The sequence below is a fragment of the Coregonus clupeaformis genome, chromosome 4, assembly GCF_020615455.1.
Source record: "Coregonus clupeaformis isolate EN_2021a chromosome 4, ASM2061545v1, whole genome shotgun sequence".
Classification (NCBI taxonomy): domain Eukaryota; kingdom Metazoa; phylum Chordata; class Actinopteri; order Salmoniformes; family Salmonidae; genus Coregonus; species Coregonus clupeaformis.
The window spans coordinates 16,835,959-16,980,137 of NC_059195.1; the positions used below are offsets into that span (position 1 = coordinate 16,835,959).

General features: G+C 43.1%; 2 protein-coding genes and 1 pseudogene across 5 annotated transcripts in view; all 3 read right to left on the minus strand.

Annotated features, from left to right (window-relative positions):
- Positions 1–567, minus strand: part of LOC121556086 (transcription factor Sp5) — a 2,315-nt gene extending 1,748 nt beyond the window's left edge. The window contains exon 1 of the mRNA XM_041869965.2: positions 235–567. Coding sequence (XP_041725899.1) covers positions 235–285 — 51 coding nt within the window. The 5' untranslated portion in view covers positions 286–567. The remainder of the gene's footprint in view (positions 1–234) is intronic.
- Positions 568–4,874: 4,307 nt separating this feature from the next.
- LOC121548375 lies at positions 4,875–114,778 on the minus strand (annotated as a pseudogene).
- Positions 114,779–138,019: 23,241 nt separating this feature from the next.
- The window catches only part of LOC121548364 (E3 ubiquitin-protein ligase ubr3-like), a 62,083-nt gene continuing 55,923 nt past the window's right edge, over positions 138,020–144,179 (minus strand). For all 4 annotated transcript variants that reach the window (XM_045210327.1, XM_045210324.1, XM_045210320.1 and 1 more), the window contains 7 exons: positions 143,668–143,792; positions 142,586–142,693; positions 142,227–142,352; positions 141,907–142,086; positions 140,863–141,072; positions 140,516–140,655; positions 138,020–140,351 (listed from right to left, as the gene is read on the minus strand). In XM_045210327.1, the coding sequence (XP_045066262.1) occupies positions 140,234–140,351; positions 140,516–140,655; positions 140,863–141,072; positions 141,907–142,086; positions 142,227–142,352; positions 142,586–142,693; positions 143,668–143,792 (1,007 nt within the window). In that variant the 3' untranslated portion in view covers positions 138,020–140,233. The remainder of the gene's footprint in view (positions 140,352–140,515; positions 140,656–140,862; positions 141,073–141,906; positions 142,087–142,226; positions 142,353–142,585; positions 142,694–143,667; positions 143,793–144,179) is intronic.

Here is a 144,179-nt window from a genome sequence, read left to right on the forward strand (position 1 = left end):
GTAACATAATCATCCAAGCCGTTCATTTCGCCACATACAGTAAGTAATTCCTAGAGCCACATTTAAGTCATAATAGGATATTTTATAGATTAACCGGGTTATAATTGCCATTACGCGCACACACGCGTGTAACTCACATTACGCACACTCTAAACAATTATTTCAACTACCATATATGTACAATAATATTTTGGGGACAAATAAAAACATGAGAGCAAAAACTTTTGAACAAACCTGAAGAAAAGCCTGGAGTGTTTCATTCCGCAGTACAGCCACTGCTGCCATGGTAAACGTCCTCTTCCTTCTTGTTAAAAACAAATCACAATAAAACGAATTGAGATAAATGTAAAATCGTAAAAAATGTCTTGACGTGGTTAAGTCTTCACTCTCAATACTTCCTCTCCTCGAGATATCCTTGGACTATTTGGAGAGTGAGGGATCACTTCTTAGAATTTGATAAGGACTTTGGTGGGCCGCCAGCCAGTCAGAAATAAGATTTGTTACTTTGAGGTTTGCCGCTGCCCAATCATCAAAGAATAGCGGCTCTTTGAGAGGGGAAAGCAAATCCTTTGAATCCACAAAGCTCCTATGGTGTGTTTGTTGGTCTGGATAAAAGAGCTGATTATTAGGGGGGATGGGAAGGGAGGAGATAAAGGCGGGACAATTAATGAAGTAATCACTATGTGGGAAATGTATATACACAAATAATTGGATTTTCTTGATCAAAGACCCCCCTGCCGCCTGGAGACCCCGGTATTGGATGCTGTAGTCACTTGATCCTCTTTTTGTAATTAAGGATTTGTAGCAGGACCCTATGTGACAATGTGACATTGTTATCTCTGGAGATCTCCCGGTGAATAGCTATTTGATAACTTCAAGAGGAGTACCTAATGAGACCAAATCAAGTGACTCAACACAAAGTTAATGTTTCAAAATATAAATAAAATATTTTTGTATTATAACAAACAGTTATGATGTTGATAACTTGTTTCCATGGAACTGTAATACTCTTGATAGTTTATCAAGCAATACATATCAACTGGCGGACCACTGTAAACATGTATTTGAACAAGATTACCGTGTATACCCTGACATGTTTACAGGCATGTCAATGTCATCGCTTCACTTCTTTCATTCTTTGATAGTTAACCCCATAAGCCCATAGTGGAGTCATTAGCGTTCTAGTGCTTAAAGTTACTTTTACCCACTGGTGGCAAAATGTACTGTCAGATAAGTTGAAAGTGATAGAAGCGGTAGCCTAACAACTATATCCCACATAGGCTATTTCCAGTAACTAATTGCATCTTCACTTAACGACCAGAGTATTTCTGCATGATTAACCATAACCTATTTAGATAGCCCTCCATTAATCCAGGTCAAATGTGGCAGATAGAGAAGATGATGTCTCTATTGTGTGTTTCCTAAAAAGTTGTACCAGTGCGAGAGGCCTGGGAGGATGGAGGAGTTTCCATCTGCAAGAAAGTGGAAACAATTTCGAAACTCCCCACCCGCATCTCTGCCTTGAGTTTGTTGGGCTTTCATGCAATTGGCCAAGCACGTAAGACCTCAGTGCGCTTCAGAATGACCGAAAGTGTAATGAATTAGACCTAAATAAAAACAAAAAACAAAACAGTTGTAGCCTAGTCATCTTCAACTGTAAAGCAATGGAGGTTTTCTACACTACCAGTCAAAAGTTTTAGAACACCTACTCATTCAAGGGTTTTTCTTCATTTTTACTATTTTCTATATTGTATAATAATAGTGAAGACATCAGAACTATGAAATAACACATATGGAATCATCTAGTAACCAAAAAAGTGTTAAACAAATCAAAATATATTTTATATTTTAGATTCTTCAAATAGTCACCCTTTGCCTTGATGACAGCTTTGCACACTCTTGGCATTCTCTCAACCAGCTTCATGATATAGTCACCAGGAATGCATTTCAATTAACAGGTGTGCCTTCTTAAAAGTTAATTTATGGAATTTCTTTCCTTCTTAATGCGTTTGAGCCAATCAGTTGTGTTGTGACAAGGTAGGGGATATACAGAAGATAGCCCTATTTGGTAAAAGACCAAGTCCATATTATGAAAAGAACAGATCAAATAAGCAAAGAGAAACAACAGTCCATCATTACTTTAAGACATGAAGGTCAGTCAATATGGAACATTTCAAGAACTTTTAAAGTTTCTTCAAGTGCAGTCGCAAAAACCACCAAGCACTGTGATGAAACTGGTTCTCATGAGGACCACCACAGGAATGGAAGACCCAGAGTTACCTCTGCTGCAGATGATAAGTTAATTAGAGTTAACTGCACCTCAGAAATTGCAGCCCAAATAAATGCTTCACAGAGTTCAAGTAACAGACACATCTCAACATCAACTGTTCAGAGGAGACTGTGTGAATCAGGCCTTCATTATCAAATTGCTGCAAAGAAACCACTACTAAAGGACACCAATAATAAGAAGAGACTTGCTTGGGCCAAGAAACACGCGCAATGGACATTAGATCGGTGGAAATTTGTCCTTTGGTCTGGAGTCCAAATTTGAGACTTTTGGTTCCAACCGCCGTGTCTTTGTGAGACGCGGTGTGGGTGAACGTATGATCTCCGCATGTGTATTTCCCACCGTAAAGCATGGAGGAGGAGATGTTATGGTGTGGGGGTGCTTTGCTGGTGACACTGTCTGTGATTTATTTAGAATTCAAGGCACATTTAACCAGCATGGCTACCACAGCATTCTGCAGCGATACACCATCCCATCTGGTATGGGCTTAGTGGGACTATCATTTGTTTTTCAACAGGACAATGACCCAACACACCTCCAGGCTGTGTAAGGGCTATTTGACCAAGAAGGAGAGTGATGGAGTGCTGCATCAGATGACCTGGCCTCCACAATCCCCGACCTCAACCCAATTAAGATGGTTTGGGATGAGTCGGACCGCAGAGTGAAGGCAAAGCAGCCAACAAGTCCTCAGCATATGTGGGAACTCCTTCAAGCCTGTTGGAAAAGTATTCCAGGTGAAGCTGGTTGAGAGAATGCCAAGAGTGTGGAAAGCTGTCATCAAGGCAAAGGGTGGCTATTTGAAGAATCTCAAATATAACATATATTTTGATCTGTTTAACACTTTTTGGGTTACTACATGATTCCATATGTGTTATTTCATTGTTTTGTTGTCTTCACTATTATTCTACAATGTAGAAAATAGTACAAATAAAGAAAAACCCTTGAATGAGTAGGTGTTCTAAAACTTTTGCCTGGTAGTGTATATCAACGCAGTGATCTTTATCAGGCTTCCCTGCAGAAACAATCACTGTCCTCTCAAATACTTTGGAGCGGCTGATTTTGAATTAGATCTGTTCCTTTGAAGGGATTAATGTTCCCGGTCCTCTCCCACGGCTCTATACAGTCATGAGGGAAAGGGGGAGTCCTGCTGGGCCGCGCAGCAACCCTGTTTCTCTCCAAAGCAATAGGCTGCTTGCTTGCCTGTGCCTCATATGGTCAATGAAGACCAAGTATCACAACATGTCAATAAGGATCTAATTTCCAATGTATGTTACTGCTGCATAATAAAGGTAGTGTATAGCAATCGTTATGCTCCAATAATCTCACCACTAATCCAGTGAGCTCTATGAAATACAAGAGGGACCGTATATGACTCGTGTTTGTTAGTATAAAGTTAGAACATGGCTGGAGGAATAGCAAAGCATTATTGTTTTTATAAACATTCCATTTACAAGATTCATCTATATCCAATTAGGACTAGAAATATACATTTGTATAACTATGAATATATCTTGTACTGTACATGTGACCTGAGTAGATGGTGTGTGGTAGGCTGACTGGCAGTTCAAACAACATTTTACATTTTAGTCATTTAGCAGACGCTCTTATCCAGAGCGACTTACTTGAGCAATTAGGGTTAAGTGCCTTGCTTAAGGGCACATCGACAGATTTTTCACCTAGTCTGCTCGGGGATTAGAACCAGCGACCTTTCGGTTATTGGCACAACGCTCTTACCCACTAAGCTACCTGCTTTGAGTAATGTTGTGTGATTGTTTGATTTATTTTACTCACTTTATTAGAATGTTATAAAACAATGTTGATACAAAGAAAGACAGTGAAAACAGGTAAATGGTAAAAGCAGTATGCTGCAAGTGAACCAAAAAATACCAACCTGCATGTACCACTGACTACAACTCTGATCCCACATGGGGTGAATGACAATTCTACAATAAACTGCTGTTTGACATTATACTGTATAGAGTGGAATACATGGATATAAAAAATAACAGCAATTCAAGCCATTCCAACAAAGGTGCCTTATAAACCATTTATCATTACTAGTATGATAAGCCATGCTATTTACACTTTTATATATACTGAACAAAAATATAAATGCAACATGTAAAGTGCTGGTCCCATGTTTCATGAACTGAAATAAAAGATCCCAGAAATGTTCCATATGCACAAAAAGCTTATTTCTCTCAAATGTTGTGCACAAATGTGTTTACACCCCTTTTAGTGAGCATTTCTTCTTTGCCAAGATAATCCATCCACCTGACAGGTGTGGCATATCAAGAAGCTGATTAAAAACCATTATCATTACACAGGTGCACCTTGTGCTGGGGACAATAAAAGGCCACTCTAAAATGTGCAGTTTTGTGGGGAAAAACTCATTCTGATTGGCTTGGCCTGGCTCCCCAGTGTGTGGGCCTGGCTCCCAAATGGGTGGGCCTATGCCCTCCCAGGCCCACTGATGGCTGCGCCTCTGCCCAGTCATGTGAAATCCATAGATTAGGGCCTATTTTATTTATTTCAATTGACTGATTTCCTTATATGAACTGTAACTCAGTAAAATTGTTGAAATTGTTGCATGGTGCGTTTATATTTTTGTTCAGTATACATTTTATGTTTTTGGATAAGTGATATCAATGAAGACTATTGATCATAGCCTTCTCAATCACTTTGCTTGGAAAAATAATAGTGCTAATCAAAATAATGAGACGTAAACATGTTATCACTAACTAGTATAAAATAAAAGCTTTTCCATCCACTTACACGAACATTTATAATAACCTGGTCAATACAATATACAGCACAATTCAAGTCTGACCATCAAAATATACAGTTATTTTTGGTTGAGGTCGGGGTCAAAGAAGGCAATCTGTAAAACAAAGAGAGACAAAGTCCATTTATAATATGTCATACATTCCTTTTGTATTACTTTAACATACAGTGCATTCGGAAAGTATTCAGACCCCTTGACTTTTCTCACATTTTGTTACGTTACTGCCTTATTCTAAAATGGATTAAATAAATACAAATCCTCATCAATCTACACACAATACCCCATGATGAAAAAGCGAAAACAGAAATACCTTATTTATATATACAGAAGAAGTTTGGAACCACCAAGACTCTTCCTAGAGCTGGCCACCCGGCCAAACTGAGCAATCGGGGGAGAAGGGCCTTGGTCAGGGAGGTGACCAAGAACCCGATGGTCACTCTGACAGAGCTCCAGAGTTCCTCTGTGGAGATGGGAGAATCTTCCAGAAGGACAACCATCTCTGCAGAACTCCACCAATCAGGCCTTTATGGTAGAGTGGCCAGACTGAAGCCACTCATCAGTAAAAGCCACATGACAGCCCGCTTGGAGTTTGCTAAAAGGCACCTAAAGATTCTCAGACCATGAGAAACAAGATTATCTGGTCTGATGAAACCAAGATTGAACTCTTTGGCCTGAATGCCAAGCGTCACGTCTGGAGGAAACCTAGCACGATCCCAACGGTGAAGCATGGTGGTGGCAGCATCATGCTGTGGGGATGTTTTTCAGCGGCAGGGACTGAGAGACTAGTCAGGATCGAGGGAAAGATGAACGGCGCAAAGTAGAGAGATCCTTGATGAAAACCTGCTCCAGAGCGCTCAGGACCTCAGAATGGGGCGAAGGTTTACCTTCCAACAGGACAACGACCCTAAGCACACAGCCAAGACAACGCAGGAGTGGCTTTAGGACAAGTCTCTGAATGTCCTTGAGTGGCCCAGCCAGAGCCCGGACTTGAACCCGGTCGAACATCCCTGGAGAGACCTGAAAATAGCTGTGCAGCAACGCTCCCCATCCAACCTGACAGAGCTTGAGAGGATCTGCAGAGAATAATGGGAGAAACTCCCCAAATACAGGTGTGCCAAGCGTGTAGCATCATACCCAAGAAGACTTAAGGCTGTAATCGCTGCCAAAGGTGCTTTAACAAAGTACTGAGTAAAGGATCTGAATACTTATGTAAATGTGATATTTCCGTTGAGCAGGGGGGGGGGGGGTATTGTATGTAGATTAGCTAAATTGTCTAAAAACCTGTTTTTGCTTTGTCATTATGGGGTATTGTGTGTAGATTGATGAGGGAATAAAACGGTTTAATCCATTTTAGAATAAGTCAAGGGGTTTGAATACTTTCCGAATGCACTGTAGTTGACTTCAAGTCCAGAGAATGAAGAAATGGAAATTAAACACTGAAATGCGGAGGATAACATGTCTCCATTTCCAGGCACAATGGCTTCTCCATCTATATAAACATCATTTTACTATTTATGTGCATTAATATGGCATGTTTCACATTTCAGTAGCAATTATTTCCCAGAAAATTGCATATACTGTCTGTTGAGTAAGTGAAAGTGGCGTTGCATCCGGTCTTATAACATTAAATACATTGACAGTGAGAAGTGCAGCTTTGAGGTAGTTGGGGGGCAATGCCACAACATGAACCCCTTTTTAACTTTTCATATTCTCTGGACAGTTGGAGAGAAAGCAGGTTCCACATCTGTCTCACACAAGAGACATGAGAGAGGGAGAGAGAGAGGGGGGCTGAGTGAGAGAGGGAGTGGGGGAGAGGGAGAGAGAGAGGCGCTCGAGGCTACTGGGTACTTGAGCCGCTATAATGGTGTCTCTCCTATGACAAAACATCTGTGAATTTCCTCAGTGATCTACAAGAAAGTATAACTCAGAGCAGTCACTCAGTAGACCTTTGAAGTTGCTCTCTGACAGAAAGCTGCCATTGTTCACAGCCCACAACATAAAAGAGCTCCAACTTTGGTCTCACTAATTTTCAAGATTTTCCCTGAAATGCGATAAAACAATTTTTTCTCCCACAACCTATGAAGGAGGGGATCTCTGCATATTCAAGAGCAAAGGTCATTTCACCTTCTCTCAGCCCACCCTGTGTGTGGTAATCCTGCCCTCCCACAATAATTCTCAGCATCAAAACCTGCTCTGCCAGGAAAGATGAGAAACTGACATATCATATCAAGTAATTACGCTGTGGGAGATGCCAGCCAGGGACAAAAGCACCTCTCGCAGACTAACTAACTGTATGTGAAAGTTCTCACTACTCAGGTTCTCTTATTTACATATACTGTGTTATACTGTACACTACATGACCAAAAGTATGTGGACACCTGCTCGTCGAACATCTCATTCCAAGATCATGGGTATTAATATAGAGTTGGTCCCTCTTTGCTGCTCTAACAGCCTCCACTCTTCTGGGAAGGCTTTCCACTAGATGTTGGAACATTGCTGTGGGGACTTGCTTCCATTCAGCCACAAGAGCATTAGTGAGGTCGGGCACTGATGTTGGGCGATAAGGCCTGGCTCGCAGTCGGTGTTCTAATTCATCCCAAAGGTGTTCAATGGGATTGAAGTCAGGGCTCTGTGCAGGCCAGTCAAGTTCTTCCACACCGATCTCGACAAACCATTTCTGCATGGACCTCGCTTTGTGCACGGGGGCATTGTCATGCTGAAACAGTTAAGGGCCTTTCCCGAACTGTTGCCACAAAGTTTGAAGCACAGAATCGTCTAGAATGTAATTGTATGCTGTAGCGTTAAGATTTCCCTTCACTGGAACTAAGTGGCCTAGCCTGAACCATGAAAAACAGCTCCATACCATTATTCCTCCCCCACCAAACTTTACAGTTGGCACTATGCATTGGGGCAGGTAGCGTTCTCCTGGCATCCCCCAAACCCAGATTCGTCAGTCGGACTGCCAGATTGTGAAGCATGATTCATCAATCCAGAGAACGCGTTTCCACTGCTCCAGAGTCCAACGGGGGGCGAACTTTACACCACTCCAGCCGACACTTGGCATTGCGCATGGTAATCTTAGGCTTGTGTGCGGCTGCTCGGCCATGGAAACCCATTTCATGAAGCTCCCGACGAACAGTTCTTGTGCTGACGTTGTTTCCAAAGGCAGTTTGGAACTCGGTAGTGAGTGTTGCAACCGAGGACAGACGATTTTTACGCGCTACGTGCTTCAGCGGTCCCGTTCTGTGAGCTTGTGTGGCCTACCACTTCGCAGCTGAGCCGTTGTTGCTCCTAGAAGTTTGACCGGGAGAGCTCTAGCAGGGCCCGAAATTTGAAAAACTGACTTGTTGGAAAGGTGGCATCCTCTGACGGTGCCACGTTGAAAGTCACAGTGCTCTTCAGTAAGGTCATTCTACTGCCAATGTTTGTCTATGGGGATTGCATGGCTGTGTGCTCAATTTTATACACCTATCAGTAATGGGTGTGGCTGAAATAGCCGAATCCATTAATTTAAAAGGGTGTCCACAGACTTTTATATAGTGTATCTTGTTTCATAAGAAGTATACATGTATAATTGAAAGAGGCCTACATTTCAACTAGTCATGTCATGGATGCATGTTAGGGGACTGTGCCGTACAGTAAACAAGGTTGTTCTAGGTGATATGATCCTGTTCCTCTTAGCAGTGGAAGAAAGACAGAGAGACAGATTTCCCTTTTTAGCCTCCCAAACTACAGCAAGGCCACACTGATTCTCACACTGTTACCCGCCCAGCGTTTATTCTATGGCAGCTGGTCCCACCATCTGGGCGAGCAGTGCCGAGGCAAAACAGAACAGGTTACACCTTTTACCGTGCCAAGTCTGCTAGTGCCCCGTTCAGTCCACAAACTGAGAGAGGCTAATCATAATTTCACGCTCTGATTTGTCAAACCTCATTCCAACACCAGAGGCACTAAAACTTTTTAGCTAAACAAATTTCGTAGGACACAGGATGAATGTTGTTTCCTTATGCTGTTTTGTATCTACTCTTTTGCTAGCTTAATATGTTATTGCATGGGTAAGTGACCTGATTGTTGAATGCTCATTTCTCAAATAAAAATATTACAGGGAAAAACTTTCCAGCAAAGGTCTTCTCTATCCCATGCATACATTTTCTCTTCATGCCAATGTGAGCAACTCAACTGTGTATAGAATGCCCTCAAGAAATTGCAGGTGTGAGGAAGCTGAAACAAAAGCCAATGTAACCCTAATGGCATCCCTTGTCATTAAGAGGCCTTTGATGTGGTGCTACTCCTCTCTCTCTCTCTCTCTCTCTCTCTCTCTCTCTCTCTCTCTCTCTCTCTCTCTCTCTCTCTCTCTCTCTCTCTCTCTCTCTCTCTCTCTCTCTCTCTCTCTCTCTCTCTTCTCTCTCTCTCTCTCTCTCTCTCTCTCTCTCTCTCTCTCTCTCTCTCTCTCTCTCTCTCTCTCTCTCTCTCTCTCTCTCTCTCTCTCTCTCTCTCTCTCTCTCTCTCTCTCTCTCTCTCTCTCTCTCTCTCTCTCTCTCTCTCTCTCTCTCTCTCTCTCTCTCAATTTAAGGGCTTTATTGGCATGGGAAACATATGTTAACATTGCCAACCAGTTTCTTTATTAATGCACTTTTTAGGGAATGTTCCTTTGCACAGAACCCTCAACACATCTGACATCTGTTTGACATTCATGCTTGTCCATTTCTTTGGCATCAATCATTAGCTTGCTAAGAGCATCATAGGTGTTAGGCCTGTGAGGACAGTCTACTAGAGTCTCTGCTGAAATTCTTTAATGCAAAGCTGAACATCTGTATCTCAAAAGGACATAAACTGCATTAAAACAGAGTGTGTCTGCAAATACTGCTCAAAAAAACATTGATATTCAAAAACTCTCCCTTTGAACTCAAAGGATATAGAAACAGGACAATGTTGGCCTAATCGTGTTCGCTCTTTGAAGTAAGACATCACTATTAGGTGAAAAAAGGTAAATGTGCTCCCATGGAAAATAAAAGCTTTTCATAATTTGTAAAGGCTGGAGCTCGAGATATCAGAAAGAAGGCGGTAGTATGACACGTGGTTGATATTAATGTTTTTAGGCTGGCTGTAGGTTTAATGAAAACACAGTGTTTGCAGCAACTAGTTTAAATGGCAAGGATAACATCAGTGGTAATATTAACCACATTAAAGGAGTCCTCTGTTGCACCAGATGCAGATAGATTTAATGAGGGAAAAACAAGAGGGAGCTGGGGATTATGAAGAGGTATTAAACAAAACAGTCCTCAATCCTTTACTTAACACACACACACTGAGACCTGCTCTGTCTGGTTGGTGTCCACCTGTCCGTCCAACACCACCATGACTACTTTTCCCATCCATACCATGGTAGACATATTCTAAGCTAAGAACAAACAGTGTAACATTGTTTACCGGATACATAATCAAGTACCTAAGGTTGTTACATCCACGGTTCACCTCCTCTCATATGCTCAGGCAGGCAATCAGCCAGGGACTTAATTTGGCAGAGAGAAAGTAACACCCACTTACAGCACCATAGTCTAACCTTGTTATTAAAACTAAGTAAGCCTATTTGAAATTCCTTTCCATGGTAAAACAGGGCCAAAATAATCAAGGGAGCATGATCACACTTAATTGATTCAGTGTACTTTTAAGACTCACTACAGGGTGCTGTGGTGACCTATTTCAGACGGCTCTTCAGTGGAACGAAATATCCCCAGTAAGGGAGTAATGCACAAGCAGTATTCTAATTACTGTTGGATCCGCCGCTGTACAACCGGAGGTGAAGTGCTTTTGAACTAACTGCACAATCGCCAACACCACATTATACTGAGGCCTTTTTTTGTGTGCAATTTTGCAATTTCCATATGAATCCCTCTCAGTGCAGTGTTGAAATGTAAAATACTGTAATACAATGTAATGCAATGTTTCAATCTCAAAGGACTTTTCATTTATAAACTTCTCTGGTAGAAAAGGTTTACAATTTGAATAAAAAATTATGCTTTTAGCTTTGACATTAGAGGAACTAAGCAGATCTTATAGGTCCTTGAAATTTGGTCAAATAAGAGTATACTATTTTCTGTAGCTGCCCCTGAACAACGGTAGGGCTTTTCCCAATCAAGACTGGATTCTGCTTTATCAACCACCAATAATCTTGCAATTCACTATTTGTATTTATTAAGGATCCCCATTAGCTGTTTCCAAGGCAGCAACTACTCTTCCTGGGGTCCAGCAACATTAAGGCAGTTATATACAATTTAATATACAGTATTACATGACATTACATTTCATAACACTTTACCCAATACATTTAGTGTGTTCGCTCAGACCACTACTCCACTATCACATATTTACAATACAACATCCATGTGTACGTGCGTGTAGAGTGTGTGTCTTATCATATGTATGTGTGTCTGTGCCTGTGTGTCTCTTCACAGTCCCCGTTGTTCCTTAAGGTGTATTTTTATCCGTTAAAAAAAAATCTGATTCTACTGCTTGCATCAGTTACCTGATGTGGAATAGAGTTCCATGTAGCCATGGCTCTAAGTAGTACTGTGCACCTCCCATAGTCTGTTCTTGACTTGGGGATTGTGAAGAGACCTTTGGTGGCATGTCTTGTGGGGTGTGCATGGGTGTCTGAGCTGTGTGCTAGTAGTTTAAACAGACACCTTGGTGCATTCAGCGTGTCAACACTTCTTACAAAAACAAGTAATGATGAAGTCAATCTCTCCTCCACTTTGAGCCAAAGGAGTATTTACATGCATATTATTAATGTTAGCTCTCCGTGTACATTTAAGGGCCAGCCGTGCTGCCCTGTTCTGAGCCAATTGTAATTTTCTGAGGTCCCTCTTTGTGGCACCTGACCACACAACTGAACAGTAGTCCGGGTGCGACAAAACTAGAGCCTGTAGGACCTGCCTTGTTGATAGTGTTGTTAAAAAGGCAGAGCAGCGCTTTATTATGGACAGACTTCTCCCCATCTTAGCTACTGTTTTATCAACATGTTTTGAGCATGACAGTTTACAATCCAGGATTACTCCAAACAGTTTAGTCACCTCAACTTGCTCAATTTCCACATTATATATTACAAGACTTAGTTGAGGTTTAGGGTTTAGTGAATGATTTGTCACAAATACAATGCTTTTAGTTTTATGAAATATTTCATGTTCTGTTAGACAGGTACAGTTGAAGTCGGAAGTTTACATACACTTAGGTTGGAGTCATTAAAACTTGTTTGTCAACCACTCCACACATTTCTTGTTAACAAACTATAGTTTTGGCAAGTCGGTTAGGACATCTACTTTGTGCATGACACAAGGAATTTTTCCAACAATTGTTTACAGACAGATTATTTCACTTATAATTCACTGTATCACAATTCCAGTGGGTCATAAGTTTATACACTAAGTTGACTGTGCCTTTAAACAGCTTGGAAAATTCCAGAAAATGATGTCATGGCTTTAGAAGCCTCTGATAGGCTAATTGACATAATTTTAGTCAATTGGTGGTGTACCTGTGGATGTATTTCAAGGCCTACCTTCAAACTCAGTGCCTCTTTGGTAGACATCATGGGAAAATCTAAATAAATCAGCCAAGATCTCAGAAAAAAAGCAGAAGAACACCATCCCAACCGTGAAGCACGGGGGTGGCAGCATCATGCTGTGGGGGTGCTTTGCTGCAGGAGGGACTGGTGCACTTCACAAAATAGATGGCATCATGAGGAAGGAAAATCATGTGGATATAGTGAAGCAACATCTCAAGACATCAGTCAGGAAGTTAAAGCTTGGTCGCAAATTAGTCTTCCAAATGGACAATGACCCCAAGCATACTTCCAAAGTTGTGGCAAAATGGCTTAAGGACAACAAAGTCAAGGTATTGGAGTGGCCATCACAAAGCCCTGACCTCAATCCAATAGAAAATTTGTGGGCAGAACTGGAAAAGCATGTGTGAGCAAGGAGGCCTACAAACCTGACTCTGTTACACCAGCTCTGTCAGGAGGAATGGGCCAAAATTCACCCAACTTATTGTGGGAAGCTTGTGGAAGGCTACCTGAAATGTTTGACCCAAGTTAAACAATTTAAAGGCAATGCTACCAAATACTAATTGAGTGTATGTAAACTTCTGACCCACTGGGAATGTGATGAAAGAAATAAAAGCTGAAATAAATAATTCTCTATACTATTATTCTGACATTTCACATTCTTAAAATAAAGTGGTGATCCTAACTGACCTAAGACAGGCAATTCTTACTAGAATTAAATGTCAGGAATTGTGAAAAACTGAGTTTAAATGTATTTGGCTAAGGTGTATGTAAACTTCCAACTTCAACTGTAACTCTTTATCCACAATATAGCAGGGGGTGTAAAGCCATAACACATACGTTTTTCCATCAGCAGACTATGATCGATGTCAAAAGCCACACTGAAGTCTAACAAAACAGCTCCCACAATCTTTTTATCATTAATTTCTCTCAGCCAATCATCAGTCATTTGTGTAAGCGCCATGCTTGTTCAATGTCCTTCCCTATAAGTGTGCTGAAAGTCTGTTGTCAATTTGTTTACAGTAAAATAGCATTGTATCTGGTCAAGCACAATTTTTTCCAAAAGTCTATGAAGGGTTGGTAACAGGCTGATTGGTCGGCTATTTGAGCCAGTTAAGGGGGCTTTACTATTCTTGGGTAGCGGAATTCCTTTTGCTTCCCTCTAGGCCTGAGGGCACACACTTTCTAGTAGGCTTAGATTGAAGATATGGCAAATAGAATATACGCAGGTATGAATAACATTATTAGTACATATTAGTACAGTATGTCTCACAATGTGAAAGAAAGACATACAACGTGTAAGCTAACCGTTTAAAGTCCCACAAAACCTGAATGCAACTCGACTTAGTCCTGACCCTTATGGTAAGTAGTCTTGCTCTCTGATGGCCACCTAGGGCTTCTGAAAACCCAAAGGAATCAGAGTAGAACCTGGACTGACTGTGGCTGGTCCTGCTATCTAGGCAGAGCTCTAATGTTTTTCCCACTGAGTATGTATAAGGAGGAAGGGATCTTCAGTCATACCACCCTACTCTTCCTATTAAGATCAAAATCTTGGCTTGGGCCCTGGGGTGTCAACAAAAGGAGATGCAGTAAATGATATGCAAATTGAAAAACCCCCACTACAAATCAACTTGCCAGCCCCGCATTTCCGACACATCTTAAAAGGAAATTCCTATATTTAGGGTGTAATTTAGAGTTACGACTAGCTCTGTGTCAGTGAAAGACGTTTTTTGGAGAATCTAGTACACAGCATCTAACTATAGAGAACTCCTTGGTATAATGATAACACATAACATATTACAATCATTATTGAATAATTCACTGCAAGGGGTTGAATAATTAACTGCAAAGGGTTAAATAATAACATTGACTGTTCACATTACAGTATATCTCTATGCTCTCAATCCAGCTTTTCAGGGAGAAGACTTGATAACATAATTGTTACACTTAATTTAGCATACCACAGTGAACAGATAATTGATACACTGACCATGACACTATTAGTCCTTTCAAACACTAGCCCTGGTCTGCACTGACTGAGGATGATGGGCACCTGTCTAGTTCTCAGAGTCCGGTTCCATGCCAGATTTATAGCTGTACTCTCTATATAGAGCAGTTTTCCTACAGTATCTACTTTGGCTCAAGCTTGCTGTTAGGGGAGTCTTAGTCAGGGTCTATTGTTCAATATTCTGTGACAATGAAACTTTATAGAAAAAAATATTCTTTAATTAGTATTTCCACAAACGTACATTGTCATTGACTTTTAATTTATTGATGCAACATCTGTACCCTTTGTCATGATTTTGAAAGACAAATATTTCTTCTAACATCAGTCTCTTGTGTGAACCAGATTTTAAAAAACTAGCCCGAAGAGGAATGAACGACACCATAACTAATCCCTACATTACTGGAGCCTATCTGCTTAAATTGAGAGGTGTGTGGGGGAGGTGTCAATGTACAAGTAACTGCTGATGTAACACATGGTAGCATAACTGTATTCATGAGAAAACCTTGATTGTGGAGTTTATGTTAATCTAAATATACACATACCTGTACATGGGGAGCATCATTAGTCATTCTTAAAAACTAATAGACATTTGCTTTGGTCTCTTGTTGTACATCACTGGTACTTGTAATACATGGTGCATATGGAGGAAATGTTCTTTCAGTGTGTGTCTGGCTAGTGCTCTTTGACTCTTACCGGTTGACAGGGGTTGTAGCTCAGTTCTGACTGAAGAGGGGCCCTCTTGACAGGGCCCCAGTCGAGTAGTCTTCCTCAGGGATTGACTCCACCGTTGACAGTAATTTGTAGTACTCATCCTCTCTGTCTAGCACTTGATTTGGCTGTGATGTTCAAGACAGGAAGAGTATGAGAGGGAAAATGTTAGACTGCTCTTTTAAAACATTTCAAACAGAAAATGTAGTCAGTTTAATCCCTTTAATAAAAGCAATGATATCTAACATAGATAAGGCAGTGAGGAGTTAAGCCTCTTCTATAGCACATTGACTTGGTAGCCTATAAACCTGGCTTTCAATTACAAATAGTCAAACTGTCAACAATTAAAATTAACATGCTGACAAAGCCTTAATATGTCGCCCTCTCTAATGACTCAAAGGAGCTCGTAAAAATCTTTGTTATTTTCAGCGCTCCATTTACATGATAGGAAAACAAAATCAATTTCTGGATTCTCCTATTACACAAAGGGCCTGCTCTGTTTAGAGTTGCTGTAAGTAGGAAAGCAGTTATTTACCCAAGTTTTCTCGGCTTCCTCTTGCTCCCCTGGTAATCCAGATTTCTCTGTGGAAAGGGCCAAGAGCACACAGTCAAAAGATGAGCAGAGAGTCATACATTTTTAATTCAAAGTGATTTTGTGTTGAATGAGAGCAGATGCTGATAGTATCAGAAGTCACAGCATATTTTTTTTGTTGATCAAAGGGCTCAAGTGAGCCTGATGAAGCATGCATCTTGCTCAGCTTTGATAAACTACATCAATTATTCACCATGAAGGCAGACATCCTGACATGAAAGCAACAGATAAAGAGCATAAGCACATGTTCAAGACAAGAGGCAGAGATGTGTGGGGGTGGAGCTTGAGGGTCTGGCACAGGTAGATTTAATTGTATTATCATCTGGAACCAAAGTCAGACAAAGGGCTTTATCACCACTTTGAACTCACATTTAGCTGGTTGTAATAGAGACAGTCTTCAGGGCTGTTCAGCAGTTTGTGCTGCTGGCCCCGCCGGCGAGGGGTTCGCTGCTGCAGCTTGAGCACTGGACCTGCAACAGAGACAAATCACTGAGACACAGCACAGAGACATGGCACCCAATGGGATCCTCTCACAACAACAACAACAACAAAATCCCACACTGATACACAGTGCTGTAACAGCCCCAATGGATAACCACAGCCACAATGGATAACCACTACACAATGAGATGCATTCAGATTGCACTGGAACAAAATAAAATGAGGTAATAAACCTCACAACAAATCATGAAGGCACAAAAACCATAAAAGTTGAGACAGGGTGAAAATAAAATATTCCCACAGTTATGTCAATTGAGTTTATTCCCCTCTATGGGACCCAAGAGGAAAATCAAGCTCTCAGCGCTAACTGTGGCAATATGGCACCAGCAGATCAATGACTCAAACTCAGATCCACTTCTTAGAGCAGATGTAGCATTGCCAATTTCATGTTGTTTTCTTTTCATGTTCAAAGCCACATGATTGTAACTATTCATTATTCATAAATACCATAGATGGTGATATAACATGGTAGGCTTTTGCAATAGATAATGAGCAGGCTTACATGATCACCTGATTAATCAAACATAAGACAATTTAGATCATAGTAGACCTTTTCTACAACTGTACATCCAAGTTTCAAGATTGATCAGTTACAAAAATGTGTTTTAAAACTCAGACACCTTTACAACGAAGCATCTATTTTTTATGCCAGATGGCGTTTCATCTTCTACCCTTCGTTTTGGGTGAGACAGGACTTTCCTTCATCATCTCCTATTACTTCAGCTTCCCAACCTTGACTTAAGCTGCATTTACTTTTTCCAGCTTAACACTACTTTGTACTCACTTTGAACAGACCTCATCACATCTCAATCCTATACATCAAAGCTCAATAGTTTTTTCCTGTGCTCCTTCTGCTTTCTTGATGTTATTCAAACCAGCGTAGATTTACTAAATTCACACAACTTCGAAAATGCCCATGGAGATGCTGTCATTCCTATATGTCTGCACTTCTAATGTGGATCTTTTATTTATCAGGAGCAGTCAGAAAGATTTATTGTCCAAGTGTCAGGGCACACTTACTTTCCAATGCTACTGCTTCAAGGTATAGAAATAGGCTGGCTAGAACCACCATTATCATTGAAAACAAAACCCTATGCTATTTTTGTCATAAACTCTTAGTTTTATATTTCTAATTAGAATTACATTAGCAATTGTCAAAAGGAAATCCACAAAATACCCGTAGGTCACTGATCTCTTCATGGTTTGATTCTGAATGTGTAGTAGGTCTACTAGTCAACCTCCTTTGCAAATACAACATACAGTGTATCATAGGAACATGTCATCCTGTCAAATTTTTTGAAAAAGATGAGCTTCAACCACTTGATGCTTATGTCAATACATCACAGTCAATGTGAAAAGATGTGTCACAAGGTTGATGCTTATGTCAATGCATTGCATTCAATGGGAAAAGATGAGTGTCAACCAATTGATGCTTATGTCAATACATTGCATTCAATGGGAAAATATGAGTTTCACAGGGTCGACGCTTATGTCAATACATTGCATTCAATGGGAAAATATGACTGTCACAGGGTTGATGCTTATGTCAATACATTTCCAGTTAATGGGAAAATGGGAAAAGATGAAGAAAAAAAATGCCTTTTGTGAACTAACACCCGCCTTACTATCTTACATCTCCCGAGTGGCGCAGTGGTCTAAGGCACTGCATCGCAGTGCTAGCTGTGCCACTAGAGATCCTGGTTTGAATCCAGGCTCTGTCGTAGCAGGCCGTGACCGGGAGACCCATGGGGCGGCGCACAATTGGCCCAGCGTCGTCCAGGGTAGGGGAGGGAATGGCCGGCAGGGATGTACCTCAGTTGGTAGAGCATGGTGTTTGCAACGCCAGGGTTGTGGGTTCGATTCCCACGGGGGGCCAGTATGAAAAAATATATATATAATGTATGCACTCACTAACTGTAAGTCGCTCTGGATAAGAGCGTCTGCTAAATGACTAAAATGTAAATGTTACTAGCTCTGACTTTGCTGATAGCTACTTTATTGAGGAAAAATGTACTTACTATGACTGTGATATGTGGTTCAAATACCCACGTTAACAAGGTGAAATATCTGTTGATGTGCTCTTGAGCAAGGCACTTAACCCTAATTTGTTCTAGGGGTGCTGTACTGCTATGGCTGGCCCTGTAAAACAACACATTTCACTGCACCTATCAGGTGTATGTGACAATAAAACAATGTATTTTTATTTTATTTTATTCTCTCTCGCTCTCCCCTCCCTCCTCCTCTCTCTCTCCCTCCCTCCTTCACCTCTCCCTCTCTCTCCCTCCCTCACCCTCATCTCAATTCAATTTCAATTCAATTTAAGGGCTTTATTGGCATGGGAAACATATGTTAGATAATAAACAAAAGTGAAATATACAATAAAAATGAACAGTAAACATTACACTCACAAAAGTTCCAAAATAATAAAGACATTTCAAATGTCATATTATGTGCAAATAGTTAAAGTACAAAAGGGAAAATAAATAAAACATACATATGGTTTGTATTTACAATGGTGTTCTCTCCCTCTCTCACCTCCCTCCCCTTATCACTCCCCCTCCCTCCTCTCTCCCCCTCCCTCCTTCACCCTCTTCCTTTCTCTCTCTTCCTTTCTCTCTCCCCTCTCTCCCCCTCTCTCACTCTGCCCACTCTCTCTCCCTCCCCCCATTCTCTCTCCCTTCATCTTTCCCTCCCTCCCCTTCTTCTCATCTCTCTTTCCCTCTCCTTCCTCTCTCCCACCTCCACAGACAAGATATCGATGCATAAATATGTGACAAGGGCACTGACACAAGTCAATACATTGCATTCAAGGCAAAAAGGTTGGTGATACAGCTACAATGGGTAAATTGGTGAAAGACAGAGACAGGCAGGCAGGCAGGCAGGCAGACATGCAAACAGAAAGACACACAGACAAACAGACAGTTTCAAGTCTTTTATTAAATTTTTTTACCAATATCCTCTTCAGAATTAATTCTCACAAGCCTCTTAGTTTCTAGAACTGCAAGACCATTGTGTCCAATGGAGGTCAAAACTGCTTTTGGGTCGATTGACTTCAAATTTCATATGCTGGGTCATGATGGACCCCTGGTCACAAATATATCAAATTTGGGAAGATTCAACCTCTATAACTCTTCGAACAGCCCATATGACCACCAATTACGTCACTTCCTGTAATTGCAGGAAGCTGAAATTCAATGTACGGCCTCATGGGGACACTCTTTAACAATGCCCTGAGTTTCAGGCTCTTTACGTTAACAATTGACCATTCTACAGAGGATTCGTTTTTGTGTAACTGCAGGAAGAGAATGAGGAACCATGCTGAGAATTAATTAAGCCATTTCCTGTTACCACAGTAATGCCACAGTAAGCTAAACCTCAACACAGGGCATCCCTATAAGTTCCCGATGGGTTGTGTGGAAGGGCGGTTAGCTAGCTCAATTGCAGTCCACAGATGCGTTTTGGTTATGTGGGGGCTTGAGTCTTCCCAAATTATATATATTTGTAACCGGGGGGACCATCAAATGAAATTTGAAGTCAATTGACCCAAAAGCATTTTTTACCTCAATTGGACACAATGGTCTTGCAGTTCTATAAACTGTCTGTCTGTCTGTCTATCTTTCTGCCTTCGTCTGCCTGCCTGCCTGCCTGTCTGCCTGTCTGCCTGCCTGCCTGTCTGTCTGTCTGTCTGTCTGTCTGTCTGCGTCAATGTCCTGTCTGTGGAGGTGGGAGAGGAGGGAGATTAGAAAAGGGGGAGTGGAGGGAAAGAAGGAGGGAGAGAATGGAGGGGGGAGGAGGGGGGGAATAGTCTTGGCGTCGACGAAGATGGCGGCCTCGCGACTAGCTCTTAGGAAACTTTGCGGTATTTAGTTTTTATATGTATTATTTTTTACATTATTAGCTCAGAAAGTGTTTTGTATCATAACATACAGCCGGGAAAAACTACTGGATATCAGAGCGGCGGTAACTCACCAGCATTACGACCAGGAATACGACTTTCCCAAAGCAGATCCTTTGTTTGCTCTCCCCAGGGCAATTGAACTGATTCCAGCGGCTGACCCAAAACATTGCTGGCGGAGGAGAGGCACTCGGAGCGGCCTGCTGGTTCGACTTAGGAGGCGCACACACCACCCACCGCTTCCAAGTATACTACTCGCTAATGTTCAGTCTTTGGATAACAAAGTCGACGAGCTCAGGGCAAGGATTTCTTTCCAGAGAGACATCAGGGCCTGTAACATACTTTGTTTCACGGAAACATGGCTCTCTGTGGATATTCTGTCGAAATCGGTCCAGCCAGATGGGTTCTCAGTTCATGGACTTTATGCAAACTGGAAACCACATATCCTGAGGCTGCATTTATTGTAGCCGGAGATTTTAACAAAGCAAATTTGAGGACTAGGCTGCCGAAGTTCTATCAACATATCGACTGTTGTACTCGGGCTGCTAAAATCCTCGACCATTGCTATTCGAACTTCCGGGATGGTTATAAGGCCCTCCCCTGCCCTCCTTTGGGCAAATCTGACCATGACTACATTTTGCTCCTCCCTTCCTATAGGCAGAAACTCAAACAGGAAGTACCCGTGCTAAGGACTATTCAACGCTGGTCTGACCAATCGGAATCCACACTTCAAGATTGTTTTGATCACGCGGACTGGAAAATGTTCCGGGTAGCTTGCGAAAATAATTTAGACGAATACACTGAAACGGGACTGAGTTTATCAGGAAGTGTATCGGAGATGTTGTGCCCACTGTGACTATTAAAACCTACCCTAACCAGAAACCATGGATAGATGGCAGCATTTGCGCAAAACTGAAAGCGCGAACCACCGCATTTAACCATGGCAAGGTGACTGGGAATATGGCAGAATACAAACAGTGTAGCTACTCACTCCGCAAGGCAATTAAACTGGCAAAACATCAGTATAGAGACAAAGTGGAGTCAATTCAACGGCTCAGACATGAGACGTATGTGGCAGGGTCTACAGACAATCACGGACTACAAAAGGAAAACCAGCCACGTCACCGACATCTCGCTTCCAGACAAGCTAAACACCTTCCTCGCCTGCTTTGAGGATAACACAGTGCCACCAACGTAGCCCACTACCAAGGACTGTGGGCTCTCCTTCTCCGTGGCCAACGTGAGTAAGACATTTAAGCATGTTAACCCCCCGCAAGGCTGCCGGCCCAGACGGCATCCCTAGCCGCGTCCTCAGAGCATGCGCAGACCAGCTGGCTGGTGTGTTTACGACATATTCAATCTCTCCCTATTCCAGTCTGCTGTCCCCACATGCTTCAAGATGGCCACCATTGTTCCTGTACCCAAGAAAGCAAAAGTAACTGAACTAAATGACTATCGCCCCATAGCACTCACCTCTGTCATCATGAAATGCTTTGAGAGACTAGTCAAGGATCATATCACCTCTACTTTACCTGTCACCCTAGACCCACTTCAATTTGCTTACCGCCCCAATAGATCCACAGACGATGCAATCGCCATCACACTGCACATTGCCCTATCCCATCTGGACAAGAGGAATACCTATGTAAGAATGCTGTTCATTGACTATAGCTCAGCATTCAACACCATAGTACCCTCCAAGCACATCATAAAGCTCGAGGCCCTGGGTCTGAACCCCGCCCTGTGCAACTGGGTCCTGATCCTCAACACTGGGGCCCCATAAGGGTGTGTGCTCAGCCCCCTCCTGTACTCCCTGTTCACCCATGACTGCGTGGCCACACACGCCTCCAACTCAATCATCAAGTTTGCAGACGACACAACAGTAGTAGGCTTGATTACCAACAATGACGAGACAGCCTACAGGGAGGAGGTGAGGGCTCTGGGAGTGTGGTGCCAGGAAAATAACCTCTCACTCAACGTCAACAAAACAAAGGCGATGATCGTGGACTTCAGGAAACAGCAGAGGGTGCACCCCCCTATCCACATCGACAGGACTGTAGTGGAGAATGTGGAAAGCTTCAAGTTCCTTGGCGTACACATCACTGTCAAAATGAAATGGTCCACCCACGCAGACAGTGTGGTGAAGAAGGCGCAACAGAGCCTCTTCAACCTCAGGAGGCTGAAGAAATTTGGCTTGGCACCTAAAACCCTCACAAACTTTTACAGATGCACAATTGAGAGCATCCTGTTGGGCTGTATCACTGCCTGGTACGGCAACTGCACCGCCCGCAAGCGCAGGGCTCTCCAGAGGATGGTGCGGTCTGCCGAACGCATTACCGGGGGCACACTACCCGCCCTCCTGGACATCTACAGCACCAGATGTCACAGGAGGGCCAAAAAGATCATCAAGGACATCAACCACCCGAGCCACTGCCTGTTCACCCCGCTATCATCCAGAAGGCGATGTCAGTACAGGTGCATCTAAGCTGGGACCGAGATAATAAAAAATAGCTTCTATCTCAAGGCCATCAGACTGTTAAATAGCCATCACTAGCACATTAGAGGCTGCTGCTGCCTATTGAAATCACTGGCCACTTTAAGAAATGGAACACTAGTCACTTTAATAATGTTTACATATCTTGCACTACTCATCTCAAATGTATATACTGTATTCTATAATATTCTACTGTATCTTAGTCCATGCCGCTCTGTCATTGCTTGTCCATATAAGTATATATTCTTAAATTCCATTCCTTACTTAGATTTGTGTGTATTGGGTATATGTTGTGAAATTGTAAGATACTACTTGTTAGATATTACTGCACTGTCGGAGCTAGAAGCACAAGCATTTCGCTACACCGGCAATAACATCTGCTAAACACGTGTATGTGACAAATACAATTTGATTTGATTGATTTGGAAGACAGAAAGGGACAGGTTGAAGGAGAGAGGGGAGAGAGTCAACAGACATACAGAGCTGGGAGAGAGGAGGGAGAGAGGGCGAGAGAGATGAGGAGGGGGAGGGAGGGGAAGAAGGAGGGCGAGATAATGGAGGGGGGAGGGAGAGAAGGGGGAGAGGGTGGGAGGGATGGGGAGAGAGAGGGTGAAGGAGGGAGAGGAGCGAGAGGAGAGAGGGAGAGCGATAGAGAGAGGAGGGAGAAGGAGAGAGAAGGGCGAGAGGGGGATAGGGTGGAAGGGGTGAAAGAAGGGGGAGGGAGAGAAGCGGAGGTAGAGAGAGATGTCTTTCTTTTTTTTCTTTTTTTTGTGGGGGTAGATCAGCTTAATATTGCAGATAGATTGTAACTTCTATCAATGTAATTGTCTGCATCACTTCCAATCGCCCATGTTTTTTATATATATACTTTATTACTTTTCAACCCCGCCATCCTTTCCCTACTTGGGGTAAATTAGTGAACAACAATGCCCAGGCATCTACTTCCAGCCTATACTTACTATCTTCACCTTATGGACACAGTCAATTTTACAATAATTATATTTTATTAGTTTTTTTTGTTTTTGCTCCTGAACTTCTTCTACTCTCAACCTCTCTGATCATTTTCATGATGTCCATCCGGTTTGCTTCTATATGCCATATCTTTCTAACTGTGCTCTTTCCCAAAAGCTCCCAACATACAACCGATATACTTATTATGGACACAGTATGCTTACATTATTAGTTATCTTGTTATTATTTGTTGTTATTTGTTATTAGTCCCATCCTTCAACTCCATTCAATACCTCCCATCTATCTCTTAACACCATCCATATAGGATTTCTATTTGCCATATATATTTCAACCGTACTGTGATGTTTTACAAAAGTTCTGAACCTTTCTATTCTCATTGCTTCTACAGATTGTGAATTAAAAATAAACATTTTTGCTAAAACTATTATTATATTATTGATCGATTGACTATTACTTTTCAGATCACCCAGTAATGCTATCTGCAAGGTTAGCTCCAGGTAAATATTGCAATCCTTTAGCCATCCCTGGACCTGTGTCCAAAAACAAGCTACAAACAGACAGAACCAAAACAAATGATCTGATGATTCTGTCTCTTCACAGCTAAATCTGCAGAGCTGGGAAGATTGTATCCCCCATATAAATAACATTCTATTGGTAGCAAGAATTGTATATAATAATTTAAATTGAAAGATTCTAATTTTTGAATCCGGTGTCGTTTTGCGTGTCAGTTCATAAACACTATGCCATGGGATCAGTACGTCAAAAGGCTGCAATTATTTGGTTGTAATTTTGGGTAGAGCCGACATTTCCATATGTTTTTGTTAGCTGCATGTGCGACATAACTCCACCAGTCCTACCGATGATATCATTTACAAAGATTATACCTTTTTTTAACATTCTGTCAAAAAATAACGTTTTTTTGTCAATTAGTATATTTGAATTTAACCACAATATTTGTTGCATTATTTGTTCTGTCGTTTCTGGAGGATTAAATTGGGAGAAGGAGAGAGAAGGGCGAGAGGGGGATAGGGTGGAGGGGGTGAAAGAAGGGGGAGGGAGAGAAGCGAAGGTAAAGAGAGATGTCTTTCTTTCTGCAAGTCTAATTTTTTCATATTTTCCCATTGACTGGAATGTAGTGACATAAGCATCAATTGGTTGACACTCATTTACATTTTAGTCATTTAGCAGACGCTCTTATCCAGAGAGACTTACAGTTAGTGTATTCATCTTAATATAGCTAGGTGGGACAACCACATCACAGTCATAGTAAGTACATTTTTCCTCAATAAAGTAGCTATCAGCAAAGTCAGAGCTAGTAATAGGGAAAAAAGTTAAGTGTGAGTTTTAGTTCACAAAAGGCATTTTTTTCTTCATCTTTTCCCATTTTCCCATTAACTGGAAATGTATTGACATAAGCATCAACCCTGTGACACTCATCTTTTCCCATTGAGTGCAATGTATTGACATAAGCATCAACCCTGTGACACTCATCTTTTCCCATTGAATGCAATGTATTGACATAAGCGTCAACCCTGTGACACTCATCTTTTCCCATTGAATGCTATGTATTGACATATGTGACCGACCGGCTCAATTCGGTCTTATGTAGCAAAATTTGAAATTGTGTTTTTTACATTGGATAAAAGTAGACTCAGAGCTAGAAAATGGTATATCATACACTACAGTTGAGGAACAATGGGAAAGTAATTCTGCTTTGAAAGTTGATAAACTTGTAACCTCACTTTCGAGAAAATGGCCCTTGAATGTTTTGGTACACCTACTGGAGAGCTCTTCTTTGTCTACACCCATTCAGCATCATTCACACCCTCTTAAGCTTTAGCCCCAACCAGCTCTTTAAGGATTCACATGTGAGGCCATGTACTAAACAACCAAAGATTTCAAGACTAAAGGCTGGTTTATACTACGGGTATGTTCGTAAATTCAATCTGGCGTGGCAGAGTGTGCTCAGATTGCGTTCTGGGTGGTCGTAAACTCAGAGCGTTGTCAGATTGTCAGTTCGTAAATTTGAGCATTCAGAGCGCACACTGGCCGCTCTGGCCAAGGAGTAGGGTTGATCCGAACGTTCTGACCTCACAACAGCAGTCAAGCACCCAAGCTAACTGCCGTTGGCTAGCTTGCTAGCTACTTCCAGACAAAAATGAGGGAACAGCTCACTCTGACCATTTTACTCGCCCTAGCAGAGCTGGTTAGGCTGTTTTTATGTTATCCAGAGCACTGGTGACTGCAACTGTGCTGCTGGCAACAATTTAATTACGCTTTTTTGCCAACGTTTACTGACACCGGCCATATTCAACAGGTGTTGAACGTTCGTAAATTCGTCAGTTATTCTGCGCTCTGGCACACTCAGACGAGTGCTCTGAAATCTGAGTAGATAGCCAGAGCGAATTTACCAGCTACTTCTATCGACAGTTGTCGAAGTGACATCATGAACATTCTATTGAAATGGTTACTTGCATAGTGGAGTCTTTTGTTTAGACATGTAGCTAGCTACCTAGCTAGCTAAACAATGAACCATAATCCCAACTCATAACTTTACTACCCTGCATGATTCTGCAGGAAGCTAACCAACTAGGTTCAATTTTAGCTAGCTAGCTAACATTAGGCTATAACTAGCAATGCAAATGGCTCTGAGATACGAATAATATTACTACACTGATCATACACGTAACGTTAGCTAGCGAGCCAGCCAGCTAATGTTAGCTAGCTAGCTAACAGTACGCTTTAACTTGAAATGAAAACGACTTTCTGACTAAATTAGAAATGTGTAATATCTGAAAATGTAGCTAGCTAGACTATCTTACCTGTATACGTGGATGGACGCTTCTCCCTCTCTGTCACGGATGCCTTGGTTGCCTTAGTTTGAAGATGTAAAACAGTTGTTTTATACAACAGCCTTCTGAGTGTTCTTTTTTCGACTCTGTCTGCATATTTGCAATCAAACGCCAGAATTTTCTCAATTTCCTTTGCTATCATACTCTAATTCCACTCAAACTCGGTCCTCCCCAAAGTGGAGAGCAACACCTTTGCAGATCTACTATGTGATATCTTTCAAAAAAGATGCGTTAGAAAGGATTACCTACACATACTGACCAGCTCATGTTATAGACAGAAGCGTGCTACATGGCAGACCAATCCGAACTCATCTCTCGGAATGTCCAGCCCCCCCATTATCTCAGCCAATCATGGCTAGCGGGAAGGTCCCTGTCTTTTCCTGTGGCTAAACCAACTAGGCTCGTGATTTAACAATTTTATTCGTATTTACAGATGGCATACAAGTTTGTTCTTAAGGCACATGAAAGTTCACATGTTCCAGAAGGCATTTCTGCCAAAAAACGCATTTTGATAAATAAATAAAAGTACGTTCAAATGGCTCTCCTGTGAAGTAGTGACACGCGACATACGACTAGTTTCCTGAAATGAGTCACATATGCTCAATTGTTTGACGCTCATCTTTTCCCAATGGCACCGCAAAGCTTGCTGGGAGCATTGCCAATTGACATAAGCATCAATCGGTTGAAATCTAACTTTTTGAAAAAATGTGACAGGATGACGTTTTGAGGCTGATACTGGGCTGGCAAATAGCATTTAGCAATTTATCTAAACAACCATTAACTCACTGGTTGGTGCGTTGTGCTATCGGTGTGGGAATTGCGGCTTCAACCCCACAAAAATGGAGCATCTACATGAGAACGTTTGATAAAGATTAAACAAATCACCTATTCCAATAAAGCTTTGCACCTTAGGTTTTTACAAAAATATTGTATGTGGGACATTGTTCTGCTAATGATGTCTGAAATGAGTTTGATAAGCACATTTTAATTCCCCTGAAACTGAATCAAAGCACTCAATTAAGAACAATGAATCCTGACAGCCTTGAACAAAGTGTCATAATGTAATCATACTGCAGAATATTGTAACTACAGTACATAGCAGCATGAACAAAACATGTTAAGAAAATAAAAAACAGTAGTTATGCTCTTGATAGCTAGTTAGCTTGGTTGCTGACATGCAATCTTGATCGTTTACATTAATTTTCTAATCAAAATTCCACCCAAGTTCTGTTCAGTCAGATATTCCCCTTTCCTTTAAAACAAAGAAACGAAGGACATCATAGATGTTTATGGCAAAGGAATTATTTATTTATAGCATTAGATGCCTGAATGGAGGAGATTTATGTTTGGGGTCTGAGATGAGATGCTTTCTCTATTTACTTTAGACCCTCTATCCTTAACTTGTATACAGCTGGATCCCTGTGTGTCTGTGCAGTCCAGGAGTCAAAACTCCCAGTTCCAACATCCCCATTTATCCAGCCTGACCTGCAGTGATTAAAGCATGTAGCAGATCAGAGGACGGGTCAGGCTTCCCATCTCCGCCTTTGTTTGGGAAATCACTGCCATTTGATCCAGGCCAGCCCCAGAGGAATGCTGTTCCTGCAGATACCTTACAGGCACTGAGGCTGCCAAACGGACTTCTGGTATGAGAGCATTTTGGAACCAGGTAGGTCTGGGAAGAGGTCAGAGAGTGGCTTACACCAGGCCTACTAAATTATGGTGGGCACCGTCTGATGTTTGGGGTGGGGAGGATTAATGGTCAACAGAGAATACAGAAGCACTGCAATTCATACAATATTGATTTTCCCTATCAGAAAAAAAGTCCCAGCAGAGTTTGCTGTTCTTTGCAGCAGACTTACATATTGTACATCCTTGCATCTCCAGATAAAAAGGATGAGAATAATTTTTGAGATAGGTACTTCTTTCATTTTCAAAGAGGTTCAGATTATTCATAATACATCTCTACATATTATACCAGTTCTAAATCCCTTGAAAATCAGAATGCTCCTCAATACCAACATAAAGGAGCTGCTAAAAGGGATTTTAGCCGAATAAATTAAGAGACCTATCGATTTACTTCCTGACATGTTGGGATCACCTTACTTCTCCCAGACCACAGTTAACCACTTGGGCTTTGTTTATTCAGATGGAGGGAGCCGAAGCTCCAAAAGGCATGGATTATAAGGAAAAATCATCAGTGGAGTCCTTTGATGTCTAAATGAGGAATGTGCAGCCCAGACCCCTCTCTTTCCCCTGCAAACCCCCTCACACACACACACGAGCACACATGCACGCGCAAACACACAGACACACGCACACACACACACCGTTTATTGCTAACAGAAAGTCCCTGAATAGATAGCCAGCTCTAGTCAAACTTCAAGAGGAGTTCCAGAGCTTTTTAGGACTCCTGTCATTTATTACCAATGTCTTCATTTGGGACATCGTACTTAAATGGTAACCCATGTGCTTTGAATTATAAGGCACACTAGGAAAATCACAAGGTTCTCCAGATTATGCTCCAAAGGGCAGTTCCTGCATCTGTTTTTCACTAATGCAGGCAGAGGATGTTGTTACTTACAACCAATTTTTCACACTGAAATCAATCATTTTCCACTGACGGCAGATTTGGGGCTTGACTCCTGAAGATATCTTAATATGCTGGGAAAATCATTTGTCAATCATTTGTCAGACTTCTGAATGATGTATCAGTGCAGCCCTCCAGGTTAAGCAGTGAGTGCATGTTGGTATGTTGCACAGGGGAAGTCGCACAGTTATTGGGAAACCATCCCATAAAGTGATAAACCAAAGTAACTGAAATGTACTGTGTTGGGTAACACACATTCTTATAACCATTTCTAAAGGACAACAACTTTAACAATCTGGATATCGTACTTAAATGGTAACCCATGTGCTTTGAATTATAAAGGCACACCAGGAAAATCACAAGGTTCTCCAGATTATGCTCCAAAGGGCAGTTCCTGCATCTGTTTTTCACTAATGCAGGCAGAGGATGTTGTTACTTATAACCAATTTTTCACACTGAAATCAATCATTTCCCACTGACGGCAGATTTGGGGCTTGACTCCTGAAGATATCTTAATGTGCTGGGAAAATCATTTGTCAATCATTTGTCAGACTTCTGAATGATGTATCAGTGCAGCCCTCCAGGTTAAGCAGTGAGTGCATGTTGGTATGTCACACAGTCATTGGGAAACCATCCCATAAAGTGATAAACCAAAGTAACTGAAATGTACTGTGTTGGGTAACACACATTCTTATAACCATTTCTAAAGGACAACAACTTCAACAATCTGGATATCCTAAAAGTTCAGATTGCGAAAAAAAATTCAAAACAACCCGAGCCACTTATACGATACTAAAAGAAAAGTTAGAATATAATCTTATACCTTGCTATACTACAGGTATGTTTGAACAGATTGTTCTGTAGAAATTGTGATGAGTAGTTTGGAAGTACATCCTGTTAACTACTCTCACTGGCATTAAGAGGCTCATGCTAGGTAGTGGCAGACAGGAGGAGTCCTTCCTTCCGTTAAATTGAGCCTTCCTATCCACTCCAAATCTCGGCTACGCGCCTGTAATTTGCCTAAAACTGAAGAAATGTGTTAGGCATCTGGTTCAGCCTCTATGATGTGTGGAGACAGACAGATAAATCAAAAGGCTAAGAGACTGTGAGAGGGAGGGAGAGCATTTGTCTAAGGAACACGGAGAGGGTGGATCATTTGTCTTGCAGATGTATGTTGATATGGTGGTGGTGGTGGTGGTGAGGGTAGGGGCTGGGCTGGGGGAGTACAGCTAGTGAGAGGACATGTGGTTAGTGGTGTCAGAGTGGTTGGTAATGAGGTAGTTGGATGGTAGGAAAGTGGGATGGATCAGTGAATGTGGGTTGTAGCACATTGCAGCCGGGTAATACCATGGCCTAATACCGGGTTCCCATTCATCACTTACAGTTGCAGCAAAGCTCAGGGTGCCAACCAGATCAATACACATTGACTAGTACACACTATATAGTTGAGGTACAGAACCATAACCAATAAGTAATAGGAAACCTCAAAGGTACTGAATGTATTACTGCTGATGATATCTGGAAATGTGCATGTACACCCTGGCCCATCTACTGTTGCTATCCCCAATTCTGACTTGTGCTCTGATATCTGCTTCACTGATTTCTGCTCTCGTAAAAGCCTGGGCTTTCTGCACGTTAACACAAGAAGCGTATTACCTAAAATTGATCAATTGAAAGTGTGGGTTCACAGCTTCAATCCAGATCTGTTGGTCATTACTGAGACGTAAGAAAGAGTGTTTTGAACACTGATGTTAACCTTTCTGGTTATAATCTTTTTCGGCAAGACAGATCTTCTAAAGGTGGTGGAGAAGCAGTCTTTACCAAGGAACACCTTCAGTGCTCGGTTGTCTCCACCAAGTCTGTCCCCAAACAAATTGATTTGCTGGTTTTTTAGCATTAAACTTTCAAATAGCTCTTTGTTGACTGTTGCTGGGTGTTATCGTCCACCATCAGCACCGGCCTGTACCCTACCTGCCCTAACCTCTCTCCTGGCCCCTTACACTAAGTCTGAATTTGTCCTGCTAGGTGACCTAAACTGGGACATGCTTAAACCACCTGACCAAGTCCTAAAGCAAAGGGACTCCCTATATCTTTCTCAGATTATTACCAATCCCACAAGGTATGACTCCAAACACCCAGAAAACGCTAGTCTCCTTGATGTTATCCTCACAAATAATCCTGATAGGTATCAGTCTGGTGTTTTCTGTAATGAACTTAGTGATCACTGTTTTACAGCCTGTGTTCGTAATGGCTGCTCAGTTAAACGACCTGTCCTGACTTGTCATAGATGCTTGCTAAAAAACTTGAATGAGCAAGCCTTCCTTCATGACCTGGCCTCTGTAAATTGGTATAGAATCAGCTTGATCCCCTCTGTCGAAGATGCTTGGACCTTCTTTTTTGATATTTTCAGTGGTATTGTTAACAAACACGCCCCCATAAAGAAAATGAGAATTAAAAACAGGTTCAGCCCCTGGTTCGACCGTGATCTGGCAGAGTTACTCCACCTCAAGAATTCCATTTGGCGAAAGGCTCGGCACACGCTTACTCAGGCTGACTGGCTCTCGTTCAGGCAAATGAGAAATAAGTGCACTCAGGCTATCCGGAAGGCTAAAGCTAGTTACTTTAAGGAGCAGTTCTCTCTCTGTGGGTCTAACCCCAAGAAGTTCTGGAAAACGGTTAAAGACCTGGAGAATAAACCCTCCTCCTCACAGCTGCCTATGTCCCTTAATGTTGATGATGTGGTTGTTTTTGACAAAGAGCACATGGCTGAGCTCTTTAATCACTACTTCATTAAATCAGGATTCCTATTTGACTCAGCCATGCCTCCTTGCCCGTCCAACATTTACTCATCTCAACCATCTTCTAATGTGACTAGCCCCGATGCGCCTCCCTCTTTTTCTCCTGCCCCGCTACAAAGTTTCTCCCTGCAGGTGGTCACGGAGTCCGAGGTGCTAAAGGAGCTCCTTAAACCTGACATGAAAAAAAAACATCTGGGTCAGATGGTTTAGACCCTTTCTTCTTTAAGGTTGCAGCCCCTATCATCGCCAAGCTTGTCCCTGACCTTTTTAACCTGTCTCTCCTCTCTCGGGAGGTTCCCATTGCTTGGAAGGCAGCCACGGTGCATCCTTTATTTAAAGGGGGAGATCAAGCTGATCCTAACTGTTATAGGCCAATTTCTATTTTACCCTGTTTATCAAAAGTGTTAGAAAAACTTGTCAATATTCAGCTGACTGGCTTTCTTGATGTCTATAGTATACTCTCTGGTATGCAATACAAGTTTCCGCTCAGGTTATGGATGTGTCACTGCAACCTTAAAGGTCCTAAATTATGTCACCATTGCCCTTGATTCTAAGCAATGTTGTGCTGCTATTTTTATTGACTTGCCAAAGCTTTTGATACAGTAGACCATTCCATCCTTGTCGGCCGGCTAAGGAGTATTGGTGTCTCTGAGGGGTCTTTGGCCTGGTTCGCTAACTACCTCTCTCAAAGAGTGCAGTGTATAAAGTCAGAACATCTGCTATCTCAGCCACTGCCTGTCACCAAGGGAGTACCCCAAGGATCCTAGGCCCCACGCTCTTCTCAATTTACATCAACAATATAGCTCAGGAAGTAGGAAGCTCTCTCATCCATTTATATGCAGATGATACAGTCTGGCCCCTCCCCGGATTTTGTGTTAAACGCTCTACAACAAAGCTTTCTTAGTGTCCAACAAGCTTTCTCTGCCCTTAACCTTGTTCTGAACACCTCCAAAACAAAGGTAATGTGGTTTGGTAAGAAGAATGCCCCTCTCCCCACTGGTGTGATCACTACCTCGGAGGGTTTAGAGCTTGAGGTAGTCACCTCATACAAGTACTTGGGAGTATGGCTAGACAGTACACTGTCCTTCTCTCAGCACATATCAAAGCAGCAGGCTAAGGTTAAATCTAGACTTGGTTTCCTCTATCTTAATCGTTCCTCTTTCACCCCAGCTGCCAAACTAACCCTGATTCAGATGACCATCCTACCCATGCTAGATTATGGAGATGTCATTTATAGATCGGCAGGTAAGGGTGCTCTCGAGCGGCTAGATGTTCTTTACCATTCGGCCATCAGATTTGCCACCAATGCTCCTTATAGGACATATCACTGCACTCTATACTCCTCTGTAAACTGGTCATCTCTGTATACCCGTCGCAAGTCCCACTGGTTGATGCTTATTTACAAAACCCTCTTAGGCCTCACTCCCCCCTATCTGAGATACCTACTGCAGCCCTCATCCTCCACAGACAACACCCGTTCTGCCAGTCGCTTTCTGTTAAAGGTCCCCAAAGCACACACATCCCTGGGTCGCTCCTCTTTCCAGTTCGCTGCAGCTAGCGACTGGAACGAGCTGCAAAAAACACTCAAACTGGACAGTTTTATCTCCATCTCTTCATTCAAAGACTCAATCATGGACACTCTTACTGACAGTTGTGGCTGCGTCGCGTGATGTATTGCTGTGTCTACCTTCTTGCCCTTTGTGCTGTTGTCTGTGCCCAATAATGTTTGTACTATGTCTTGTGCTGCTACCATGTTGTGCTGCTGCCATGTTGTGTTGCTACCATGTTGTTTTCATGTTGTGTTGCTACCTTGCTGTGTTGTCGTGTGTTGCTGGCATGCTATGTTGTTGTTTTAGGTCTCTCTTTATGTAGTCTTCTGTTGTCTCTCTTGTTGTGATGTGTGTTTGGTTCTACATTTATATAACTTATATGAAAGGTTAAATACAAATTTAAAAAAAGGTACTGAGCCTTCCTATTTTCTTTTCCATTTCCTACCCTACTCTTCAAAAGACCAGGTTAAGAGTCTTTCCAGACGCAGCGGTAAATGGTCTCTGTGTTGTGACTCCTCTTTATCACTGTCTCACTCCTGACATGTATGTTTACCAGCACTATAATCTTCAAAAAGCCTGTTAACATAAGTAGCTCAGCTTTCATAAACCATCAAGTCAGCCTATGACTGATCCTCAGCACCATCCTGTTTACCACACTGTGGAGCATAAACAGCACTCTGATCATATCGCATGTTGCTCGCAGAGCCTTTCGTCTGCGTGACTCATTTTGAAATATTATTCATATTGTATTCATATTCAGGCCGGTGAGACAGGTAGAGAGAAGTTATGTACTGTAAGTGTTCTGTTTACATGACTGCGCCTCACTGAACTTTCTCGGTGACAAAATGTAGCAAATCAAAGGTTGACACTTAAGACATGTGAGGAACGGCTGTGTCTGTGGAGTGCTTTAATTCCCTCCTTCCCTCCACAAAAGACAGTCCCTTAGCCCAGTGTTAAACATACACTGAAACAGACATCTTTTAAACTGGGAGTATTCTCCTCCTGTCTTGCTTTGTTTGTTTGTTTGTTTTGAAGCACAAAGGGGGATGGCCTAGCCCACACAGCACAGCTGGGCTACGTCAAATTACTTACTGTAGAAGGGACTTAGCGTCCATCAAACTCAGAGAGAGGTTCCAGGTCGTGCCAAAGAGGTTTTGGCCAAATGCAAAGCGAATTTTAATTTCCTGGGCTAATTTTGAACTTTCTCTGTTGGTGTCCTGAAACACTCCAGGTTCACCTCAGCCCCAGAATATAAGCGATCACCAGGGGCATCAGCAGGATGAGACACAGGAAGAAGTCTGGTCTCCAAACATCTGGCAGGGCCAGGCTTCCATCACTCGCTCAACCTCAGGATAAAAAAGGCCTCAGATCTGCAGGGATCAAAGTGTGCCCTGGGTGCCTGAACCACCATGGCCTCCCTCAACATATTCAAATATGGTTTCCTGAAAGCAACTGGAGCCACAAGCAGACCTCAGAACATAAACGGGGAGGAAAGGGATAATGAATACCTGAAAGTCTGTGTGTTCTCTGCACACATCAGAAGTAAAGCATTAGGAAAGCCCATGGCTTATTGAAAAATTAAAAGTTTTTATCATTGTATTTAGCATTTTACCCAAAAACGGTTCCCCTGCTCTCAGGAGAGGGGAATTTCATGGACCTAGCTAGTTACAATGAATATTTTCCCAAACACTGTTCCCAATTTATAATGGCATTACCGCTTAATTATTTTTGCTATAAAGCAGGGAACTACTACTCCTTCCAGCATTTCCCCTCATATTCATATCACATGTCATGAATTCTTAAAAGCAGTCCCTCGTCAGCGGCAGTGATGCTTCAGAGCGGGGGTCACCTGTATCTGGCATTACCGAATTAGCCACTATCTAACCCAGACCCTGCTGTGGCGTACTGACACTAATCCCACACTGGAGAGCCCTGTCTATGTTATATTATCATGTCTAATCCCCGTAATCTCCTGACCGCGCTGCTAAACGGTATTCCACCTCTGTCTCTTACCTCAGACTCCTAATAACATTAATGAAGGGCCGAGCCCCCATTACCCAGACAGGCTAGCGGTGGGCTGGGTGACGGCCGTAATCAGCAACTCCCTGCTCAGCCACCCACTCAGCCTCCCAGGCAGCATGAATTAATGGAATTCAGCGCCTTGGGCAAAAAGCAAACCAAACATATGTTCAACAAATCAGGGTTTGTGTTTTTTCTTGTCACTGTTACTATGTGGGTCTATTAGAGACATTGATGGGATCTTTAGTGAATGGCTTGGCGTGTAGGAGAATGAAGCTTTGAAGTGCTTGTGCTTCTAAAACCCCTGTGATGAGACATAGTTTATGATGAGCTGACCCAGCTTATTAAAATACCACAGAAATGATTACTCATAATACTCCATCCCTTTGTTGTCAACAAAAAATGGCAGGAAGGATTGGTAGGGATGAAAGGTTGAAAGGGGTTTTGTATTCAAAATGGCACTTTATCCATTAAAGCAGGATTTCTCCTGTCTCCTTTTGTAATTACCTGCACCTGTCAGCTGTGTGCTCGGGCTTACCTTGTTTACACTGTGTGTCTCGCAGACTGCCTGTCTCCCTGCAAGGCGTCACTACTGTGTCTTCTCTCCCTTTGTCTCTGCTGTCTTCTCTCACTTGTCTATCATGGTTGTCGGGGGAAACCTTTAAAGAAGAGGCATAAACACAGCCAGAAGAATACTGTAAATGGAAACAGAAAATACACAGACAGACAGACAGACAAGTAAAAGCAGGCCGCCTATTTATTATTGGTTCTTAGTCATGTCTTATTGTTTCTTAGTCAGTCACTGGATTCAAATGTTGTATTTACTGTTTTGACAGACACATTTACTAGAACCCATAAATGTGTTTTGCAATGTTAATCACATGCTAATGCAATCGCATAGGCCCCTCTATTACCCCTACCTTCCTGCAAATAGCAGCACACTGACTTAATTGTGAGGGTGAAAATAACAGCACACACAGACATCCTCTCATATTTTTTTTTTTTCTTTGAATAAAAGAGCTATAGGAAAGTATTAATCTGCTTAGCATTTCTAAGTACATCCTCCAAAGGATTTTGCTTTTTTAATCTTACATATGCTCAGCAGAGTTACTGGCAAAAACTGTACGTTTTCCTCATTTCATCCTTTCAACATCAAATGGTGAGCAGCAAAAATTGGATCAGACTTCAAAGACTGTGATGTGCTCCAAGTCTCGGAGTGGCTCTTCTTTTTCACATATTGAATTCGAGCAGGATATCAAAGTGGTACCAAAGAACCTCAGGTCTTTACTAAAAAAGGGCTCTTACATCTGTAGAAAGAGAAGCGCAAAGACAAATCACCTCAGGGAACAGCAAGCATTTATTCTCAGCCGTGAATTTCCAGCCTTTTGATTCTTCCATTCCGTACCACCCTGTCTCTCCTCTGAGATGGAGTTTGGAGCAAGAGAAGTCTTTTGTCTCAAGGACTCAAAAAACTCTAACAAATAATCTATGTTCAAGGGGCTTTGTAGAAGTATAGTATTATGAATACATACCTGAAGCCAGAGCCACATGCTAAAAATATTAATTTATCTGATATAAACTTACCTTCTCTCTATGATCATTGAAAATGTGTCTGCCATCATATCTACAAAAGGTGAAAAAGAGAGTTTAGAGGACTCATCCTAAACCCCCTATCACAATAGATGTCATGTGGTACAGTATAATGATATTCAAAGTATTATGTAAGAATAACCATCCTTCATCTTGTCTCACTGTTACAATTTATCCAACTCTTTCATACGATATAGACACACTATTGAACACACAGGAGCAATAGAACAAGGATGGGGAATATTATTCAGGTTGGGCAGTATGATGCGATAGAAACCTTAGGAGATGGACACAAACATAGACAGTGTGCACTGAGGGATATAAAAGCCATAAGACTGCTGAACAATTAATCAAATGTCTACCCGGACTATTGACATTGACCCCCCCCCTGTTTTTATACTGCTGCTACTCGCTATTTATTATCTATGAATAGTCACTTTACCCCTACCTACATGCCCAAATTACCTCGACTAACCTGTACCCCCACACATTGACTCGGTACCGGTACCCCCTGTATATGGCCCTGTGTAGCTCAGTTGGTAGAGCATGGCGCTTGCAAGCCAGGGTTGTGGGTTCGATTCCCACGGGGGGCCAGTATGAAAATGTATGCACTCACTAACTGTAAGTCGCTCTGAATAAGAGCATCTGCTAAATGACTAAAATGTATATAGCCTCGTTATTGTTATTTTATTGTGTTACTTTTTATTTAGTAAATATTTTCTTAACTCTATTTCTTGAACTGCATTGTTGGTTAAGGGCTTGTAAGTAAGCATTTCACGGTAAGGTCTACACCTGTTGTATTCGGCGCATGTGACAAATACAATTTGATTTGATTTGAAAAGGGGAAAGTAAATTGTCTAGGTAAGAGCACACAGATCTTAAAAGGAGAGAATGTGCCAGATCACGTCAAAATAAATCTATATGGAGCGATTCCAACACTGATTAAACAGAATTGTTAAGTTGAGTTTTGAAGTTTTCTCACCAGGGAATATGATTGTAAACATGGAGAAAAATTCCCAGAAGAAAAACTCAGCCCGGGTATACAACAAGCATAACATTTTCAGATGTAGAAATCTAGTGAGAGTCTGGAGAGATGCATTGCCTTGACCGACAAAGTCAACAAAAGTTGAAATGAATAAAGATTTCAGCTCCTCCATCAAAATGGGGGATCTGTGCAGCAGTTGGCAATATACAGCCAAACCCAACCCACTGGGCACACCACGTCATTTCAACGTGGACATTTGGGTAATATTTGGTTGAGACGTTGATCAATGAGATTTCAACTTTTATTCACCCACTCAAAAAGAACAGCCAGAAGTTTGTTGAATTCCCAATGTGTTATCACTATGCTTTTGACCATCTAAAAGCACAACCAAATTCCAATGGAAAAACAATGTCAGATTTTTGGAATTAATACATCATCTTAATGTGTTATCACTGTGCTTCATCTAATAGCACAACCAAATGACCTGGATTGCAGTTTAGATTAAATTATCTTAATTGTACATTAAAAGTACATAGTGCCAGTGATCAATGATGTTCAAGATTCTGTGCAGATTATAGAAATTGTTAATATCTCCACAGACCTGCAACCTTTGCATGCTATGTTGAACATCCACGCTTTCTATGATTACATAAGACATTTATAGTTATAGTAGGCTAACCTCAAAATGTGGCCAGGTATGTGTTACTCATTTTAAGGTTGAATAAATACTGTTACATTAGTTTGTAAGATAGCCTTAACTTTAGGCTATTTACTGTATTACAAAAGTAATATTGAATTGTGTTTGGTTGACAATGCAACCAAATATCAACATTTAAAAGAGATGTATCTAATGCTTGGATAGTTTCATCTGAGCCACTGGCTTAATCTTATTCTTTAACTTGTATTTTTGGTTTAGTTGGAGACGTGAATCCAACATATAATTTGTTAACTTTAATAGGCTATTTACTGTAGGCTATTTACTGTATTGCAAATGTCCAAAGTATTTTCCACTATCACGTTCCCCAGCAAGAAAACCAAAAATGTTGCTCAAGCAGAAGGGGAACTAACAAAGAGTCACTGACAACAACCAAAACGAAACAGGTAGGGTTTTAGGAGTGGTTCTAAAAGACACTCATGGGGGGTGTCCAATGAAAGTTGCATAGCAACAACAACTGGGACCGAAAAAAACACCCACCATGAGAACCCACAAAATGTCCCACTAAGAGGCAAACAAAAGAAAAACCCACACCAAACTTTAAAGACAGGAAGCAAACCAAAAAGGTGGAGCAAAACGAAATCAGATAAAGGATTGTTTGTCTAGAACTCAAAATAGGGAGAGCCAACTAAAGGTGTTAACCCTCCGCATCTATCAAAACAACTGGAGCACTGGGCCAGCCACTCTTAAATAGCACCTGGGCCAGCATAGGTGAAACACCTTCCCACTAACGAGATGGCAACCTGCACAGGTGTAACACATACTGACTAACGAGGTGACACCAATCGGTGTGCCCTACGTGCTAACGAGCTATACGTTCTAAAGTCCAACCTCAAAACATAAATGGAAAAACCAAAACCTGTAACACCACGTAAATTCCACATCACAATACGTTGACAAATTACGTTGAAACAACATTGATTCAACCAGTTTGTGCCCAGGGGAAAGTATTGCCTATGTATTTACTTTCAGTTCAGACCCTTAAAGGCCCAGTGCAGTCATAAACATGATTTTCCTGTGTTTTATATATATTTATACACTATGAGGTTGGAATAATCCTGTGTAATTGTGAAAATGATGATAATGCCCTTATAGTGTAAGAGCTGTTTGAAAAGACCCGCCTGAAATTTCAGCCTGTTATGGTGGAATGGAGTTTTAGCCTGTCTGGTGATATCACCAGGCAGTAAATTAGTTAATAGACCAGTAAGAAAGATAGGGCCAGACCTCTCTGCCAATAACAGCTAGTTTTCAGTTTTCCCCTCCCCACTCAGACCACTCCTGGACAGTCCTAACAAAACTATTGCTTGAGAAATGGCTATTTTTGTTTCTTTTTAAAAAATTTAATCAAAAATAATCATAGTAAGGTACTTAATTGTTACCCAGAAATTATTTGATATTGAGATCAAAACGGCTGCATTGGACCTTTAACATTTGAAGATTATGGAATAAACCAATACTATTCTAAATACTAAGGCAAGAGAGAGTAAATAGTAGACTTGAATGAAAGAACAAGTGTTAAAGGAGAGTGTGAGAGTCAGCTAGGTTGGATTTGCGAGTAGCACTGGCCAGACACCATGTATACTGCTGTTCAGCTGCTGCTCTCCTGCTTCACACATACTTCCTTAATGACTAGCCTGCCATTCGCTGAGTAAACACAAACTGCGTTCAGCTCTTACATCTGGAGACCAGTTCAGAGCCCAGCCCCGTTTGTGGTCAGACAAGTGCACTATCTTGGTGGAAAGATATTTATTACATTTATAAAAAGGAGGGGTGGTGCAAGAGGAGGAGCTTTCTCTAGTGGTTGAAACAACAGTACATTAAAGAGGGGAGGAAAGAAATCTGCCTAGTAGAACTCAAGTTGAGTGACTGGTATGCAAACCCCTTTGCCCCATGACTGTGGTCTCTACCGGAGGTCCTTTTGTAAGAACTTGAGAAAGAGCTTGGCAGGGGTGCACACCAGACTCATATCTAATGACCTTCAAAGGCAGAATATCATCCCTCTATTAGGGACATTGCGGAGGATCCTGCTGTCTGTGTGGCTGAACTTTGGAGCATCCTATTCATTAGGGCCTAACGGATACATAAACACAAGCAGAGATAACTGTTTTAGATGAACGATAACACTGGTAAAGAGATGAAGAAACTGACCCAAAATGCATGTCCTCTGTGTTGTGGCCTCCTGCCCCTGGGTGAGATCTGTGCCTCTGGATTCCATGGTCTTTATGTACTCGATATTATCTGTTATTGAAATTAATTTAGCAACTTAAACTAGATGACACAAAGCAAAAGGACACAATATGTTATTTGGAATAGTTTGAAGAAAAAACACCCATTAGAAAGGTTTGGGCAATTACTGACTGGCAAAAAAGAAAGCCTTCTATTTACAATTGAGTAAACAAAGATGTTATCCAAGTGTAAAAAAATGAAACCAGTTAGTGGTACAAAAGTTACATCCGTTTTTCATCAATACAAAAAGGAGGGTTTACATTTTCAAAACAATATGTGCTTAAAAAGGGGAACCTCAGCTCTAATGGATGGTATTAAATGGAGCATGCCACATTATTCAGTCAAAGGGCTTTGTGTTTTAGTTGTAAAATTACACACAGTGGAAAACAATGTTGCATTACATTGTTGAGCAGTTCTATCTTCCATGGTCTAATCTGATCGATGGTTAGCAGCCCCCCAGGCCCTGTTGAGATCTGAGGAGCCACCAGGCTCATACATTTGAAAGACATCTGTTTATAAAAAAAATGCAAATGCAGCCCACCTCAAAGGCTATAAGTTGCAGTCAACACACAATGTGAGCGTGTTGGAGTGTTCCATCGGGGGGCTGAGGCCCCATTATGTTATGTTGGGCCCTTTCCACAGCCCTCCTGCCCACACACAAACACATCAATGTGCACTTCTACAAAGAGATAGCGAGCGAAGGCAGACAGTGGGGCTTTTCTCACACCAAAAAACCTGTTTACCCATTCCACAATGTTATTTACAAGTGTTTTAATGGAGGACAATTACACAAGGTGTGCAGGCGACTGAGATGCTCTGTGTGCCAGATGAGGGCAGCCCTTAGGAGACACATAAAACAACACCAAGTCTCCTCCCCAAGCCCTCCTCTTCCCTCCTCTCCCCTCCCCCCTTGGCACCCTCCCTTGTCCTCCAGTGAGAGGCTCAAAGGAGTGGGAGAGGCCCACAAAGGTTAATGTGCTCACTTTGATCTTCGTCAAGGCACACTGAGTAAGAATTAATTTACATTTCAGATGAAAAGGTTGACAGTATAAAAGGCATCTTGTTTCTAGTATGTGAGAGCAGTGTAATAGACTGGGAATTTGAGAGAGGAAGTTGTGAGGAAACAGAAGGGATAAGCCCCTCTCTTGCCTTTACTGGGAAAGAGATGAAAGGAAAAAAGGATCTCAATATGCACTGTTCTTCTGAAACATGGAGACCAAATCCTGCCCAAACTTTCAAAAGCCTTTCTTTATACATTATTAATTAATGATTACTGTTTCATGGGATGCTTATTGAGATCAAAAAGGTATTTCATCAAACCTTACGATTTTCAGGCCTTTATTCATTTCTCTTAAAAATATAGAAAGAAACCCCCAAAGCACATAAACTGGACATGGAGAAGTATGTGAAAATTCCAGAAGTGCCCTATTGAGTGAAAATTCAGAAGTGCCCTATTGAGTGAGTTGAGTACTTCTGAGAACAATACAACAATATCTCCAATGCTTTACCTGATTGTATGCAAACAGCTGCATTTTACCTCTTCGTTCTGGTTTGCTTGAGATTATGTCGGGCAGTGTGGTCCCTCCAGAATACAGAGAGAAAAAAGCTACTGATCAACCTCAGTGAAACAACATACAGTGGCTTGCGAAAGTATTCACCCCCTTGGCATTTTTCCTATTTTGTTGCCTTACAACCTGGAATTAAAATTGATTTTTTGAGGGGTTTGTATCATTTGATTTACACAACATGCCTACCACTTTGAAGATGCAAAATATTTTTTATTGTGAAACAAACAAGAAATAAGACAAAAAAACTGAAGACTTGAGCGTGCATAACTACTGGGATTTTTGCCCATTCTTCAAGGCAAAACTGCTCCAGTTCCTTCAAGTTGGATGGGTTCCGCTGGTGTACAGCAATATTTAAGTCATACCACAGATTCTCAATTGGATTGAGGTCTGGGCTTTGACTAGGCCATTCCAAGACATTTAAATGTTTCTCCTTAAACCACTCGAGTGTTGCTTTAGCAGTATGCTTAGGGTCATTGCCCTGCTGGAAGGTGAACCTCCGTCCCAGTCTCAAATCTCTGGAAGACTGAAACAGGTTTCCCTCAAGAATTTCCCTGTATTTAGCGCCATCCATCATTCCTTCAATTCTGACCAGTTTTCCAGTCCCTGCCGATGAAAAACATTACATTTTAGTCATTTAGCAGACGCTCTTATCCAGAGCGACTTACAGTTAGTGCATAAAATTTTTTCTTCTTCATACCCCCTGTGGGAATCGAACCCACAACCCTGGCGTTGCAAACGCCATGCTCTATCAACTGAGCTACATCCCTGCCGGCCATTCCCTCCCCTACCCTGGACGACGCTGGGCCAATTGCGCGCCGCCCCATGTGTCTCCCGGTCGCAGCCGGCTACGACAGAGCCTGGATTCGAACCAGGATCTCTAGTGGCACAGTTAGCACTGCGATGCAGTGCCTTAGACCACTGCGCCACTCGGAGGATAAACATCCCCACAGCATGATGCTGCCACCACCATGCTTCACTGTGGGAATGGTGTTCTCAGGGTGATGAGAGGTGTTGGGTTTGCGCCAGACATAGCGTTTTCCTTGATGGCCAAAAAGCTCAATTTTAGTCTCATCTGACCAGAGTACCTTCTTCCATATATTTGGGGAGTCTCCCACATGCCTTTTGGCAAACACCAAACGTGTTTGCTTATTTTTTTCTTTAAGCAATGGCCTTTTTCTGGCCACTCTTTCGTAAAGCCCAGCTCTGTGGAGTGTACGGCTTAAAGTGGTCCTATGGACAGATACACCAATCTCCGCTGTGGAGCTTTGCAGCTCCTTCAGGGTTATCTTTGGTCTCTTTGAGTTTTGGTGGGCGGCCCTCTCTTGGCAGGTTTGTTGTGGTGCCATATTCCTTCCATTTTTTAATAATGGATTTAATGGTGCTCTGTGGGATGTTCAAAGTTTCAGATTTTTTTTTAATAACCCAACCCTGATCTGTGCTTCTCCACAACTTTGTCCCTGACCTGTTTGGAGAACTCCTTGGTCTTCATAGTGCCGCTTGCTTGGTGGTGCCCCTTGCTTAGTGGTGTTGCAGACTCTGGGGCCTTTCAGAACAGGTGTATATATACTGAGATCATGTGACACTTAGATTGCACACAGGTGGACTTTATTTAAGTAATTATGTGACTTCTGAAGGTAATTGGATGCATCAGATCTTATTTAGGGGCTTCATAGCAAAGGGGGTGAATACATATGCATGCACCACTTTCCGTTATTTATTTATTTTGCATTTTTTGAAACAAGTTATTTTTTTCATTTCACTTCACCAATTTGGACTATTCTGTGTATGTCCATTACATTAAATCTAAATAAAAATCAATTTAAATTACAGGTTGCAATGCAACAAAATAGGAAAAACGCCAAGGGGGATGAATACTTTTGCAAGGCACTGTAGACAGCACATACAACACGAGATCCCACTTCAAAACAAACCACAACCAGGTGGCAATGAGCTAAATCCCTTTGAACTCGCAGAGCTCTTATTGTCTATTCCCTGAAGCATTGCTTTTTTGGCCCCTATAGGTCACAATGTGGTTATCAAACTCATCTCTTTTACGAAGGCTAGACCAGATTAGGCCAGGTGGATGTATACCTGACTGGATGATGATGGCAACATGGTTTCTCTTCTCCTTCTGTCGGCGGTGGCGCCTCACCCCCAGCCAGCCCTTGATGTAGGCCTGCATCACCACCACCCATGCTATCACCTCTCTCAGCAGCAGATTCAGCTGCACCACATGGTAGTACTTCAGGAACACCTGACACCCAGTACACCCACGGAGCTTAACATTGAAGCACCTCAACCCATGGACAAAGTTGAGATGCCATCCATAGGTTTGGAAACAAACATTACTATAATGTATCTGGCTAATCATCATCACTTTACCTTGGTCTTCCCTAATACCCAGTTTTCTGTTTTGGAATGTCATTGTATGCTGTAGCGTTAAGATTTCCCTTCACTGGAACTAAGGGGCCTAGCCCGAACCATGAACCGAACCAACAGCCCCAGACCATTATTCCTACTCCACCAAACTTTATAGTTGGCACTATGCATTGGGGCAGGTAGCGTTCTCCTGGCATCCGCCAAACCCAGATTTGTCCGTCACACTGCCAGAAGGTGACGTGTGATTCATCACTCCAGAGAACGCATTTCCACTGCTCCAGAGTCCAATGACGGTGAGATTTACACCACTCCAGCTGACGCTTGGCATTGCACATGGTGATTTTAGGCTTGTGTGCGCCTGCTCGGCCATGGAAACCCATTTCATGAAGCTCCAGACGAACAGTTCTTGTGCTGACGTTGCTTCCAGAGGCAGTTTGAACTCGGTAGTGAGTGTTGCAACCGAGGACAGACGATTTTTACGCGCTCTGCGCTTCAGCACTCGGGTGTGTCTGAAAAGCAGAATCCACTAATTTGAAGTATGTCCACATACTTTTGTATATATAGTGTATATCGTAATCATATGTTTGCTGTGAATTGGTGTTTTCAGACATATCAGAGACTTTTCCTTCACACAAGTTTAAAATAAATATATTTAAATCTAAATTAAATCAATTGCCATGCATGGATCTGAGGCATGGGTCCACCCACAGTGCACAAAGAAAATGAGACTCACTGACACGAGCCGCTAACAGAGGCCTACTGTCTGAGCTCTTTTGAACGGACTATGCTCTCTTATTTCAATCACTACACAGATGATGCCCATCAGGGCCGATCTGTGTTAATCAGCTCCATTTAATGCCTCTACTTCATTGTCTAAGGCCTTGACCGTCCTGCCTGTCACCGTTTGCAAAACACCAGCATAGGACAGAGCTGATATAACTGTTTGTTCAGGGACATCAAGGCTCCCAAACTGCTGGTTCATTCCTTGTGTTCTGGTGTTGGTCAAAGAAACAATCGAGTTGGAAGAAAAACTTATTTGAACACCAACACCCCATTCCACAGCCTTTCATTCTAATTCCTGTTGATACCTGTTATTTCTTTGATGGCAAATACAAAGCACACTCCTTGGCAACATCAGACAAGCCTTTGATATGAGAGCACACATTTAAATCAGTTTTCCACTAAAGGTGCAGTTTAACTATTGAGTCTGTCAGTATTATTTCTGCCTGGCTTGGATGGGATGGGGTGGACTCAATCGCAAGGTTGCAGTCCTGACTGAGAACAGAAAGTCAGGGACATGCTAGAATATGGTCTCCTATGCTCCAAATAATATATAGGTCCATTCCATCCAGTAACACAATAGGACAGCAGCTTTTGAACACTGCTAAACGAGAATCTAGCCACCCTTTACCACATGCACACAGGCACATGCACACACACACACACACACACATTAATTATATTTGAGGGTTAACAGCCCATTGTCAGGTGATGCACTCTCACGTTTAACACCAAACTATGTGAAGATAGCCTCACCAACACTGTCCTAGAATCGGGACAAGCAGAAGAACGGCATGTGGTCATTCAAGGTTTTCTGCAAGAAATCATGCTAAATTAAACATACAATCTTTTAAAAGCTCCCCTAGAGCAGCGGAACTAACCAGCCGTCTCACTGCTTTTTACACAGGCTACAAGCCCAAGCTAATTACATTTTATATCGTCTTAAAGCTCCCCATTGGAGGTGCCTGGAATATTTTTCAAAGGATAATTGATCAAACGTAGGTTTCCTACGTTTTCCCAAGGACCTAGTCTGAGTATGTATTTTATTCTTGACAGGATTCAGGAAGGTTTAAATACCTGCTTTTGGGTTTTTTTATGTGGATAAAAAAAATCTAAGCTTAATATTTTATTAGGCCATTTCAATTGAATACATTCTTATACCTCTCACATTGGCAGACGTTGCCAGACATTTGGAAAACAAATAAAAACCTTATCTAATATCCTGTATCTAATAAAAAAACTCAGTAACCCAATTTCATCATTCATGATAACCACCCAGGGAATAATGGGCCCCTATGTCAGATATGGACTCTGTCCAGGACACTGAGCATAAAAACAAACCCTTCATGAATAGTAAAGAAATCAATTAAAATGTCTATCCTCAGCCTCAGAATTCTACCCTTATTTCCCAGTAACGTGAAGTGAACCCACCCAGTTAAGAGAGTTGTACAGTCGGCTGTAGTCTTATGCTATCACTAATGACTGCCAATTAGTGAGCCTCTTGCTCTGCTCAAGTTTTGACTCCTTTCCAATTAAGGAAGCCGTGTTTTGTGTGATGTAGCACACACAGTGCACTTGTTCTGCTCTAACTCTGGGGTTGTGTCAGCACTCAGCAGAGTGCACAGTTAGCGCCCGGCGCCCAGTACAGTGCGGTTGTTACGTGTTAACAAACTCTTGAAACAGGATGCGGTGGGAGTAGCCCTGCTGGTGGATGTACACTGTCTCCAAGATCCCAATGTAGCGCAGCTGCACCCTCTCCTTACAGAAACGCAGAGCCTGTCTGTCATCGTTGGGCTTTATGCAGCGCACAAAGTGGGGCTGACCCACCACCACCTTAGACAGCAGATGCATCAGCGAGTACTGCCAACACAGTGAGGAGACAAAGCAAGGCGACGGGGGCGTAGCAAACAAGAAAACAGGGATTATTATTTGCATTATGCATTATTTCCTACTGTCATTGTGGAATTCACAGATATCGTGCTGATGCTGTTTTTTCATTGTGTCAGCAAAACAATCTTCTTATTCACTGGTGGATATAAATCAACCCAGAAATTAAAACCCTTTTCTATTTCTGTACTGCATTAGAGGTAAATGAAAAACATTGCTGAAATGGAATGGTTGGGTATAGTGATGATGATGGTGAGGGAGATGCATACCCGGAGGTAGGAGGCCACTGTCTGTCTCCTCATGTTGGTGGTTTCCTCAGGGTGCCGCATCATCTCCATGGTGTCCACCTAAACACAAGCTGTCACATTAATTCCTTCCTCACAATGGGATGGACAAGAATACAGTACATTGTTGCTTGTTCGGTGTTGTCTGTTTAGGGCAGCAGCACCATAAACACTTAAAGTCAACAGTGTAGAGAATGGATGTGTACAGCTGAGGGGCATAGGAGAATTGCAGCTAGCGCTGCTCTGTATAATGAGGCTTGCCATCCCAAACCAGATAGTCCTTCTAATAACGGCTTAACGAGGGCACAATATACGAATTTTAATGGTCCTCGCACATCATGGCTTCATCAAAATGTATGACGCAATCAATATTTTATAGTAAGTCTACACAGCAAGGTGCATATCTTCTTACTTTATTTCATCTTAGCAGAGGGGGAAAGGTATGTCAAACATTTTCTGAATAACATGGAGTAATTGGATGTCCTGACAGTTTACTATGTTGAATGCTGTTCAGATAGAAGTACCAGCAATCGTCCAATTTCTGTTCAACTACTTCTGTTCAAGTATTTTAACAAGGTCTGTCCATTCGTCTGCACTAGTTCAATTTGTTTGCAATGATAACTTTTATGAGCTTCTCATCGGTAAACTGTTTCGAACTTTCCACCGACTTTGATTGAGCTAAAGCGAACATGCATTTTACATCAATCATATTTCAGAGTTTGACTAATCGTTACCATGTACTTTCTTCTCGCAGAGCAGGTACAGTAGTGTAGCTCAGTGGTTCCTTTTTCGGTGACTGTACCACCAACTAAATTCTGCTTTGCCCGGAGTACCCCTGAAGTACCCCCTCATGTGCATTTTACCAGTAGACCTATGGTCTCATGAGTCTTCCCAAGTACCCCCTGTGGATAGGCCAAGTACCTACAGGGGTCCTAGTACCCCTGGTTGGGAACCACTGGTGTAGCTCATAAGGTGGTTTGATGCTTTCCAAAGACAGCATGAAAATGTCACAATGTCAAACCACAGCATAAGTGAACCCTCCACATGTTACCTTTAGTCTACCATTAGAAACAGTAAAAATTGGGTTAAAAATGTAAATTGAGACAAATTCAACACTCATGCAAGATGAGGTAGAAGATAAATAAACAACCATAGGCTGTTCTTACCTTCAATCAGTATTTGGGAGACTGAATACAGGAAGTTGTTGTTGAGAAACATGGAAAGAAAGGAAAAGACAAGAAGTAAAGAATCTGAAATCACCTTTTAAGAGATATAACACCAAAAATCATAATGTGAGAAGTATTTTCTTAATATACAATATTTGACAATTGACAAAATCTTAACTGGACATTCTGATTTACTGAATGCTTCCCCTTAAACAAGGTTAGTTCAGACAGTGAGAGTATTATTTGTATAAATCGCTGACAATTACTTTTATGGTACACTAAGAGCAACAGTGAGGGGGAACGTGCAAAAGTCAGGTTTATTACACTAGTTTATAGGTGAGGTATAACACCAGATAGCCCTTTCAGAGGGCTGTAGCAGGATGTAATTGTTCATGGCCTAACTGTGGCCTCACACTGACTAGCGGCCTTTAACATCCATCAAACTTCTACAATTCAACATGTTGTTCTTTACAACAGGAATTGTTAGAGCAAGCTGTATCAACAGTCAGCATTTAAAGCCTCCTTCCTCACCAGCTGTTGATAGAGGGGACCACTGAGATATGCCTCCTTTTACGATGCATCCTTATAGTGCCAGGGGGATCCCAGTTAAAGGTAGAGCATGGTGCATATGGACTCAAATGGTTCTCAATGTTTAAATGATTCAAATCGATCTGCTACAGTGGACTAACAACTCAAGTAAATACGATGTCAGTCATAACTGGCTGAATCTGAACAATACCACTAGACTAGATAGTGTGGAAATAGACAGCAGATGGTGAGATGAATAGCACCACAAGCAAGAAAGTGAGCACAGCCAGTCACAAGCGAATGCTATGTTGTGTTTGATTTCTACTGTTTGTTTTTGATGCAATGCCTGTGAACTCCTATATAGAGTGATATGGTCTCAACTTGGATGAAATAATAGCCACCACCATTATGTTTTTGAGTTGTATAACGGGTTAAGGGAGAGAGAGCTCACCTTGTGGTGTCCTGAGCTGAGCTGGGGTGGCAGTGACCTTGAGGCAGCAGTGACTCTCGCCCTGGAAGTGGCCAGATTTCCTGTTCAAACCAACACAGCAAAGCAACACGTCAATACAATACCACATACAGGTAACTGCCAAAATAATGGAAACTTGAGTAAATGAGGGACATAAAGTATATTGAAAGCAGGTGCTTCCACATAGGTGTGGTTCCTGAGTTAATTAAGCAAATAACATCCCATCATGCTTAGGGTCATGTATAAAAATGCTAGGCAGGCCATTATTTTGGCCATTATATTGGCTACCATGGCTATGCCCCCATAGGATGACAATGTCCCCGTCCACAGGTCAGAAGTGGTCACTGAATGGTTTGATGAGCATGAAAATGATGTAAACCATATGCCATGGCAGTCTCAGTCACCAGATTTCAACCCAATTGAACACTTATGGGAGATTCTAGAGTGGCGCCTGAGACAGCGTTTTCCACCACCATCAACAAAACACCAAATGATGGAATTTCTCGTGGAAGAATGGTGTTGCATCCCTGCAATAGAGTTCAAGACACTTGTATAATCACTGCATTGAAGCTGTTCTGGCTCGTGGTGGCCCAACGCCCTATTAAGACACTTTATGTTGGTGTTTCCTTTATTTTGGCAGTTACCTGTATATATACTGTATATTATACAGGGCAATCCTTTCAATAGAAAAAGTCAACCACTGTAACCAGAGTATTACAGCTGCCATAGAGAGGAAAATCAAGTTAACTCCTGCTTTCAACAAGCATGTCTCTGAGAGCAGGCCAGTTCCATTGTGGACCAGTGTGTTGGGTAATCCTTCAGGTAGACAGAAAGGGCAGTTTAGGACCAGTCTGAGCTGGATTTGATGGAATCAGCAGTACAGCTGTCTGCACAGCGGTGCTACAGTCCCTCCAGCACACAGACGAGAGGATATGAACCAAGCATATGCAAGACAGTCTGAAACATTTCAAAGTTTCTGCACAAGATGTCCAAATGTTTTCTCTGGATATATCTTCAGAGGCTAAACTGTGATTAATAGCAGTGAAAGAAGCCTTTGAAGCAGGATTGGTGACATCAAAGTCCTAATCCATGGGTGGCAGGATTTTTATAATGAGTGGGAAGTATCTTAACACATTTCAAAGGGTTTACTCCATGAATAAACAATAGCTGCACAGATGTGACACACACCTTAGAAAAATACGGCTCCAGAAACAGGAAGCAGCATTAACCAGGCTACAGTGTACACTCCGAGGAAAACCTTTGTTTTTCTAGAAGCAAAAGCTGAATTGACAGAGAAAAAATCATCCTGGATTTCATAGACCCGTACTTCAATAGACCAAGATGAAGTCATTCCTTTCACGATAATTACAACACTTTAGGTCAACTCTCAAGGGCTAATAGCTGAGAATGATTAACCTAAAACAGCTATGGCCTTAAATCATACTTTTCTTGTTCCAACGGACAAACAATCAATTTATATTCTACAGTATGACTCATACAGTTTTGCATCTCTGGAGAGATAGAAATCAATTTGCCATGGATTAATTAAAAGTCAGATCACATCTAACTTTAGAACAGGAACGTCCTGCTCTCGCCAAATGCTTCGCTTCAGGCCAAAGGAATGTGTTGTCACATCACACTCACACACACAGCTGTAGTCAAGACAGCCCACAACATATGATTTGAAACAGCATATAGTAATTTCTTCAACGGTAATAACAATGACATTGTGTTTAGGGTCTGACAGTCACACATTTTGCTCTTCATTTTCTGTAATTTTCTGCAACATACACCATATGATATTTTTTTTACTTTCCCTCATCTAATTCTTAGTGATGCAGTTATGATGGAAATTTCCAAAACTCTTTGTTTGATCAAACAGTGGCGTGTAACCATGGATGCCAAGGGAAGCCAGACTCCCCCCCAAAGAATGTACCACTTATGTGTTTCATAAATGTCCTTCAATTCGCAAGAGGCTAAATGTATCTCACCGGAGAAAGCATCCGAGCAAACGAAACAGTGCCCCTCTGTCTCAGTATGTGTAGCCCAACTACATAACATTTAACATTTTAACATTTAATATGATGCTGTCTGGTCAGAAAGAGTATGACAGTGTTGCCACACGTAGCTAGCATTGAATGCAAGGGAAGCTAGCAAGCATTTGGCCTCCCTTGAAATAAATAAATAATAATAATAATACCCAATCAGCGTTGAGCTAAACATAGTGAGCTCAGCTGTGAATGGTCCTGGCACACCCAAAAAAAGTGTCAAGGGAAGCCAGGTTGGATTTGGCTTCACACCAATCACATCATCAGAATCCAAATGTCATTGACAGAAAAAAATGGAATTGTTGCATCTCGTTGTGTTGTTGTCCTCCGGTGGCTAGCTAGATAGCTAAAATCGTCCCGTTCCTAAATTAGTCATGGATGGAGATAGGGATTTGGATTTGTGGTTTTATTTAATTCTCCATACTGGCCAATGATTATAACAACGATTCTGATCCAATCATAAATGTATACATTGTGCCCTGGCCTGAGAGGATGGAAGTTCAACATGTAACTAGCTGTAGTAGGCTGGTGCATCGTTGCCCATGAAAGGAAGTTAGGCTAGCAAGCAAGTATTTTAGCCAGGTAGCCTAGGACAACAAAAACTAAAAGTGTGTACTGTATGACAAAGTCATAGACATCTTCGTCAACATGAAAAAGAAGAGGATGGCATTGCTGCCGTTTCTCTACAAGTAGGGTGAGTCAACATGTTTTATTCTACTTGCAAGCAAGCATGCACACAAACACACACACACATGCACACGCACACAAACACACACACACACACACACACAGAAATCAGTACCATGGACAGCCACATCATATTTACAGTGGGGGGAAAAAGTATTTAGTCAGCCACCAATTGTGCAAGTTCTCCCACTTAAAAAGATGAGAGAGGCCTGTAAAAGAAAATCCAGAATATCACATTGTAGGATTTTTAATGAATTTATTTTCAAATTATGGTGGAAAATAAGTATTTGGTCACCTACAAACAAGCAAGATTTCTGGCTCTCACAGACCTGTAACTTCTTCTTTAAGAGGCTCCTCTGTCCTCCACTCGTTACCTGTATTAATGGCACCTGTTTGAACTTGTTATCAGTATAAAAGACACCTGTCCACAACCTCAAACAGTCACACTCCAAACTCCACTATGGCCAAGATCAAAGAGCTGTCAAAGGACACCAGAAACAAAATTGTAGACCTGCACCAGGCTGGGAAGACTGAATCTGCAATAGGTAAGCAGCTTGGTTTGAAGAAATCAACTGTGGGAGCAATTATTAGGAAATGGAAGACATACAAGACCACTGATAATCTCCCTCGATCTGGGGCTCCACGCAAGATCTCACCCCGTGGGGACAAAATGATCACAAGAACGGTGAGCAAAAATGAGAACGGTGACCTAGTGAATGACCTGCAGAGAGCTGGGACCAAAGTAACAAAGCCTACCATCAGTAACACACTACGCCGCCAGGGACTCAAATCCTGCAGTGCCAGATGTGTCCCCCTGCTTAAGCCAGTACATGTCCAGGCCCGTCTGAAGTTTGCTAGAGTGCATTTGGATGATCCAGAAGAGGATTGGGAGAATGTCATATGGTCAGATGAAACCAAAATATAATTTTTTGGTAAAAACTCAACTCGTCGTGTTTGGAGGACAAAGAATGCTGAGTTGCATCCAAAGAACACCATACCTACTGTGAAGCATGGGGGTGGAAACATCATGCTTTGGGGCTGTTTTTCTGCAAAGGGACCAGGACGACTGATCCGTGTAAAGGAAAGAATGAATGGGGCCATGTATCGTGACATTTTGAGTGAAAACCTCCTTCCATCAGCAAGGGCATTGAAGATGAAACGTGGCTGGGTCTTTCAGCATGACAATGATCCCAAACACACTGCCCGGGCAACGAAGGAGGGGCTTCGTAAGAAGCATTTCAAGGTCCTGGAGTGGCCTAGCCAGTCTCCAGATCTCAACCCCATAGAAAATCTTTGGAGGGAGTTGAAAGTCTGTGTTGCCCAGCGACAGCCCCAAAACATCACTGCTCTAGAGGAGATCTGCATGGAGGAATGGGCCAAAATACCAGAAACAGTGTGTGAAAACCTTGTGAAGACTTACAGAAAACGTTTGACCTGTGTCATTGCCAACAAAGGGTATATAACAAAGTATTGAGAAACTTTTGTTATTGACCAAATACTTATTTTCCACCATAATTTGCAAATAAATTCATTAAAAATCCTACAATGTGATTTTCTGGAGAAAAAAAATCTCATTTTGTCTGTCATAGTTGACGTGTACCTATGATGAAAATTACAGGCATCTCTCATCTTTTTAAGTGGGAGAACTTGCACAATTGGTGGCTGACTAAATACTTTTTCCCCCACTGTATATACAGTGGGGAGAACAAGTATTTGATACACTGCCGATTCTGCAGGTTTTCCTACTTACAAAGCATGTAGAGATCTGTACTTTTTATCATAGGTACACTTCAACTGTGAGAGGCGGAATCTAAAACAAAAATCCAGAAAATCACATTGTATGATTTTTAAGTAATAATTTGCATTTTATTGCATGACATAAGTATTTGATCACCTACCAACCAGTAAGAATTCCGGCTCTCACAGACCTGTTAGTTTTTCTTTAAGAAGCCCTCCTGTTCTCCACTCATTACCTGTATTAACTGCACCTGTTTGAACACGTTACCTGTTTAAAAGACACCTGTCCACACACTCAATCAAACAGACTCCAACCTCTCCACAATGGCCAAGACCAGAGAGCTGTGTAAGGACATCAGGGATACAATTGTAGACCTGCACAAGGCTGGGATGGGCTACAGGACAATAGGCAAGCAGCTTGGTGAGAAGGCAACAACTATTGGCGCAATTATTAGAAAATGGAAGAAGTTCAAGATGACGGTCAATCACCCTCGGTCTGGGGCTCCATGCAAGATCTCACCTTGTGGGGCATCAATGGTCATGAGGAAGGTGAGGGATCAACCCAGAACTACACGGCAGGACCTGGTCAATGACCTGAAGAGAGCTGGGACCACAGTCTCAAAGAAAACCATTAGTAACACACTACGCCGTCATGGATTAAAATCCTGCAGCGCACGCAAGGTCCCCCTGCTCAAGCCAGCGCATGTCCAGGCCCGTCTGAAGTTAGCCAATGACCATCTGGATGATCCAGAGGAGGAATGGGAGAAGGTCATGTGGTCTGATGAGACAAAAATAGAGCTTTTTGGTCTAAACTCCACTCGCCGTGTTTGGAGGAAGAAGAAGGATGAGTACAACCCCAAGAACACCATCCCAACCGTGAAGCATGGAGGTGGAAACATCATTCTTTGGGGATGCTTTTCTGCAAAGGGGACAGGACGACTGCACCGTATTGAGGGGAGGATGGATGGGGCCATGTATCGCGAGATCTTGGCCAACAACCTCATTCCCTCAGTAAGAGCATTGAAGATGGGTCGTGGCTGGGTCTTCCAGCATGACAACGACCCAAAACACACAGCCAGGGTAACTAAGGAGTGGCTCCGTAAGAAGCATCTCAAGGTCCTGGAGTGGCCTAGCCAGTCTCCTGACCCGAACCCAATAGAAAATCTTTGGAGGGAGCTGAAAGTCCGTATTGCCCAGCGACAGCCCCAAAACCTGAAGGATCTGGAGAAGATCTGTATGGAGGAGTGGGACAAAATCCCTGCTGCAGTGTGTGCAAACCTGGTCAAGACCTACAGGAAACGTATGATCTCTGTAATTGCAAACAAAGGTTTCTGTACCAAATATTAAGTTCTGCTTTTCTGATGTATCAAATACTTATGTCATGCAATAGAATGCAAATGAATTACTTAAAAATCATACAATGTGATTTTCTGGATTTTTCTCACAGTTGAAGTGTACCTATGATAAAAATTACAGACCTCTACATGCTTTGTAAGTAGGAAAACCTGCAAAATCGGCAGTGTATCACATACTTGTTCTCCCCACTGTAGCTTACATTGATTGCAGTGGAGGCTGCTGAGGGGAGAACGGCTCATAATAATGTCCGGAACGGAGCAAATGGAATGGCATCAAGCAATGTGTTTGATGTATTTGATACCATTCCACTGATTCCGCCCTAGTTGTTACCATGAGCCCATTCTCCCCAATTAAGGTGCCACCAACCTCCTGTGGTTGATTGGACTAAATCGTTTTTGGTATCTTTTAGTTGTCACTGTATTAGACCAAGCATAGGTGATTAGATGATGTTGAAGTTGAAATTGTGCTGGATTAGTGGAGGCATATGAACTAACAGGTTTTAGAGCAAACAACACAATTATCACAACACATAGGTTGTAATATGGCTTTTTTTCCCTGGCTTGGATTCCCCAGTGATTTTACCCATGCACCGCTACTGCAAACAAATAGAAAATGCACAGAAGCATAGTATTGCATAAATTATGAAATCATGCAGCAGCATACCGCCCTGCATCCCACTGCAGGCTTGCCTCTGAAGCTAAGCAGGGTTGGTCCTGGTCGGTCCCTGGTTGGGAGACCAGATGCTGCTGGAAGTGGGGTTTTAGGGCCAGTAGGACGCACTGTTTCCTCTGGTCAATATATATCCCAATGCCCCAAGGCAGTGATTGGGGACATTGCCCTGTGTAAGGTGTCGTCTTTCGGATGGGACGTTAAACAGGTGTCCTGACTCTCTGATGTCACTAAAGATCCCATGGCACTTATTGTAAGAGTAGGGGTGTTAACCCTGGTGTCCTGGCTAAATTCCAAATTTGTCCCTTATACCATCATGGCCACCTAATCATCCCCAGCTTCCAATTGGTTCATTCCTCTCCCCTGTAACTATTCCCTGTAAATGAGACTGTGTTCTCAGTCAACTTACCTGGTAAAATGTAATTTTCATTGTAAACAACCTAAAACAGGGCTAAGAAATGGAATGACAGAAATTACAATTTTATGTCTGACGAAACACATAAGGGACAGTTCGAAATATACTGGGGGGGGGGCTGGTCCAACTCAAGGTGTCATAAAAAAAATGCACACCATACCCAACGTAAAAAATATCTTCACATGACCCTCCCCTTGTACAGTAAAAAAAAATGCACACCCTCCCCCCTCACATGAACTCAAAATAATGTTTACGACCACAAATAACAATAACTGTAGCAACCATGTGTTTATAAACGTGGATATCAACTTTGTCACTTCAGCATGTTTTTGTGGCACAGTTGATCCCACGCAGGGCTACGGGCCAGAGGGTTGACGGTTCATGACCACCAGGGACGAGCACACTCTCCCTGCCTGTTTCATTTACACTACAATCAGAGCCGGCTGCAGACAATGATCAGCTAGGGGGAAATCTGATTTTCTACATTTTGATGCCATATCAATAATTATATAAAATATATGTAACACAACCAAGAAACAAAGCATACCGACATCGGGCGCTTCAATATCATGGTTTGCGTTTTCAACACCACAATAAATAGACTATGTCAATCTCGACAAACAGAAAATACAAGGCTTGACTTGACAATCTCCAAATGTCATTAAACTTTTTGGTGTTTTGTAACAGATGTATCTTTCCATTCATCAAATGGCCGCTGCACAGTTTGGATTGATCGATTTTATTTATCAGCAAAAAAATATACATACATACACACAGTACAAAGATCTTTAAAAGTGACCAGGATCACACAATAAAGTCAGGGACTTATTTCCATTGTGGTCCCTATTTTTTAAAGAACAATTACATAGATACAGACACAATTACATAGATACTGACACATTACATAGATACAGACACATTACATAGATACAGACACAATTACATAGATACAGACACAATTACATAGATACAGACACAATTACATAGATACAGACACAATTACATAGATACAGACACAATTACATAGATACAGACACAATTACATAGATACAGACACAATTACATAGATACAGACACATTACATAGATACAGACACATGACATAGATACAGACACAATTACATAGATACAGACACATTACATAGATACAGACACATTACATAGATACAGACACATTACATAGATACAGACACAATTACATAGATACAGACACAATTACATAGATACAGACACAATTACATAGATACCGACACAATTACATAGATACAGACACATTACATAGATACAGACACATTACATAGATACAGACACAATTACATAGATACAGACACAATTACATAGATACAGACACAATTACATAGATACAGACACAATTACATAGATACAGACACATTACAGAGACACAGACAATAAAAGGTTATACTGTTCACACATTTTCACATTCTTTTAAAAAGTGGTTATGGTTGGTATGGCTTTGAGTTGTTGTGGTAGTTTGTTCCTCTCAACAGCGCCGGTATATAAAAATGTGTTCTTACCAGATAGACTCTTATATTTAAAACAGTGAATATTAGAGTCTCTGGCTCTGGTATTATGCTGGTGGAAATCTCGAACAAATGAAATATAGTTGAATAGGTACCTGGGGGCTGAGTCAGTGATAATTCTGTTGATCAGGCCAAGTTTAATTAATACTACTATTCTTTCCACAGATAGCCAGACTAGCTGCTTACAGTAAATGCTCGACCTCCAGATGAGTGCGAGGTGGGAGTTTAAATACAATTCTTACGAGCTTGTTTTGGCTGGTCTGTGTTGGATAAAGGGCAGGATAGACAGACTGGTAGATTATATTGACCTGTGGTATAGTAAATGTTAGTCCACAGAAAAGCATAGTGCATAAGGGCAGTACCAAAACACCTTGATATAGGAGAGGTGCATGCAAGCAGATGAGGAAGTTTGGCTAGGATGTAAGAAATAAAATAGTAAAACCTGCAAAAGACAATGTAAACCAGGGAAAAAACCCACTACCCTCCCCTGTGCCTAATAAAAACCCACACAATTCTTCCCAAAGCCCCACAAAAAGTTTGACAACCTTCCTCTAACCCCCCTCGAACTGTCCCTAACAATATGCATTGAATAAAATACACAAAAAATTAGGCTTAGCTATATAGAGGGAGTACCAGTACCATATCAATGTGCAGGGGTATGAGGTAGTCAGTGGAGGCTCCACAGAGGATGAAGTGGAGGACCATCCTCCTCAGTGAATTTCAGAAAAATATAAAAAATAGTGAAACATTAACAAAGTTATCATTTTTTGATAAAACTATAGTAAATATATTCCAGTTACCAAATAATTGATTAAATCACAATGTTTTGCAAAGAAGGTCTACAGTAGCTTCAACAGCACTCTGTAGGGTAGCACCATTGTGTAGCCGGAGGACAGCTAGTTTCCGTCCTCCTCTGGGTACATTGTCTTCAACACAAAACCTTGGAAGCTCGTTGTTCTCACCCCTTTCCATAGACTTACTGCATGAACTGACATACTGTACACCAAATCAAAGGATCAGAGAATTAATCTATTACTGAAAGCATAAGCTACAGCTAGCTAGCACTGCAGTGCATACAATTTGGTGAGTAGTTGACTCAAAGAGAGAGAAAGACAGTTGAACAGTTTTTAACTCATTCATTACTTCAAAAATGAAGGAGAAGCAAGAACGAGAGAGAGAGCTAGCTGTATTTCATATTTTTTTCACTTTCACTTACTTAGCTAGCAAATGCTTTAGCCTACTCAAACACCCGGCTTAAACAGAGAGGAGTGCTATGTTACCTAGCTGGCTATGGCTATCCAACACTGGAACTCTTCCAAGTCAAGGTAAGCTTTTGGTTTTATTAATTTATTGCCCACCGGTGTAAATGCTAAACTGCTTGCTAACTGTACACTGTACTGCATGATTGTAGCGGGTTTACTAACGTGTTGGTTCTAGTAGCTATGTTGTTGACTCGACGTTAGCTAATATGGTGACAACGATGTAGTCTGTGTGTAGCAGTTAGCATTTATGATATAAAGGTTTGGCTTGGAAAGTTTTTTTGCCTGGTTACAGACAGCTGATCTGTTGTTCTCTGAAGCGAAGGGAAAATGTGAGAGGAGGAAAGCGCATAGATGCAAGAATGAATTATACAACGATCTGGTTGCTATGAAAGTGAACTGCTTTTGCGTGTGATCAGGGGTGTATTCATTCCTCCGATTCTGTTGAAAAACGTTTCTTAAACGGAACCAAACGGAACAAAATGGGGATAAACATACCTGAATTTTTCAACAGAAACTCTCGTTTGCAACTTTTGGACTAATGATTACACCCTAGATCAGCTACAGTGGGGAGAACAAGTATTTGATACACTGCTGATTTTGCAGGTTTTCCTACTTACAAAGCATGTAGAGGTCTGTCATTTTTATCATAGTTACACTTCAACTGTGAGAGACGGAATCTAAAACAAAAATGCAGAAAATCACATTGTATGATTTTTAAGTAATTCATTTGCATTTTATTGCATGACATAAGTATTTGATACATCAGAAAAGCAGAACTTAATATTTGGTACAGAAACCTTTGTTTGCAATTACCGAGATCATACGTTTCCTGTAGGTCTTGACCAGGTTTGCACACACTGCAGCAGGGATTTTGTCCCACTCCTCCATACAGACCTTCTCCAGATCCTTCAGGTTTCGGGGCTGTCGCTGGGCAATACGGACTTTCAGCTCCCTCCAAATATTTTCTATTGGGTTCAGGTCTGGAGACTGGCTAGGCCACTCCAGGACCTTGAGATGCTTCTTACGGAGCCACTCCTTAGTTGCCCTGGCTGTGTGTTTCGGGTCGTTGTCAAGCTGGAAGACCCAGCCACGACCCATCTTCAATGCTCTTACTGAGGGAAGGGGGTTGTTGGCCAATATCTCGCGATACATGGCCCCATCCATCCTCCCCTCAATATGGTGCAGTCGTCCTGTCCCTTTTGCAGAAAAGCATCCCCAAAGAATGATGTTTCCACCTCCATGCTTCACGGTTGGGATGGTGTTCTTGGGGTTGTACTCATCCTTCTTCTTCCTCCAAACACGGCGAGTGGAGTTTAGACCAAAAAGCTCTATTTTTGTCTCATCAGACCACATGACCTTCTCCTATTCCTCCTCTGGATCATCCAGATGGTCATTGGCAAACTTCAGACGGGCCTGGACATGCGCTGGCTTGAGCAGGGGGACCTTGCGTGCGCTGCAGGATTTTAATCCATGACGGCGTAGTGTGTTACTAATGGTTTTCTTTGAGACTGTGGTCCCAGCTCTCTTCAGGTCATTGACCAGGTCCTGCCGTGTAGTTCTGGGCTGATCCCTCACCTTCCTCATGATCATTGATGCCCCACGAGGTGAGATCTTGCATGGAGCCCCAGACCGAGGGTGATTGACCGTCATCTTGAACTTCTTCCATTTTCTAATAATTGTGCCAACAGTTGTTGCCTTCTCACCAAGCTGCTTGCCTATTGTCCTGTAGCCCATCCCAGCCTTGTGCAGGTCAACAATTGTATCCCTGATGTCCTTACACAGCTCTCTGGTCTTGGCCATTGTGGAGAGGTTGGAGTCTGTTTGATTGAGTGTGTGGACAGGTGTCTTTTAACAGGTAACGAGTTCAAACAGGTGCAGTTAATACAGGTAATGAGTGGAGAACAGGAGGGCTTCTTAAAGAAAAACTAACAGGTCTGTGAGAGTCGGAATTCTTACTGGTTGGTAGGTGATCAAATAATTATGTCATGCAATAAAATGCAAATTAATTACTTACAAATAATACAATGTGATTTTCTGGATTTTTGTTTTAGATTCCGTCTCTCACAGTTGAAGTGTACCTATGATAAAAATTACAGACCTCTACATGCTTTGTAAGTAGGAAAACCTGCAAAATCAGCAGTGTATCAAATACTTGTTCTCCCCACTGTAGATGCAGGCAAGATTGTACAAGGCGGTATTGAATGTGTCAATGTCAAATTTCTCTCGACCTGTGCACCTACGTTGTAAACTTTCATTCATAGGCTAGGTTGTAGCAACCTCATGTTGGGTATAGGGAAAATGTGAGTATCATGTAGTAAGTAGCCTAAACCTATCCATGTTACATTGAGCTGGGTGAATGGAATATGAATGACAGTCATCCAATATGCTGTAATAGAAATAAGGCCATGCTCATTAAAAAAAGTAGCGTCCTCCCTAATCTTAAAAGGCACCGACTGCCACTGAAGGTAGTTGAGGTAGATATCTACATAGGCAGGGGTAAAGTAACTAGGCGTCAGGATAGATACATACTTTCACACTCATCATATACGCTGCTGCTACTCTGTTCTTCATTTTTCTCATATTATTATTATCTATCCTGATGCCTAGTCACTATACCCCTGTTAGTATGTACCTACAGTATCTACAGTGAGGGAAAAAAGTATTTGATCCCCTTCTGATTTTGTACGTTTGCCCACTGACAAAGAAATGATCAGTCTATAATTTTAATAGTAGGTTTATTTGAACAGTGAGAGACATTGATTTGCATTTTAATGAGGGAAATAAGTATTTGACTCCTCTACAAAACATGACTTAGTACTTGGTGGCAAAACCCTTGTTGGCAATCACAGAGGTCAGACGTTTCTTGTAGTTGGCCACCAGGTTTGCACACATATCAGGAGGGATTTTGTCCCACTCCTCTTTGCAGATCTTCTCCAAGTCATTAAGGTTTTGAGGCTGACGTTTGGCAACTCGAACCTTCAGCTCCCTCCACAGATTTTCTATGGGATTAAGGTCTGGAGACTGGCTAGGCCACTCCAGGACCTTAATGTGCTTCTTCTTGAGCCACTCCTTTGTTGCCTTGGCCGTGTGTTTTGGGTCATTGTCATGCTGGAATACCCATCCACGATGGTCCCAGCTTCCTTGAGATCATTGACAAGATCCTCCCGTGTAGTTCTGGGCTGATTCCTCACCGTTCTCATGAGCATTGCAACTCCACGAGGTGAGATCTTGCATGGAGCCCCAGGCCGAGGGAGTTCTTTTGTGTTTCTTCCATATGCGAATAATCGTGCCAACTATTGTCACCTTCTCACCAAGCTGCTTGGCGATGATCTTGTAGCCCATTCCAGCCTTGTGTAGGTCTACAATCTTGTCCCTGACATCCTTGGAGAGCTTTTTGGTCTTGGCCATGGTGGAGAGTTTGTAATCTGATTGATTGATTGCTTCTGTGGACAGGTGTCTTTTATACAGGTAACAAACTGAGATTAGGAGCACTCCCTTTAAGAGTGTGCTCCTAATCTCAGCTCGTTACCTGTATAAAAGACACCTGGGAGCCAGAAATCTTTCTGATTGAGAGGGGGTCAAATACTTATTTCCCTCATTAAAATGCTAATCAAATTATAACATTTTTGACATGGGTTTTTCTGAATGTTTTTGTTGTTATTCTGTCTCTCACTTTTCAAGTAAACCTACCATTAAAATTATAGACTGATCATTTCTTTGTCAGTGGGCAAACGTACAAAATCAGCAGGGGATCAAATACTTTTTTCCCTCACTGTACCTCAACTACCTCATACCCCTGCACATTGATATGGTACTGGTACTCCTTGTATTATTTGTATTTTTATCATTTTTAACTGCATAGTTGGGAAAGGGCTCGCAAGTATGCATTTCATGGTAAAGTCTACACTTGTTGTATTTGGCATATGTGACAAATAAAATTGTATTTGAATCCATAACATACACATTTGTGACTCGATTCAGGAAACTAGGCATATGTCGCACGTCACTACTTCACAGGAGAGGCATTTGAATGCAAACATAAATTTTTTATCAAAATGCTTTTTTTGTCAGAAATGCCTTCTAGAACATGTGAACTTTCATGTGCTTTAATAACAAACTTGTATTCCATCCGTAAATACGAATACAAAATGTAAATTACGAGCCTAGTTGGTTTGGCCACGGAAAAAGACAGGAACCTTCCCGCTAGCCATTATTGGCTGAGATAATGGATGGGCTGGACATGCCGGGAGATGAGTTTGGATTGGTCTGCCATGTAGCATGCTTCTGTCTATAATGTGAGCTGCTCAGTATGTGTTGATAGTCCTTTTTTTACCGCTGCGTTTTTGAACGATATAACGTTAGCCGTCGAGAACTACAAAAGTTTTGCAACTTTTCTCTATAACATTGATGGCCTGAATTTAGCAGGCACTATCGACATATTAGTTGTAAAAAGTGATGTGTTACTTTCTGCACACGCCACGGTCAGTGTGAACCTGGGTGACTTGACACAACGCTGGCCAAACAAGATGTAGCTACAAACAAAACTGAGTTAAATTGTTCCAATCTGCCGTGAACCATTCAGCCATGTATATGGGTAAGAGTCTAGATACATTTAAAGATATTATACGTTTCTAATTTTGTCAGAAAGTCGTTTTCATTAAAGTTAAAGAGTACTGTTCGCTAGCTAGCGAACGTTAGCTTGCTGGCTCGCTAGCTAACGTTACATATATGATCTGTGTAGCTATATTATTTGAATAAGAAATCCATTTGCATTGCTAGTTATAGCCTAATGTTAGATAGCTAACATTGAACCTAGTTGGTTAGCTACCTGTAGATTCATACTACAGCTATGACAATGTTTGTATTGGTAGTAGTATGAGTTGGGATTATGCCGGTTCATTGTTTAGCTAGCTAAACATGTCTTAACAAAAGACTCCACTTCACCAGATGATTACATGAGCCATCAAGTTAGCCAGGTGTGTCTGGGGGTGATTACGGCCATTTATTGTATTTCATGTACGTGTACTTGTCTAGACAATAGTGACCCATCCACTTAGCTAGATGTGGCTGGGGGGTGGTTATAGCATTTCCTTCACATGACCCATCAATTTAGAGAAGTGTGTCGGGTAAGCATCTTATAATAATTATAAAATATTTATAAAATATTTGTATCTACTCACTTTCTGTTTTTGATATTGCTACTATGCAAGTAACCATTTCACTGTACCGTTTACACCTTCTGTATCCTGTGCATGTGACAAATAAACTTAGATTTTATTTGATATAGTGTGTGTTTACCAGAGATGGTAATGTGAAGAACAGCATGACCTGCACCAAAGTCAGATTAGGATATAGGCTAAGGACTAGATAGTGTATTTTCACCTGGAGTTTTTCATATTTTAGGCTGCTACTTTAACCACTTTCATTCTTGAAATCTTTCGTTATTTACTAAACTACTCTGTTTAGCACATGGCCTCATGTGAATCTGTAAAGAAATGGGTGGGGCTAAGGCTTAAGAGGGTGTGAACGATGCTGAATGTGTATTTTATTTATTATTTAGACAAAGAAGGGCTCTCCAGTAGGTGTACCAAAACATTCAGGGACATTTTCTCAAAAGTGGGGTTACAAGTTCATCAACTTTCAAAGCAGAATTGCTTTGCCATTGCTCCTTAACTGCAGTGTATGATATACAATTTTCTAGCTCTGAGTCTCTACTTTTATCCAATGTAAAAAATATATATATGTCAAATGTTGCTACATAAGACCGAATTGAGGCGGTCAGTCACATTTGAGATGAGCTCTTCCGTGGAAAAATAAGAGCGAAACATCTTACAGGCCTCAGCCAAATACACAAAAACGGATCTCTCAAAATGGTGCCCACAGATAAATGGTGTCAGGTAGCTGCTAGGCCAGTGCAGAAGCAGGGATGCGCTCCAATTAGCCCCAAGTAAAGCTGGATGGATTAATTGGAGTCGGTCTTGTGCAAATGAGGAGTACTCGCTCCTCTCCCCATTAGTGCTGCTGGGCCAGATCATCTGAGCACATTTGTCATGATGAATTAGCGGCTGAGTGTCGAATGGGCCCGTCAAGTGTCGCTGTGCTTTCACGCCTCTCACTTGCATGACACCACCAAGGGGAGATGAAGGGGCTGTGTTTTGATGATGAGGGAAGTTATGACAGTTGTACCTAAGCCTCGCAACGGACACTCTCACTGCTTTCTACTCCTCGGCAGCTCTTATTAATTCATTCTCCTTGTGATTCCCTATTCCCTTATGACTAGATGATTAGTGCATGGGTTAACTGTCGCTCCGCTCAAAGATTTACTTTCTTGAAACATGCTAGCACCTGAGATGTCCAGCATAAAAGCAAACCTTAAATCATAAGGCTGTAATAAAGTCAATGGCAGATTGAGATGAAACAGTGGGTTTCTGACCATTGGCAATACTAGCGTAGCATTGATAGTGAGCACATACAGAGTGGGAAGGAGTCACCGCTGCACTTTAAAGGCAATGGAATCTGTTTTTACATCAAGTATGTAGGCTCATGCCTTTTAATGTGCATGGGCCATCAGCAAAACATTTTGTCAATCGCTCAGGTAATTCACCTCTCTGACTAAGCCTGCACCTTTCCACTAAATCTTCCTTTTTAAAACCAGATATCATCCTCTTACTAAAAACCCACCATGGCTATTCTCAATATTCAGAGTCATCATCACAACTGCACAAAACGGTGTGTATTCACCAGAGGGTTAATCACTAGAGGCTGTAGGGGTGTTGTACGCGGAGAGGAGGAAGTGAGGGGGTCCATCTCCTATCAGGTCATTCTGTCTTAGGGAACAGGCGGTGTTGGAGGATCACACTGATCTTTTCTGCTTCATGCGTGTTGCTCTTGGTATGGGCAGTCACCACAGATACACAGAGGGAGAAAAGGAGAAAAAGCCTTCCCTGGCATCTGTGGATTCACTTTGAAAATTAAGCCCAGCAAGAATCCTATAGAAAAAAAGCTCAAGCTGGCAGTTGTATTGGGTTTCTATTGACAAGAATAGTCAATGTGCCTGGGATTAAAAAGCAATCCTGGGTTAAATATGACACCTCCCTACATTCTTTTATGAGTGCCAGTGCGTGCCTTGTCCTTCAGAAGCTGTGGATCCAGCTGTCGACACAGGGGACAATCAAAGTTGTAAGAGAGCAGCCTCGCAGAGCTGAGTTTGCAGAGGCTTGGTGGATATCTCTCCTTCTCTCCCGCTCTCATTTTTGAATAAATGTGATCTGGAAACTCAAGTCAGCAACCAAGAAAATGAGATTATGGCAGCCATAACCCCCCCCACACACACACACACCCCATAACCAGCACCATTTACGCCCAGAGACTAATCCAGAGGCTGTTGATGTTAAATGCCATCCACTACTGTCAAAGCAGATCAATCATCACAAGCATGGCGTAATTGGCTTTTAGTGACACATCATAGTGTTGCATTATCAAAGAATGTTCTACCATGTGCTGCTTGCTCCCTGGTATTGAAGTAAAGGGGCATCAGAATCTGACTGCTGACTCAAAACATTCCCTGTGATTAGAGAAACTATACAAAAGTATTACTTAAGTTTCTCTGCATGGAGTGCATGCGTAGACATATACAGTGCATTCGGAAAGTATTCAGGCCTCTTCCCCTTTTCCACATTTTGTTCCGTTACAGCCTTATTCTAAAAAACAGAAATACTTTTTTTACATAAGTATTCAGACCCTTTGCTATAAGACTCGAAATTGAGCTCAGGTGCATCCTGTTTCCATTGATCATCCTTGAGATGTTTCTACAACTTGATTGGAGTCCACCTGTGGTAAATTCAATTGATTGGACATGACTTGGAAAGGCACACACCTGTCTATATAAGGTCCCACAGTTGACAGTGCATGTCAGAGCAAAAACCAAGCCATGAGGTCGAAGGAATTGTCCGTAGAGCTCAGAGACAGGATTGTGTCGAGGCACAGATCTGAGGAAGGGTACCAAAACATTTCTCCAGCATTGAAGGTCCCCAAGAGCACAGTGGCCTCCATCATTCTTAAATGGAAGAAGTTTGGAACCAACAAGACTCTTCCTAGAGCTGGCCGCACCACCAAATTCAGCAATCGGGGGAGAAGGGCCTTGGTCAGGGAGGTGACTAAGAACCCGATGGTCACTCTGACAGAGCTCCAGAGTTCCTCGGTGGAGATGGGAGAACCTTCCAGAAGGACAACCATCTCTGCAGCACTCCACCAATCAGGCCTTTATGGTAGAGTGGCCAGACGGAAGACACTCCTTAGTAAAAGGCACAAGACAGCCCGCTTGGAGTTTCCCAAAAGGCACCTAAAGGACTCTCAAACCATGAGAAACAAGATTCTCTGGTCTGATGAAACCAAGATTGCACTCTTTGGCCTGAATGCCAAGCGTCACGTCTGGAGGAAACCTGGCACCATCCCTACGGTGAAGCATGGTGGTGGCAGCATCATGCTGTGGGGATGTTTTTCAGCGGCAGGGACTGGGAGACTAGTCAGGGAAAGATGAACGGAGCAAAGTACAGAGAGATCCTTGATGAAAACCTGCTCCAGAGCGCTCAGGACCTCAGACTGGGGTGAAGGTTCACCTTCAGGCAGGACAATGACCCTAAGCACACAGCCAAGACAACGCAGGAGTGTCTTCGGGACAAGTCTCTGAATGTCCTTGAGTGGCCCAGCTAGAGCCCGGAATTGAACCCGATTGAACATCTCTGGAGAGACCTGAAAATAGCGTGCAGCAACGCTCCGCATCCAACCTGAAAGAGCTTGAGAGGATCGGCAGAGAAGAATGGGAGAAACTCCTCAAATACAGTTGTGCCAAGCTTGTAGCGTCATACCCAAGAAGACTCGAGGCTATAATCCCTGCCAAAGGTGCTTCAACAAAGTACTGAGTAAAGGGTCTGAATACTTACGTAAATGTGATATTTCAGTTTTTTATATTTTATAAAAATCCCCAAATCTCCTAATATCTGGTTTTGCTTTGTCATTATGGGGTATTGTGTGAATAATTTTTGATTAAGGCTGTAACGTAACAAAATGTAGAAAAAGTCAAGGGGTCTGAATACTTTCCGAATGCACTGTAGATGGAGGACTAGGTTGGAATCCTGGTGAAGCATAGAGGAATGCAACCCAGTGGGATGAAAGGCAGACTACTAGAAGAGAACAAAGGGCACATTGTGTCATCATGCTGCATGTCTGAAGGAACATGTCATTTCTTAAGAGAATGTCTTAACATGAAGAGAGGAACATTGTACTGTCTTGGAGTTGTGAAAATGTTGAACAAATATGTAGCTTTAATGTCATACATTTCAAACATCAGAGCGGAATTAAGTGCAGAAAACTCAATGGAGTTAAATGTACTGTACTGTTGATGCACAGTGTGCACTAACTTGGAACATACAGACTTGTCTGAGACATGAATAGAAATCATTTCTAATGTATTAAAATCATTCTGTGATCACTTCTTATATGTTTTAAATGTAAGCTTGTGTATTTACAATGAAAGGTACATAGGTCTACAGTATTGGCCTAAGGTTGCCACTACAAAGAGGTGACTACAAGGCTACATGGCTCATACCACAGAACTATAGATAAATATACAGTATGTTAATAGTGTTTTAGTATCCTAGAGACCAGTCTCCCATCCAATACACATTTGCTAAATAGCTATTATGAATTGTATGTACGTTAATATGCAAGTGTTTAAGTTAATACACATTAATATTATAAATCCACAACACACCATTTTACTTGCATGTTTTCACCAATAAGCCAAGGATACCTAATAATTCAAAACATACACAAACGATCCTGACACTAGTCGTGTTTATATTACTGGGTTATTACTGTACGTACAACATGGTTTATGTACATACATCCTAAAACCCCAGAGAAATACATCATTCATATTAATATAGTGTGGGACAGAAGAAATATACTGACTGCTGAGGAGGTACAGTACATCAAATCAAATTTTATTTGTCACATGCGTCAAATACAACAGGTGTAGACTTTACCGTGAAATGCTTACTTACGACAAAAATGCAGAGTTAAAAAGTAAGAACATTTTGCTAATAAAATGCAATTGAAATAGTAACACAATAAAATAACAATAACAAGGCTATATACAAGGAGTACTGGTACTGAGTCAATGTGTAGGGGTACGATGTAGTTGAGGTAGGTAGGGGTAAAAGTGACTAGGCAATCAGGATAGATAATAAACAGTAGCAGCAGTAGCAGTATGTGAAGAGTGTGAAAGAGTGTGAAAGTGTGTCAATGTGTGAGTGTGTGGAGTCAATATGCATGTGTGTGTGTGTGTGTGAGAGCGTATGTTGTGTGTGTGTATATGTGTTGGAGTGTCAGTTTAGTGTGTGGGTTGATTCCAGTGAATATGCATAGAGCCAGTGGAATAGAGTCAATGCAAAAAAAAGGGGGTCAATGCAAATAGTCCAGGTAGCCATTTGATTAACTGTGGCTTGGGGGTAGAAGCTGTTCCGGAGCCTTTTGGTCCCAGACTTGGTGCTCTGGTACCGCTTGCCGTGGGGTAGCAGAGCGAACAGTCTATTACTTGGGTGGCTGGAGTGTTTGACAATTTTTAGGGCTTTCTTCTGACACCGCCTGGTATAGAGGTCCTGGATGGCAGGGAGATCGTCCCCAGTGATGTACTGGGCTGTACGCACTACCCTCTGTAGCGCTTTACGGTCGGATGCCAAGCAGTTGCCATACCAAGAGCCAATCAAGATGCTCTCAATGGTGCCGCTGTATAACGTTTTGAGCATCTGAGGGCCCATGCCAAATCTTTTCAGCCTCCTGAGGGGGAAGAGGCTCTTCACAACTGTGTTGGTGTGTTTGGACTATGATAGATCCTTAGTGATGTGGACACAGAGGAACTCAAAGCTCTCGACCCGCTCCACTACAGCCCTGTGGATGTGAATGGGGGTGTGCTCGGCACTCCATTTCCTGTAGTCCACGATCAGCTCCTTTGTCTTGCGGACATTGAGGGAGAGGTTGTTGTCCTGGCATCACACTGTCAGGTCTCTGACCTCCTCCCTATAGGCTGTACAGGCCTACCACTATTGTGTCGTCGGCAAACTTAATGATGGTGTTGGAGTTGTGCGCGGCCACGCAGTCGTGGGTGAACAGGGAGTACAGGAGGGGACTAAGCACACACCCCCGAGGAGACCCCGTGTTGGGGGTCAGCGTGGTGGATGTTTTGCCTACCCTCAACACCTGGGGGCGGCCTGTCAGGAAATCCAGGATCCAGTTGCAGAGGGAGGTGTTCAGTCCCAGGGCCCTTAGCTTAGTGATGAGCTTGGAGGGCACTATTCCGTTGAAAACTGAGCTGTAGTCAATGAACAGCATTCTCCCGTAGGTGTTCCTTTTGTCCAGGTGGGAAAGAGCAGTGTGGAGTGCAATAGAGATTGAGTCATCTGTGGACCTGTTGGGGCGGTATGCAAATTGGAGTGGGTCCAGGGTGTCTGGGATGATGGTGTTGATGTGAGCCATGACCAGCCTTTCCTTTACCTTGGCGTTCTTGGGCACAGGGACTATGGTGGTCTGCTTGAAACATGTAGGTATTACAGACTGGGTCAGGGAGAGGTTGCCAGCTGGTCAGCACATGCTCTCAGTACGCGCCCTGGTAATCAGTCTGAATGTTAACCTGTTTAAAGGTCTTACTCACATCAGCTATGGAGAGCATGATCACACAGTCGTCTGGAACAGCCGGTGCTCTCATGCATGGTTCAGTGTTGCTTGCCTAGAAGCGAGCATAGAAGGCATTTAGCTCATCTGGTATGCTCGCGTCACTGGGCAGCTCGTGGCTGGGTTTCCCTTTGTAATCTGTGATAGTTTGCAAGCCCTGCCACATCCGACCAGCGTCAGAGCCGGTGTAGTAGGATTCGATCTTAGTCCTGTATTGACGGTTTGCCTGTTTGATGGTTCGTTGGAGGGCGTTGCAGGATTTTTTATAAACGTCCGGATTGTTGGAGGGCGTTGCAGGATTTTTTATAAGCGTCCGGATTAGTGTCCCACTCATTGATAGTGGCAGCTCTAGCCTTTCGCTCAGTGAGGATGTTGCCTGTAATCCATGGTTTCTGGTTGGGATATGTACGTACACTCACTGTGGGGATGACGTCGTCGACGCACTTATTAATGAAGCCGGAGACTGATATTGTGAACTCCTCAATGCCATCTGATGAATCCTGGAACATATTCCAGTCTGTGCTAGCAAAACAGTCCTGTAGCTTAGCATCCGCTTCATCGGACCACTTCCATATTGGTAATTCCTGTTTGAGTTTTTGCTTGTAAGCAGGAATCAGGAGGATACAGTTATAGTCAGATTTGCCAAATGGAGGGCGAGGGAGAGTTTTGTATGCGTCTCTGTGTGTGGAGTAAAGGTGATCTAGAGTTTTTGCACCTCTAGTTGCACAGGTGACATGCTGGTAGAAATGAGGTAAAACTGATTTAAGTTTTCCTCCATTAAAATCACCGGCCACTAGGAGCGCCGTCTCTGGTTGAGCATTTTCTTGTTTGCTTATGGCCCTATACAACTCGTAGAGTGCAGTCTTAGTGCCAGCATCGGTTTGTGGTGGTAAATAGACAGCTACGAAAAATATAAATGACAACTCTCTTGGTAAATAGTATTTGATTTGATTTGATTTGTATGGTCTACAGCTTATCATGAGGTATTCTAACTCAGGTGAGCGGAGCCTCAAGACTTCCTTAATATTAGAGATCGCACACCAGCTGTTGTTAACAAAGAGACACACACCACCCCCCTTGAGTTTACCCGACGCTGCCGTTCTATCCTGCTGATGTATAGAAAAAACAACTAGATTTATATTTTCCATGTCCTTGTTCAGCCACCACTCAGAGAAACATAGGATATTACAGTTCTTCAGATCACGTTGATAGGATAGTCTCGAACGGAGCTCATCCAGATTGCAAATTCGCCAATAGAACGGAGGGTAGAGGCGGTTTATCCACTCGCCAACGTGGTCTCGTCAGGTATCTCGCACGTCGGCCTCAATAACGCTTCCTTTTTCGAGTGTCAGGGATTTGGGCCTGGTCCGGAATGAGCAGTATGTCCTTTGCCACCGACTCATTGAAGTAGGTTAGTAATCACTGTTTTGATGTCCAGAAGCTCTATTCGGTCATAGGAAACAATGGTGGAAACATTATGTACAAAAAAAGTTAACATCAGCTAAAAAAAACACAAAATAGCACAATTGGTCAGGAGCCCGAAAACGGCTGATATTCCCTCCAGCGCCATTCTGCAAACATACAGTAAGTATACTGTTAATCTATATGATGAGCCATGCACCATAAAAATAAAATAGTCTGCTCTGGCAGAGTGAGGGCTGTCATATGGTGCCATGCTTGTGTGCAGATGTGCTCTGCTGACACTAACCCTAAGGATACATACAACTCCTCTGACTGCAGGCCTCCCAGGCCCCACCAGACCATACACAGCTCAGCCAATTCAAACACTCTGATCTGAGGGATCTGGGAAAGACCATGGCTTGGAGGAATTTGTCGATGCAAATACATCCCATTTCCTCTGACAAAACACCACCACATGGCCAAGCCTCAAGGACCCTGCCTGATGAGATTCTGCTAGACTCAAGAGGCCCCACTATTCAGGTAGGGAAAGCTTTTCACTTTCTGGGGCTTTGATGGTTCCCCAAGACACTCTACATGTAATCACATCTTACTTATCAATATGCAACATTTCAATTTATTTAAACATTTCTAGACCAGTCCATTCCCAATTAGTAATATTTACTGACAATACTAAAATGTTCCAGGCAGTCAAGTGTTCACAGTATCTTCAATCATTTTGAATTTGAGACATTTGAAGAACTAACAGTAAGTGTTACATGCTTTGGTTATTTTAACTCTGAATTATAATTTGATAATCACATTTGATAAGACAGATAAAAGTATAGTCAATGAATCTCTATTTGTTCCCTACCCACCAATGTCCTTTCATCTCAAATGTCAACAAGGCTGACACCTAGTGGTCACAACAAGAGCCATCCGGTTGGTATTCACAACTCCGCAGCATAAAACTAAACCACCCGGTTTAAATAGATTTTCATCTGATCCCACAGATAGCAGTAATTTCACAGATAACACTGAATCTATAATATGAACTAAAATGCAAATTACATTCCTCCAGATTTTACCCTGAAGAATATAATTATCATTTTCCTCTGCTATTTGTCACTTAAAAGGGAACTCAAGCTTTTCCCACTTGATAAGCAGAAGTAGATTGTCTCTAAGCTCTTATCTTAAGTGATTATCTGTACTTTCATGAAGTGTCATAAGAAGACAGGACCTCTATATCAGAGGGATGTTGAAGATTGAGTGAGGGCACCCTGTGGACATTCTCAAAACCAGTGAGAGAACGGGAGACAAGATACAGAGTAAGAGTCCATGACAGTGGCTAGATCACAACTAAGCAGCAATATAACTATTTTACTGCAGTCAATCATGGAAATCTCAACTTGTTACCTATTACCTACTGTGCACTTGACCCAATGACATTGCTGTAAATACACTATATATACAAAAGTATGTGGACACCCCTTCAAATTAGTGGATTCGGCTATTTCAGCCACACCCGTTGCTGACAGGTGTATAAAATCGAGCACACCGCCATGCAATCTCCATAGACAAACATTGGCAGTAGAATGGCCTTACTGAAAAGCTCAGTGACTTTCAACGTGGCACCGTCATAGGATGCCACCTTTCCATCAAGTCAGTTAGTCAAATTTCTGCCTTGCTAGAGCTGCCCCAGTCAACTGTAAGTGCTGTTATTGTTAAGTGGAAACGTCTAGGAGCAACAACGGCTCAGCCGCGAAGTGATAGGGCACACAAGCTCACAGAACGGGACCGCTGAGTGCCCAAGCGCGTAGCACATAAACATCGTCTGTCCTCGGTTGCAACACACACTACCGAGTTCTAAACTGCCTCTGGAAGCAACGTCAGCACAATAACTGTTCGTCGGGAGCGTCATGAAATGGGTTTTCATGGCCAAGCAGCCACACACAAGCCTAAGATCACCATGCACAATGCCAAGCGTCGGCTGGAGTGGTGTAAGGCTTGCCGCCATTGGACTCTGGAGCAGTGGAAACGCGTTCTCTGGAGTGATGAATCACGCTTTGCCATCTGGTAGGCCGATGGACGAATCTGGGTTTGGTGGATGCCAGGAGAATGCTACCTGCCCGAATGCATAGTGCCAACTGTAAAGTTTGGTGTAGGAGGAATAATGGTCTGGGGCTGTTTTTCATGGTTCGAGCTAGGCCCTTAGTTCCAGTGAAGGGAAAATCTTAATGCTACACCATACAATGACATTCTAGATGATTCTGTGCTTCCAACTTTGTGGCAACAGTTTGGGGACGGCCCTTTCCTGTTTCAGCATGGCAATGCCCCCCGTGCACAAAGCGAGGTCAGTACAGAAATGGTTTGTCGAGATCGGTGTGGAAGAATTTGACTGGCCTACACAGAGCCCTGACCTCAACCCCATCGAACACCTTTGGGATGAATTGGAACGCCGACTGCGAGCCAGGCCTAATTGACCAACATCAGTGCCCGACCTCACTAATGCTCTTGTGGCTGAATGGAAGCAAGTCCCAGCAGCAATGTTCTAACATCTAGTGGAAAGCCTTCCCAGAAGAGTGGAGGCTGTTGTAGCAGCAAAGGTGGGACCAACTCTATATTAATGCCCAGGATTTTGGAATGCGACGTTCGACGAGCAGGTGTCCACCAGTGAACTTCAGTGAATTTTTTCAACATAAAAAAGTATCCTTTTTAAATAAAACTATACTAAATATAATCACGTCACCAAATAATTGATTAAAATATTTGAAGGTCTGCAGTAGCCTCAACAGCACTCTGTAGGGTAGCACCATGGTGTAGCCGGTGGACAGCTAGCTTCCGTCCTCCTCTGGGTACATTGACTTCAATACAAAACCTAGGAGGCTCATGGTTCTCACCCCCTTCCATAGACTTACACAGTAATTATGACAACTTCCGGAGGACATCCTCCAACCTATCAGAGCTCTTGCAGAATGAACTGACATGTTGTCCACCCAATCAAAGGATTAAAGAATGAATCTAGTACTGAAAGCATAAGCTACAGCTAGCTAGCAATGGAGTGCATAAAATGTGGTGAGTAGTTGACTCAAAGAGAGAGAGAGATGACAATAGTTTAACAGTTTTGAACAAATTAATTTATTCCAAAATGAAGGAGAAGCAAGAGAGATTACCTCCATTATTTATCTCGACCTGTGTGCACCTACAGTGGGGGAAAAAAGTATTTAGTCAGCCACCAATTGTGCAAGTTCTCCCACTTAAAAAGATGAGAGAGGCCTGTAATTTTCATCATAGGTACACGTCAACTATGACAGACAAAATCAGAAAAAAAATTCCAGTAAATCACATTGTAGGATTTTTAATGAATTTATTTGCAAATTATGGTGGAAAATAAGTATTTGGTCACCTACAAACAAGCAATATTTCTGGCTCTCACAGACCTGTAACTTCTTCTTTAAGAGGCTCCTCTGTCCTATACTCGTTACCTGTATTAATGGCACCTGTTTGAACTTGTTATCAGTATAAAAGACACCTGTCCACAACCTCAAACAGTCACACTCCAAACTCCACTATGGCCAAGACCAAAGAGCTGTCAAAGGACACCAGAAACAAAATTGTAGACCTGCACCAGGCTGGGAAGACTGAATCTGCAATAGGTAAGCAGCTTGGTTTGAAGAAATCAACTGTGGGAGCAATTATTAGGAAATGGAAGACATACAAGACCACTGATAATCTCCCTCGATCTGGGGCTCCACGCAACATCTCACTCCGTGGGGTCAAAATGATCACAAGAACGGTGAGCAAAAATCCCAGAACCACACGGGGGGACCTAGTGAATGACCTGCAGAGAGCTGGGACCAAAGTAACAAAGCCTACCATCAGTAACACACTACGCCGCCAGGGACTCAAATCCTGCAGTGCAAGACGTGTCCCCCTGCTTAAGCCAGTACATGTCCAGGCCCATCTGAAGTTTGCTAGAGTGCATTTGGATGATCCAGAAGAGGATTGGGAGAATGTCATATGGTCAGATGAAACCAAAATATAACTTTTTGGTAAAAACTAAACTCGTCGTGTTTGGAGGACAAAGAATGCTGAGTTGCATCCAAAGAACACCATACCTACTGTGAAGCATGGGGGTGGAAACATCATGCTTTGGGGCTGTTTTTCTGCAAAGGGACCAGGACGACTGATCCGTGTAAAGGAAAGAATGAATGGGGCCATGTATCGTGAGATTTTGAGTGAAAACCTCCTTCCATCAGCAAGGGCATTGAAGATGAAACGTGGCTGGGTCTTTCAGCATGACAATGATCCCAAACACACCGCCCGGGCAACGAAGGAGTGGCTTCGTAAGAAGCATTTCAAGGTCCTGGAGTGGCCTAGCCAGTCTCCAGATCTCAACCCCCATAGAAAATCTTTGGAGGGAGTTGAAAGTCTGTGTTGCCCAGCGACAGCCCCAAAACATCACTGCTCTAGAGGAGATCTGCATGGAGGAATGGGCCAAAATACCAGCAACAGTGTGTGAAAACTTTGTGAAGACTTACAGAAAACGTTTGACCTGTGTCATTGCCAACAAAGGGTATATAACAAAGTATTGAGAAACTTTTGTTATTGACCAAATACTTATTTTCCACCATAATTTGCAAATAAATTCATAAAAAATCCTACAATGTGATTTTCTGGATTTTTTTTCCTCATTTTGTCTGTCATAGTTGACGTGTACCTATGATGAAAATTACAGGCCTCTCTCATCTTTTTAAGTGGGAGAACTTGCACAATTGGTGGCTGACTAAATACTTATTTTCCCCACTGTATGTTGTAAACTTTCATTTATAGGCTAGGTTGTAGCAACCTCATGATGGGTTAGGGAAAATTAGAGTATCATGTAGTAGCCTAAACCTATCGCTGTTACATTGAACTGGGTGAATGGAATATGAATGACAGTCATCCAATATGCTCTAATAGAAATAAGGCTATGATTCATGGGAAAAAATTATCGTCCTCCCTCATCTTAAACAGCACTAACCGCCACTGGTGTCCACATACTTTTGGTCATGTAGCCCCTTTGTGTGTTTATGCTGTACAGTCGTGGTCAAAAGTTTTGAGAATGACACAAGTATTGATCTTCACAAAGTTCGCTGCTTCAGTGTTATGAGATATTTTTGTCAGATGTTACTATGGTATACTGAAGTATAATTACAAGCATTCCATAAGTGTCAAAGCTTTTATTGACAATTACATTACGTTTATGCAAAGAGTCAATATTTGCAGTGTTGACCCTTCTTTTTCAAGACCTCTGCAATCCGCCCTAGCATGCTGTCAATTCATTTCTGGGTCACATCCTGACTGATGGCAGCCCATTCTTGCATAATCAATGCTTGGAGTTTGTCAGAATTTGTGGGTTTATGTTTTGTCCACCCGCCTCTTGAGGATCGACCACAAGTTCTCAATGGGATTAAGGTCTGGGGAGTTTCCTGGCCATGGACCCAAAATGTCGATGTTTTGTTCCCCGAGCCACTTAGTTATCACTTTTGCCTTATTGCAAGGTGCTCCATCATGCTGGAAAAGGCATTGGTCGTCACCAAACTGTTCTTGGATGGTTAGGAGAAGTTGCTCTCGGAGGATGTGTTGGTACCATTCTTTATTCATGGCTGTGTTCTTAGGCAAAATTGTGAGTGAGCCCACTCCCTTGGCTGAGAAGCAACCCCACACATGAATGGTCTCAGGATGCTTTACTGTTGGCATGACACAGGACTGATGGTAGCGCTCACTTTGTCTTCTCCGGACAAGGTGTTTTCCGGATGCCCCAAACAATCGGAAAGGGGATTCATCAGAGAAAATGACTTTTCCCCAGTCCTCAGCAGTCCAATCCCTGTACCTTTTGCAGAATATCAGTCTGTCCCTGATGTTTTTCCTGGAGAGAAGTGGCTTATTTTCTGCCCTTCATGACACCAGGCCATCCTCCAAAAGTCTTTGCCTCACTGTGCATGCAGATGCACTCGCACCTGCCTGCTGCCATTCCTGAGCAAGCTATGCACTGGTGGTGCCCCGATCCCGCAGCTGAATCAACTTTAGGAGACGGTCCTGGCGCTTGCTGGACTTTCTTGGGCACCCTGACGCCTTCTTCACAACAATTGAACCTCTCTCCTTGAAGTTTTTGATGATCCCATAAATGGTTGATTTAGGTGCAATCTTACTAGCAGCAATATCCTTGCCTGTGAAGCCCTTTTTGTGCAAAGCAATGATGACGGCACGTGTTTCCTTGCAGGTAACCATGGTTAACAGAGGAAGAACAATGATTTCAAGCACCACCCTCCTTTTAAAGTTTCCAGTCTGTTATTCTAACTCAATCAGCATGACAGAGTGATCTCCAGCCTTGTCCTCGTCAACACTCTCACCTGTGTTAACGAGAGAATCACTGACATGATGGCAGCTGGTCCTTTTGTGGCAGGGCTGAAATGCAGTGGAAATGTTTTTTGGGGATTAAGTTCATTTTCAAAACTTTTGACGACGACTGTAGATAAGAAAGCCGTTGGACGAGCTGAACAAAATTAGAGAGGCTTTTAGGCCTAATTGACACCATGTCTGTAGCCATGAATGGTGAACCACGTCTCTGCTGTCACTCAATACTTTGGAGTACCAAAGTGCAGTGAATTCTCCACCTCATTATACTGAATTTAATATACAAATTTTTCATGCTAGTGTATATTTTGGCAATCAAGTAAAGAGGAGGATGGCTGTGGGCTCACCTCTTGCACTACATCCCATTATAGCCTATAGACATTGCACTTGGATTTCTATTGGAGGCTAAACCAAGGTACCCATCGTAAATTGGAGCTGCTCTTAATTCGACTATAACTGAAAGCAGTAATTTACAGGTGGCTCAAAAGGAAGCAAAGCACATAATATGGCTTAACTGAAGGAAAATATGAAGTGCTGTATCTGGTAATTGAACACATCCATTAGCATGCCGGCTCAGCCAAGTGACCACTGGCACCAGCTACGGCTAATGGCGAGGATATTACCACCTTTATTTAACTAAACAGAAAAGACTGGGAAAAATAGTTGCTTATATGATCTCTAAATACTGTTTCTTCATCCCCTGGGTATTTGTAAACCTTATCACAAAAACATCCCACTGCAGCACAATCTGTTGATAGCAGCAAGCAGCAGGAAACCAAAAGGGACAGCTTAGTGAAAATAAAAACAGAGCCTTCCACGGAGAGCTGAGCCTCTCATGAGATAATGGAGACTGGAGAGTTATTCACACACAGTATCGCATCGCACAGAGAGGGGCTTTGAGTGGAGGGGGACCAGGATGCCGCTGTCTCTGCAGAGAAAGGTGTCTTAAAAAAAAAAAAGCTCCTTACCTGAACGTTTACTGAGACATGAACAATACTAGATTCAAACACACAATCATACAGTGAGTGTCCAAAACATTAGGAATGCCTTCCTAATATTGAGTTGCACCACCTTTTGCCTTCAGAACAGCCGCAATTCGTCAGGGTATGGACTCTACAAGGTGTCGAAAGCATTCCACAGTGATGCTGACCCATGTTGACTCCAATGCTTCCCACAGTTGTGTCAAGTTGGCTGGATGTCCTTTGGGTGGTGGACCATTCTTGATACACACGGGAAACTGTTGAGCGTGAAAAACCCAGCAGCGTTGCAGTTCTTGGCACACTCAAACCGGTGCGCCTGGCACCTACTATCATACCCTGTTCAAAGGCACTTAAATATTTTGTCTTGCCCATTCACCCTCTGAATGGCATACATACACAATTCATGTCTCAATTGTCTCAAGGCTTAACAATCCTTCTTTAACCTGTCTCCTCCCCCTCATCTGCATGTTTTGTACACTCACCGGGACCCCAATAAGTTTCTAGCACAATGTATGGAATATGGGGCAGTAGTGTAATAACAAAGGAGTAAACTGCTGATGATAATGAATTCTAAAACACTTTTATCGAAAGTCTTGCGACCTACCTGTTTTTGTTAATGGACTTGAAAACAGCTGCTGCAGAAGTTTGTTCTCTGATGTTCTCAGAACCACAACGATGTCTGCAGGGAGAGTATCTCGGTTCTTCTCCAGAAACCTGTTCACGTTGTACAAGACCTGCATGACAGCAAAGGGATAATCAACTCCAACCACACCTGACAAAAAACGACCTATCCAACTGTATTAGTGAGCAAACACCAATGATACATATGATTCTAATCCATACATACTGCACTGGGCCTCAATTCCCAGAGCCTTTATAGCATTAAGATCATCGTTAGAATGATGGGCGGCAGATAGCCTAGTGGTTAGAGCGTTTATCAGTGTTTTGTTACTTGTCATGTTTTGTGTTTTTTGTGGACCCTAGAAAGAGTAGCTGCTGCTTCTGCTAAAGCTAATGGGGATCCAAATAAACGTGCTTGTTTGGGAAACACTTTAAAAAAGTTGGCTCGTAAATAATGATGCATCTGGTACAATCGTCGTAATGTTTAAGTTACATCGCAACTGGGCAACAAGACCCTAATCCATAACTTGTCAGCTAATGCTGAATTCCAAAGCAGAGCTCAATACGTTTTGGTCTCCAGTAGTACTTGTAGTGCAGATTGTCCTCAAATGTATCTGTAGAGAAAACATATTTGAGGATAACATTGAAAAAATAGCATTGTTTTTAGAGCAGGGTTGTTTTAGTACACATTGACTTGACCTTGTCTCCTTGTGAGGCCTTGTCTTACCCACCAGAGCAGGGTTGATTTAGTGCACATGAACTTGACCTTGTCTGCTTGTGAGGCCTCGTCTTACCCACTAGGGTCTGGTCGGTGGCCTGGGGGAACCGGCTCTCCTCATCCAGCAGAGAGAGCAGGCCCATGGGCTTCTGGAGGAAAATGTCCAGAATGGGACGGTTGTCCTCATACTCCACCAGGCTGGCATCCACCCCCTCGCTCTTGTACTCCATCTAATTAAAACACAGAGAATATAGAACAGTCCACAGTTAATGATTTCACAAAATAACCCAATTAAACAATCTAGGCTAAATAGGATTTTGACATGTTTAAAAAAAGTTCTTAATCAACAGCACCACTCCAGTTCTTTTTCTATGGCTGAAATTTATTATAAAGTCAGTTGCTGAAATTATACAGAACTGTTCTGAAATGACAAATAAAGCCACTTACTAATTCATAATTGAGTTCCATTTGCAAATAACCCAGAGGCATATCACATTATTGCATCTGCTTAATTTAGATCAAAAAGTTATTTTAAATATATATTTTACTAATAAAGTGGAACCAATGGATCTAAACCGTCCTCATGTTTAAATCATTAACTCAGAATAATCAGCTTCTGTGTACCACTGGATTGAAGCCATTTTCACATTATTAAAATCACTTTTCCGCTAAGCATTAACCCTACATCGAAGGCAACTAAAACGTATTCTATGTAACATGACAAATCATGCAGGAAAGTTGCCTAGTTAAGATACAGAAATTAAGTATGCCTAGTTAAGCCTTGGTATACAAATGCTTCCAGTACATATACTGTAGAGTACCGTTTAAGAACACAACCTCATTCTTACACTTCAATTATTGTCTATTCATTATACTGAATAAAGTGATCACTTCATAAATACCAGCTTTCTCTCTAAATCCTTTGAGAGGAATTGCTAGAGAGCAAATATTGAGACAAATTAATTTCTATACAGTGTCGTCAGTGAAAATGAAAAGCTCCCACAATCCAGGGTAAACAGCTTCATTAAATCAATTAAGAGAATAATATCTAGTAGGAAAAAAAAAAAAAAAAAAGAGTAACGTCATATAAAAGCTATGAAGAACATAACACTGAATTACAGTGTTTCATTAAGAGACACTTCTGTGATTGATGAACAAGCTGGCATACTGTATCTGGATGTTTAAAGGAAAGGTTCACCCATTTTGAATGCTATATTGTTTTTTGTGCATCTCTGAGTGATGTTCTATCAATTCCCTGGGTCATTTCATGTTTTCCTGTGTATCTGAGTTATAGGCCCTTTTCACGTGACGTCAGACAACTTCCGTTCTGCCGCGATGCAGGTTATGTTTACATCCGGTGTCGCTTAGGAACGCTTAGCTAGTAGCACATCATTATGGAGTTCACCCAGTCCCTTTCACATCTGCCACCAATACGACTTAACGACGTAGAACGACTTGCTGACAAGTGGTCCCTTACTTCAAGATCGAAGCTTGATAAAGGCTACAAGTTCTTCGTTGAAGGTTACCTGTTTGATTATGAAGGTACGTGTTTATCTTTATTTAGCTTAAATTAGCCCTATGCTAGCGAAGGTTATGAGCTGACGAGTTTCTGTTTTGCAGCCTCTTTTTAATATTACTGCTGTTTGTATCGACCGTAAGATAAGAGTCAGTAATGTATTAATGGCTAATGCCGCGCCCTTTCTTAATTGTGTTATATACTGTATATCTATGTATTGAAATACAAATTTTGAAAAGGATTGCGATGTTGTAAATGCTCTTACCAAAATCAAAAAGGATTGGAAGCAGTTGCTTGCAAACATATATTTAATAGTTCCATCAGTGCCATGACACATAAGCACATAACATGGTTAATAGTTGGATATTTTTACAATATATCACATTAGGTTCATTAATAGCTATGAAAAAGTTATTACCCTTAACAAAAACATACAGTATAACATTAGATCAATTAAATTACCAACAAAGTTAATTCATATTTACATTTTTTTGTACATACAATACAGTAATATAAAAGTACTTCTATTTACAGCCCATCTAGCTTACTCAGGAAATATACAACTTCCAGTTGACAAAAACATCAGACTGGTTTGTCTCCTTTAATGTCAAGAGGTCCCTGATAGTTCGACATGAGGCAGCAGATGGCCCACAGCTGATTCACTGAACCCACTGTGGAAAGAGGAACAAGCCCATCCCAGATATGGTACTCCTTCACCCTCCGTATGGCCCTCTCGACTAAAAATCCTCAGCCGGGCGATGGCCTGGGTCTTAAGAGTGTCCTCCCTGCTGAGCTGAGGAGATTTTTTTCAGTGGAGGGATGACGAGTGTTGCCCCCACTTCTGACAACATCCTCTCGATCAGGAAACCCTTGTCCGCCATTAATTCATCTCCGGGCTGAAGTAAATGCAAGATCTGACATTTCCGTGTTATTTCCATGTCGGAGATGGAGCCTGTGTAGAGCTTTGATACAAATGTGATAACACCACATGGAGCTACACCAATCAGCCCTTTAAAGGTGGTGTGATTTTTGTAGCTCGAAAAGGTTTCTGACTGTAGTGAGAGGGAGGATGGTGTTTCACAGCGGATCTCGGTGCAGTCTACTATAACTCTCACCTGAGGGCAGTAGAGCTTGAACTTATCAGGCATTGTGGCCTGCACCTGCTCTCTTGTCATCCACACCGGCAGTGAGCCAAGAACCTGGTAAAGGTAGCTAGTCCATGTTAAAATGATGCGGCTAACTGTGGACAGGCTGACCTCAAAGATGGTAGACAAGGTTTTCTCCTGAAGCCCAGCTGCAACACGACACAGAAACATAAATAGTTCATCAATAAGTGGAAGTTTTCGGTGAGGGCTAGGTGTCACATGTGCCGTTTGCTGTGCCTTAGACCAGTATACAAGCCGTGAAGCAGAGGGATAAACAGAATCCCAAAACACAGTGAAGACCTCCTTTGAGCTGAATCGTGTGTAGTAGCGATAGTCCTCATCTGTGACACAAAAATTAAAAAGGAGTGGATGCTGCTTCTTAACTGTCAGGTGCTGGATCTCAATTTCTAGGGACAACACTTGCAGCTCCAACTCTCAAATTCTTTGAGTAGCACTGTCCAGTTTACCTTAAGGGGAAGAAAAAGCATACATGTTGGTAGGTTAGTTATTACTCATCTATCCCATCCCATTTTCAATAAATAAAACTGAAGAAGCTTCTAAGATGGATGAGGTTTAAAACGCCAAGTCTTTTCACAGAGAGACCAGTTACTCCAAATCGTAGTATAAAATAGTATTTTTACTTAACTGCCATATACTTTTACTTTTTTTGCCAAACAGATACATGGTTACTCTTATTTGTAATACTAACCAGGAGAAGGACGGCAGGCATAGTCGTGATCGTTTGTCACTGCAGGCAAAGCACCCTCTGTGCTGTCAGGCATCTCATGATCAGAATCATCCAGGACAGCAACACCAAGACGCTTTCTTGCTCGCTGGTAAACTGACTCCCGAGCTTGTGAGCCGCCTCCTATATGTGTGAAATTAACCATATGCTTGTCATGATACATTTTGGTAATCACTTTTCAGTCCCTAAAATGACAAAATGTAGCAGCTATATTGCATCAGGATTAAATTATTAAACATTTTGTACAAGTAATATATTATTGGATTACAGTAGTATTACGTTTAACGCTGTCTACCTATCCTTACCCCAATCATTCCAGTGGAATCTAGACGGCACTGATCCCTGTTTAATACGGATCCGTCCACTGGCCGATGTGTATCTATCCTCAGGGGGAAAGTGCTGACTGCAAACAAAGGTGCTCCCACGAAGAATCTTAAAACTTGGTCCCTCATCTCTCCTGATCGCCCTCACCCAACGGGCACGTATTTCTCCATCAACAGGGAAATCGTGAAAACTCAGATACGGGAATTTCTGTTTGTTGTTTGAACAAAATGGTACACTGCAATAGCATCTTCTCGAAGATTGTGCCATGCTTCGGTGTTGGATGGGATACTGTTGCGATACAGACACCGAGAGAAAAGAAACAGCTAAATTAACATTCAGCTTTGACCAGGAATCAATATTTATCTAGCTATCATGCACAACAGTATTTGAATAGGTGAGTTACTATACATTCATGAATAAACTAACTGCCTAACAAAGGGTTAGATAGCTAGCTAAGTAAACTTGTTACATTACAGCCAGGCAGCAATGTAACGCTACCTTTAACGTTATCGGTATCTGGTACTAAGTTGTTGTTAGCTAACGTTAGCCCACTTTTAAGTAACTAAGGCAGTGAACAATTATGAATTAACAATAACGTTAGCAAGTTACAAACCATTGCATATACGTAAACATTATTACTCTTAACTTTACTAATTTAACTTAAACGTACCTTTTGGAATTTCTTCAAGTAGCTAGCTTGCTAGTTAGTGGTCAACAGTTGTATTTTCGTTGAGAAGTCTCAGGTTACGGGCGAACGGAAGTGAAGTTAACCTGCTACGCGGAAAGGCGGAGGTTAGATGACGTCATCGTGAAAAGGGCCTATCGGCGTTCAAGCAGACAGAAATCCGTCCTGTATGATGTAGCACCGTGATAAAGTCGCTCTCACTACATTGGAAGTTAACAGGAATACGACTTTTAGATCGCAAAAACGTCTATCATACATGTCAGACTTCAATACTGGCCGATTGTCTTTGGTATTATTGTGTGTAGCTACGTTTGCCAGCCAGCCAGCCCATAGAGAGAGCATTGCATTGTGGATTTTGTAGTCGACTTGAGCTGCAACAGATTTCCATAACGATTTTCATTTTACATTTTAGTCATTTAGCAGACGCTCTTATCCAGAGCGACTTACAGTTAGCGCATACATTATTTTATCGAACCCACAACCCTGGCGTTGCAAACGCCATGCTCTACCAACTGAGCTACATCCCCTGCCGGCCATTCCCTCCCCTACCCTGGACGACGCTGGGCCAGTGTGCGCCGCCCATGGGTCTCCCGGTCGCGGCCGGCTACGACAGAGCCTGGATTCGAACCAGGATCTCTAGTGGCACAGCTAGCACTGCGATGCAGTGCCTTAGACCACTGCGCCACTCGGGAGATTACCCATGTTGCTATCAACCTTATTATAACGCCAAAATGAAACATTTGTTCACAAAAATAATGTTCTCACATATTAGTGTTATTTAACACTGTAAATTAAAGGAATTAATGGTTTTGGTGGATTTTGACATTAATATACAAAATGATGCTCAACAATTTTTTTAAATATGTGCTGCAATAAAAGGACATCTTCAGTGTAATCCAGTCTACCTTAATTTGTTATTGTTAATGGACTCCTCCTTGAACTGGAGAAGCAATCTATCTAGGCTGTGTCCCTAATGACACCCTATTCCCTATGGCTCTGGTCAAAAGTAGTGCCATTTTTTAAGCATACCTCGATTCTAGAACATGAGCCACCCTATCTGCAGGCTCACCTGTTCCAGGGCAAAAATGTGCTGCTTGAAGTAAAACTGAATCTGCTCATTTGCAATGTTGATGCAGAGTTGCTCAAAGGAGTTCTTCTTGAAGTTCTCAAATCCAAAGATTCCCACATTCGTGCCACTTTCTGCAGCACTTCAAAGGGGAAAAACAGGACAGACGAACATAGTTACTCTTGTGTGGAACTGTCTGAGCAAATCCCAAGCAACCACATTGACTTATGAAACTTTAATGATGAACCAAGTTCAACCCAAATATAGAATATTTTGATCTGAATGGCCAATTCTACTGTTATGGGGAAATCATAATCACTACAATCAATGAATCATAACATGTTATGATTAACAAGGGTTGTACAAGAGTCTGTATTTAACTGTGATCTAGACAAGTCTTTAGGTCTACACTAAACACAGATCTTACAACAGAGTGATTTCACTCCGGTATTGCTGAAATGGAGAGACACCATTTCCCATAATCCCTTCAATTACCAAGACATTAGAGGTCAACTTTTGTCTTGGTTAACAAGTTATTAATAGCAATAACAGAGTGCACAGATGATTGAAGTGGAAACAGACCCTGTGGGCCTTGTGCAGCTCAGAGACAGCAGATGATTCCCTGACAGTCCATGCTCACATTTATGAGGGAATTCTTTTGGATCAATGAACAACCCTTTACAGTCTTTCTGAAGTCTTTTTAATCATCTGAATATTATTACTCTATCAAAAATGTATTCAACTTCTTTTGTGCCCTTTCTTGTCTCGTGCTGTCCATTAATATTCTACTCCCTGTGATTGGTTCTCTACCCAGACGTAAAGGTCACTAGAGCTTAATAATATACAGCAGCACTATTTCCAAATGGCACAAAGAATTCTGTACACAGAATTTACCTCCTGTTAAAAAGAGAAGAAATGCTATCGATATTTAGAAAAATGTACCTACAGTTGAAGTCGGAGGTTTACATACACCTTAGCCAAATACATTTAAACTCAGTTTTTCACAATTCCTGACATTTAATCCTAGTAAACATTCCCTGTCTTAGGTCAGTTAGGATCACCACTTTATTTTAAGAATGTGAAATGTCAGAATAATAGTAGAGAGAATGATTTATTTCAGCTTTTATTTCTTTCATCACATTCCCAGTGGGTCAGAAGTTTATATACACTCAATTAGTATTTGGTAGCATTGCCTTTAAATTGTTTAACTTGGGTCAAACGTTTCGGGTAGCCTTCCACAAGCTTCCCACAATAAGTTGGGTGAATTTTGGCCCATTCCTCCTGACAGAGCTGGTGTAACTGAGTCAGGTTTGTAGGCCTCCTTGCTCGCACACGCTTTTTCAGTTCTGCCCACAAATGTTCTATAGGCTTGAGGTCAGAGCTTAGTGATGGCCACTCCAATACCTTGACTTTGTTGTCCTTAAGCCATTTTGCCACAACTTTGGAAGTATGCTTGGGGTCATTGTCCATTTGGAAGACCCATTTGCGAACAAGCTTTAACTTCCTGACTGATGTCTTGAGATGTTGCTTCAATATATCCACATAATTTTCCTTCCTCATGATGCCATCTATTTTGTGAAGTGCACCAGTCTCTCCTGCAGCAAAGCACCCCCACAGTATGATGCTGCCACCCCCGTGCTTCACGGTTGGGATGGTGTTCTTCAGCTTGCAAGCCAACCCCTTTTTCCTCCAAACATAACGATGGTCATTATGGCCAAACAGTTCTATTTTTGTTTCATCAGACCAGAGGACATTTCTCCAAAAAGTACGATCTTTGTCCCCATGTGCAGTTGCAAACCGTGGTCTGGCTTTTTTATGGCGGTTTTGGAGCAGTGGCTTCTTCCTTGCTGAGCGGCCTTTCAGGTTATGTCGATATAGGACTCGTTTTACTGTGGATATAGATACTTTTGTACCTGTTTCCTCCAGCATCTTCACAAGGTCCTTTGCTGTTGTTCTGGGATTGATTTGCACTTTTCACACCAAAGTTCGTTCATCTCTAGGAGACAGAACGCGTCTCCTTCCTGAGCGGTATGACGGCTGCGTGGTCCCATGGTGTTTATACTTGTGTACTATTGTTTGTACAGATGAACGTGGTACCTTCAGGCATTTGGAAATTGCTCCCAAGGATGAACCAGACTTGTGGAGGTCTACAATGTTTTTTCGGAGGTCTTGGCTATTTTATTTTGATTTTCCCATGATGTCAAGCAAAGAGGCACTGAGTTTGAAGGTAGGCCTTGAAATACATCCACAGGTACACCTCCAATTACCTCAAATTATGTCAATTAGCCTATCAGAAGCTTCTAAAGCCATGACATCATTTTCTGGAATTTTCCAAGCTGTTTAAAGGCACCGTCAACTTAGTGTATGTAAACTTCTGATCCACTGGAATTGTGATACAGTGAATTATAAGTAATAATATAATATATAATATGCCATTTAGCAGACGCTTTTATCCAAAGCGACTTACAGTCATGTGTGCATACATTTTTACGTATGGGTGGTCCCGGGGCTCAAACCCACTACCCTGGCGTTACAAGCGCCATGCTCTACCAATTGAGCTACAGAGGACCACAGTGAAATAATTTGTCTGTAAACAATTGTTGGAAAAATTACTTGTGTCCTGCACAAAGTAGATGTCCTAACCGACTTGCCAAAACTATAGTTTGTTAACAAGAAATTTGTGGAGTGGTTGAAAAACGAGTTTTAATGACTCCAACCTAAGTGTATGTAAACTTCCGACTTCAACTGTATTTCTCTTTGTGTTATTTGTTTTGCAGAAAACAGCAGACAAGGCAAATAAAAAAACATTTTCACATCTTCGCTTTTAAGTGAGCAGTGAAACTGTACCTCGTCAGTGAAGCCAATGATGCGGAAGCAGTCCTGAATGGCATCAAACTGTTCCTTGTACAGTTTACTGGAGACAATGTCCTGCATCACTTTGCCATGTTGATTCTCAATATACCTGGACAGATATACAGTGGGGAAAAAAGTATTTAGTCAGCCACCAATTGTGCAAGTTCTCCCACTTAAAAAGATGAGAGAGGCCTGTAATTTTCATCATAGGTACACGTCAACTATGTCAGACAAATTGAGGGAAAAAAATCCAGAAAATCACATTGTAGGATTTTTAATGAATTTATTTGCAAATTATGGTGGAAAATAAGTATTTGGTCACCTACAAACAGCAAGATTTCTGGCTCTCACAGACCTGGATATAAAATCCATTCATTTAGATGGGTTGTTGGTGGCCCATAAGGCTGTTCCCCAGGGAGATCTCCACCATTATTACAGGCTGTGATTGCACTTTATCTCTGTTTGACCTTTCACTCTACAGTGGGGCCTGCTGGCAAGAGGTCAGCACAGAGGCAGCTGGGTCATTGGGATAATGCAACCCCCCTAGGGCCCATCGGAGGGATGTGTGTGTGTGTATTCAAATATACATGTAATCGAGATTAGCTAGATTATTCAGCACTTTTGTCAAAAACAACAAGCTCTAAAATAACTGTTATCACCACTAAAATATTGCACCCAGATATTCCAGTCAAGTTCAGATACTAAACCTAATATGAACAATGAAATGGGCAAGATCTCATTCACAAAGTGCAGTGTTTCCCCTATATGCATTTAGTGGCCGCCACTGCAAAATGTTAACCAAAAATATATTTAAAATATATATATGTATTTTATTTTTTAATGAGGGGGGGGTCATTTTCAGGATGGTAAAATGTTTTCAGTGTACACTTAAACGACTGAAACCAGATATAAAGTATGTCGAAAATATAATGGAGGAATCTATTTTTTAATAACATAATCTTTGAGAACTAACAATCACCAAAATAAAAACTAGACAGTCATGAGAATCAAAAATGTCAAAAATGTTATGGCATGGGCCCAAATATTTGTAGAATTGCAGGAAACTAGCTTTAAAACAGCTCAATGTTGTCTCTGCGGCCAAGATGTGGGCCTCTAAAACCGCGCCATTGGCTACGCTCACTAGAGGCTCATAATTAAACCTGCCTGTCTCCTGTCTGTGCACTGTGCTGATGATCTTTGGCACCAGTGTCTAAACTGGGAAGGCACCTGTTATTTTACTCTAAGCCTGTAATCTCACTTTCACAGTGGACAGAGACATAGGATCACCGCCTCACCACACACACACACGCACACACACACACACACACACACACACACACACACACACACACATCGTATGCCAGATAAAAATCTTTGCAAAATTCTTAATTCAGTGATAATGCAAGGTTGAACAGTAAGGATTTTCCACAAGTAAATCAAACTGAGACAAAAGTGTTTTATTCCCTCATTGGTTTAATCATATGGGTGGAGGAGTGCTCTGTACTAAATGCTTGTCCTCGTCACACTGTTAAAAGATCCATTGGGATAAAACACTTTTATTCATCTGACTTTGAGTCAGCACAATCACTCCTATCAAATTAGTATCACTCCCCTAACTTCTCTTTAATCACATACTTTTCATTACCTTGACTACACATCATATCTGTTACACTGGTTTGAAGGGACAGTGGAAGGAAATGAAACTCTGCCACCCACTGGTGAGAAAACACATCTCATCTCATCAATTCATCCAGTTCACTCTGTCTTGCTCCATAACATAGTTTCTCCAAAGGAGATGAATTCATCAGCAATAACATATATATAATTTAGCTGGGCTGAAACATTTACCAGATGTAATCTCAGAAAGATACATTAATGAGTTCTGCAGTGGGGATTCTTTTAGATTATTTTTTTTAGCAGATGCTCTAATCCAGAGCGATTTACAGAAGCAATTAGGGTTAAGTGCCTTGCTCAAGGGCACATCGACAGATTTTTCACCTAGTCGGCTCTGGAATTTTTCAGCTGAGAATGTTAGCATTTCTTTGAGTTAACAACACACTTACTTGGTCTTAAGTTTGCAGCCCAGGTCTTGTTGCTCGCAGATGAGTGTGGACAGCTGTTGGCCGAGAGCCATGTCTTTGCCATGGGCCTGTTTAATGAATGGGTGTTCCAGAAGGCGGTCACGGACGGACGAATCTCAAAATCCTTTATCAGACACCTGTGAAGCGACAGAATGCAATTACAACATCACAATACATCATAAAGGAGATAGAAAACCAACCCTGGTTCAACCTTTTCCTGGGTTTAAATCAAACCGTCTGATAACTAATTCACCTGGTGGATCTTTACATTTGAGTCGACGTCAACACATGAACAAAAACTAAATACACAAAGAGTACAGTGACCTGAACATTTTACAAAGCTAATTTCTCTGGATTATCTGACACAGGTGTTCTCAGTAGGGTGCTTCTATGGAGCTCCTCATCAGTGCTTCTGTGTCTGGGTGACTGAACACTGTCCCCTCTGTGAGCACCACATGGTCTGGTCATCACCATGGCCCCCAGTGCAAACAGGTCTGTTTCTGGCACAGCCATGGATGGCCTCTATCTGTTATGTGCCATGTTTACTCAGAACCCACTCTTTGTCATAGTGGTCATATATAACTATTCTACTGCCTTCACATCTATGATGTCTGTTCTGAAAATTCATTCCTAGAATTCATTAGTGTCAGCACATTAAGCAGAGGTTCCAGCCATTAGCTGAGCTGCGCAGCTGGGATGCTAAACATCAGGCCACTTTGTTTCAAAAGGCAGCTCCTTTGGCTGCATGGGGACAGACACTGGTGATGCATTTATAATCCAGAACAGCGACAGTAGACACCCGCACACACACACACACGCACGCACACACACATGTACACGCACACGCACACACACCATGGTGTATACAGCCAATTTATCGTTACTCATTGTGTATTTATTATTACTTTTATATTATTTCTCTATATTCTTTCTCTCTGCATTGTTGGGAAGGCCCCGTAAATAAACATTTCACTGTTAGTCTACACCTGTTGTTTACGACGCATGTGACAAATAACAATTTTGTCTGGTTTATAGCTGGAGAGTCCTCACAAACATTGTGCCAGGCCTGATAACATTGTCCACCCTCCACACATTGTGGCCTGGCGGGCTTTGTTTGAGGAGATTATTTCTGATCTGATATCATACAATCCATTACCTTATACTACTGAGAGAGAGCACGATTAAAAAAACACCCAATAAAATGCATTGCATCTGAATATGCAAAGTTAAATAAAAGGGGGATTTTAAAAATTGAAACATTATTATAACATGTTTCATAAACATTGTGTTGTAAGAATCAAGTAATGGTTGTATGAGGTGTGTTCTCTCGGAATGAGAGATAATAATTTAGCTTTTTAAGCGAATCAATAAAGGCGTCAGCATTCCCAATAAACGAAGCAAATGGCATAGAAATCAGATGCTATAGGGTACCTGTTACTGTTCATGTGGGCCTCGAACCGTCTCTTTCAGCTCTCCAGCTACACCAAATCAATAAATAACGAGGCACACAAAGGATGCAAGGTATAACATCATTAAAGCAGTGTTTTATGTGCATTATGAAACCGAAAGTCTGTATGATAGGCCTTATGATAGAGGGGTTCAAGCAAAGCTTTACCAGTATTTTCAAGGCAGTAGTATAGCACCAACTATAGATTGGACTCAGCTACAGCTTCTAATCCATCTCTGACAGACCTGGTGCTCTGAGAAATGCATGACTAACACAAATAAATGACTCTATTACCACTAATGGTTATAGGTTCACAGCTGTACTGTTTGATGTTTTCATTATTAATAATGAATGAATAACCACTGCCTTTCAATCTATTCAATCTATTCCACCAATAACAACACAAAAGGAAGACAAAAATCCCCACCCACAAATAACCCCTGAAGAAATTGCATTTTCTCTCTCATTTACGCCTTGCTCTCTGCTCCAATTTGCACTGCATGCTAGATATTGAGGTTGTTTATTCGGCAAGACTATTATTGACCAATGTTTACATTATTTGTTTTGCACACTGGAGGGACTGATTACTTATCTCGTCCTGAAGATTAAAACTGATAATTCAGTAGAATTCGTTTTTTCCTCTGTGACAGATTTATGGAAGTGAAATGTGATGAAATATGAGGAAGATAAAAGGGTTGATACAATCTAGCTTCAAAAATATCAATTTCAAGTCCTTCCATTTCCAGTGATCAAAGGATGCCCAGAACCAAATGTGTAACCAGTGCATTCTACTCCTGTGGTAAAATGGGAAAACACGCCATTGAAACCCATTTAAAAATTATAAGTCACATTTCAAACTACTTTTGTATTGTAATAGGCTTGTGTTGGTTAGAAAGTAACAATTCGTATATTTTGTTGTCATCGCCATTAACTAACTGCATTGGTGCCAGTTTGTTGCAATCACTTCAAATAATAAATAAACATGCACAATAATAAAAAAGTGATCTAAAAAAGCTGCCAGTAGTAGCTAAATTCTCCACTTACATTTTTGTAATTTAGCAGACGCTCTTATCCAGAGCGACGTACAGTTAGTGAGTGCATACATTTTCATACTGGCCCCCCGTGGGAATCGAACCCACAACCCTGGTGTTGCAAACACCATGCTCTACCAACTGAGCTACAGTTCTCCCATTGGAATATCCTCCCACTATCAGACCCAGCATCCTCACTGTAAGAATTGAGAAATACTATTTAGCAGGAAGCACTGGGCGATGAAGGATCATCACTGGGCGATGAAGTGACTGAAGCTTCTGCACCAGTCCTGTAACGATCCCGGCAGTCTGAGTCGGGTCCTGTCTGTGTACTAGTCTTTCTGCTCGTGATCTCCAGTTTCCCGAGGGTTCTGGAACGCTCCCTGCCTGGTTGCCGGGCAACGTTGCTAGGCGGGAGCTCTCTTGATTTCCGCACCTGCATCCCATCAGCAATCTGCACACCTGGTCCTGATCATCACCCTTCTTAGGCTCTGGCCTAACATCCATTCCCTGCCGGATCGTTAGCCATGAACAGTATGTTTATCAGCGGATCTAGTCTTAGAGCTTAGAGCATTAGTTTTGTTGTTTTGCACCTTGTTTGCTTGTTGTATGCTTACCTCCGTTTTGTTCTCCCTGCAGTCACTCGTCCGGAACCTTCACCCAACCTCTGCCTGATGGTCGGCGGCTGCCGAGCCATCATTGGACCAACTACTGCACCCTCAACAACTCATCCACGCCGCCCGCTCTGTTCCCTGGATTATTCAGCTGCACTCGTGGATCAGTTAAATAAACACTCACCTTTGACACCACTTACCTTGTCCTGGTCTGCTTCTGGGTTCTGGCTTAGTAAACCGTGACAGAGCGATCCGGCCAGTAATGAACCCAGCGGACCTGGACTCTGTTCGCCATGCCATTACCCATCAGGAGAAGATGTTGGGCCATCATAGCACGGTACTACAGGAGATCGCGTTGTCAGTTCGGAACCTTTCTACCGGTCTGACGGAGGTCCAGAACCAGCGCAAGTTTCCGGTGGAGGATCCACTACCGGTTTCACCCATCTCGCCTGCCGCGTCTGGAGCTGTGCCCTTCCGTGAGCCCAAGGTTCCGACGCGGATAAATATGAGGGGGAGCTGGGAAGATGCCGTTCCTTCCTTATGCAGTGTGGATTAGTGTTCGATCTACAGCCCTACTCTTATGCCACAGACAAAGCTAGGATAGCCTTTGTGATTGAGTTGCTGCGTGGTCGAGCGCTGGAGTGGGCTTCAGCCGTTTGGGAACGACAGGATCCCTGCATGGCTTCATACCAGGGGTTCACGGCCGAGATGAGGAAGCTCTTCGACCATTCCGTCCGAGGGAGGGGACGCAGCTAGGCGCCTGTTTTCGCTTCGCCAAGGAACTGCAGCGTGGCCGACTTCGTGATCGAGTTCAAGGCGTTGGCTGTGGAGAGTGGGTGGAATGAGGAGTCTCTGCAAGCGGCCTTTTACCAGGGTCTGTCGGAGCAGCTCAAGGATGAGTTGATCTCCTATCCGAGCCTAGTGACCTGGACAGCTTGGTAGCCTTGTCTATTCGGGTGGATAATCGAGTCCGGGAGCGAAGGAGGGAGAAGCAATGGGTCCCGTCCAACCGATCAGCTTCTCAGGTGCCAGTCGGGTCGGGGATTGGACCAGAATACGTCGATCATCGTCCACCACACAGGATTAGTGGAGAGGTCCTGTCTCCCGATTCTGAACCCCATGCAAGTGGGGCGTGCACGGGTTAACCAAGGAGGAGCGCCAACACAGACGTAGGACTAACTGTTGCCTCTACTGTGGTGGTTCGGGACATTACCTCGCCACTGGTTCCCGGCGGTCGTCAAACTGCGCGGCTCGCTAAAGTTGGGAGGACTTTTAGCGAGCCAGTTTCGACCTCTCAATACCTCTGTCAGACCCCGTTTCCCGGCTACCCTTATGAACAGGAATCAGAGCTTAGCGATTAACGCTTTTATCGATTCAGGTGCCGATGGAAGCTTTCTTGATGCCGAGTTGGTGGAACAGCTGGGGCTTTCCAAGGAGCAATTGCCGGAAGCCATTGAAGCTACCACTCTGGACGGCAGTAGTCTGGCACGTATCACGATGAGGACTGAACCGGTTAAGATGCTGTTGTCGGGGGAATCATTCTGAGATGATTTCATTCTTCATTCTGCCGTCTTCCCATGTTCCTCTGGTCCTTGGATACCCCTGGCTGAAGGAACACAATCCCACGTTCGGATTGGGTGACGGGCAAGGTAACGAGTTGGAGCCTTGATTGTCATGCTAACTGTCTCAAGACTGCCTGTCCCCATTCGGTTCCCAGTCAGGTGATTGAGGCTAAACCCCCAGATTTGTCCCTGGTTCCCGAGACATATCACGATTTGGGGGAAGTGTTCAGTAAGCAGAAGGCTCTGTCACTCCCTCCCCACCCGACCATATGATTGTGCCATCAACCTGTTCCCTGGAGCTGTCTACCCTAAGGGAAGGTTATACAGTATCTCCCGACCTGAGCGGTGAGGCTTTGGAGACCTACATCAAGGAGTCCCTAGCTGCTGGTCTCGTTCGTCCCTCGTCATCACCCCCTGGGGGCAGGATTCTTCTTTGTGGGTAAGAAGGATGGCTCTCTTCGACCGTGTATTGATTATCGGGGGGTTGAATGACATCACGGTCAAGAACAAGTATCCCCTGCCCTTGATGAGTTCTGCCTTCGACTCCTTACAGGGTGCTACGGTGTTCACCAAGCTAGACCTACGCAATGTCGTATCACATGGTCCGGATCAGAGGGGGGACGAGTGGTTGACGGGTTTCAATACACCGATGGGTCACCTGAGTATCAGGTGATGCCGTTTGGACTGACCAATGCTCCAGCGGTATTCCAGAGTATGGTGAGCGGCGTCCTGAGAGATATGATCGGTCTCTTTGTGTTTGTTTACCTGGATGACATTCTGATCTTCTCGGAAGGAACCTTCCGACCACGTCCAGCATGTCCGGCAGGTTCTGCAGCGATTGTTGGAGAATCGCCTGTTCGTGAAGGCCGAGAAGTGCGAGTTTCACGCCCACACGACATCCTTTCTCGGGTACATCATCTCCAGGGGAGAGATTAGGATGGACCAGGAGAAGGTTAGGCGGTTCTGGAATGGGCCCAGCCCGGTGCGAGATTGCAGCTCCAGAGATTTTTGGGGTTTGCGAATTTCTACCGCAGATTCATCTGGGATTACAGCCGTGTGGCCGCTCCGTTAACTGCCTTGACTTCCAGTATCAGGACCTTCAAGTGGAATCCGGAGGCGGATCGAGCGTTTCTGGATTTGAAGAGGCGATTCACCAACGCACCGATTCTCTCTCAACCGGACACGGCCCGTCAGTTCGTCGTTGAAGTGGACGCGTCTGATGTGGGAGTTGGCGCCATCCTGTCGCAGCGATGCTCCACGGACAGTAAACTCCATCCCTGCGCCTACTACTCTCGTCGCCTTTCGCCTGCGGAGAGGAATTACGATGTGGGTAACCGGGAGCTTCTCGCGGTGAAACTTGCCTTGGAGGAGTGGCGCCACTGGTTGGAGGGGCGGAGCAACCGTTTATTGTCTGGACTGACCACAAGAATCTTGCTTACGTGCAATCGGCTAGACGTCTCAACTCCCGTCAGGCCAGGTGGGCGTTGTTTTTCGGACGATTCAAGTTTTCCCTGACGTTCCGACCTGGATCTAAGAACGGCAAGGCGGACGCCTTGTCCCGGATGTTCTCAAGACGGAAGAGAGTGGGTCCAAGACCGAGACAATTCTCCCCCCGAACTGCGTCGTGGGAGCAGTTATGTGGAAGATTGAGGAGGAGGTGATGGCGGCCCTTCGGACGCAGCCCGGTCCGGTAACGGTCCACCCGGTCGGTTGTTTGTGCCTGAGTCGGTTCGTCCTGCTGTCCTCAAATGGTCCCACGCCAGCAAGATGGCTTGTCACCCTGGCGTGGCTCGGACGATGGCGTTTCTTCGCAGGCGTTTTTGGTGGCCTGCCATGGCCGAGGATACTCGGGGTTTTGTTGCTGCCTGTCCAGTGTGTGCGCAGAATAAGAGTACCAATCGGCCCAGCTCTGGACTACTTCACCCCCTTCCTGTTCCCCGGCGACCATGGTCGCATCTGGCCCTGGACTTTGTCACTGGGTTGCCCGCTTCTGAGGGGAACACGGTGCGTTCTGACTATCGTGGACAGATTCAGCAAGTTCGCCCACTTTGTGCCTATTGCCAAGCTTCCCTCTGCCTCGGAGACGTCCGAGATCCTGGTTAGGGAGGTTTTCAGGGTCCACGGTTTGCCCAGTGATATCGTTTCCGACCGTGGCCCTCAGTTTACCTCTGCTGTCTGGAAGTCCTTCTGTTTGGCCATTGGAGCTACAGTCAGTCTCACATCTGGTTTTCACCCCCCAATCTAATGGTCAGGCGGAGAGAGCCAACCAGAAGATGGAATCCACGCTACGCTGCCTGGTCTCTTCCAACCCCACCTCCTGGGTCTCTCAGTTGCCTTGGGTTGAGTATGCCCACAATACTCTCCCTACATCTGCCACTGGGATGTCTCCCTTCCAGTGCCTGTATGGCTACCAACCTCCCTTGTTCCCTTCTCAGGAGAAGGAGCTCTCAGTGCCTTCTGTTCAGGCCCATATTCGTCGTTGCCACCGGACCTGGCATCGGGCCAGAAAGGCACTCCTTAGAGTTTCGGACCGGTATCAGCTCCAGGCGAATCGTCGCCGGATCCCCGCTCCCACCTATACCATCGGAGATAGGGTCTGGTTGGCCACACGGGATCTTCCTTTACGGACTGAGTCTAGGAAGTTGTTACCGAAGTTCATTGGTCCGTTTGTGGTGGAGAAGGTGATCAATCCGGTGGCAGTTCGACTCAAACTACCGAGGACGCTCAGAGTCCATCCCACCTTTCATGTCTCCTGCCTCAAGCCTGTTTTCCTCAGTCCTCTGTTGCCTCCTCCGCCTCCTCCTCCTCCTCCTCGGATGATCGGAGGTGGTCCTGCCTACACGGTGCGACGCATCATGGATTCCAGACCGGCGGGGCCGGGGTTTCCAGTATCTCGTGGACTGGGAGGGGTATGGTCCTGAAGAGAGGAGTTGGATTCCGCGGCGACAGATCCTAGATGCTGACCTCATTCGTGACTTCTACCGCCTCCATCCTGGCGCTCCGGGGAGTCCGCCCGGTGGCGTTCGTCGGAGGGGGGGTACTGTAACGATCCCGGCAGTCTGAGTCGGGTCCTGTCTGTGTACTAGTCTTTCTGCTCGTGATCTCCAGTTTCCCGAGGGTTCTGGAACGCTCCCTGCCTGGTTGCCGGGCAACGTTGCTAGGCGGGAGCTCTCTTGATTTCCGCACCTGCATCCCATCAGCAATCTGCACACCTGGTCCTGATCATCACCCTTCTTAGGCTCTGGCCTAACATCCATTCCCTGCCGGATCGTTAGCCATGAACAGTATGTTTATCAGCGGATCTAGTCTTAGAGCTTAGAGCATTAGTTTAGTTGTTTTGCACCTTGTTTGCTTGTTGTATGCTTACCTCCGTTTTGTTCTCCCTGCAGTCACTCGTCCGGAACCTTCACCCAACCTCTGCCTGATGGTCGGCGGCTGCCGAGCCATCATTGGACCAACTACTGCACCCTCAACAACTCATCCACGCCGCCCGCTCTGTTCCCTGGATTATTCAGCTGCACTCGTGGATCAGTTAAATAAACACTCACCTTTGACACCACTTACCTTGTCCTGGTCTGCTTCTGGGTTCTGGCTTAGTAAACCGTGACAAGTCCTCTCGATTGCGTAATGTAGGGGAAGGGTTTCTGAAACAAACACACACAACACAAAAATCATCATTCCTGGATATGTAGTTATTTTTTAAATATTGAACTGAAACGTTTAAGTTATTGATGTTGTTGTCATTGGCATAAACACGATCGTTCTCATGAGACTGGAGCAGCAGCATGGTTGAGTATAATCTGAGTGCTGAGTATAGCCATAAGACCTGAGAGTTGGAGTGAAGTACAGTACAGGCTGGTGGAGAGAGAGACAGCCAGGCCAGAGCTACGGTAGGCAGCAAGAGAAAAGTGACAAATGAAAACAGCTCCTTAACTGTCTGGCAGGAAGCATCTGCCAGCGGGAGCCAAAATTATTGGAGCCGGTAATACCTCTGTCAGCAGCATTTAAAGAGACCATCTATAACGAGGTAAGTACCTCAATACTAGTTCAGTGGTTGATACATGTATCAGGATGGAGCCAGGGCAGTGAGAAGGCTCAAATACAGGGCATTATCATTTATACACTATACAAAGTTCAAAGCATGCTCACCAAAGAAAAGAAAATAAATAATGTAATGGGGAAGATGGTGATTAAAGTTATGTTTACAATAATCAACAATATGATTTCGCTCATGAGTGATACTGTAATATTGGATAGGGTGCATTTATAAATTTAAATGGATAATCCACCCCAAACCACTAATTCCTATGATTAACAGTGTTAAATAACAGTAATATGTGAAACTAATATTTTGTCGTTATAACAAGGTTGGTAGCAACGTGAAAATCGTTGTGGAAATCTATTGCAGCTCAAATCTGTTGCAGCTCAAGTCGACCCACAATGCAATGCTCTCTCTGGGCTGGCTAGCTAGCTAGCGAACGTAGCTACACACAATAATACCAAAGTCAATATCAGCATGTGAAGTAGCTAGCTAGCTGTAAAATCGCCTAAACAAACTGCACTATAAATTTAGGAGTATATCTCACTGACTTCAATTTGCAGGTCGTCTCTGTCCAGAGCGAGTGCAGAGTGCGCTGCTATGGCAACAACTGCCCTTTCCTACGTTTCCCACAGACATGCAGGGAGCATTGCGAGATGGTTCTTGAAGGAGAATCTGAAACATTTGGTACACTGTTTAGATTGAGCACATCTAAGCGAAATAAATACTTTATCATGATGATATAAATGGACGAATGGGTTCTAGACAAGTATGTTCATACCATCTATTGGCTGATTTGGTGATCTGGAGCGCAGGCAATTGTTTTAAAAGCATTATGAAATGTGATGGTGTGTTATCCCCCATCTCCAGGGACGAGAACCATGTAGCTATGACGCGTTCCTACCCGATTTCCTGATTTCACACAAGGATCACTTAGAAGTTAAATCATGGGGAAATGTTTTATTTTACCCACTGATAGAACATAGGCTTTCACCAAATTGACAGGAGTTTCATGATTTTTTATTTTGGGAGTGGATTATCCCTTTAAGCTTTCAAAATTAATCTTCAACATATCATCAACTAATTTATTAAATGGAGACAGCGACTCTGAAGAAAAGCTATGTACATCTAAACCATGAAAAAACAACCAAGAACAAATGGTTCTAATGTCTTTGATAAGAAAACATAATCAAGAACAAAGCTATATGCTACACATAAATGAGAGCCTATTAAACATCTTTATTTTTCGAGAAAATGTGTCATTCTTTCCAGCACTAAGTGGCTCGGGTTTATGATAGGGATTCAGACAGACAGTCCTTTCTGAAGTGCAGATCAAAGCCTAGTAACTGACTGCTTCAATACAAAATATAATATGAGCCTGCAGCTATGCTCTTGCCTTGATGTTGTACCGCTGCACTGCTTATATATTACAAAGTCAATACACCAGCACATTGGTGATAACACTGTCAAGTACCCTCATTGTACTTAGCAAATTCAGGCATCTTTTTTTCTTCCAGTATTTGTGGGAGCACTGACTCATATTGTAAACACAATTGGCTTATTTAAATCTAGGCCTGGGCACTCCTCGTGTTGTCAAACGTGTGTCACAGTGGATTGAGGCAAAATCAGTGGTTGTCAGCACCAATTTTTAAAGCCCTAAGTCTGCTACTAAGCTCAGAAGAAAGACAAAAAAAAGCATTCCCGTGTCCCAAATGAATATTGTATAAAAAAAAAAGAAGAAGAAAAAAAAAAGAATGGGGAGTATGATACTTTGTATGCAGAGCTCATAATTCTGCCCATTTTCCTAATAGACAGAAAAACGGTTGGATAATTTACATGAATCCTGACAGCCAAAGTCATACAGTAGATAAAGTTATAGAGTATAGGAATACACAGTGCATCATTCAACTGTGGAAAAGTAAAGACACTGGTAGCCGTTGAACTTCGAGGGGCAACAGCATGAAAACAGTCAGCCTGATGGCCTTTAAAGGGTAAAAGTGCAGCAGTATAAGAAAACATAATAAAGACTTTGTCTGTGGGCCACCCGCTCAAACACCAGCTCATCTATCATCTGAGAGCGCCAACAGTTCTGTTGAGCACACATGAGTGAACACGGAGAAGTGTCACCAACACATAGTACTGTAGGATGGACTGGGAGGGAGCATCACAGTGTGCCTGCATAGAATAACTACATTAGAAAGATAGAGGCATAATATTCTAAACAATGACTCTTCTGTTCCTAGTGCTTTGTACACTCAGTGTTTGTGTTGTGTCGGAATGTGTGTGTGTATAGTGTATGTGAATGTGTCTGGGTTTTGTGTGGGAGTGTCAATGTAGTATGTGTGAGTGAGTGTGTATACACTGAGTGTACAAAACATTAGGAACACCTTTCTAATATTGAGTTGCACCCCCTTTTGCCCTCAGAACAGCCTCAATTCGTCGGGGCATGGACTCTACAAGGTGTCAGAAGCGTTCCACAGGGACCCTCTGAATGGCACACATACACAATCCATGTTTCAATTGTTTCAAGCCTTAACAATCCTTCTTTAACCTGTCTCCCATTTAACCCCCCCTCCCTCCATTGATTGAAGTGGATTTAAGAAGTGACATCAATAAGCGATCATAGTTTCCACCTGGATTCACCTGGTCAGTCTATGTCATGGAAATGTTTTGTACACTCAGTGTATATTGTCTAGTGAGTGTGCTTAGTAGGGTCAGTGCAGATAGTCTGGGTAACCATTAATTGACTATTTAGCAGTATTATGGCTATTTAGCAGTCTTATGGCTTGGGGGTTGAATGTCTCAGAGTCTGTTGGACCGAGAGCCGATTCTCCTGTAACGTTTGCCGGACGGTAGCAGAGTGAACAATTTATGGCTTGGGTGGCTGCAATCTTTGGCAATTTTACAAGCCTTCCTCTGACACCATCTGATATAGAGGACCTGGATGGCAGGGAGCTCTGCCCCAGTGATGTACTGGGCTTTCCGCACCACTCTGTAGCGCTTTGCGGTCGAGGGCGGTGCTTTTGCCATACCAAGCGGTGATGCAGCCAATCAAGATGCTCTCGATGGTGCAGCTGTAGAACTTTTTGAAGATCTAAGGGCCCATGCCAAATCTTTTCAGCCTCCTTTGAAAAACAATTCCTGATGCTTTGTGTTAAAAAGACCCACAGAAGAGAGATACAAACATGGGACGCGTACAGTACAAGATCAGCAATATTCATAGAGACTATCAATCTATGATGGATCGGCCAGTTGACATGTAGTCAACAGTAATTATCTGCCACATACAGTCCAAAATGCCCAACGTGAAAAATCTGTGCCAGAAGCTGTGAGTTAACATTGAAACTGACTTCTCAATCAAAAAGTCACACTGTTTGTAGAAGAGTAAGTATACATCTTCACCTCAACCCTAATCCCAACCTTTCATGGGCATCAAAATGTTACATGGGCTGAATGCATACAGTATACAGTACACTGAAGCATGCATGAGAGCACCAGCTGTTCCGGATGACTATGTGATCACGCTCTCCGTAGCCGATGTGAGTAAGACTTTTAAGCAGGTCAACATTCACAAGGCCGCAGGGCCAGACGGATTACCAGGACGTGTACTCCGAGCATGTGCTGACCAACTGGCAAGTGTCTTCACTGACATTTTCAACATGTCCCTGACTGAGTCTGTAATACCAACATGTTTCAAGCAGACCACCATAGTCCCGTGCCCACGGACTCTAAGATAACCTGCCTAAATGACTACCGACTCGTAGCACTGACGTCTGTAGCCATGAAGTGCTTTGAAAGGCTGGTCATGGCTCACATCAACACCATTATCCCAGAAACCCTAGACCCACTCCAATTTGCATACCGCCCCAACAGATCCACAGATGATGCAATCTCTATTGCACTCCACACTGCCCTTTCCCACCTGGACAAGAGGAACACCTACGTGAGAATGCTATTCATTGACTACAGCTCAGCATTCAACACCATAGTGCCCTCAAAGCTCATCACTAAGCTAAGGATCCTGGGACTAAACATCTCCCTCTGCAACTGGATCCTGGACTTCCTGACGGGCCGCCCCCAGGTGGTAAGAGTAGGTAACAACACATCTGCCACACTGATCCTCAACACGGGGGCCTTCAGGGGTGCGTGCTCAGTCCCCTCCTGTACTCCCTGTTCACCCATGACTGCATGGCCAGGCACGACTCCAACACCATCATTAAGTTTGCAGACGACACAACAGTGGTAGGCCTGATCACCGACAACGATGAGACAGCCTATAGGGAGGAGGTCAGAGACCTGGCCGTGTGGTGCCAGGATAACAACCTCTCCCTCAACGTGACCAAGACAAAGGAGATGATTGTGGACTACAGGAAAAAAAAGAGGACTGAGCACACACCCATTCTCATCGACGGGGCTGTAGTGGAACAGGTTGAGAGCTTCAAGTTCCTTGGTGTCCACATCACCAACGAACTATCATGGTCCAAACACACCAAGACAGTCGTGAAGAGGGCACGACAAAGCCTATTCCCACTCAGGAGACTGAAAAGATTTGGCATGGGTCCTCAGATCCTCAAAAAATTCTACAGCTGCACCATCGAGAGCATCCTGACTGGTTGCATCACCGCCTGGTATGGCAACTGCTTGGCCTCCGACCGCAAGGCACTACAGAGGGTAGTGCGTACGGCCCAGTACATCACTGGGGCCAAGCTTCCTGCCTTCCAGGACCTCTATACAAGGCGGTGTCAGAGGAAGGCCCTCAAAATTGTCAAAGACTCCAGCCACCCTAGTCATAGATTGTTCTCTCTGCTTCCGCACGGCAAGCGGTACCGGAGTGCCAAGTCTAGGTCCAAAAGACTTCTCAACAGCTTCTACCCCCAAGCCATAAGACTCCTGAACCGCTAATCATGGCTACCCAGACTATTTGCACTGCCCCCCCACCCCATCTTTTTACGCTGCTGCTACTCTGTTAATTATTTATGCATAGTCACTTTAACTCTACCCACATGTACATATTACTTCAACTACCTCAACTAGCCGGTGCCCCCGCACATTGACTCTGCACCGGTACCCCCCTGTATATATAGCCTCCCTACTGTTCTTTTATTTTACTTCTGCTCTTTTTTTCTCAACACTTTTTTGTTGTTTTATTCTACTTTTTTATAAAAAATAAATGCACTGTTGGTTAAGGGCTATAAGTAAGCATTTCACTGTAATGTCTGCACCTGTTGTATTCGGCGCATGTGGCCAATAAAATTTGATTTGATTTAGCAGATGCTTTTATTCAAAGCGACTTAGTTACGCACGCATACCATTTTCATATGGGTGGACCAAGCGGGAATCAAACCCACAACCCTTGGCATTCCAAGCGACATGCTCTACTGACTAAGCCACACAGGATTTAGTAAATATCATTGAATGTAATCTTGAATGTCAAGATCACAATACAAGAATCACAGTTTACATTCTGCTAAGAATTCTGTTAACATTGATCTTTGAACCAAGGCCTGCTTTCTGTGTGGCTGATGGTCAGGTGTCAATTTCACAATCTGAACCCTGAAAATGGATGAACAGTATTGGTAAAAGAAAACAGTAAACATTGTATTGAAGTCTTTCACCCATGACTGTTCTGCTCTGCTGCCTTTACATTACCTGTGGCTTTTGGCTGGTGTATTGCCTCTCACCAGAACACTGGTTGGAATTCCGTTCACTTGCCCTATGATTTAATTTGCCTTTGTTGCCTCTGACAAGCCATCATTTACTCCCATCATCTTCCTCAGTTCTCGTCTCCCTTCAGACAGATACAAGCCCAGTTATATATATTGCTAATATCCACTGGGATCTGGGTGAATCAACAGAGCCTTGGACTTCTTTGCCAATTACCTTTAACCTTCACATCCTTCTCCCTATGACTTTACACAGGACTTTACTCAGGGTTTGGCTAATATAGCATGGAGAATATTGGCTCAAGCAATTAACCTTCCCACATATTAAATATCTGAGAGCATCGTCTCAAGTATCTGTAATTAATTCTGCAGTTAACTGTTTTACAGCTTTACCCTTTTACATGCTCCATTACCCACATTCATGATAACCATGTGCCGCACATATATTACATACCATATAGCAGGCAAAATTACATCCAAGCTTCTCATCATCAAATGGGCTGGGGCATATAATCTGTTTCCGTAAGTGGAGGATCTGTGCTTGGCTCTTGGAGGTCTATCTGAAACTGATTGAATCCTGGGCCCGCCTTAGTTTACTGTTACAGATGTAGGATCTTAATTTGATCACCCTGTTGCATCAGACCTTTCCTGCAATGCAGGAAATGTAAAACGTGTAGTGTATTTGAGGTTTAAACAGGCTTCTGAAGTTTGTCATTCCCTTATGAAAAATGTATCAAACCCTACAAAAATTTCAAAACATCCACACAATAATTCGCATTTCCTGTTGCTGCAGGATTATTTTCCTTCTGTAGCAAACTGTCTCCAATTAAGATCCTACATCTGTAATACTGATTTACAATGGTGCTGGAATCAATAAAATTATTTGTATCTGATGCTATATGTGGACAGGAGGACCAAGCAGCAGGTATAAATGGAGTGGTGGAGCAGAGCAGCTTCCCAGACAGCGATCTGAACTCCTCTCACCACTTCACACTGGTCGCTGTGAAAGGGATACCATCTGTGCAAGTTCCCACAGCAAATCTACAGCTCTATCACATGGCTTGCAGTAGTCCTGCCTGTGTTCAGCCCCAGTGTCCCTGCCCCCAGAGGCCTGACTACGTTAATTGTGCTGTTGTTTTATCTGCACAGTCCACACCCTAAGGCAACTCCATCTGTTGTACGACATTGAGGAGATACTGCAGTACAGCGAGGGGCATAGAACTCAGCCAGCCAAAACAACCAGAACCCTCTTCGCTCTCAACCCAAGGATTACATACTACCAGCTACATCACAAAACCATAGGAAATAGATGGACAGAGATGCATCAACTAGATTTAGACAGTGTCACTGAATATGCAGTTATTACCATATTTCATAAACCCATCCATTGTGTTTTTCTTAATGCTTATACCCAATGGTGACCATGTTTGGAATGGTATGTCCTACTCCTAGGAATAATCTTGGGATTTACACAGTAGATTAATACACTGTGCCATTGAGTGGACTGTGAAATGGAAATACAGGATTGTGTGCAAGGTCATACGATCTAATGTCATAAGGAAATATAGCATGTTTTAGTGCCAGTGAAATTTTTATGAAACCTGTTATTCCCAATGACAATGCTTTATCAGGAGAAGCCACCCTGATTATGGCTTTATGAGATAGTCCATTTAAAGAGCCACTGAAGCATGTGAAACACTCGCAGGAAACAACACCCACAATCATTAAATCTACCTCTTTACAATCATTAAGGTAATTCATAGTGTATTACTATCATTTCTGTGCTCATCAATGCGCAGAATAAAAGTGCAACACACAGATACACAATTTCTTCTGTTTCGAATAGAATCCACATTCGACAGGCAGACAATGTCAGGCAACCTCCCCTTATAATTTTGACGGACATGCTGCATTGATGGGGAAATATATTTGAAACACATGACATGTTAACAGAATCATTTCACGGTTCAGTGTGCTCACACTTTGATTTATCCTGGAGCCGCCCAGCCAAAGGTCCCAATTGAAAAGATTTATGGGCCAGGGCCAAGTATCTATTTTGATTTTGAAAAAGAAACCCCAGTCTCAACAACGGTAGATTGCTGCACGAGTATAACTCTATTCGTATTCCAAATCACTCATAAAGTCAAACGATTTCAGAAAAAGGTGATATAGAAAAAGGGATGAATGATTAAAAAAAAAAGAGAAATGCCCTTCCTTTGTTTATCATGACCTGTAGTAAATGGTATCTAAGGGAAATTAACATCCTTAACACAAAATACAAAACCTGTTCTGGGACTGTGTTAATAGCTTCATCTCTTTTATGTGTTCATCTTTCTATCAAAACAGGCCAATCCCCAATTCGGTACTATACAGAATTTAGGAGCTGACCATTTGTTCATCCCACTGAAATGGTTCCATCCTATCAACTCAGATGACTGAATGCATGCCTCATCCCCGACCCGGCAGAGTGTTATTCCAGGCTCTGTGATTTGGGAGCGTTCGTTTGACCAGGACAGCTTCCTCTGATCCTTTAATTGTTGTGACCTGTTTTACATTCACTTGAGTTTGGTGTGATAAACCGCTGCTGTGGCTACCATAATCCTGCGACACGACGCATGCTAGTTTCTCATCAGGTTTGGTGGGTTGGAGATAACATTGTGACGTGTGGCTGGTGACAGCCTAATCTCAATGTGAATGGCGCTAATCACCAATGAAAATTGCAATCAAAAGGGCACGTCCTCACCAAACTGGGAGATAATTGTGCGACTGTGCCGATAGCAAAAGGTCAGTCACTTGTACCATCAAAGCTTTCAAGTAATTATTAATTAGAAATTGTGTTTACATTAGAGATTTTTTGGATTGAATAACAGTTAAGGGTAAGGCCAAATATTGTTCCATTTACTCTTGATAAAGTTTATCAGTTTATCATTCTACAATTTTCTATTTAATTTACAATCTAGCCTTTTAGCTTGGAAACACGCATTGTAGCACGCTATTTATTTTCCTGATTTAATGTATTTCTACCAGGTCCATCCTGCATTTCATGACCACAAAATAACATTAAGAATCTTTACAATTTCTTGACATATTAGCCATTTCATTATTTTCAGAGAAAGGGCTCTGCGATGATCCACTCCTAAATTCAGTTTGCCATTGTCCTCCAGCCAAAAATCTAAAGCTTTTTATGAAAGTGTACGCCGCTGTGTGTCTGATCTGTCCCTGCCAGCTGTGTACAGAGGGAGCCCTCTAGTGCCTTACCATGGGATCTTGAAGAGGGCTTTGACGGGGTGCATCTCAGACAACGGGGGTCTCCATCAGCCAGCTCTATGGCTGTGATGCCCAGCGACCACACGTCACAGCGGGCGTCATACGTGGAATCATACTGCTGCTCACAGGCGATGACCTGGGACGACACAGGCAGGACAAGCATGACACAAGCAGGTGGACACTTCTCATGCAAGTTGCTGTTTCTTGCTGTAGATGATGATATTAAGATAATGTATTAGCAACAGTGAGGTAGTGACTTCGTATGGGTACCTAAAGGCTTTCATTGTTTCTGAAGCTGAAATAAGATGAAATAACAATGCAGAAAATCAAGTCATTTTAAAATTGTCTGTGTTTAAAATACACATTGTAATGTTGATTTAAAAAGGTTAGTTACATTCATTAATCAGGTACATACTCACTTGTTTATCTCTCTCTACAGTCCATATAGCACATCTAATGCAACTCATTGGTGTCATCATGTAGGATATTTCTGTGCTAAAAAGTATTCGGTGTTCTCATGCAATTGCAAGTAAAGGAGTTTAGTGGCGCATGTAAAAAAAAGAAGCTAACCTCAGGTGCCATCCAAAAGGGAGTGCCAATGGATGTGTTTCTTTGCAAACGTGCACTCGTCAGCTAAGCAGAGACACCTGAATAGAATTTAGGCTATTTAATATAAAACACAACATCCTCAGGTCATCCGTTTTTGGGGCAAAATCAAGATTTTATATATTATATCACATGACCTGTTATAATTACATTCACAGTTGTTTAATGTGATGTATATTTGTGTGCATATTACATGAATGTGAATTACATAAACAGAGGGAAAGTGTGTGAATAAATCAATAGCAATATGGCATATCATTTGGTGTGACAACCTGCCATACCACCATAATAATTTCTAATTAAGTGGGACAGATTTTTATCAGCAGGATTCCACTTCATTCTCAGCACACAGAGGACATAAACATGCCCGGGGCAACTCAAAGTCATTTGCCAGAACAGCTTTCTTTTTATATGCAAAGGATCAAATAATGCAATTTAAATTGGCAATAATAGCCTTAGGTTAAGCTATGGTCCATGAAATACAAAGATGTTACATAGGGTCAGTAACAAAGACATGGAACGAGGACTGCATCACAGCATTGATGCCCATATGTTTGTATTTATCTGATAGTCTTTACCAATAATAACGTGGACAAATAAAAAAAATGAATTAACCGTCAACTATCAATGATGAGTCATCTGTTAAAGGCCCAATGCAGTCAAAAACGTGATTTTCCTGTGTTTTATATACACTCACCGGTTTATTAGGTACACCACCCCGTTCATGAAAATGGATCACTCCCCACATCTCCCGAGTGGCGCAGTGGTCTAAGGCACTGCATCGCAGTGCTAGCTGTGCCACTAGAGATCCTGGTTCGAATCCAGGCTCTGTTGTAGCCGGCCGCGACCGGGAGACCCATGGGGTGGCGCGCAATTGGCCCAGCGTCGTCCAGGGTAGGGGAGGGAATGGCCGGCAGGGATGTAGCTCAGTTGATAGAGCATGGCGTTTGCAACGCCAGGGTTGTGGGTTCGATTCCCACAGGGGGTATATAAAAATAATGTATGCACTAACTGTAAGTCTCTCTGGATAAGAGCGTCTGCTAAATGACTAAAATGTAAAATGTACAGAGTCACGTGGCCGTGGCTTGCTATATAAAGCAGGCAGACAGGGATCGAGGCATTCAGTTACTGTTAGATTAAACGTTCTAATGGGCAAAACGAGTGACCTAAGCGACTTTGAGAGTGATATTATCGTCGGTGCCAGGCACGATGGATCCAGTATCTCGTGATCCCATTGCGTCAGAATGGACCAACATCCCTGTGGAACATTTCCGACACGTTGGAAATGTTCCACAGGCTGTTCTGGAGGTAAAAGGGGGTCTGACGGTACCAGATGGATGTACCTATTAAACTGGCCGGTGAGTGTATATTTCCACACTATGAGGTTGGAATAATACTGTGAAATTGTGAAAATTATGATAATGTCCTTTTAGTGTAAGAGCTGTTTGAAAAGACGGCCAGAATTTTCAGCCTGTTTTGGTTGGATGGAGTGGTAAATTAGTTAATAAACCAAGAGAGTTTCAAACCTCTCTGCTAGTTTTCAGTTTTCCCCTTCCCACTCTGACCACTCCCAAACATTCCTAGCAAAAGTCTTACTTGAGAAATTGTTATTTGCTAAGAAGATATTTTTGTTCATTTTTGACCATTTTAATTGAAAACAATCCCAGAAATGATTTGATATTGAGATTTTAAAAAAGTCTGCATTGGACCTTTAAATGAATGCCCAGACAGAAGTAACAGAGCTCACAAACAACTTCCCAGAGCCTCCCTTTAAAATGCATGTATCTCTTATTCAAACCATCAATTGGCCAAAGTGCCCCCACAACAGGAAAACAAAGCCATTACCAAAGTCAACAAGCTTGACTCCTCCCTCGGTAGTCAGAAGGATGTTGTTTCCTTCGACGTCACAATTAATAATCTGGTTGTTGTGTAAATGCTGGAGACCCTGGCAGGCGGGAGGAGGAAAGCAAATGGGGGGTTTAATAAGCATCAGTAAAGCCATTATTAACTGTTTGTGATTAGTACCATTTGAATGTGTTTCAAACAAAGCTGTCTACTGCCATGCATATTATTCCCACACCCTGCCCCCTCAATTCTCTGCCCACTGTATGTGGATGCCACACCCTTCTGTCATTAGGCATTTTACAGTTGGCCATCTCACCAAGAGGGCGGCGTATAAAATGTATGCGATAATGGTCTCCAGCAGTTGCTGGCCTCGCATGAGCAGTTCTTTGATGAGATCTGTGACTGAGCCCCCGTTGCACAGCTGTGTGTGTGTGTGAGACAGAGCGAGATAAACAACAGTGGCTCCTCCAATACTCGCCACTCTAGATTATGATTAATTACCAGAGCCATCCCTCCCACACATACAACTACACTGGAGTCACAACTCCTTCTTGCAAAGCTTTTAAACTTGAGATTTTTCCCAATGTAGGAGGGTGACCTCCTCTCAACTCTGCGATGGATTTCACTCCAATCATTTAAAGTAAATCTACTGTTTGTGATCCTTCTAGTGCTCAAAGAGACAACAACAAAGATGGGCCATAGTCTACTGTAAGACTGTGTTGATCATATTGGTGGAAATGTAACACAGGAGATAAAGTGCAGCTACCTATACTGGGCACAATCAGACACTGTCATGTTTGACAAGCACACACCACTGGGTTATATTGCCTCCAATGACAAAGTCCTACTGTATGAGCCCTTAAATGACTAATTGCATGTAGTGCGGTATTGTACAGTATACAATATTTGACTGGACTGTAAAGCTGGGCAAAGTCCTACTTTATAAGCGAGACAGAAAGACCCAGGGGATCTCACCTCTAGAACAAACCAGAGCTGTCCCTGGTTGGACAGGGTCCTCAGGATGTTGTACTCAGCCTCAATCTCCTCATCAACATCCTTTGTCAAGGAGGACACATTAACATCAGTCACACAACATTTTGACTGAACACCAACACACAAGTCACAAGAAGGCAAAACAAACTGCAGAGAAACTATTTACATTTCTAAAAAAGGATGTTGAAATGAAATTTAAGGGAACTAAAACACCTTCAATCAGAGCCCAGAACCATTAAACACAGGGAAACTAACTCTTGGTTAGAAGTACCAATGAAGCTTCTTCTATATCAGTTTAAATATCAGTGGAAGTGAAGAGAAAGCGTCACAGAGGCAGAATTCCTCTTCCTGGATGTGTGAACGATACTGTCAGCAGTCTAATCAAGGAGAGGGATGAGCAGGGAAGCAGCTACATCTTCATACCCGGCCGGGGAGCTGCAGCAGGGGGCTAGCAAGAGCCGCAGGAGGGATTGAAACACTGACACAATCACAAGCAAGCACTCAGCTTGAGTCTCACAAACACTACATGGCTCCACTGCATGGCCCCCGGCCTCAGCACGACAGACAGGTCTGCCAGCTAGCTGCACATCACTAAGGTAGTGGCATACATAAAGGGGGAGGGAGATGGTAAGGACGACTGTGGGAAGTGGATGTAGAAATGGATGAAAAGGAGACAGGTGGGGAATTTACTTGGGAACAGTAAACACAGGGACAAGTACAGGGGGAGGCAGGTACAGGGAAATAAGCAAAGGAACTTACTCTGTTTGTATGCTTGGTATACTGAAAGAAGCCAAACAATAGTCAAGAAAAACAGAGATGATTTCCTTTATTAATTTGTTTGTTTAGTCAGGGTTGACATTTCTGGCGAAAACGAGGAAGAGGCCCTAAACTTGCTAAAGTGGCATATTGATTGATTGTGGCACTTTTGCATTTAACTTACATTGATTGGGTCCAGGACTTAACTGCTGCCTGACTCCCATCTTTCCTGTTGTTCACTCTAGACTTTTCCATAGTTTCCTTTACCAATGGTCTCTGCAATATCCCAGTCACCCGATGGATCCACCAGGCTCCCCAGACTGATCATACTGGCCTTGTAAGGGTACAGTCCATACAACGACCTCCTACATAGAATTATAGAGATCCAAGAGAAATGCTTCATTCACATACACACATGTTGGAACTAAATTAAATGTGTATCCCTGCCAACACTTTCTCCTCTCTATGGGAAGCTTTGCTAATCAAGGAAAGATAGCAGGCAATGTGTCAGTATAGCTTAGCTTCAAAACATTTTGCATATGGCTTTGACCACACTGATCTACATGCAATGCTTCACCAAAACACACGTTCTCACTACCGATATATCAACACTAAAGATATTAACAGCTTGCTATATATTATGTTATACAGTAGACAACTAAACCACTGATTGAGCTCAATGACACATCTATTTGGCCAAGGGACGCACTTAACAGGTTTAAAGCTGCCGAAGAGAAAGCAAAATTCAAACCAAACGATGGTACTTACATTGGGAGTGTTATTTTCTGCTGACTCATTTAGCCTGGACAGTGCACACAAACGACTAAAGTGTCTAACAGTAAAACAAGACCCATACAGATTACGCTTGCTTATCCCCGAGAGGACATGTAACAAGTAGCATTGCACTGGGACCCTGAATTAGCACGCACCACAGGGACCCTGTCGATGTCCAGGGACACTCCACTAAGAACACTTAAATCTCTTCAGCATCAATTGGATTGGCCTGAGATTACCTTGACTGGTGCTTTTCTCTACCCCACCCCCAGGCTCCACACAAATCAAACTGAAAGAGCTTACTAAAATATAATTTTCTATCTGACTTTGGTGTCTTTATTCCATGACAGGTGGGATATTAAGTCATATTAAGTAATCGCATAATGAGGGGCGATTTCCTGGACACAGATTCAGCCTAATCCTGGACTCAAAAGCATTTTCAATGGTGATGCTCCATTGAGAATGCTTTTTAGTCCAGGAATAGGCTTAATCTGTGTCCTGGAAACCGCCCCATAATATCATAAATTAAGGATAAGTCACTATTATCAAAGCAGAAGGGTTAGGCCTGTAATAAATCAGTCTGAGGTGTATAAAGTGAGGCCATAAACAACATGACAGACATTATGTTTCAAAGGTGCAAAGCAAGAGGTGCCAAAACATACACCTGAGTGAGTAGTAGTGCGATGTGATGGATCAGAAAAAACATTTACATATGTATTGTGATGTCACGAGAGGCTACACAGCTTTCAGCGGGATTGCTCAAGTAGTGCAAGGAGACCAGGTTCAATCAAAACAAGGATTTTATTAAAGGTCTTGGGAAACTAACGAAAGTATAACACAACTCTGTTCTCTGGTGGCTCTTTAAGGGTTAACAGTTCAGGGATGTCTCTTCCACATCCAAAGTCATAACTCTCCCTTGCTCAAATAACTTTTCCCCAGTCTTACTGTATTCCCCGTTGCAGCTAGTGGCCAACCCAGCAAAACGTCCTTCCAAAATCCCCACACGTATTTCCACAGGTGCATATATCCAAAGGTGAGTATTTCCCAAAGGTAAGTGTCTCCAAATCCTTATATTCCTCATGGAAGTGGACGTGCAGCACTCTTGTCCTCCAGAGAGCCCAGGTTGGAGACTGTGTCTCTTCCCTTCCCCCAAACCTTCAGCTCATCAGCTCCTCATTTGTTTCAGCTGCGTGGGAAGATTGGCCATAGAGGGGTGGAGTTCCCGACCATACCAGCAGATGGAGCCATAGCTGTCTGGGTTTGCAGCCACCTCAGGGGGATGTAACGTCCCTCCAGGACACAGCCTCTCGTGACATCACACATCCCCCTCCTCGGGACCGACGTCCTCGTCGGGTAAAGGCAGCGAAGAAGGCATCACGCCGGGAGAGGGCGTCCGCATTGCCGTGGTGCTTGCCAGCCTGCTCTCTCTTCAACTCCTCCACCTCTAGGACCAGGGACTCAGCCTCCTGTTGTCTCTCCTTGAGTTTCTTACTGAACGCATCAGCCTTGGTTTTAGCAGAGTTTAGCTTCTGTTGAGCAGCTTTCAGTTCCTTCTCTCTCTCTGCCTCCGCATTCTTCATCTTGTTCTCCAACACCTTGTACTTCTCCTCTGCCTTCTTCTGGACCTCCTTACTACTGCGCAGGGTCTCCTCACACTCCTCGATGGTCCTGCGCAGCCTCTCCAGCTCCTCCTGTTGCTTAGGGAAGGAGCTCTGTTGGAGTTTAGCCTGGAGGATATCTAACTCTTCTGTCTTCATGTCTAACTGTTGCTTTAACAAACGATACCTCTCAGCGGTCCCCCTTCAGACCAGACAGTTCTTTGTCCAGATTCTGTAGCTCCGTCTCTGTGTCGGTCTGGGCACCTGCCATCCCTATCAGAGCCCGGGCGGGGAGTGAGTAACTCGGAGGATTGCACCGGAGCCTTCCCAGGATGAGTCTTGCCTCTCCGTTTCCGAGGTACTCGGGTTATCCTCTCCTGAGACTCTCTCCAGAGTGGGTAAAAGGCTGGGCAGTCTCGTCCAATTAGGACAGGGACGGGGAGGGAATCAACCACCCCCGCCGTCGTGTGTATGGTTCCCCGTGTGCTGGTCATTGTAAGTTCAGTAATGGGGTATTCTCTGGTGTCCCCATGGACACAGGAAACTGGGAGGACTTTCCCCGGGGTCAGACACGTTGGGCCCACCAAATCCTTACGCACCAGGGTGGCCCGGCTACCAGAATCCAGTAAGGCCTCCACATCATGGTGATTCACAGTTACCGGGCAGGTGGGGGGTCGATCTGGGCCGCCATCTACGACTCCCAAGAGCGAGGCAAAACGGTGTGTGGGTGCTGAGCTGGAGGACTCCGCAGTGGGCATAGGTTCATCGGCTGGTTTCCCACACTGCCAGGAGATATGTCCCATCTCCCCACACCGGTAACACTGTCGAGTTTCCCCCTCCTGGTGTACTCTTCTTGGACCCGCCTGGTTTCTGGCTCCCCCTGGAGCCGGGATAAGTCCTGACGTGGCTGGGTTCGAGACCTTGGGGTCCTTTGGACGGGTTCTTCCCATTTGTGGTGGGGCCGCACTCCTGGGGTCTTTTCGGGAAGCATTCAGCATCTCCGCTGTGGCCTGGTACTTTTCCACAGCTTCCACGGTCAGGTCAGCCGTGGTCAAGGCCTGTTGACTGATGAACCGTTTTGCCTCATAAGGCAGGGGCGCGTAGGTAACGATCCACCACAACGGCCTCCACCACCGCCGCTGCTGTATTCCTCTGCGGATCCAGCCATTTCCTTGCGATTCGGACAAGTTCATGCATCTGCGCCCGAGGAGGTTGGTCTGGTTGGAAGGTCCAGCTGTGAAAGCGCTGGGCCATACCAAACTTTGTGAGTCCATATCTGCTGAGGATCTCAGACTTCAGGGCATCATAGTCAGTAACCTGGTCAGGGCCCAGGTCCCGGACAGCATTCAGCGCTTCCCCGGTTAGAAAGGGGGCTAACAGACCAACCCACTGTTGCTTGGGCCAGGCTTCCCTAGTGGCCGTGGCCTCAAATGCACGCAGGTATGCCTCAATGTCATCGGTAGCTCCCATCTTAGATATAAAGTCACTTGCCTTTATTGGGCGGGTATTTTGGACCACCCTCTGTCTCTGCAACTGCAATTCCTCTGCCTTCAGAAGGTTGGCTTTCTTTTGCTCCTCCAAGAGAGCCACGTTTGCTTGCATCTGGGCTTGCTGGCCAGCAACAAGGGCTTTCAATATGTCCTCCATTTCAGTCGGCGGGGAGCCTACGGCCAACTTGGAAAACTGGGTGATCAAACCTTCGGTATCCTCCTCTGACATGCACTATTAACGCTTGAGCGTGCCTGTATTCTCCACCATCTGTGACGTCACGAGAGGCTACACAGCTTTCAGCGGGATTGCTCAAGTAGTGCAAGGAGACCAGGTTCAATCAAAACAAGGATTTTATTAAAGGTCTTGGGAAACTAACGAAAGTATAACACAACTCTGTTCTCTGGTGGCTCTTTAAGGGTTAACAGTTCAGGGATGTCTCTTCCACATCCAAAGTCATAACTCTCCCTCGCTCAAATAACTTTTCCCCAGTCTTACTGTATTCCCCGTTGCAGCTAGTGGCCAACCCAGCAAAACGTCCTTCCAAAATCCCCACACGTATTTCCACAGGTGCATATATCCAAAGGTGAGTATTTCCCAAAGGTAAGTGTCTCCAAATCCTTATATTCCTCATGGAAGTGGACGTGCAGCACTCTTGTCCTCCAGAGAGCCCAGGTTGGAGACTGTGTCTCTTCCCTTCCCCCAAACCTTCAGCTCATCAGCTCCTCATTTGTTTCAGCTGCGTGGGAAGATTGGCCATAGAGGGGTGGAGTTCCCGACCATACCAGCAGATGGAGCCATAGCTGTCTGGGTTTGCAGCCACCTCAGGGGGATGTAACGTCCCTCCAGGACACAGCCTCTCGTGACATCACAGTATGTACTCCATATTCCCTGAATGATGGATATTCTCAATGAGAGGAGTTCAATTCTCACATCTCTTCAGTTTGTCACATAAGTGCAATGTATCACAGAGGTTGACTGACCCTGTGGGAGATGGGGGAGTGTTTATTTTGAGCACCGGTTGACGTGAAAAACGTAAACGATATTTGGACCACCAGGGCTCTCTCTGTCACTGCACCAGCTTGGATAGATTTATGAATTGGCGTAGAAGCAGGGTGAGTGATGGCTTGACACTAGATGGATATAACTGATCTGAAACATGCAGCGCAAAGTGGTGACTGATGTCCTTCAATGTGTCCTTCCTCAAAGAAAGCAAACATAACGTGGACAAGGGGGAGAGAATAGACTTCTTTGAAAGTCTGCATGTGTAACACTAGGCGAGACCACTCAATCATTTTCCTCCCTGTCTGACTTCAGATAAAAGACAACGCTATCATCATTGATCAGCCGGAAATTAATCTAACAGCTCAGTCCCGTTCAAATATAGTAAATCACACATGCCTCGTGTATCAACAAGGTGAAAAAGCTTTTTTGGAGCCATTGATTACTCTCAACGAATGGGACATATTTGTTTCTAAGCATCTGTGAGTCTACTCAGCACATTGCATACATTGTGGTTCTCCTGTTGCCCAGACATTGTGGTTCTCCTGTTGCCCAGACATCTGTGTCAGGCTATTGTAACAACAGTAGGCTCATGTTGCTAGAGAGCAGCTGTGTGGTCAAGGTGGCTGGCAGCATCAGACACCAACTCTCCAATATCAACTTTCTCCTGGTGCTCAAGCCGCCGATCTAAATTAGTGGGATATTGCCAGTCCAGCTGGTATTATTCTCAGGAAAATACTCAATTGATGGCTAAAATGTATATATATATTTTTTTGTAAAAGGTCAAAGTTTAAAAGCTATATCAGAACATAACTAAAGACACACGTAACACTATGAATGAAACTAAATACTATGTTATGTAACCATTTACACCGCTCTAATGTCTCCTCTTGAATTTCAAACATCACACTGACAGTAAGCACTGGTAACAAAACAACAATGCTAAGACAAATACTAAAAAGAAGACCTGTCAATATTACATCATCCATACACAGTCCAAAAACCCATATCTCCTTTATCCTCAAATATTACATAAAATATATACTGTATTACTCTAAATCTAAAACTGAACTCTCAAAAATATTTTCAATAAAAGCTTAAATAGCCTATCGTGAATTGAAAAATCATGCATGCCTTGTTTGTAACAGTTGATTCCCTATCACATTCTGCTAAGTGTGTCTCTGTGTCTATCCTAGCAACATGTCCCTGACCAAATCATGCTAATCAGCCGTGATCAATTATTCATCCAGTAGTAATCAGCAATGCGATCTAGTTCTAAATATTCAGGTGCCAGATGTATCCAGTCATAATAGAGGCAGATCAAATCAAATTTTATTTTATTGGTCAAATACCCATATTTAGCAGATGTTATTATGGGTGTAGCAAAATGCTTGTGTTCCTAGCTCCAACAGTGCAGTAGTATCTAACAATTCACAACAATACACAAAAATCTAAAAGTAAAATAATGGAATTAAGAATAACACAAAAAAATTTCTGGGCTAATACTGTAAGAATTAACACGTAGCCAGGCTCTAAAATAGAACTTGGTTCTATTTGTGATGCTCGATGCGCTGCAAGTCCCGCCTCTCCCATCTCCTCATTGGTTTTTAGGAGCATATACCCACATGGGTGATCGAAAGATGAACGAAGGTCCACACTCCAGGTGGTAATGCACCTTAAAGTTGGTTGCCAACCGCCATATAAAATCCAAAGAAGAAGAAGAAGCCTGAAGGAGGAGAGAACTAGAAACTCACTCGGTTTACCCTTTTATCTGTGGATTAATTGTCGGAGTAGAGGACCTTGTGTATTTCAGGTAAAATAACAACCCAATGTTTATTTCCCAGGACAAATTAGCTAGCAACAGCAAGCTAGCTAGCTAAATTGCCATACATGTTTAATGGTTTTCGACCTGTCCCTAAGTTAATATAGTTGGTTCAGAGTTCGTTTTGATATTTGAACTTGCGTGTCCTGATTTCGTCTGGTGTGGGTGGACAAAATCAACATACTGGCGATGTGCGGTCTGGTCAGTATGTAAGCGTTTTTTCAGTGTAAAATGTTTTATTATAATAATTGGGGATGGAAAAACGCTTTCAGTGTAAACTTAAATGACTAAAACCAGATAAATGATGTGGCCTCGTGACTAGCTCTTAGGAAACTTTGCGATATTTTGTTTTTTTATGTATAATCTTTTACGTTATTAGCTCGGGAAATATTTTGTGTCATTACATACAGCCGGGAAGAACTACTGGATATCAGAGCGGCGGTAACTCACCAGAACTACCAGCATTACGACCAGGAATACGACTTCCCCAAAGCAGATCCTTTGTTCGCTCTCCCCAGAGCAATTGAACTGATTCCAGAGGATGACCCAAAACATCGCCGGCGGAGGAGAGGCACTCGAGGTGGCCTGCTGGTTCGACTTAGGAGGCGCGCACACCACCCACCGCTTCCGAGTATATTACTCGCTAATGTTCAGTCTTTGGATAACAAAGTTGATGAGCTCAGGGCAAGGATTTCTTTCCAGAGAGACATCAGGGCCTGTAACATACTTTGTTTCACGGAAACATGGCTCTCTCGGGATACTCTGTCGGAATCGGTCCAGCCAGAGGGATTCTCAGTTCATCGCGCAGATAGGAATAAATATCTCTACGGGAAGCAGAAGGGCGGAGGTGTGTGTTTCATGATTAACGACTTATGGTGTAATTGTAGTAACATACAGGAACTCAATTCTAGGTTCACCCGACCTAGAATACCTCACAATCAAATGCCGACCATATTATCTCCCAAGATAATTTTCCTCCGTTATAGCCACGGCCGTTTATATCCCCCCTCAAGCCGATTGTCACGATCGTTGAACGGAGTAGACCAAGGCGCAGCGTGATGAGCGAACATACTTTATTATCAAAAGTGATAACACGAACAAAACAATAAACGATAACGTGACGTCCTAGGTTAAACACAACCAACACGGAACAAACCAAAAGGAACAAGATCCCACAACTACTGTGGGAAAACAGCCTGTTTAAATGTGGTTCCCAATCAGAGACAACCAGCAACAGCTGACACTCGTTGCCTCTGATTGAGAACCACACTGGCCAACATAGAAATGAAACAACTAGAACTACAACACAGAACATAAACACATAGAATCTACACACCCTGGCTCAACATATAGAGTCCCCAGAGCCAGGGTGTGACACCGATACCACGACGGCCCTCAAAGAACACTGGACTTTATGCAAACTGGAAACCACATATCCTGAGACTGCATTTATTGTAGCTGGGGATTTTAACAAAGCAAATTTGAGGACTAGGCTGCCGAAGTTCTATCAACATGTCGACTGTTGTACTCGCACTGCTTAAAATAAAGTGGTGATCCTAACTGACCTAAAACAGGGAATTTTTACTAGGATTAAATGTCAGGAATTGTGAAAAACTGAGTTTAAATGTATTTGGCTAAGGTGTATGTAAACTTCCGACTATTCTACTGTAGTCCATGCCACTCTGACATCGCTAGTCCATATATGTATATATTCTTAATTCATTCCTTACTTAGATTTGTGTGTATTGGGTATATGTTGTGAAATTGTTAGATATTACTTGTTAGATATTACTGCACTGTCGGAGCTAGAAGCGCAAGCATTTCGCTACACCCGCAATAACATCTGCTAAACACGTGTATGTGACCAATAACATTTGATTTGATTTGATTTGAAAAGATAACGGACCTATATTTTTTAAATAATATAATCTTTGAGAACTAACAATCGCCAGAATAAAAGCTAGACAGTCAGGGAGAATAGAAAAAACCCAAAACGATTAATTTAGCAGTATAGATTTTGTTATTATGTTTGAGCTGAAGAACACAGCATAACGATGGCAAAATGCATAGATTTGCAGAAAATGTGCTTTAAAACTGCACAATTTTCTCTAAGCTCCAAACCAGAATATGTAGAATCGAAGGACATTTGCTTTAAAACTGCTAAAATTAATCTCAGCTCCATGGAGAAATTTGTAGAATTGCAGGAAATTGGCTTAAAAATACCTTGATGGAGGCCTCTAAAATGTTCTCTAAAATGAAGCTGTGCCAATGGGCTGACCGCGCCCACTGCCACGCCCCCTGCCACACCCACCACCTAAGCCCCTTTTTGATCCAGAAAGAAGCCTGACATTGCAGTGTGCTGCAATGTATTGTACTCATTTGCTGAATGGTTAGCAGCAAAACCAAGACATTATTTCACATGAGCAACGAACACCAGCAGTCATGTTTCTATAGAGTACAAAGCCCAGAGGGGAACACACAGAGGTGAAAGACGATCACACAGACTGAACACAAAAGATAACCTCTGCCTCGCTTCTACAACAGCTTCCGTTTCATACAGATAACTGTCAGTACATCATGAATAGATCAGATTTTAAATTGAACTGACGTTATTGAATCTACTCCATGCAAACAATTAATCCATCAACACAAAATGTAAACTGTTTTCATATAAGCCCAAATTCAAGAGATGTATATATTCCCTACACCCAAGTATTTTGTACAACATGTGTAATAACCACAAAATACTGTATATCCTAACAACACAGCAATGAGAGAGAAAATGTTCCAACCATTCTCCCATATGGATGGCTATGAGACAAACCAATGGCTGGGACTGGGAGACAGTGAAAGAGTGCTCTCTCAGAAAAGGACACGAAAGCTGCCTGTTGGCAAGGCTCTGGTTACTCATTGTCTACAACACTGTATCAACAACATGTGAAAAAAAGAGATGTCATACAGAATGCAATGCTCTTAATGTATGCAAACAATGCAGTTGGATGCCCCAGCCAACATAATAATGTACACTGAGTGTACAAAACATTAGGAACACTTTTCTAATATTGAGTTGCACACCTTTAGCCCTCAGACCAGCCTGAATTCGTCGGGGCATGGACTCTACAAGGTGTCGAAAGCTTACCCATGTTGACTCCAATGCTTCCCACAGTTGTGTCAAGTTGGCTGGATGTTCTTTGGGTGGTGGACCATTCTTAATACACACAGGAAACTGTTGAGCGTGAAAAACCCAGCAACGTTGCAGTTCTTGACATACTCAAACCTGTGCACCTGGCACCTACTACCATACCCCGTTCAAAGACACTTAAATATTTTGTTTTGCCCATTCACCCTTTGAATGGCACACATACACAATCCATGTCTCAATTGTCTCAAGGCTTATAAATCCTTCTTTAACCTGTCTCCTTCCGTTCATCTACACTGATTGAAGTGGATTTAACAAGTGACATCAATAAGGGATAACAGCTTTCACCGGGATTCACCTGGTCAGTCTATGTCATGGAAAGAGCAGGTGTTCCTAATGTTTTGTACACAAACCGGAACATTTATTATAAATGTATAACATAGGTATGTGCGCTCAGCCTCATTGATGGATAAAGCCAAAAGCATTTGCCAGGAGTTTACAGCAATGCACTCAGTATTGGAGCCAGTAAATGTCACAATATGACATACAACATATTGTCCCCTAGCTCTCCAATGTGTTTAATCAGGTACAGGTACTGCATAGGTATATTTTGCATGATTCACCAAAGCATTATGATTCTTCATAGGTGCAGCCAGAGAGTGTGTGTGTACATGGTGGCAGTTACAGGTCTCTCTCTCTCTCTCTCTCTCTCTCTCTCTCTCTCTCTCTCTCTCTCTCTCTCTCTCTCTCTCGCTCTCTCTCTCTCTCTCTCTCTCTCTCTGCATGCTGGGAGTGTTTGGTGCATGCTGGGAATTGTTTGAGTGAGTGCTAAGTGCGAGTGTTGTGTAGAGTTAGATATCCTGGGTTTTCCTTTTCTTGGTGATATCCTTTTTTCTTCTATGCATGATTAAGGTTATTATTTATATTTTCTTGTTGTGGTAGAATTAATCATATTGTTTTTCGTGTCGAAATTACCCTGATTTTGGTGGGGATGGCGGGCCGAATCGGGACGCCGTCCCTGTCACTTCGGCACGGCTTTAGGTGTGTTACTGAAGCTACTGTCACGGTGGAAGAGGTTCTGGTCGCCGTAGGAGAGAAGGTAGGATATGAGAATGTTGCTTATGTGTCACGGATGAATAAAGCGGTGGTGGTATTTCTTAAAGAAGAGCGCCTTGTTGATCGTATGGTTGAGCATGGCATACTTCTTAAAGGAATGTTTATTCAAGTTACGCCGCTTTTTTCTCCGTCAACAAGGGTAACAATTTCAAATGTACCGCCGTTCATTCCAAATGAGCTATTGGAGCGCGAGTTATTGCGCTTTGGGAAGTTTGCAAGTTCAATTAAGGTTGTCCCATTGGGTTGCAAACACCCGGCGTTGAAACAGGTAATGTCGTTTCGGCGACATGTGTTTATGTTTTTGGACTCACCGGAGCAGACTTTGGAGTTATCGTTTAAAGTCAAGTATGACAATAGACTGTATATGGCTTATGCTAGTACGGGTAGTCAACGGTGTTTTGAGTGTGGGGATGTTGGTCATAAGCGACATGCTTGCCCGAAAAGGGAGAAGGCAGAGGGAGGGGCGCAGGTGGTCCTCGTAACGCCTGGGCCCACTGATGTTGGAAGAGGTGGGCTGACAGTGGTAGAGCAGCCACACGCATCTGTTGCTGAGGAACAAGTTGTCCGTGTTGAGGGCACAGAGGTGCAACTTGTACCAGAGAGAAAAAAATGTTATGCAGCAGAAAAAAATTGTTGTAGAAGGTAAGGATGGATCTGAAGGGCCATTTCCTCAGACTGGTGAGGAGGTGCCCAGTACGAGTGCTGTGGTACAGGAGGGGGTACATGTGGAGCTAATCTCCCAGGTAGTGGAGGAGATGCCCACTACAAGTAATGGGTTACAGGAGAGGGTTCATGTGGAGCTAATCTCCCAGGTAGTGGAGGAGATGCCCACTACAAGTAATGGGTTACAGGGAGAGGGTTCATGTGGAGCTAATCTCCCAGGTAGTGGAGGAGATGCCCACTATGAGTGCTGGGGTACAGGGGGGCTAGTCTCCCAGGTAGTGGAGGAGATGCCCACTATGAGTGCTGGGGTACAGGGGGGCTAGTCTCCCAGGTAGTGGAGGAGATGCCCACTACGAGTAATGGGGTTCAGGTGGGGCTAGTCTCCCAGGTAGTGGAGGAGATGCCCATTACGAGTAATGGGGTTCAGGTGGGGCTAGTCTCCCAGGTAGTGGAGGAGATGCCCACTACGAGTAATGGGGTTCAGGTGGGGCTAGTCTCCCAGGTAGTGGAGGAGATGCCTGGTACGAGTGATGGGGTGCAAGTGGGGGAGTGTTGAAAGGGATGTGGTAGAGGGGAGTCAGTGGTCTGTGGCCTCAGTTGAGGAGGATCAGGAGAAGGATATGGATATCTCTCTTGATACGATATCAGCTGGTGAGGACTCAATTTACGATCTAGAGGAGGTAAATGGGTTTCTGGATCAGACTTTTGGGAAATCTGTCAAATTGGCAGATTATTTTGATGTTGATAAGTTTGTGAGGTCAGCTGTGATGTTACAGAAGACGGTGGGGTTAGACCAGTTGAGTGAGAAGAAGCGGTTTCGCTTGAGGAAATTTGTTACTGCTGATGCAGCAGCAAAAGGTGGTGGGAAACGTGGTCAGGTTAAGAGAAAATTTAAATAATGATGATGATTATGCCTCATAGGGTGTTCTATTCTCTTTGTCTGGTTTCTCTGTGGTATCTTCTGCTTTTCCTTTTTCTTTTCTATATGGAGGTACTAAGGGTAGGTTCTCTCAATAATAATGGAGGAAGGGACAGGAATAAGAGGGCTTGGGTATTAGAAGTAATAAAACAGAAAAGGCTTAATGTAGTTTTCCTACAGGAGACACATAGTGATGAGGAAAATGAGGTTGACTGGGGTATGTGGTGGGAGGGACAGCATATACTCAGTCATGGTACTAATTTCAGTGCTGGGGTGGCAATCTTGTTTTCTTCAGGCTTAGGGGTGACTGTGGTATCTACAACAGAGATTGTCAAGGGTCGGGTTTTATTGGTCAAGGTGGATGTTATGTTTTTTTTTTTTTTTTTTTGAATGTTTATGCTCCTAATGAGGGTACAGAGCGTATTGTTGGTTTTGATAAAATAAAGGAAACCTTAAGACAGTGTGACCAAGAGGGGTGTATGGTTTTAGGGGGGGACTGGAACTGTACAGTGGATTTTACTGTTGATCGCACCGCTGAAGAACCTCACCTGCGGTCAGCAATTTGTCTGTCTGGTCTATTAACTGAGTTTGAGCTTTCTGATGTGTGGAGAGTAAAGAATGCAAAAGTTAGGCAGTACACATGGCTAAAAGTTAATGAAGGTCATGTCAGTGCAGCAAGGTTAGACAGGTTGTATGTATCTGAGCAATACTGTAGTAGGGTTGGAAGGTGTGACATTACTCCTGTGGGTTTCTCTGATCACCATATTGTCACTGTTGATATTCACTTGTCCTGTCCACGAAGGTCATCATCTTATTGGTATTTTAATGTTAAATTGTTACATGATGTCATGTTTTGTGAAAGGTTTTTGTTGTTTTGGGAAAAATGGAGGGTTACAAAGGGAATTTTGAGTCCTTGAGACAATGGTGGGAGGTTGGGAAGGCCCAAATACGATTATTTTGTCAACAGTATACTGCTCTGTCTCGAATTGAAGTTAAAGAGACTATCAGGGCCCTTGAACAGGACATTAAATCTATTGAATTGAAGTTGCTCACTCAGAATGACCCCGGACTAGTCATGAACTTACAGGACAAGAAACATGAATTGAGGTCGTTTCTGCATGAAAGAGTGAAGGGTGCCTTGATTAGGTCTCGTTTCGCTTCCCTCAAGGATATGGATGCTCCTAGTGCTTTTTTTTTTTAAACCTAGGACAGTCGACATTGCAACGTAAACAGATGGTCTGCCTTCGTCTCCCTGATGGGAAGGTGACCACGGATGACAGTGAAATGTGTCAACATGCCGTGGATTTCTATTCTGCCCTCTATAAGGCGGAGGATTGTGACTCTCTGTGTACTGAACAGTTGTTACACGGTCTTCCTCAATTGGGATCTGAGCAAAGAGTCGCATTGGACTCTGACATTACACTGCAAGAGCTGTCCACAGCAGTTATGCAGCTCTCAACAGGCCGAGCCCCTGGCATTGATGGTTTACCATCTGAGTTTTATAAGCACTTTTGGGGGTCTATTGGGAGGATTTTTATGAAGTGGTGTGTGAATCTTTTCATGAGGGCTCTCTTCCTGTATCTTGTCAACGTGCGGTACTTTCACTGTTGCCAAAAAAAGGGGGATTTGGCTCTCATAAAAATTGGAGACCTGTTGCTTTGCTGTGTGCAGAATATAAAATTGTTTCTAAATGTCTCTCAAACAGGTTGAAAGAGTATCTGGGATTGTTGGTCCACAAGGACCAGTCCTACTGTGTACCTGATCGCTCTATTGTTGACAACTTGTTTCTAATAAGAGATGTTTTAGACATTTGTAAACTGTCTGATGTAAATGTGGGTTTACTTTCTTTGGATCAGGAGAAGGCTTTTGATCGTGTGGACCACCAGTACTTGTTTAAAACAATGAAAGCCTTTGGGTTTGGGGATGTTTTTTTGTCTTGGATGAATTTACTGTATGCTGGGGCCTCGTGTATGGTGAAGGTGGGGGGTGGTTTGAGTTGTCCCATCCCTGTCCAAAGGGGCATCAGGCAGGGATGCCCAATTTCAGGGCAGTTATACAGTCTGGCGATTGAACCAATGCTTTGTTTTTTAAGAGCGAAGCTTACTGGTTTCTCTGTGCCAGGTGTAATGAAGGGTCCCACGATAGCACTGTCTGCGTATGCAGATGACGTGACAGTTTTTATTACAGGGGGTGAGGATGTTAAGGTTCTCTCAGACGCTTTAAAGGTGTATGAGGGGGCCTCCTCAGCTAGAGTCAATTGGGGAAAGAGTGAAGCGCTGTGGGCAGGCCAGCTTCAGATGGGGTCCGCTCCACGGTTACCAGGGGGGCTTCAGTGGGGCAGAGATGGGATGAAGACTTTGGGGGGTTTTCTAGGCTCCGATGTCTTTCAGAAAAAGAACTGGGAGGGTGTAGTGGAGAAAGTGTGTGCCAGATTGTCTAGGTGGAAATGGGTGCTGCCCCAGCTGTCTTATAGGGGAAGGGTACTGGTAGCTAATAATCTTGCTGCCTCTACCCTGTGGCACAGACTAATGATTTTACAGCCACCAAAGGGTCTGATACAAGAGCTTCAGAGGACCCTTGTCAATTTCTTCTGGTCTGGACAACATTGGATTAAAGCTTCAGCCCTGTACCTGCCACTGCACGAGGGTGGGCAAGGCCTGGTGGACATTTCTTCCAGGATCATGGCTTTCCCGGCTTCAAGCAGCCCAGAGACTGTTGTACAGTGACGGTTCTAGCTGGGTTGACACAGCCTACACATTGATGAGGAGAGCGGGCTGTTTGGGCTTAGACAAGCACCTTTTCCTCTTAAAGCTGGAGGGGGTGAGTTGCCTGGCCTGACTCCATTTTATGAGTCTGTTATGCAGGCTTGGAGAGTTCTGGTCAAGTCCCGTAAGGCCTGCACGCCACCAGGGATGTGGCTTTTTGAAGAGCCTCTTTTTCACAACACTGCCATCCAGTCCCGTGTTCTGGGTTCAGCTAGCCTACGTTCATGCCTGTTAGGCGTGGGGGTGTACTAAGCTGGGTCATCTGATGTGGAACAGGAATAGGTCGTTGGAGGAGCTGGGAGAAAGAGCGGGGATCCGATCGTCTCGCCTACTGAGGAAGGTCGTCGCTGAGGTCTGTGATTCCTTGCCAGTACTTCATCTGCAGTATGTGACTGACACTTCCAATTCTGATCGGTGGAAGGAGGGTCTGGATTATGTGTTCCCTGCACTGATTGTTAGTGCTGCGGCGGGGGGGCATTCGAGGAGGACGTGGGGATGCTGCTTTCCTTCGATACCCCGGAGCTGGGGGAGTTCAAGGAGGTGGGAAAGAAGGCCATGTACAGAATATGTGTAAAGGTGTCCCATGCCTCTTCCCTGGAAGGGGTAAAATCGACGAGGTGGGCGGGTGTGCTTGGTCCAGGTGCCTCCCCAAAAGGCTGTTGGCAATCATTATACAAACTGCCTATTGATAAGAGGACAGCTGACCTCCAATGGAGGATAATACATGGAGCCATAGCCACCAACATGTATCTGGTACACCTGGATCCTACTGTTGGGGAGGGGTGTCCATTCTGTGCTGAGTCTGAAACTCTGGCACATCTGTTTTTACAGTGTCCCAGGTTGGTCGGGATGATTGACCTGATCACTAATTGGTTCTCAGCTCTGGGAGAGGTTTTCTCTTCCCAACTGTATATATTTGGGCCAAAGTACAGGTTTAGTCAGAAAGGTGTTGTGTTGCTTAATTTTGTGTTAGGGGCAGCAAAATTAGCCATATGGAAGACCCGAAAGAACAGTATTCGGGGACAGGGGTCTGTGGATGTGGTGGGAATGCTGGAGGGAATGTTGGCAGCAAGACTAAGGGTTGAGTTTGCCTATTATAAACTTGTCAACAATATTGATCTTTTTATGAGTATATGGGATATTCAGAGGCTGTTGTGTTCAGTTACTGTGGAGGAGGAATTGGAGTTGTGTTTTTAATTGATGTGTAAATACGGTTTTGTATGAGTATTTGTGTGGTGGGCTCCCAGACCCAATAAAGATTATTTCAAACTCAAACTCACTCTCTCTCACTCTCACTCTCACTCTCACTCTCACTCTCACTCTCACTCTCACTCTCACTCTCACTCTCACTCTCACTCTCACTCTCTCTCTCTCTCTCTCTCTCTCTCTCTCTCTCTCTCTCTCTCTCTCTCTCTCTCTCTCTCTCTCTCTCTCTCTCTCTCTCTCTCTCTCTCTCTCTCTCTCTCTCTCTCTCTCTCTCTCTCTCTCTCTCTCTCTCTCTCTCTCTCTCTCTCTCTCTCTCTCTCTCTCTCTCTCTCTCTCTCTCTCTCTCTCTCTCTCTCTCTCTCTCTCTCTCTCTCTCTCTCTCTCTCTCTCTGGTTGAGGTCTGGGGATTGTGGAGGCCAGGTCATCTGATGACTCCATCACTCTCCTTCTAGGTAAAATAGACCTTACACAGCCTGGAAGTGTGTTGGGTCATTGTCCTGTTGAAAAACAAATGATAGTCCCACTAAGCCCAAACCAGATGGGATGGCGTATCGCTGCATAATGCTGTGGTAGCCATGCTGGTTAAGTGTGCCTTGAATTCTAAATAAATCACAGACAGTGTCAACAGCAAAGCACCCCCAGACCATAACACCTCCTCCATGCTCATCCGTTCACACACACTGCGTCTCACAAAGACATGGCGGTTGGAACCAAAAATCTCCAATTTGGACTCCAGAACGAAGGACAAATTTCCACCTGTCTAATGTCCATTGCTCGTGTTTCTTGGCCCAAGCAAGTCTCTTCTTATTATTAGTGTCCTTTAGTAGTGCTTTCTTTGCAGCAATTCGACCATGAAGGCCTGATTCACGCAGTCTCCTCTGAACAGTTGATGTTGAGATGTGTCTGTTACTCGAACTCTGTGAAGCATTTATTTGGGCTGCAATTTCTGAGGCTGGTAAATAATTAACTTATCCTCTGCAGCAGAGGTAACTCTGGGTTTTCCATTCCTGTGGCGGTCTTCATGAGAGCCAGTTTCATCATAGCGCTTGATGGTTTTTGCGACCGCACTTGAAGAAACTTTCAAAGTTCTTGAAATGTTCCATATTGACTGACCTTCATGTCTTAAAGTAATGATGGACTGTCGTTTCTCTTTGCTTATTTGAGCTGTTCTTGCCGTAATATTGACTTGGTATTTTACCAAATAGGGCTATCTTCTGTATACCACCCCTACCTTGTCACAACACAACTGATTGGCTCAAACGCATTAAGAAGGAAAGAAATTCCACAAATTAACTGTTAAGAAGGCACACCTGTTAATTGAAATGCCTTCTAGGTGACTACCTCATGAAGCTGGTTGAGAGAATGCCAAGCGTGTGCAAAGCTGTCTTCAAGGCAAAGGGTGGCTATTTGAAGAATCTCAAATATAAAATATATTTTGATTTGTTTAACACTTTCTTGGTTACTACATGATTCCATATGTGTTATTTCATAGTGTTGATGTCTTCACTATTATTCTACAATGTAGAAAATAGTAAAGAGAAAAGAAAAACCCTTGAATGAGTAGGTGTCCTAAAACTTTTGACCGGTAGTGTAATATCCGGTGCTTGACTTGGGCAGGAGCTCACCGAAATTGAGTACTGGCACCTATTTCAGTCCAAGTCAAGCTCTGAGGATATCATACTACAGGATGTATAATAGCCTGATCCACGACCATCCAGACCGCTACGCTCTCATTTCATTTAGCGAAACAGAATGTAAGCTTGCGAGACTTCAGGATGGTTGTACAGTATGAGACTAACTGTATGAGATGTAGCGGTGAAAGCCAAAGTGTGAAGAACTGAGTATCTGATCTGGTCTCTCACCATATCCTGCCGGGTAGCTGGAAAACTATATGGCCTTGAGGTGATTTTCCTCAGTGTTCCATGTCCCCTGAGCATTGAGTAAAAACAACACACCTTATCGTCAATACTATACATGTATCCCATGTGCGCTGTATTTGATCATTCAAGTGTAATAGATAAATTACTCTGACTAAAACTTGCATTTAGGTTGATATGAGTTTGTAAAAGGTTGTAGCCAATGCATGCAGTAGCCAAGCCTATACAGGAGGCCTGTGTGAATGGCTCGGTATTGAGTGATAGGGACCATTCATATTTGGCCATGAGTTTCATCTAGTATTTTCTCAAAGCCTCTATGTGAGCTTCATGTCAGTGTCACGCCCTGGCTCTGGGGAAGCTGTTATGTTGAGCCAGGGTGTGTAGATCAATGTGTTTTGTGTCTATGGGTGCTATTTCTATGTTGGCCAGAGTGGCTCCCAATCAGAGGCAACGAGTGTCAGGTGTTGCTGGCTGTCTCTGATTGGGAGCCATATTTAAACAGTCTGTTTTTCATTCGTGTTTGTGGGATTTTGTTCTAGTTGGTTTGTGTCAGACCGTTGACTGTCACGTTATCGTTTTTGTTCGTGTTTCCTTCAGGGTTAATAAATATGTTTGCATTCAACGCTGCGCATTGGTCCTCTGTTCCCGACGATCGTGACAGAAGAACCCACCAAAACTGGACCAAGCAGCGTGTCCAGGAGCCATCGCTAGCAGATCTCTGTGGCAACCTCGACTGGGTCAAGCCTAGTAAGGAGCAGAGAGGGTGGACTTGGGAACAGTGGAGGAAGAGCTTCGACTGGGTCAAGCCCAATGAGGAGCTGAATGGTGGGAGTTGGAAGCAGAAGAGCGAGAGTTGGGCGAGAATTATAGAGGCCTGGCCCACGGGGAGGAGAGAACCCCAGAAATTTTTTAGGGGGGGGCTCACGACGTCGGGGCAGCAGGAGGCCGCGATAGAGCGGTCCAGCGGGTTGGCAGAGGAGGCCGCCAGGTTACGGGGGCCACTGGTCGAAGAGGGGATGGAAGGTGTAGAGGCACGGCGAGAGGTACTGGGGTGTGTTACCAGTCCGGTCCGGCCCGTTCCAGATCCCGGTGTAGGGCCAGTGGTGTGTGTCCCCAGTACGGTCCGGTCTGCTCCTGCTCCCCGCACCAAGTGTACGGTGCGCGTCGCCAGCCCAGCCCGGCCTGTTCCTGCCCCTCGCACCAAGCCTACGGTGCGCGTCGCCAGCCCGGCCCGGCCTGCTCCTGCCCCTCGCACCAAGCCTACGGTGCGCGTCGCCAGCCCGGCCCGGCCTGCTCCTGCCCCTCGCACCAAGCCTGCGGTGCGCGTCGCCAGCTCGGCCCAGCCCGTTCCTGCTCCACGCTCCAAGCCAGGGGTGCGTATCGTCAGCCCGGTCCGGCCCGTTGCTGCTCCACGCACCAAGCCAGGGGTGCGCATCGTCAGCCCGGTCCGGTCCGCTCCTGCTTCCCGCACCAAGCCAATGGTGCGCGTCGCCAGCCCGGTTCGGCCCGCTCCTGCTCCTCACACCAAGCCAGTGGTGTGCGTTGTCAGTCCAGCACGGCCCGTGCCTGTTCTCCACACCAAGCCAGTGGTGGGCGTCGTCAGTCCGGCACGGCCTGTGCCTGTTCCACTGGTGCCTGGTTCGGCACTGGTCAGATGTTTTACGCCGGAGCTAGAGCAATCCGCTCCATTAGTGTGCAGTCCAGCTCCGGCCAGCGGGGCCAGATCGGACCAGGGATACTTTGGGGGGTTGGAGAGGGAGCGGGGATCAGGCCCGGAGCCAGATCCGCCGCCTAGGCGGAGTGCCCACCCGGTCCCTCCCCTGTGGTATTTGGTTGACGCGGTCGGAGTCCGCGCCTTTAGGGGGGGGTACTGTCACGCCCTGGCTCTGGGGAAGCTGTTATGTTGAGCCAGGGTGTGTAGATCAATGTGTTTTGTGTCTATGGGTGCTATTTCTATGTTGGCCAGAGTGGCTCCCAATCAGAGGCAACGAGTGTCAGGTGTTGCTGGCTGTCTCTGATTGGGAGCCATATTTAAACAGTCTGTTTTTCATTCGTGTTTGTGGGATTTTGTTCTAGTTGGTTTGTGTCAGACCGTTGACTGTCACGTTATCGTTTTTGTTCGTGTTTCCTTCAGTGTTAATAAATATGTTTGCATTCAACGCTGCGCATTGGTCCTCTGTTCCCGACGATCGTGACAGTCAGCTTACAGTATTCAATCACTCTCTGCAAGATACTGTAGGCATATGTTTGTTTTTGGTCCTGCTGCCCTCACCATAGATATCTATTTTAAAGTGATAAAATAACAACAATGAAAAAGATATCAAAACTGAATTTCCTTTCAAACTACTTAAATTTAATTTCAGACTATTGTAGCCATGTAAGTTGAATATATACATTTTTATTGATGCCTTACCCTGTCTTTGCTGCTTCTGCATGTCCATTTGTGAACCCGAACCCTGAAAATGATTTAAATGATAGAAAATACACAAATGAGAACTTATCAAACATCTTGACAGTGGCATAGGTAACAACCTAATAACAAATGTTCCTTTCAATTTGATAATTTTCGGTACATGACATGGTCAGTTCACAGGTATCTCAACTAACCATACTATGACTAAAGTTTTCGGCATAACGTAGACATGCTGCATCATCCAGTTAATAGGCTCCATTTTTTCTGTATTTTACCTTCCATAGCAACATATCCAAACTGATTTTCTCGGTTTTCTCACTAACCACAGTCATTAACCGGGATCCTTGGGACGTCCCTACCCCCATTGAAGTTGATATGTAAAATGGTTAAATTTAGGGATGATACCTATGGCGGGTATTTCAGTGCTCGTGTGATAAGCGCGTGCGTCTATCTCAGAATAAGGCCTTGGCCTAGCTAACTATTTCACCAATGTTTAAACTCTTTGTATTCCCTGCTGGTATCTTCTGGATGTCTGACACATTCCATTAATTAGAGATGATGCCATGACATAGAGACTTTGTAAAGTATTGGTAATTACGTTGGAGGCCTTTTGTCTTTGCAACTTCAACCCACTTTAACTCCAGTACACAAATCTGTTGCTGTCATAGTTGGCATGTGATACCCTCATTGCCCTGCAACGATGCATTGTCATTGGCCTATCTGCCCAAAACATTATCCTTTAAAACATTTGAATTTAACTCTTTAACCAAATTGCACAGCATCCTTTATTCCTAACTACAAATACATGTTTTCCACAGGCCACTGAGACTGAAAGTATGGGCTAAATTTGAAATGATAGCCCTTCCTGTAAAATGTACAATCTGTACAATTATTTTAGATTTCAGATTGTACATTATTAAATCTAGCTCATATATTCAGTCCAAGCAGACAATGAGTTAATGATCCATAGTGCTCCCAGTCCCAGAGCAAAGATCTGTTCTACAGCCACCAATTGTGCAAGTTCTCCCACTTAAAAAGATGAGAGAGGCCTGTAATTTTCATCATAGGTACACGTCAACTATGACAGACAAATTGAGATTTTTTTTTCCAGAAAATCACATTGTAGGATTTTTAATGAATTTATTTGCAAATGATGGTGGAAAATAAGTATTTGGTCACCTACAAACAAGCAAGATTTCTGGCTCTCACAGACCTGTAACTTCTTCTTTAAGAAGCTCCTCTGTCCTCCACTCATTACCTGTATTAATGGCACCTGTTTGAACTTGTTATCAGTATAAAAGACACCTGTCCACAACCTCAAACAGTCACACTCCAAACTCCACTATGGCCAAGACCAAAGAGCTGTCAAAGGACACCAGAAACAAAATTGTAGACCTGCACCAGGCTGGGAAGACTGAATCTGCAATAGGAAAGCAGCTTGGTTTGAAGAAATCAACTGTGGGAGCAATTATTAGGAAATGGAAGACATACAAGACCACTGATAATCTCCCTCGATCTGGGGCTCCACGCAAGATCTCACCCCGTGGGGTCAAAATGATCACAAGAACGGTGAGCAAAAATCCCAGAACCACACGGGGGACCTAGTGAATGACCTGCAGAGAGCTGGGACCAAAGTAACAAAGCCTACCATCAGTAACACACTACGCCGCCAGGGACTCAAATCCTGCAGTGCCAGACGTGTCCCCCTGCTTAAGCCAGTACATGTCCAGGCCCGTCTGAAGTTTGCTAGAGTGCATTTGTATGATCCAGAAGAGGATTGGGGAGAATGTCATATGGTCAGATGAAACCAAAATAGAACTTTTTTGGTAAAAACTCAACTCGTCGTGTTTGGAGGACAAAGAATGCTGAGTTGCATCCAAAGAACACCATACCTACTGTGAAGCATGGGGGTGGAAACATCATGCTTTGGGGCTGTTTTTCTGCAAAGGGACCAGGACGACTGATCCGTGTAAAGGAAAGAATGAATGGGGCCATGTATCGTGAGATTTTGAGTGAAAACCTCCTTCCATCAGCAAGGGCATTGAAGATTAAACGTGGCTGGGTCTTTCAGCATGACAATGATCCCAAACACACCGCCCGGGCAACGAAGGAGTGGCTTCGTAAGAAGCATTTCAAGGTCCTGGAGTGGCCTAGCCAGTCTCCAGATCTCAACCCCATAGAAAATCTTTGGAGGGAGTTGAAAGTCTGTGTTGCCCAGCGACAGCCCCAAAACATCACTGCTCTAGAGGAGATCTGCATGGAGGAATGGGCCAAAATACCAGCAACAATGTGTGAAAACCTTGTGAAGACTTACAGAAAACGTTTGACCTGTGTCATTGCCAACAAAGGGTATATAACAAAGTATTGAGAAACTTTTGTTATTGACCAAATACTTATTTTCCACCATCATTTGCAAATAAATTCATTAAAAATCCCACAATGTGAGTTTCTGGATTTTTTTTCCTCATTTTGTCTGTCATAGTTGACGTGTACCTATGATGAAAATTACAGGCCTCTCATCTTTTTAAGTGGGAGAACTTGCACAATTGGTGGCTGACTAAATACTTTTTTTCCCCACTGTATCTGCACATTTCTGTAACAATTCCCTGAGATCCTCTAGCGGCAACAAGTTGATCAATCTGAATCAATTATGTAATTAATGTGTTTTTCGATTAAAGTATGTTTTTTGGGGCTTCTCATGATGTAAGCCTATGTGATAATGTAATTTGGAAACATTGTAAGCACTGTACCAATACATTTTCTACATGAAATAATACAAATTTGACAGAGTACAGAAGAGAGGCTGCTTATAATGGTGTTGTAAAAAGTGAGATGGGCTTTTCCCATATGACCCGAGCTGAGAGCAGAATGTTGACCGGGTGTCTGAGGTTGGGAGAAAGAATATCTGTGGTGAGGGTGGTTACCTGTAACTCATAGCTGAATATAATTATTTTCCACTTAAACCATTGTTTCTTCTTCTCCCAGCTGACTGCATGGTTGACTGTAAGAGCAGGATGTACATGTTAGTGCTAAGAGGCATACTATTAAGGGTTACCATGGAGCGACCCTCAATTTTGATTTGATGGCCAGAGTAGACCCAGGAAGCACAAGGGGCTTTGCTGCAGGCCAATTATGTAAATTAACTGCACTGAATAGAACAGGGAAACAAACCCACCTGATAATAAAATATAACATGATAGATTTGTTCCATAGGGAAATCTGAAATACATTAGCATGGACAATGAAGATAAATGAGTCAGAGTGTGTTTATATTTTATTCACATATGTTACATTTTGCAATAAATGTCTAAGTCACACTTTCTGAGCCAACTCAGAAAGTCTGAATCAGCACCTACAGTAATGTACTGTATTCTTTCTTATTTTCATTCATACAGGAGAACACACAAAAAGCTTTTAATAAGCATGTACACCCATCACTCGTTGGATTTTATAAAGTGGGCACTGCAAAAAAATGAGGGAAGGGAAACTCACAGTACACATAAGCAGCATGCGTTGGATTCAAGAAGAAATAATTTAAGTGTTTTTTCCCCCTAAAATATTCCTCCTTTGAGCACGATGTGGACAAGCAATTCACAAAATCATTTGACCAGAATAAATCACCCAGGGATTTGAATGTGCTGTTTTTCACTAAAAAGGTAACCTACTCTTTCAGGTACAATTTGAGAAGTATCTATCTACTCTTCCGGTTGGAGACATGGTAATTGAAACTAAGCATTTAAGACACCAAACTCAAAAAGTGTGATTAAAACAACGTCATGACCATTGTATATTATGGGTATTGAAGTCCGACGTCTAATGTTGGAATGCATCCATGACCCAAGAAAATATCTTAATTTAAACTTTGAGAAACTTAGGCATAGGGGAAATAGTCTTCCTTATAAATATAGCTACTTTATTTCTAACTTTTGGCAACCAAAAGCAAATAAACTGATTGGTTATTTGACAGTATAGAAAACAATATATTGTACCACGAGTGTGGATTAGGTGAATGACATCAATTTGTTACGTTAAAGTTAACACTATTACACTTCTCAAAACCAACTAAATTACATCTTATGGAGTTTCACAAAGATAACATTTTGAAGAGACCAAACGCTATCTTCATCAATTTCCCAATTACTCGTCTTTACCTTTAGTTATTCAAAGATAGGGTCTTGCATTATGCGCCCATATACATTTCCCAATACATTTACTCTAACTTTACAGAGCAACTAAAAGGAAATGTGAAAGGCCAAAACATTATTTCCCAAGTCCTAACAAAAAAATATTCAACTGTACTATCTAAAACTGCAAAAGTCTTCATCAGCACAAAAGGATGAAACTATACCCATTCCCTTACAGAATGCCATATCAGTAGAATAACTTCTATGCATTTTGAGTCACCAATTTCAAACATTTCAACTAAACTATAGCAAAATCCCAATGCACTTGAAATGATTCTGAGCAATGGAGGTCTTGGAAAAAGAGCATGCCAATTACTGTAGACAGATACTCCGCACCAGTCTTTTATGTGTACTCTACAGTGGCCAGACTGGTGAGTGAGCATTGAGTTTCCTCAGGGACCTGGCCAGAGGCTTAGTGAAGGCAGGACTGCAAAGACCAATAGAGATGACGACCATGTGTCTCCCTCAACCTTGCAGTGAGCTGGAAACAACTGGTTGCCAGTCATCTACCATAAACGTAAAGCCTTCACATTTCTTAGAAAATAAAAATCTTAACAAAAAGGTAAAATTACTTATTTGAACAATGAGCAGCAGCATTTATTTAAGTATTAAAAACGTTGTATTCTAAACTACAGCTAAAAAAATACCTGAGGATGAATTGCAACTAGACTGTAAAAAATAGCCTTTGCTTGACTGCAATAAACTGTGTTGATGAGTGGACTTGTCGCCTACCATAATGTCCCAACAAACACACCGAGCAAACAATTTGCAATAACATTGCTATACTTATCAAGAGCTTTAAACCCATGCCAGCAGTACAAAGTCGGAAAAATTAGGGATATGCACCAACTCATACATTGTGACAAAGATGATTATCATTAACCTTACCAGGGGCACATTTGTCTGTTTGTATATCTAAGAAATATCCAGTAGTTCGAACTTATACTGTTAGCCAATCAGTGTACAAATACTCACCAGAATATGAGTATTTTGAGCTGGGAAAAAAACAATATTTCTGGCTTAAAAACCTCTTCATAACCAATCTGTTACAAGGGCAAAGTTGTTCATTCGACCCATTTAAATCAACACAGTAAATCACTTAAAAACACACACTGTTAGTCTTTAGGCATGATTGTACACAAAACTTCATATAAACCAAGGCTGTGGCAGTAACACCCTCACTGCATGTTTGTTTATATCACATGATAAGATTCCCATATGTTTTACAGAGGCAGACACATAAACCAAAGAGATTCTTTCCCACCAGGGTGTGGGTTCAGGTGACCTTACAGTCCATTGTAGTGAGGCCCCCAGCGCTTGTTGATGTGATCGAAGGTGTGCGAGACCCACTGTTGCTCCAGCACTTTATACCTCTCCACACATAGAAACAGGGGCTTTCCACGGCTGTAGGAAACGGAATAGAAAATGTGATTTCAAACAATGTTGTTTTCTTACAGTTTTCAGCATAGTCCCCCCACATCAACCATTCTAGTGAGAACCTGACAAGATGATTGTGTGATATATGAAACTGAAGTGTAATGCTAAGTGTGTATGGAGTGTATTCGTACCGTAGATCGCGGTCCTCCTCTCCATGGGCATCCAGGTAAACGGAGCCCCACAGGCAGAAGCGGTGCCCTCGAATGATGATGATGACCGAGGCGTTGATCAATAGGAAGATGCCTGTTGCGGCGCCACAGTGTTGAGAGTGCTAAAGACAGACACAAACAATCTCTTCACCAAATCACAGTCATCTGTACACAGCAGCGCCACCTAAGCATGCACGTTCTTATTTTGCACAATAGAGTAATAATACCCATCAATAACCCACAAAAATTATTTGTAAAGACAGTATAAAATCATGCTGTTTTTTTCAGATATATTCTAACATGGACTTTGAAAAAGCAGGGCCACTCACCCAAACACATTCACAGATCCCCTGCTGCTTGCAGCACAGCCCTTTGAGGCAGACAAAGGTGCCACAGACGAGGCAAAGCGCTGGGTCCTTTGGCACTTTTTTGCAGGCAGTGCAGGCCTTCTTGTGGTAGTACTGGAAGATGGTGTTGTAATTGTCAGGTAAGTGGAGGAGGTGGGGGGATGCCCATTGCAGATCCTGGACAAGCAAGGTCTGGATGGAGAAATGTACCATGTCAGTCACAACATTATTCCAATTTTGAACCCCAACTTTGTGCCCTAGGCAATCCTTTGTAACAGCTTGGACCGCATAGTGCAGGCTTTTTAGACAATGGGAGCTGGGGCTTTATTTAGCTCACTATTGTGCTGTGTCCATGGTAGGCCTAAACTTCAGCTGCCCATAACTTAAGAAAGCCAATCCAATCTCTCAAGAGCTGAATCTGAAGTCCCTTTAAATTAACCATGTGCTCTTCTGCTCGCTCTCTAATCTCCTGTCAATAGACTCTTAATAAGCGGACTCATCGGCCCGGCTCAGCAGCCTTTAGACATTGAAGAAAATACGACAGCAATTTTTTTCCTGCTCCTCTAAGCATCACCCCAAGAAACACAGAGGTTACTGTACATCCCTTTCAGTTTGGGCATTGTGTCTCTCCACTTGCTACTGTCTGTTTTAAGCCTTCTACTGAATAAATCCTTAAGAGTTCCTATATGCAACAATTTCTGTATGCCCTTCAGCTCCAGGGTGCAACAATAAATAATGTCCACAGTTGAAAGGTATGTGGAAACCATCCAAAATGGCAGTGTGAAGCGATGGGAGGTTTCATTGTGTGATGTATGGCAGAAAAGGCCAGTGCTGAATGACAAAGGTAGGGTGTGAAAATCCATCACTCTCAGAGGTGAAGAGGGGCTATATTCAGCACCATGGCTAAAACATTGTGTCAATTGTACAAAAAAAACATAGTGAAAAAGAATGACACCACCATTGGTGCGTTGGAGACGTTATACTGGAGAACGATTGGTGGAGGGAAGTGCTCAGCCTCAAACCTACCATTGATTTCTCTGCATGAGTGTCGGAGAGCCCTGTGACCTCCGAGCACCATTGAGTCATCAGGTTGAAAGCGCTGACCGTCCAGTCCAGACATGAGGCACTGTACATGGGGTTGGATGGTTGAGGGGCTGGGGCAAGGAGCCCTAGACAGCCGGCCAGGCCTGAGAACTCTTCTTCCTCCTGAAATAGAAGAAATGGTCAGTATGAGTTCAAGCCATGGGGTTGGAGCAGCTACGGCACAGACAGACAGACAGACAGACAGACAGAGGCAGGCAGAGAGATGGTGAGGTGCGGAACAGTAGCCATAACAGTAACCGTACTGGGCAGCCTGACAGGTTGTCCCCATAAAGGTGGTGCTGCAGGAGACAGGAGAGGCGGAGGTAGGGCAGACAGAACTGCTGGAGGCTGTACTCTATGGACTGTGGGGACCACACACTTGTGCTCAGCTGGGGAAGGAAGCGCAGGAGTAATGCCTCATCAATAACCTCTCAACAGATAATGGGGTGATATAGATCTCCTTCAGAGAGAGCACAGATATCAAAGTGTTAAATGGGCAATTTATCATGTAAAATATAATAAAACCAAGAGAGATGGAGCTAGCCAGGTACTGGGAGTTTGGCAGCTTTGTTTGAAACATGAAATTGTTCATTATCTTTTTACGAAACTTGATATGGTTTACCATGGATGGCTCTTCGGTGTTCACATCATACACAGTCTTCACCTTGGACAGCTCAGTGATGACATGGCTGAGAAGAGCTTCATAGGACTTCTCGGCATTGAAAGCATTCTGTGGAAGTCCAAAAGTAGTGGAGAGGTGACACATTGAGAGTACACAATACTATAGTATGACAGTAGTTTGAAACAATTAGGCTCTTAGGAGTCTCATGCCACTCGAACAGCTTCATATGATATTCAAGCAGTCCATTGTCAAGTGTGCTGCAGTGTCTCCAACTCCTGTACCTCCCTTCAAATGTGCACTTTATCATATAATAATAACTTATGCAGAATAAGCAGAGAACAATAATTATTTTCATGCAATAAAATATTTGACCGTTGATAAGCACCAAGAAATTACCAGATGTGTGTTCTGATAAAATTAAACTGGTTTGACTAATATTCTATATGGCGTAAAGCTGCTAGCATTTATCAAGTTAACGGTGGGAGAATGTAAAACAGCAGCCAGTCTTATCTAGCCTGGCGTTCTCTGTCATAGATTTATAGCGGGAGGAATTTCATGTCTTTGGATTTCCTTCCTCTGGACTCGGGATCTCGGTTGAGACGGTCTTTTTATCTACAGCAATTTAAATACAATGACATCCTTCCAAATATGGCCTGTGTTAACAATGAGGATTTCCAAGCCGTCTTAATGACAGCTCGTGAGCGGGTGCTGCATTGTGGGGGAAGATAGATAGAAAACACCCTAAAGGGGAGGCATTTTGCATTCCAGCCAACCACTCGCTAATACAGATTTAATAGACTGAAGATGAATAGCCAATTAATGCCACACATCTCCGGTAATCACTCTCTCCTTGATAATGATGATCGATATATCTACAGCCCAAACTGCTTAACGGAACTCAGCCAGGGCTTAATCTTAATTTGCATTTTGATTCACACATTCATTTGCCACGGATGTAAAAAGGTCCAGGGGATAACAAGTATAAAGTATAGATTAGATGCACTGGCTTCACAACATAGGGGCCCTTTAACTTGGTAGAGCACAAGGCAGCAGTACGGCGAGGAGGGTGTTATCTCCATTACCTTCTTGAGAGCTCCAGACGTGCTCCAGGCCTGCCTCTCCTCGGGGCTGAACTTGGCTGAGAGAGCAGCCAGGGCCTGGGTGTACTGCAGGTTGTACAGCATCTTCACCAGACAGATGAAGTGTTCTACAGGGACAGTGAGAGGAGATGCACAGACCCAGGTTAGGTGCACTAACATTGGAGGAACAAATATAGTGTTGGAATACTTGCACTACATATTCTTGGTCAGACACAAGGCCGACTGTTCCATTGATTTGAGAATTATAACGGATTTATAATTAAGTTGTTGCCATTCTCATTGGAATAACCACATATGGATGAAAATCTGTTTATCATAAAAACAGGAATATGATGGCAACTAAAATTGACTTAGGAGAATATGCAAATACTGCCCTTCATTTGCATTTTTACAATTATGGATGTGAATAGAGCATCCTAGCAATCAGCCAAAATAGGAATTCACAACAGCCAAGATGTGTTATCTACATAGACCACTTACTGAGTGGAACAATA